The sequence below is a fragment of the Hordeum vulgare genome, chromosome 4H (genome assembly GCF_904849725.1).
Source record: "Hordeum vulgare subsp. vulgare chromosome 4H, MorexV3_pseudomolecules_assembly, whole genome shotgun sequence".
Lineage (NCBI taxonomy): Eukaryota > Viridiplantae > Streptophyta > Magnoliopsida > Poales > Poaceae > Hordeum > Hordeum vulgare.
Window position 1 is genome coordinate 109,624,334 of NC_058521.1, and position 144,179 is coordinate 109,768,512.

General features: G+C 44.7%; 1 pseudogene; it reads left to right on the forward strand.

Annotated features, from left to right (window-relative positions):
- Positions 1-24,245: 24,245 nt before the first annotated feature.
- LOC123450330 lies at positions 24,246-93,284 on the forward strand (annotated as a pseudogene).
- Positions 93,285-144,179: the final 50,895 nt, after the last annotated feature.

Genomic DNA, 144,179 nt, shown 5'->3' on the forward strand with positions numbered 1-144,179 from the left:
CGCACCACCGAAGCACCATTTCCGATGAAGTCTGACCACCGCGGAGATGCATATGCATTTTTTGGTGACCCACCAACGAGATCCCGATGAGCACCCTAACCCTAGCCATGTGACATGATCAAGGCCATCCACGACACTTTAAATCGCACAACCCATGCTTAATTCCACGCGAACCGGTATCAACCAATCATGTTGCACCACATCACCAACATTATACACTTGTTTCTGTTACTAAATTAAATTGGTAGGTTTGTAGTAAACCCCATGGAACTTAGAAACATCACAACTTATTTTACATGGAACTCCAAATTGAGTGATTCTTTTTGCAAAATGATCCTCATGAAATATACTATCACATAGAAAGTGAAAATTGGAAAATGTATATTTTAAAATTCAAATTCAAACGGAATGAGTTTGGATTTGAATAGGATGTAACTTGCAATTTAGAAATCTAAATAAAATAATGAAAATGTAATAAGATTTTTAAATAATTTAAAATTATAATTTGAATATAAGAGAAACTTAATTTACACATTTTTGAAACCAAATTTGGATTAAATTGTAATGAAAATGTTTATTATTATATTATGGTTGCAACTAGTTTCACAAAACTAAATTGAACTTAGTAATAATTTGGATTATTATTTGATATTAGGAAATTCAAATAACCTTTGAATGAATTGAAATAGAGTTTGATCATAACTTCAAACCCTAGGTTTAATTTGAATAAAACTATTTAATATGGTTTAGTGAGTTGAATTAAACCTAGTAATTATTTTGGAGTTAATAATTGATATTAGGGAAAGATGAACTCAAATTAAATTTAGTTCAAACCAAACTAGTTTGAAAACTATTGAATCTTGGGTTTATTCTTGGATTTCTATTTGACTTTAGTTAAACTAAAATCAAATAAATAAGGTATAGTAATTAAAACTTATTTAATAATCTAATTTTGTATTTTTATTTGATTTGTATTTGACTTTAGGGAAGACAATAAATATAATTGAGTTTGCTTGAACCAACTTAGTCAATTATGAAATGATTCATAATTCCATTTAACTTGGTGAAACCACATTAAAATGTGAACTCAATTCAAATTGAATCCAAACAGGATGAACCCTAATTCAAATCCAAGTTGAATTGGAAGCCAGTCCGAGTTATCATTTTTAATCTGTTAGAGTAATCAAACTCATGAAAGGTCAACAAGTTTGAATTGTCGTTCAAACTTGAACATGAACTTAGCTATCCAAGATTTAAGATTCTTTTGGTTCGATCTGACAACCACAACTTGACATCACATACTCCTTATGTGATGAAACTTATTTGAAGCTTGCATGTGAACCTCATGTCACATGTATTACAATTAAAAACCACTACGTTGTTTTCCAAACTCTTACGATTTAACTCCGGCACATGATCTCACAACACAATGACACTGCCACCATGCACAACACTTGTTGTATGATTGATTATATTGCATGGTTTTTTATGATTGCTCTTTGCTTACGTTAGATTGTACGGAGAGCGAAGAGTAACTTGAGAAAGATTGTGAGAATGAAGAATTGTCAATACCATGCAAGTTCTACTTTGATCATATTACCAAGTATTTCATTTGCATTGTAGTTTTGCCATGATAGGAGTGCGAGTTTAGGATGCTAAATTATATACAACCCAGTAGTTGACAACTTAGGTCCAAACTTACCCTAACCTTGTAACCATCAAGTAGTTTCTTACCTGCTACGACGTGGATTCAAAAAAATCAATTATTATTCCACCATACAACCACATGATGGACTGCTTCACTACTACTTAATTGATGAATCAATCTCGTTGGTATGGCTTTGATTGGATAATTGGAGTGTAGTCTTTGGTGGGGAATGCCACCCAGGCATCAAAGACATTGTACGAGTTCAAAGTTGAGTAGCTTACATGTGTAACGTGAGATAACATGGGCTTTGTCTTGACCAAGTAGGTTGTGGGAACCCTCCTGCAGCAGACCAACAGATGTAGGTGTATAGGTTGGAGTGAGTTTGTCATTTATAAGAGGGTGAATACTTTCCAAAAGTCTTGTCTTGATCTACCTAGATATTTCACATTTGAAGTTCAGTAGCAGGAGGATGTGATCGGGAATCACGGGTAAAATACACAAACCTCAGTAGAGTGTATAAAACTGATCATGATTAGCCATGTCCCCGGTTACGGACAACTCTTGAGAAACTCATCACAGAATTTTCAACTTGTTCTCAATCACCTCTTATAATAAAATCAATGGGTTGAACCAACGGGAAGTGTGGAGCTGATCTCAGAGAACTAGAGATCCCAGGGTCTCTACATAAAGGCTTGGACTACTCACATTGCTCGTGTGATACTAGTAGCATTATCTGGGATTGGTCCAGGGCTGAAGTGTGATGCGGATGCCCACATACTCAAACTACATTGTACCGTCGCGTGATATGATACGTCCAGGTCTATTGCGTGATGCGGTATGAGCAGCTACTAGAGTAGAAAACAATATATTAAATAGGGCAAAACTATGTTTTCTGCAAAGAGCCTTGAACCCCACCATCCAAAGTGCAGGTAGGTGAACATGTTTCCATTAACCGTGGACTTGCTAATACATTCAATGTATTGACCATAGTGGTTGCAACATCTCATGTTGCAGGTTTACCATATCAAAGAGAAGATACGAAGTAGGATTACGACGCTATACACTACAAGAAATAAGGTCAATTATGACTCCTTATATTGGTCATCGATTCGTCATTGTTGTCGTTTATTGAACTTTTTTGACCAAATTTACAACGTCAACAATTGGCCGTCAAGAATGAACAAACTTGACCTTTCTAAAATTTTGGTCATAGGTCTCTATCAACCAAAATTTTGGTTTGATCATTACCCATTTGTGTGAGCCACGTAGGATCTGATGTGGCCAAGCTGACGTGGCATTGCTAGTGACCAAATGGAATCATCATAAATTTCAGATCCCTGTTCACCAATCTAGCCTACATGAGCCTGGCCCAATACCTATTTTACTATTGAAAATGTCTGATTTGTTTGGGTTGAAGCATTTTTTGCTAGAAACACGCATATCTCAGGATAGGGCCATTAAAAAAAAGTACAACAGAATAAAAGATTGCAAATAAAATGTATATTTCATTTCAGTAGCATATCACATCAAATACAATACATCATCCACCGACTCCATGCATTAAGGTTCAGCGCCTAACAAGGGCACATCAAAACAGTTTTACATGTACACAACAGAATACTTCTGCAAGTGCAAGCGCACAGAAAAAGGACCCAACAAGTGCACAATCGCACATAAAGAGAGTTCCACGAAGATTGGATGAGAACCACAAGTTTCTTCTCATCCTGTTCCTCTGCACAATATGCTCTTGCCATTGCCGCCTGCAAGAAGAAAATGATGATAAGGCTTTCTGACCAAGGAAACTAGTAACCGGTAATCATATAATCAATCAATCAATCAGTCAAAATGGATGGATGATGGTCAACCATATCATAACATACGGAAGATAATGCATATCAAGATTGAGATAAGACTGTAACCAGTTCAAGCATTATAAGCATGACTTCGTAATTTCTTATCTCAGATATGTTCGATGCTCTCTAACCACGCTATGGACGCTTTGTTGGTTTTGCATTGTTGCTTAACCATTTAGCTCTCTTTCACAACAAAAACAAGAGCAGTATTGTTGTGCTTTTCCCAAGTGCAAACAGGACATCCACAAAGATGGAGAATGGATTCGGAGCAAGATAGCTAGTCAGTCGAAAACATGAGCAGATTTATTGTCAATCATATTTCTGAATCAACAAAGTGCCATGTTTTTGTACCCATCTATTTCACCAAGAATTGGAAAAAAAGAACAAGCAAGATGGGATTGGCCTACTTCCCAGTAGTAGTACGAACACAACTAGTAACTTATTTTTTCCTTAAACAAAAGAAGGGACTGATTAAGTAAGCAGGGATCATCAGGTTTTGCTTGAGATCAAATCATATTTATTCATGCCAAAAAATTGAACATCGAAGCAAGCATGCCTTACACAAACAGTAAAGAGTCGACGAACCAAAGATGTTGAAATGTGAAGTGGTTGTCTCGTACAGAAGCATGATTATTTTCAATCATATTGCTACACCAATAAAGTATCCAGTCTCTGCAGCAATCTATTTCACCCAAGATTTAAAAATGAAACAAAGCAAGGTTGGATTGCTTTGCTTCGCTTAGTAGTACGGATCGAACCACACTATATTCTTAAACAGATGTTGAGTAAGTAGATAAGCAGAGATCAGGTTGGTTTTGCAACAACATATATACATGTCCACATTAGTGCATATCAGCTACTTCCTTTGTACCTAAATAATTGTAGTTGGGGAGAACTAGTCTAGTTCTCCCCAACTACAATTATTTAGGTATAGAGGGAGTATATACCAACGGTTCAAGTGCCAGGTTGCAAGAAACTCCATCAGGCAACTAACCCAACCTCGACGTGCACGTGTGACTCGGCTGCTGGATGTACACTTGGGATGAGAAACTTTGCCCCCCAACCAAAAAATGACTCACCTAGCATTCTGAATCTCCACCACCATCTCGCTAGCTCGCCCATGAGTCTGTTACATCGATGATGTCTTGGTTCCTTCGGTCGGTCGTTCGGCTGATGCTCCTGTCGATGCCGAGCTTATTCTCCACCATGCGTACAATCTGAGCCATACAAAGTGAAAGAATAAGAGGAGCACGTGAGCAATGCACATAGGGATACCAACTATAGTATGCATCGATTTCTCCAGGCAAACTAATTGATTGATACTAGCACAAATATTCGGTCAGGACGGCAGGGTTTTGTTGTTTATGATCCAAACCAAACCAAATGTAACCAACTGAGCCGACTCCAATACAAGCTTTTCTTACCATCCACCCATCCAAGAATAGAAAGCTACCTCAAAGACCAATTAACCAGACTACTACAGCCTTGGAGATATGATTAATCTAAGATAATCTGTATGTATATACAACATATCAATATATACGTCATGTAGTGATAATTTACAACATAGATTCATTAAATATATCACACAACAAGGTTAAGAAGGAGTACAATCCAGCTTACATAACAAAATAAAATAAACTTTCAAGGGTTTATTCAGGATCTTGTCGACTCCTGATGGCAACTATCATGTTGTCGTGGATTATGATGGGTAGCACCGAGTAGACCGCTACCCAATCATACCTAGCATATTTGAAAGAACATTAGATTTATGCAGGTTCATAAATAGTAGAGACAAGAGAATTACAACATAGGTAAAAAATGAATTACATGTCCAAAATTCTTAAAATCTTATTGTTCCTACAAATGAGAATAACATGGCATCTACAATTTAACAAGAGTAAACAAAAGGTTCCTTAATATTAATCCATGAAAAGTGTGTGACACAAAGGTCAAACCAAGTCAACCTATAAGTAACAAAGTAAGGAAATACAAATGAACATTTGACGAGCAGCGGCATGAAACTCAATGTTTATGTTGCTGGTACATCTCAAAGCGCTGACAAATATAGGGTAATAACTGCAAATGGCATGGAAAATACCAACAAAGAATATGATACAGTTTCCTAGAGAAAATGTAGGGTAATAACAGATTTATGTGGTTTTGTTGTACCGTATATTTCCAAAATGTCCAAAAAAATGCAAAACTTTCACTAGCAGGAAAAGAGTTAGAGGAAAATATCACAGATCTTTCAATGACATGTACTTCATCCCAAATCTTTATCACATAAATGCATTACATATTTTGTTTGCAACCAGCGCATGAACGCAAAACAAAAAACATTGTGGAACAGAGGGATGGAGAGAAGCAAAGCCTCAGCTGATCTTGAGGAGCACAAGGAAAAGTCACAAGCAGCATGAGAGTACGCAATGTTGTTACCCGTGTGTGCACTTCTTATTTGGCAGCACCTACATTATTTTTGATATTCCACAAAAAAATTATAAGATTATAAGATTGCATCGTCAGTATCACAGGTAGAACATGGACGTTGAAAAAGACATATACGTGCCCTTTAAGTTGCTTATTACTAGGCAATTTAGCGCTAGTTATTAAAAAAAGATGTGGAAACCCTATAGTAGCCCATGATGCGGCGCCAATTTCATAATAACATTGAGTTATGAACACAAAGGAGCCAAAATTTATTGATGGTGACTTACCCTGTATTAAGCTGAGATAAAGATAAAAGGTGGAGGTGCTTTTGTTCCTCCTGATGAAGCAGTGCATCGGCGCATCCCTTGGTCCAGGCTGCGTGGAAAGCATAGAGGTCAATTAAATCATCATGTAGAACCCCTAAATAGAAGTAAAGCTTCTATGTATCATTATACCCACAGTAGAAACAGGCAAGAATCGATTCCATTTGTCAGAATAAGCAACTTCCATATATGAACATACAAACACCCTAATATGGTTTTACTAAGTTGGTCCTGCAATCTCACTGCCTTAGCTGGTCACCAAAAAGTAATGCGTGAACTCATGGTGCAACCAAATGGAGAAAATAAAGATGATAAGGTCAACATGCTCCTCACTTCTAGTAGTAAATCCTTGCATCACAAGATATCACACATATAATCCCAAAAAGGAGCAACAAAGATTGTTGACCCACCGGACGTGAATTGCCCAGCGCATCTGGACTCGTATTTAAGACAAATTTCATAACTTTTTGATAAAACGCTCCGAACCTGCTGCAAATCATTCCCGCGATTGCATCTAGCATATCCACAGATACAACTACGGGCGAAGAGATGGCCTGAAATGGATGAAATGAAACTACGAGACCATTTCCACAATCAACAGCTGCAAATCTGAAGCGGGTTGACTTAACATAAGGACCAAACGCGCGCCAAATCCTCAAGCCACGCACCAAGAAACGCGCAAATCAACCAAATCTTAGCAGCGGTAGGGTAGGGAAAGGCGAGGATCCGAGCGCACCTGCTTGAGTGAGGAAGGGAAGGATATCCTACCGCACTCGAGCGGCGGGCGGACGACGGAGACGACAGCGTCGCGCCAGCGACGGCAGACGCATGCGCAGCCGACGACATCGCGGCGCGGGGGCTAGCCCTTGGTGCCGGCGTTGATGCGGCGGACGATGTCGGTGAGCAGCTCCGGCAGCAGGCGGGACCACTGATTTGCAATCTCTGGCGTTAGTAGACGAATGCTGATGACAATGATCCTTCCCTTGCAACGGCACCAGAAGAATGCTGCTAGCACTCTCCGGCAATGTAACTAGAAGAATGTTGTTGATGGCCCACCAGCGCGTGGGTTCGCAGCAGTTTTCGAGGGTAGAGTATTCGACCCAATTTGTTGGTTTGCACGACGGGAGGTGAGAGAATACTCTCAAGTATTAGCAGCTGAATTTGTCAGATTCAACCACACCTGAAAGATTAGTATCTGCAAGCACAGTAGTAACAGCAAAGTAACGAGTAAGAGCATCTCCAACAGGCGCGCTATACAAGCGCCGCGCCGCAAAAAAGGCAGTTTTAGCGCGCGCGCAACGCGGCGGGCAGCTCCAGTGGGCGCGCAAAAACGGCGCGCGCGCCATTTCCAGTTCAGCGCGCTGGCCGAAACGCAATCCCGCGCCCCTTATTTGCTGCGCCGGCTCCCCCGCGCGCGACTATGCCGCGCTCGCTCCTGCTCTCTCCCGCGCTCCTGCACTCGCTCCTCCGCTCTCGCGCGCTCGCTCCCCCCATCCGGCCGCGCCACCGCCGCCGCTCGCGCCCCCGGCGACCGTTCAGCACTTCCACGGCCTATCCCCGCGCCGCCGTCGCCGCCCGCGGACTATTTGCATTATTTGTTGTACTGAAGGATAAACTATTTGTTTGAGTTGTAATGACTATTTATTGTTGATTTATTTTGTTTGTTTGATCGTTTTTGCTCCTATTTTTTTAAATGTATATGTGGTGTATATGCGGTTTGTGCGTGCTGCGCGCACTGCATTTTTGGGCACTGCTGGAGCGGCGCGCGCGTGCTGCATTATAGCGCGGATGTTGGAGCCAGCGCCTATCCCCGCGCTAAACCAGCCGAAGCGCGCGCGGCAAACGCATTTTTTGGGCACGGCGCGAAGCGCGGCTGTTAGAGATGCTCTAACGACAGTGTAACGAGCAATAGCAGTGGCAAGGAACAACAGTAGTGACAACAGTAGCAAGTAGCAACAGTAGCAAGCGACAGTAGTAGCAACAGTAGCAGCAGAGCAAGACAAGTAACAGCAGTAGCAACAGTAGCAGCAGCAGCACAGCAAGACGAGTAACAGTAGTAGCAGCAGCAGAGCAAAACAAGTAACAGCGGTAGTAGGACAAACTCGTAGGCAATGGGTCGGTGATTTATTTGGATGATATTCATCATGCAACAGCTATAACACGGAGAGATATGTGGCTAGCTCCCATTCATCAATGTGATGTAGGCATGCATTCTGTGTGTCGTCATACGTTCTTAGGGAAAAGAACTTGCATGACATCTATTGTCCATTCCTCCCGTGGCAGCGGGGTCCAAAAGGAAACTACGGGATATTAAGGTTATCCTTTTAATAAAGAACCGGACTAACGCATTAGCACTTGGTGAACACATGAACTCCTCAAACTATGGTCATCACCGGGAGTGGTTCCGGTTATTGTCACTCCGAGGTTGCCGGATCATAACACAACTTGCAAGATCGGATCTAAAACACACATATATTGGTGACAACATAATAATTTCAGATCTGAAATCATGGCACTCGAGCCCTAGTGACAAGCATTAAGCATGGCAAAGTAGTAGCAACATCAATCTCAGAACATAGTGGATACTAGGGATCAATCCCCATAAAAACTAACTCGATTACATGATAGATCTCATCCTACTCATCACCGCCCAGCGAGCCTACGAATAGATTACTCACAAACGACGAAGAGCTTCATGGAATTGGAGAGGGAAGAAGGTTGATGATGACGATGGCGACGATTTCCCTTCTCCGGAGCCCAAAACGGACTCCAGATCTGCCCTCCAAATGAAGAACATGATGTGGCGGCTCCTCCGTATCGTAAACGCAACGAAAACTTCTCTTTTTATTTTTTCTGGGACGAAAGGCAACTTATAGAGCTGGAGTTGGGGGCGGCAGGGCCGTGTGGGCCCCACAAGCCTGCCCACTGCCACCAGGGGGGTGGTGGCGGAGCAGGGGCTTGTGGCCCACTGGCCCACCCCCTGAGGTGGAACTTGGCGCAGATATTTTTGATATTTTTCAAAACTACTCCCCGTAAATTTTCAGGACGTTTGGAGAACTTTGATTTCTGCACAAAAATAACACCAAGGTAATTCTGCTGAAAACAGCGTTAGTCCAGGTTAGTTCCATTCAAATCATGCAAATTAGAGTCCAAAACAAGGGCAAAAGAGTTTGGAAAAGTAGATACGATGGAGACGTATCAACTCCCCCAAGCTTAAAACCTTGCTTGTCCTCAAGCAACTCAGTTGAAAAACTGAGAGAGAAAGAAAAACTTTGACAAACTTTGTTTGATCTTGTTGTTGCAACTATGTCTAACTCATAACCAAAATTTCAGCAAGATCACAAGTTAACCACATAAGCAAATGACACAAAGGTCTCACGGTAAACTAATATCAATGGCATAATCAGGTAACGAGCAAATACTAATGAGTTTCAAATACCAACACTTCAATCAAAACAAGCATGAAGCAATATGAATAGGTGGTATCTCGCTAGCTCTTTCTGGGACCGCAAAACATAAATCCAGAGCACTTTCAAAGATCAAGGGCTGACTAAACATTGTAATTCATAGCAACGAAGATCCAGTCATAGTCATACTCAATATCAATCAAAAGCAAAGCATAAAAATGACAAAGGTGCTCTCTAATTGGTGATTATATAAGAGGAGGATGACTCGATAGGAAAATAAATAGATAGGCCCTTCGCAGAGGGAAGCATTGATTTGCAGAGGTGCCAGAGCTCAAGCTTTGAAAACAGAGATAATAATTTTGGGTGGCATGCTTTCATTGTCAACGCAATGACCAAGAGTTCTCAATATCTTCCATGCTACTCATGCTATAGGCGGTTCCCAAACAAAAAAGTAAAGTTTTAACTCCCCCACCACCACTAGCCGAATCCTCGGGTACCGTCCATACTAACATCAATCCGGGGGGAGTCTTGTTTTACAGTTATGTTTTCGATTTAAGCGTGGAACTGGGCATCCCAAATACCGGCCCCTTTATCGTGAATGTCTATGAATAAACACATGTCGAGGATAACATTCCTAGCATGGAAGATATCAATAGCCCCCTGTCACCACATGAGCGGTTCGGGCATGCAAAACAGATTTATTTCTTGAAGGTTTAGAGAATGGCACATTCAAATTTACTTTGAACGGCAGGTAGATACCGCAAATAGGTAGGTATGGTGGACTCTCATGGAAAAACTTTTGGGTTTATGGGAGTGGATGCACAAGCAGTATTCCCGCTTAGTACTAGTGAAGGCTAGCAAAAGACTGGGAAGCGACCAACTAGAGAGCGACAACAGTCATCAAGATGCAATGAGTTTGACTAACATTAAATGCAAGCATGAACAGGATATAAATCACCATAAACACGAACATCATAGAGGCTATGTTGATTTTGTTTCAACTACATGCATGAACATGCGCCAAGTCAAGCCACTTGAAACATTCAAAGGAGAATACCATCCTATCATACTACATCATAGTCATCTCAAAATCTATGTTGGCATTCAAGACAAGCGATTATAAGCTCTCAGCTAAATAAGCATGGCGTCAGAAACTATGATCTCTAAGTTGTCATTGCAAACATGGTTCTCTCACAACAAAGCTAAATCTGGGTCGACAAGCTAGTCATATTTACAAAAACAAAATAGATAGAGTTCATACCAGCTTTTTAGTCTCAGTCACTTCATCATATATCATCAATGTTGCCTTTCATTTGCACGATCGAACGATGAGAACGATAATAAGTGCATTGGACTAAGCTGAATCTGCAGGCAAACACAAAGGAGAAGAGAAAGTAATATGGCTCCTTGAAAGCTAAACAGGTAAGCATGCAAGAACCAATAAACATTGTAACCAATATCTTCTACCTTGACTCAAAGAAAAAGAAAACTATTTACACGGGAAAGCTCCCAACAAGCAAAAGAAGAAAGAAAAATCTTTTTGGGTTTTCTCAAAAGGACACAAAACAATAAAACAATAAAACAAAAAAAACTAGCATGGATAATACAGTGGCAAAGTGTAAACACCGGCTAACAAAGTGAAAGCATAAGCAGGAATGTAAAGTCGGTGAGAACACGTACTCCCCCAAGCTTAGGCTTTTGGCCTAGCTTGGTCTACTCCCAAGGTGGGAAATGACCAGCTCTAGGATACTCTAGAGCAGACTGTGGATGCCACTGTTGTGTGAGCTCCTTTGGCTCCCACTGATAAACTGGCGTCTGGTACTCGACTGGCGGCTCGGGCATGGGCGCCTGTGGTTGGGCCAAGCCCCTATATGCGTAGATGTCCGTGGACCTAATAGTGTACCTGCCTGCATGAAGATCAAACAAAGAAGGAGCAGGCAAAGTAATAGTCTCTCGAGTACCCTGACTAAACACCAGGTTATAAATCATCCGTCTACTAGCATCTCTATCCAGAAAATCATGGCGAACCATGTTATCATAATCCAGATATCTCTCAGGGAGAAGCATCTCTCCTTCCTCTCCCAGTCTAATGGGTATCTCAAATTGTCTGGCAAGACGGGTAGCATAGATACCTCCATAGACAACACCTTTAGAACGGTTCAGGTTCAACCGTTGAGCTACTATAGCGCCCAAGCTATAAGTCTTATCGTTATAAAGGCCTTCGCGCAAAACCGCAAGGTCTGGAGAACTAAGTGATTGTGACATCCTCGACTTTTGCTACTGTAAAAATTGTAATTAAGCTACAGTGATCACCCACTAATGATGCCACATCATCGAGAATTACCGTCGTTGACCCGCATTGAAGTTCTATCCGGATTCAAAAATTGAAAACAAAAGAAAAGTATATTTATAAATTCATATTAACTATTAAAGGAAGATATGCATAGAAAGAAAGTATTAAAAATAATAATAATAAAAGAAAGGAAAGAAAAGAAATTAAAAAAAAGGAAATTAGAAAGAGAAAATAATAGAAAAACAAAAACAAAACAACAACAACAACAACAACAACAAAAAAGCAAAACAATCCCCCACCCCTGACCGAGCTGGGCCAAGAGGCCCAACTGGCCACGGCCACCGCGCACCTCGTCACGCGAGAAGACGTCCAGGAGAATCGCCACGGTCCTCTTCGTCCATTCAGAGCACCAAATCGAGCCAAGGTAGACCGTATACTCTCCATCGACGCCGTCTTCTCCGCGTACATCGTCGTAGTTCGTTGCCGATTGACATTGCTCTGGTCCACCTCCGGCCTCCCCGACCTCACCCCCGAGCTCGCGGTGAGCTCCTCTCCCGATTCCCCTTGTTCTCGTCCTCGATTTGTTGCCGTAGCTTTCATCCCGAAACTCGTCCGAACGTACGCTTGCTTGTTGTTGCTGATGCGCGTGCGTGCTCGCGCGAGGCCTCGCATCTGTCTACAGTTGCTCGCCCAATGTCGCTGCTGCTGCCCGTGCTGCTTGCTGTCGCCGCTAGCTGTTGCTATTGGCTGCCGCTTCTGCTACTGATGCTCTGCTGCTTGCTTGCCGTTGAAGCTGCCTCCCCGTCGTTGCTGCTGTCGCTTGCTTTCCCTGCTTGCTGCTGGCCATGACCATGGTGTAAGTGCAGCGTGTGTGATGTGTACAACATGAATGAGCGTGGTGTGTGTGGCCGGCTATGCCACAGCCGTGTGTGGCCGGTCCTTGTTTAATTAGGACTATATTTAGTTTAGGATTAATCACTAGTTAGGTTAACTACTAGCCATATGACATGTGAACCCCATTTAATTAAGCTACTTCTTATTTATTTGTTAGTTATGGACTATGACACGTGGGCCACCACATCTCCATTTGACCCGTCATTTTGACTTGGTCAATTCGGATTATTTAAACATAATAATTTTAGAAATTCTTGAATATTGGTAAAAGTTTGAATTTTAATATAAAATAATTCATAACTCAGATGATAATATTTTATACATGAAAGTTGTTTAGAAAAATCACATGAATCCGAATACGTTGTCCGTTCATCTGTAACATACCTCTAGCATGATGAACATGAAAGTTTTGCGTTAATTAGGATCATCTGCTCGATAGTAATCAAAGACATGTGATTTAGTAACGTTTAGTACCGCGTTAGTTCATGCCTAATGCTGCCTTTAGCCATGTCTTGCTTTGTGATGCTTTTGATTGTTCTGTTATTTATTGTGTTTCCCCTACGCTACTTCCTTTCCGGTAGACCCCAAGACCGATGATGATCCGGTGATCGGCTACTTCCCGGTCAAGGATCCGTATCTGTCCGCAGAGCAACAAGGCAAGCAAACCCCCTTGATCATTCCTATATCGCCTACGTCTTTCTTCCTACTGCTTGCATTAGTATTTTGCTACTGTTGTAGTTAGCTCCTATATCTGATGCATAGCCTATTTTTGAGGAACTGTTACTTTCAGTCCTGTACTTTAAGTCTGCTTAGTATAGGTGGAGCAGTCATCCCCTCTGACCCCGTAGTCTAGTTGCCCCGCTTGTTTTCAAATCTCGATCCCTGATCGACGAACCAGACCCGACACAGCACATACACCTCCTTCGTTGTACGACGCTACAGAGATACTATCGGGTACCGAGGGTGACACCTCGCTAAGTACTCCAGATGATATCTCTGTAGTATAGCTAGTCGGTCGTGGTTATCGAGGGTGATTCCTCTTTCACCATTCCCGATGACGCCTCTGTCGTGCAACCCCTCAAGTGTGGGACCCCCGAGGGTGATTCCTCCAAGCCCACCTTGACGGGTACATCGTTCGGAATCCAATGAGGGTGATACCTTGGATTCCCCCCCGATGTTACAACCACACAGTTACTCGACCATGTTACTGGGATCTTTGGTGATTAGTTGTAAGACGGGTGGATTCCCGTGAGACTGTGTTATTGGCCTAATTAAAATTTTAATGGATTTGGGTGTTTGATCTGGGTTGGTCGGAGACCTTTTCGCACTAACCGGCTACGCGGGAAGAATTATGGGTACTCGGCGTCGCGTATCAGCCGAAGCTTTTCAGATGTCAGCAATCGTAGTGGCGCGCGCCCGAGTGGTCCCGAGATGCATTGCGCTTGTGATTAAGGGATGCTAGGACTGACGTCGGCCGCCCTCGCATCATGCAGGAGCACGGAGGGGAACTAGGCCCATGAACCCTTTGCCCTTAGGATTTAGACCGACGGTCTGGCCTCTCTGATTAGTCTTAGGTGGGGCTGCGACGTGTCGATATTCCTAGGCCGGGCAGGACCCAGAAAAGTATGTCCGGCCAGAGTGTTATCGAGCGTGACGGGACATGTGGTGCACCCCTGCAGGGATGAAAATTAAGTATTCGGATAGCCGTGTCCACGGTTACAGGACGACTTGGAGTTGTGCCTCGGTCTTTTACAACTACAATTATTACTTAACTGGATCATTAGTTTGCCTCGGGATTGCTTCCTCGCAGGGAGTCGAGGGAGGATATTTAGGCGTGACCTCACTTTAATATTGCTACAACAATATGACTATTAATGTGTTACCCCTGTTCTACTCTCGTCTATTGCTGCAAGACCCTGAAGATGCTAGTCTTTGATAGGACTAGGCCTTCTCTCTCTATTCTCGCATTGCTCCAGTGAGTCCACATATAACCCCCCTTCTTTGATACTGATGCATAATTAGAATAGTTCTGATGTAAGACTTGCGAGTACTTTGGATGAGTACTCACCGTTGCTTTGCTCCCCCCTTGTTCCCTTGATCCGTTGCTGCGGCCAGATGATGGAGCCCAGGAGTGGAGTTTCCTGTCGATGTCTGCCATCCCGATGACGTCTTCTTCATGGAGGCCGCTGAAGATAGAAGTAGTTTAGGAGGTTCCCAGACAGGAGGCCTCGCCTCGTTCGATCGTGTTTCTTTTGTGCTAGCCTTCTCTAAGGCACCCCATGTTTTATGTCTGTACTCAGATATTGTTGCTTCCGCTGACTCGTGTGTTTATCGAGCTTCCGTATTCTAGCCCTCGAGGCCCCTGGCTTGTAATATGAAGCTGATGTTATTTTTGTTTGTGTCTAGAGTAGTGTTGAAATCTTCCCGCGAGTCCTTGGGTTTGATCGTACGCATTTGCGTGTACGGTTAGCGTACGATTAAACCGAGGGCGTCACAGTGATCCAGCCTCCCCACGGCCAATCAAACATTTTCCCACAAATAGTGAGAAGTACCGAAGCACGGGAAAATGTATGCTACCAATTCTAGCGCGAGACACTCCTCTCTCCTCTCCAACAGCAATAGAACCAATGAAATCATCCAAGTCCCGTGGACGAGGGTCACGGATATCCCCAACATAAGGTAATTTGCATACATTGCAAAAATCCTGTAGCCTCATGCACTGGGGGACATCGTATATCATGAACTCAACCATGGGAGGATTCTTCCTCGGATAAAAGTTGAAGCTTTGAACGAAAATATTGGTGAGGAGGAGATATTGTGGGCACTTATCTTCAACGAACGCAGTAAGACCTGCGTTCTCCACCAAGTAATAAAAGTCTTCATAAAGTCCGGCGGCGCGCAAAAATTCATCACTTGGCCACTCGCATGCTCGAACTTCCGTGACTCGAGGGACTACACACTTGGGGTGATTCTTCTCATCCTCCTTGTGGTTACGGCTTGAAGAGTCTCTCAAGAACCTCCTCATCTTTTGCTTTTCCTAGCTCTGAAAAATTCTGAAATTTTTAGAGACTTCGAAAGAAAAGTAAATAAGGATTAACCCAACTTGTATCAACTACTCCTACTAGTGCCTAGAGACCGTATCATGCGCTAAAACTACTTGGGACCAACTAAAATCAACATTTCTAGCTCAAGAACAGGGTCCCCAAGGTAGCAAGAATTCATGAAGGATAAAGCACTAGAGCAAAAACTAATTGGACCAATGGAGGAGTCACTTATCAAGGAGCAATTTCCCCAAAACGGTTCGGAGAATGGTGCTTTGAGCAAGGAGATCGAAAATCACAGCCAAATGAGCAAGAACACGGGTTTGAGCTGCGAAATAATTTTTTCTCGGGGTGGAAGAAGAGGCTGAGAGCTGGAATGACTGGAGGGGATGCCTGTGGGCCCCACAAGCTTGCACCCTGCCACCAGGGGGGTAGGTGGCGGTGGGAGGGCTTGTGGCCCACTGGTCTGGCCCCTAGGCCAGCTCTCAGGCCCAGCAATTTTCAAAAATTCCAAAAAAAATCATACTAAATTTTCAGGACCATCGTAGAACTTTTATTTTCGAGGTAATTTTCTCCGGGACGCTAAAACAGAAAACGGGAAAAACTATACTAATTCTATCATTTTTCTTCTAAGCAACAGAAAAAGAAAGCTCAAAACTGAGGTATGTGACTCTTTGATTCATCCGTCTCATGGTCATTGAAAGAAATCCGTCAATGGGATTGATCAAGTCCTTATGACAAAACCTTCTCGAATCGCAAGAGAGAACGGAGAATTTTTGAATAGCCACTAAGTCACCTCAATGGGGATATGTATCTCCCCAACAAGCAAATCATACTTCATCTTGACACGAGGAATAGGGCATTCAAAGCTCCCAATGAGAATGGATGAAGTCTTTTCGATAGCATTGATGCAATGTACTGGATATCGTTTCTTCGGAAAGTGCACTGTGTGCTCATTACCGTTGACGTGGAAAGTGACATTGCCTTTGTTGCAATCTATAACAGCCCCTGCCGTGTTTAAAAAGGGTCTTCCGAGGATGACAGCTATGGCATCGTCATCGGGAATATCCAAGATAACAAAGTCTGTTAAGATAGTGGTGTTAGCAACCACAACACGCACATCCTCGCAAATGCCGATAGGGAAAGCAGTTGATTTGTCGGCCATTTGCAGAGAAATTTTAGTGGGTGTCAACTTATCCAACTCAAGTCTACGATAAAGAGAGAGCGGCATAACACTAACACCGGCTCCAAGTCACATAAGGCAGTTCTTACGTAGTTTCCTTTAATAGAGCAAGGTATAGTGGGCACTCCGGGATCACCAAGTTTCTTAGGAGTTCCACCTTTGAAAGTGTAGTTGGCAAGCATGGTGGAGATCTCAAGATCTGGTATCTTCCTTTTATTAGTCACGATATCTTTCATGTACTTGGCATACGGAGACATCTTGAGCATATCAGTTAACCGCATCTGCAGAAAGACGGGTCTTATCATCTCAACGAAGCGCTCAAAATCCGCATCATACTTTTTCTTGGATGGCCTAGGAGGAAAGGGCATAGGTCTATGAACCCATGGCTCTCTTTCTTTACCATGCTTCCTAGAAGTGAAGTCATTCTTATCGTATCTCTTAGGTTGTGGATTATCAGGATTAACCGTAGGTTCAATCTCCCCATCCTCATCATGGCTAGGTTGAGCATTATTATGAACATCACTGTCCATATTGTCACCAGGTTCATGTTCATCACCTGATTGTCTTTCTGCATGAGACTCAGAGATATCATTAGGTTCTTCAGGTGTGATAGTATTTGCTGAACTTGCGTGCATGCTTCTATCATCCTTCTTCTTCTCCTTAGGATGACTAGGTGTATCAGCATTGATTCCTTGAGAATCTTGATCAATTCTCTTAGGATGACCTTCAGGATACAAAGGTTCCTGAGTCATTTTTCCTCCTCTAGTAATGACTCTGACAGAGTTGTCATTTAATTCATTGAGCAGGTCATTTTGAGCTTTAAGTACTTGTTCTACCCGAGTAGTAATCATAGAGGCATGTTTACTCAGAAGCTTCAGAGCATTGACATTTTTGTCTACACAAGCACTTAAATGGCTAAGCATACGAGCACTTTGTTCCAAATGTCTGCTAACATAATCATTGAAACTCTGTTGTTTGGCAACAAAGTTGTCAAATTCATCAAAGCATAGGCTAGCAGGTTTATCAAAAGGAATATCACTCTCGTCAAACCTACGCAGAGAATTCACTTCCACTACCTGTATCGGGTTATCGAGACCATGGATCTCTTCGATAGGTGGTAGATTTTTGACATCTTCAGATCTAATGCCTTTCTCTTGCATAGATTTCTTGGTTTCTTGCATATCTTCGGGACTGAGGAATAGAATACCTCTTTTCTTAGGAGTTGGCTTAGGAGGTGGTTCGGGAATAGTCCAAGAATTATCATTGATCAAGAGGTTATTCAGTAGGGTCTCAGCTTGTTCTACAGTTCGTTCCCTAAAAACACAACTGGCACAACTATCTAGGTGGTCTCTAGAGGCATCGGTAAGTCCGTTATAGAGGATATCAAGTATCTCATTCTTCTTAAGAGGGTGATCAGGCAAAGCATTTTGTAGCTGGACGAGCCTCCCCCAAGCTTGTGGAAGACTCTCTTCTTGGAGTTGAGCAAAGTTGTATATTTCATGCAAGGCAGCTTGCTTCTTATGGGCAGGGAAATATTTCTCACAGAAGTAATAGACCATCTCCTGGGGACTACGCACACATACAGGAGCAAGAGAGGTGAACCAGACTTTAGCGTCATCCTTTAGAGAGAAAGGAAACAGCTTAAGGATATAGTAGTGGCGGATCTTCTCCTCATTAGTGAAAAGGTTGGCTATTTTAGATAGTTTGGCAAGATGGGCTATGACCGTCTTAGACTCATAACCATGAAAAGGATCAGATTCGACTAGAGAGATTATCTCAGGGTCGATACAGAATTCATAATCCTTATCGGTGACAAAGATAGGCGAAGTGGCAAACTTCGGGTCATTTTTCATCCTAGCTTCCCGAGATTTTTCCTTCCACTTGAGAAGTAATTTCTCAGCGTCATAGGCATCCTTACACGCAAGAAAATCCTCAGCTATCTCTCCCTCCATAACTTAACCCTCAGGTATATCAGGCAATTCATATCTAGGAGAGCTAGATCTAGCAGGAGCAAAAGCAGGTTCTATCTCAATAGCATCGGTAGATTCAGAAGCATCATGAGCATTGGCAGTAACTCTAGCAATATGAGCATCAAGGAACACTCCTAGTGGAACATCAGGCAAAGGAGTATCTCTAGCAGTATCAAGCATAGCATCATTAGGCAAAATAGCATCTCTAGCATCATCAGGCAAAGCAGTATCAAGCATAGCATCTCTAGCAGTATCAAGCATAGTATCATCAGGCATAGTATCAAGCATAGCATCTCTAGCAATATCAAGCATAGTATCATCAGGCATAGTATCAAGCATAGCATCTCTAGCAGTAGTATCATAAGCATCATCAAGCACAGGCGACATATCAAGATTTCTAGCAGGAGGTGATGTCGCAAACTTACTCATAACTGAAGGTGAATCAAGTGCAGAGCTAGATGGCAATTCCTTACCTCCCCTCATAGTTGAGGGCAAGACTTTGGTCTTCGGATCCTTCAGATTCTTCATAGTGATCAGCAGATATAAATCCCAAGTAACTCAGAGAATATAGCAATACCTCCCTGGCAACGGCGCTAGAAAAATGTTGATTTGCAATCTCTAGCGTTAGCTAGACGAATGCTGATGACAACGATCCTTACCTTGCAACGACACCAGAAGAATGCTGCTAGCACTCCCCGGCAACGTAACTAGAAGAATGTTGTTAATGGCCCACCAGCACGTGGGTTCGGAGCTGTTTTCGAGGGTAGAGTATTCGACCCAATTTGTTGGTTTGCACGACGGGAGGTGAGAGAATACCCTCAAGTATTAGCAGCTGAATTTGTCAGATTCAACCACACCTAAAAGAATAGTATCTGAAAGCACAGTAGTAACAGAAAAGTAACGAGTAACGGCAGTGTAACGAGCAATAGCAGTGGCAAGTTACAACAGTAGAAAGTAGCAACAGTAGCAAGCGACAGTAGTAGCAACAGTAGCAGCACAACAAGACGAGTAACAACAGTAGCAATAGTAGCAGCAGAGCAGAGCAAGACGAGTAACAGCAGTAGCAACAGTAGTAGCAGCAGCAGAGCAAAACAAGTAACATGAGTAGTAGGACAAACTCGTAGGCAATGGGTCGGTGATTTGTTTGGATGATATTCATCATGTAATAGCTATAACACGGAGAGATATGTGGCTAGCTCCCGTTCGTCAATGTGATGTAGGCATGCATTCCGTGGGTCGTCATATGTGCTTAAGGAAAAGGACTTGCATGACATCTATTGTCCATCCCTCCCGTGGCAGCGGGGTCCAAAAGGAAACTACGGGATATTAAGGTTCTTCTTTTAATAAAGAACCGGACCAACGCATTAGCACTTGGTGAACACATGAACTCCTCAAACTATGGTCATCACCGGGAGTGGTTCCGGTTATTGTCACTCCGGGGTTGCCGGAGCATAACACATAGTAGGTAACTACAACTTGCAAGATCGGATCTAAAACACACATATATTGGTGACAACATAATAATTTCAGATCTGAAATCATGGCACTCGGGCCCTAGTGACAAGCATTAAGCATGGCAAAGTAGTAGCAACATCAATCTCAGAACATAGTGGATACTAGGGATCAATCCCCATCAAAACTAACTCGATTACATGATAGATCTCATCCTACCCATCACCGCCCAGCGAGCCTACGAATAGATTACTCATGAACGACGAAGAACTCCATGGAATTGGAGAGGGAAGAAGGTTGATGATGACGATGGTGACGATTTCCCCTCTCCGGAGCCCACAACGGACTCCAGATCTGCCCTCCAGATGAAGAATAGGATGTGGCGGCGCCTCCGTATCGTAAACGCAGCGAAAACTTCTCTTTTTATTTTTTCTGGGACGAAAGGCAACTTATAGAGCTCGAGTTGGGGGCGGCAGGGCCGTGTGGGCCCCACAAGCCTGCCCACCGCCACCAGGGGGTGGTGGCGGAGCAGGGGCTTGTGGCCCACTAGCCCACCCCCTGAGGTGGAACTTGGCGCACATATTTTTGATATTTTCCAAAACTGCTCCACGTAAATTTTCAGGATGTTTGGAGAACTTTGATTTCTGCACAAAAATAACACCAAGGCAATTCTGCTGAAAACAACGTGAGTCCAGGTTAGTTCCATTCAAATCATGCAAATTAGAGTCCAAAACAAGGGCAAAAGAGTTTGGAAAAGTAGATACGATGGAGACGTATCAACCACCTCTCCTCGTCGGCCATCCCCTCCTCCTCATCCTGGAGGCGGACGGGGGCCTCCTCCGGGGCGACCTCGGGTGGAGCTGGATCCATGCCTGTCGCCGGATGGATCTGGGAGCCAACGGAGCTGCAACGTGAGAGGAGGAGAGGGGGAGGGCCGGCGGCGAGCTATAGGAGGAGGAACGCACTGGAGATAGGAGGAACGACATGTCGGCTGCTCGGCAAAAGAGAAGTCGGTGGCAGCAGGATAGACGGGGGGGGGGGGGGGGGAAACAGATGGATAGGGATTGTGTGCCGCCCGTTGGATCTTGGAAAATCGAACGGTTTGGGAGCTCGATAAGTGGGTAGGTTGACTCGACCAATGGGAATGCATAGTTTTTCTCAGGTTGGATCCCTCCCTGCTCCATTCATATCAGCACAAGCCTCGTCTAGGACCACGTGAACCCGCCCGACTGCTACCACACATGAATATCGGATGGATGTGCGGCATGTCATCGATCTAAGGCATAAATGTTTCCACGAATGAGAAGTAACCTATCGTGTGGCTGTTTACACCCTCAAGTGAAGACGACGGTGTCGTTCATGAAGGGGGTCACACTCTGGAGCCACGTGGCGGGCGTCTAAAGCTATTTTTGCCATTTAAAGAGTTTTCTACCGAATCAGAAGGAAATCAGATGGAATTGGAAGGAAATCGGTCAAACAATTTTGCACAAGGGTGCATCTTGGAATGGCAAAAAATGTTGCTAAAGGGAGTTTCCATTTTCTTTGGACTTAAAATTAATTTTCCATTTGTGGCCTTGTCGACACCTATACAAGACACATAGGCGAAATTGTTTAGTTTTCTGCCCAGTCACCTCTGTTTAAGCCTATGACCTTCCTAATTTTGTCATGGAGGACCTACAATGCGGGCATAAATAGAGCTACACATGCCAGTGACCATTTTGGACAATGGGATTATGACCTTCTTGATAGAGATGGTCAAAATTTTCTACGGTTTGGACCCTCTTAGACACCTCATGACCTTTTTGTAGATTTTAGTCATAGATCTATGACCAATAAAACCGCCGTCAATATTCTTTGTCATAAACGAGCTTATTTCTTGTAGTGATACTTAGCTCTTGCATGTGAGTTGATGGATGCCACAAGACTAGAATACTATCTCGCGTGACTGTATTGTAAGTTAGCCCATGGGCTAAGCATGTGTGTATTGTAAAACACTGGATCTGGGATGTAGTACTATGACATGTGATATATTCTTGGTATTTAATCATCGGTTGTACGTGTCAGCTATTGATCCAGGGCCTGACATAGAAAATGCACAGATCCGGGGGCCCTCTCGGGACCGGGCCGTGACAACTAATCTAAATGCATTGTTCAACAACCCGTCCGAATAATTAGTTAATGGGCGAGTTAATCACTACTCATTGGGTGGCCGATTCGAATAGCACCTATACATCGCGTTAACTTGTCAGGAGGATTAAATGGCCTGTCAGGCCAACTAAGTGGCCAATCAGACCGATTAATCAGTTGGCATGCCGATTAATCACTCCTGGCCTATTAACTTGTGGGCAAACAAAGCCCAAAATTTTGGCGTGTAACCTCACCCATCCTCCTCTCACTCCTCAAGAGCCAAGATTTGATCAAACAATACCATATTTTGGTATATTACATAACTGAGAGCATGAGAATAGGGTATAATAAATAAAAAACTAGAATATGTTTGCATGTTTCTTTTTAATCTACCGATTAATGAGCATACGATTAATCGAGTTAATAGGATGATTCATCAATTAATCGCTACTCCCAAGCTGATGGAGCGACTATCAGTTATCGATTTCTTTAACAATGTCTAAATGTAGACTTTGTGATCCATTTCTAGAATAGAAGAGCATATAGCACCATCATAACATATGACTTCATATCATACACACACTGTCATATGTCACAGACTTTACAAGTTGAATATGACAACATTTACACTAGCAAAGAGGCAACATAGGTATATACGAATGGGGCATATAATTGTCAAGATCCAAAGTTATTTTACTCATAGACCAATTGGTCCAACATTACATCATCACAACGAAAGTCACAAATAATGTCACACAAGAGTCAGAAAGCATCAGATAAGGGTGGCTGAACATTTTGATAAGTTGGTACGCAACCCAGCCACGACTCTGAAGAGATAAAGTAGCTTTTTGTTGGCCAAAATATCGTGCTTATTAGGATGACGGAAAACCACGACGTCGTCTCCGTAAAAGGACACGCCATACACAACATGGAGGGGGTGAGCCAATGCTAGCATTGGTGTGAGAGTTAAAAGGACCTCCATGCCCGGTGCTTGACCCATCCGTAAGCTCTTGGTTGTCGTCCATATCTCGTCGTGAAAAAAAAGCTTCTAGATATGAGAGTTTAAAGAAACCAATACACGCCACGATGAGGTCAATGATGAATGACTGTGGCTCGACGGAGTAAAAAATGAACGTAAAGTCAGAGAACGTCGATTCAGCCATGACGAAAAACAAATTTAACAATCATGGAGACAACAAATGGAACAAGACAATCAATCGGTGGCGACAAATAAAGCGAGATAATCGATCATTATCTATACTATTAAAGGGGGATATGCCGTCTGTCGTGATGGTTCGACCTCGTATGATCCCCACTTCCTCCCGCTAGCACTTCTACCGATTTTTTTCATCCCTTCGTAAACCAGACGATTAAATAAATAAATAAACCGGTTCACTAAAAAGGCCCTTTACCACCCCACCTCGTTACAAAATAACCGCAGGTCAGCACGTCCCGTCCTTCCCCTCAACCTGGAACTAATCTTCCCCAAACCTCTATCGCCCATGAGTCGAAACCACCCAGCCGAGCGCAGCGGCGCCACCTCCCTGCGACTACCGTGTGCTTCCCTCCACCCACCAACGATCCAGGCGGCGTACCACCCTATCCAACCGTAGCACCCTACACCATGTCGGAGCTCCGCCGTACTTCATCTTTGCCAAGCTGTTCGGGAGAAGGGAGCTGGGAACCGAACGTCTCCTCTGTTGAGGAGGTGTTACCGGAGGATGCACCACTATTCGGGAGGTCAAGTTTGGCCATAGGCATCCCAGGGGACGACCGATCAAGCACCAACGGACATCACATATCAATGCATGGAGCACCAGCGGCGGAGGTGTTCGAGGAGATCGGCCGGGGACTGCACATGGAGCATGGCAACGTATCCACTGTGTCGTTGCCCCACGCCGACTTTGAGACGACCAACTCAGGGTTTCCCGCTTGCCGTTGAGGCTTCGCGATTGAGTCCACAACGCCGACTGCCCGGGCCTGGCCTAGATAGACGATGTACAACCATCCAATAAGTTTCTCTTCCTTCTCCTCTCTCGAATAAAGTTTTGTAATGTCCCGAATCATCTATTTCATCATCACCAGGATACAGCCATACAGGAGAGTTTGGGGTTGGGGAATCGGAGATACAAAGGAGGAAGAAATGAGAGAATGAAATTTCATTAATTCAAAACCACATGGAGCAAAACTGGGTATAACCTATCGATGATGAAACCTCAGTGGTACTGACAATTTATTACAGCACAAAACTACCACCGGCAAAAAAAGCAAAAGAAAAATGTCCCTCGCTGAGAACAGGGAAGAGATTACACCCAAACACAATTGTTGAATTTATTTTCATTTTTTAATTTGGGAAACTAGATAGACACGTAATTAGAGTCTTTTGAAGCCTGATGGCTTGTCTTCCAAGGCTGCTACTGTGGAGACCTCCCATTCTTGCTCCGTCTCGGTCTTCTTCCTGACATGGGTTAAACAGGAGGTTACTCTCAGGGAGCAGGAGCGCAGGCTTCCATATCTCCATGGATTCAGGTACCATTAGGCAACCCTCTGTAGGTGCATCTAGTGCCCCTTAGTGATTTTGGTGGTTTGAAGACTTATAGGTTAAGTATCTAATGTGTTCATGAGTGTACACAAGATCTATAAGTCACTGAGGAGTTTGAACTATTTGATGAATATCGACCCCTAAAAATGTATATCTTCAGTTGAAGAAATTGGTCTGAAACTGAAGAATCGAATCGCGAAGAATCTGCGATGAAATTGATATTCCTCATGAAGATATTGAAATTAAAGAATTTGGTGTGTCCTGAAGAAAATCATTCTGAAGACTTTGAAGCATGAAGATTTACTCTTTATGTTTTGTTTTCTTCACACTTGAGTAATAGGAACACCGTACTATTAAAGGGGGTCGAATTTACACTTTGGAATGAATTTCCTCATGATTCTCAACCCAAGCCTAATCCTACCGAAAGCCTCAAGTGAGGAATACGAGTGACACGAGGACTCTCACAGTTGAGGGTTCTGACCGTTTCGATAGCCACGCCACATCACTAGTCTTATCCACACCAACAGTCATATCATTTAAGGGCATTAGTGTCAACTCATGTCGGGATGCTCCCAGGCTATAAATAGCCGCCCCCACAACCATTAGCTGGTTGGCTGCTCCATTAGAAACTGACACTTGTCATAAGAGCAACCCAATTCCTCAGAGTCTTCGAGAGTAATTCATTAGTGAGGAAATACCCCAAACACCAAAACCACAAACCTAGAACCAAGTGATTGAGCATCACTGAAGAAGTTGTTCCTGTGTGGGACTGAAGCCTTTTACCTTTGAGGACTGTGCATCCTCCAGACGGTTAGGAGTCATGGTCTAGAGCAATCCAGCAGTCAATTGTGGATCGCCGGGTGACCAAGTTTGTGAGGGTTTGGAAGTCTGCCCTGAAGACTTACCACGAGTGTTGGGCGAGGACTGTGTGTTCTTAGCCCAAGGAGAATACGGTAGGAATTGTGTGTCTCGGGACTGTGTGTCTTTTGGTTTCAATACCAAGCCTCTCCAAACTAGATGTACAACTGTCACAGCAGTTGGAACTGGGTCATCAACTACTGTCTTCGCTGTGAAACGGGTTCTAATTCCTCAACTCCTTACATTCCTGAGATTATGTGTTGATGACTTTCACTGTTACTGTTTGAAGAATTTGCGGAAGACTTTCTCTGAAATTCCTCAACCCCAAATTCTTCACGCTAGTTAATCCTCATCTGTTTTCTGCGTGCCTCCTCACTGTGCAATCTGTTTTCACATTCCTCACACTGAAAACTGTTGTTGTGAAACTTTGCACTTCTGATCCTTTACTGTTTCCACTGTAAGTTAGTCATCAGTGAGGAATTTCCTCAAAAGGAATTTCCTCAGTGATGAAATTCTAATAATATCCTATTCACCCCCCCTCTAGTCGATATAACGCACTTTCAATTGGTATCAGAGCAAGGTACTCCCTTGTTCTGTGTGATTCTGGTTTAACCACCTGGAGTTTTAGTTATGTCGACTGCAGGCATGTTTAAGGTTACTGCAGCATGTCCTACTTTCGAAGAAAGAAATTTCCCTTCTGGAAGAACAAGATGCAAATGCATCTACAAGCTATTGATAATGATCTCTGGTATATTGTGGAACATGGCGTCTCCATCATCTCTGCTAGTGTCTCTGCTGCTGATGTGAAGAAATTCAAGCAACTTGATTCTCAAGCGAAGAATATAATCTGTGACCATCTGAGCCCAGGCCAGTTTGGAAGAGTGAGTGCTTTGGGCTCAGCAACACTCATCTGGGAGATGTTGAGGCATAATTTATGCCTAAGTAATTTTGGTGATTGATGACAGTTCCGTACAGGACTAATCGTGTGTGTCAAGGTTTCAGGCAACACTCGTCAACGGCACAAGACGACACGACTCCTCTCTTCTGGAACGGAAGCACGGCGCCCTCCTAGGTTCTCTTTATTTGAGTCATAGGAAAGCCGTACTATTAAGAGGGGATCCGTAGGGGAAAGGTTTGGGTGGAATCTATCTTTGCACACGCACACCTCTTTTTCTCCCTCTCCTTTATCTTTGGAGCGGCCCTCGCCGTTTTGTTCTTTGCTTCTCTGCAAAATGGTCCCCAGCGGTAGTATCGCTGGTCCCAGCGGTAGTACCGCTGGACTGCCAGCGGTAGTACCGCTGCAGCCAGCGGTAGTACCGCTGGATGGCGGTAGTACCGCCCCTGGTCAGCGGTAGTACCGCTGGCCAGCGGTAGTACCGCCCCTGCTCAGCGGTAGTACCGCTGGCCAGCGGTAGTACCGCCCCTGGTCAGCGGTAGTACCGCTCCAGGTGCCCTGTTCCACCTACCTAGCGGTAGTTCGTGGACGGAGCCTTTTGCGAAGACTTTCTCGGCGGTAGTAGTGCTTATGCACTACCAAGGGCCAGCGGTAGTACCGCTGGAAGCCCCAGCGGTAGTACCGCTGCATCCAGTGGTAGTACCGCCAGGCAGCGGTAGTACCGCTCCTTCTCAGCGGTAGTACCGCTGGATCTCGGGCAGAGAGTGGGAAAACGGTCTGAATTTTCCCCCCACTATATAAAGTGTTCTTCTAGCTGAGGAACATTATCTCTTACCTCTCTATGCTCCATTGTTGCTCCACAAGCTTAAAAGTGCCCGATCTCTCTCCCTAGCCAATCAAACTTGTTGATTCTTTAGGGATTGGTTGAGAAGGCCTAGATCCACACTTTCACCAAGAGAAAAGTTGATTCCCCCACCAATCCCTCGCGGATCTTGTTACTCTTGGGTGTTTGAGCATCCTAGACGGTTGAGGTCACCTCGAAGCCATATTCCATTGTGGTGAAGCTTCGTGGTCTTGTTGGGAGCCTCCAAGCTTTGTGTGGAGTTGCCCCAACCTTGTTTGTAAAGGTTCGGTCGCCGCCTTCAAGGGCACCTATAGTGGAATCATGGTACCTTGCATCGTGCGAGGGCGTGAGGAGAATACGGTGGCCTTAGTGGCTTTTTGGGGAGCATTGTGCCTCCACACCGCTCCAACGGAGACGTACTTCCTGTCAAAGGGAAGGAACTTCGGTAACACATCCTCGTCTCCATAGGTTCCACTTGTGGTTATTTCTATCCTTTACTTTGTATTTGCTTTAGCTTTGTGACTTTATCTTAGTCGGCTTAATAGCTCTCATGGTTAGATTCTATCGGGTCATCTCTTTGTCATATTATCTGTGTACCCACATAGTGTTTACCTTAACTTGCTAAGATTAATTAAAAAGTGGTCGTTGTCTATTCACCCCCCCTCTAGCCAACCATATCGATCCTTTCAATTGGTATCAGAGCAACGTCTCTTTATTAAGGGTTTAACCACCCGAAGAGTATGGAAGGCGAAGAGGAAGTGAACCATGGGCAACCCGAGGGCATGGAGTTGACTTCGGTCACAAGGGACGACTTGAATACGGCTATGGCAGCCCTCAAGACGTCCTTGACGAGCGAAGTCAAAACCATGCTTAAGGAATTAATTGATGGTCTTAAAAGTTCACCCGAACCGGCTTTAGTGGTTAAACCCACCATTTCCGATTCGGAGGCCAACTCCTCTAAGGAAGCGGCTAAAGGTATGCAACCTGCTTCACCTCACGGAAAGGATGGGACTGGAACACATGCCTCTGTTCCACCTCCCATGACTTATGGAGGACCCGTTCTCGCACCTCGTCTTAATCCTGTTGGTCCTCCTCCTAAACTTGTGAAAGGTGACTTTGCTAACTGGGTATTTTCTATTAAGTCTCATTTGAATCACAGCTCAACAAACTTGTGGAGAATTATCGAGCAAGGATATTACCCCCATGACCCAAGCAACCTCACTCCAAGAGAAGATGCAGACAATCAATATAATCACTCTGCGCTGTTTATCCTTCAGTCTGCTGTGCCACCTGAAGATCTTCCCCACTTACGTCCCTTCACATTGGCCAAGGATTGTTGGGAGCATATTATGGTGTTGTATAAGGGAAGCTCAAGTATTCAACGATCCAACTATGAAGTGATACTTGATCAGGCCGATGAGTTTGTGATGAAGGAAGAAGAGGACCCTCGTGATCTCTATCGGAGGGTGACTGCTATTGCTGTGGCACTAAAGGATCATGGAAGTAAGGATGTGGATGACACTTGGGTCAAACGCAAGTTTCTCAAAGCCATCATGCCTTTCAACAAAGCCATGTCATCTGTCATTCGTCAGCGGCCAGACTTTCACTCTTTGTCTTCCAGTGAAGTGTTGGATGAGTTCATTGCAATGTCAATCATGAACGAAACAGCCGACAATGCACTTGCTCGTGTCCGATCAAAAACCACTTCACCCAAACTTGCGTTGAAAGCAAGAGTAATGCTTGAAGAAGAAGAAGAAGATGAGGAAGAGGAGAGCTGCCCGGAAGACACAAAGTATGCCTATCATGAGCACATGGCTCTTGCATCAAGGCAATTCTGGGGAAATAAAAGGAACTCAAGACCAACCTTCAACAAGAACAACTCAAGTGGTTTCAAACCCAAACAACGAGTAAGGACATGTTATAACTGTGGCAACGTGAGTCACTTCGTGGCAGAATGTCCCTATGAGAAGAGAGAAGACAATGGAGGCAAGCTCATTCGCAAAGACAAAACCAAATCATTTCCAATCAAGAACAACTTTGTGAAGAAACCTCACCCAAAAGGAATGGTGGCCCTGGAGGAGTATCCTTCTGATGATGATGATGATGATGATAAAGTGGCAACGACAACTGTTGCTATAGCCACTACCCCTTCCCAGAAGGTGTCTCTCTTCAACGCCCCCAACGAGAACCACATCACAAAGTGCCTCATGGCAAAAGGTACCAATCAGGTAACTTCTATCATTAAGACCAACATTACTTCTGCTCCTTCATTGTTAAATTGTGTAGAAGATAATGATGTTGGAGAACTTAATGAGCATGATCTTGATAAGTTTCTATGCACTATTAAGGGAGAAACCAAGAAGCATTTTGTTGCTCTCTTGGAACAACTGGGTGAGGCCACTGACCTCATTGAGTCTCATGAGGAGACCATCTCCGAGCTTCATGGACATAGCCGTGACTATGCCGATGAAATTGCCGAATTATCTAGCACTCTAGAAGAGGAGCGCACTCTTCGTTTGGCTCTTGAGGAGTCATATAACGATGACTGCGCTAAAATGCAAAAGAAACTAGATCATGATGTTGTTCTTACTCGCATGCTTAAATCCGAAAAGTATGCTCTTGAGGTTGGACGTGACAGACTCAAAGAAGAGTTTGACATACTTGACAAGGCCCACAAAGCCTTGAAAGGTGTTCATTTCTCTCTGAAAGAGTCTCATGATCAACTCCAAGCAAAACTTACCAAAGAGATCTCTACTTGTCCTCCCTTTGTGTTAATTGATAATACTTGTGCAACTAACCCCTGTTGTGAGCATGTTCATCTTGTGGAGGAAAATGCCAAGTTAAAGGAGAAACTTGAGAAGGGCCTTGTGTCATGCAGACAAGGTGAGAAGAGTCTGAACGATCTCTTAAGCACTCAAAAGAGTGTCGTAGGAAAGGAAGGACTTGGACTTACCTCCAAGTCAAAAGCTAAAAGGAAGAACAAGCACAAACGATCTCTCACCCTCATGGACATCTTTGTCAAGGAGGGTGAGGGGACTCAGAAGGTGAACAGGAACAAGGTGGACTATGGAAACCCCAAGAAGGGCAAAATCGCTCCTACTAACACAGCCGGCGAACTTAATTCCTCTTATGTGTTATGTTGTGCTAGTGACGGGCATGTTTATGCCAGATTTGTTGGTTCCTACGATGAAGATATTGAATGGGCTATCTGGGTTCCTAAGACCCTTGTCTCTAACATGAAAGGACCCATTAAAAAATGGGTACCTAAAACCAAGCCTTGATCTATTGCAGGAGTTTGCTTCCGGTGGGGTGTCATGGTTGCTCGATAGTGGAGCAACAAATCATATGACCGGAAGGAAGGACTTAGTGGTGGATGTGCACCCTTCTCCATCTATGCCCACCCGTGTCCAATTCGCCGATGCATCCTCGTCAAAGGTATTGGGATTTGGTAAGGTGGTCGTCTCTCAAGATTTGGCTATTGAGAAGGTCATGCTTGTTGAGTCTCTTGCCTACAATTTACTTTCCGTTCGTCAACTTGCAATCATGGGTTTTTCCACTTTCTTTAATATTGACTCTGTGGTCCTCCTAAGGAGCAAGACTCTTAAAGTAGCCTATGTTGGACATGTCAAAAATGGTCTCTATGTGGTAAACTTTTCGAAACGACCCACTAAGACTGCGACATGTTTAATGGCTAAAGTTGACGTGGGCTGGCTTTGGCATCGCCGTTTAGCTCATGTCAATATGAGATCTTTGCAAAGTCTTCTGACAGGGGACCATGTTCGTGGACTAACAAATGTGAGCTTTGTTAAAGATCGTGTTTGTAGTGCTTGCATTGAAGGAAAGATTCATGAAACTGCTCATCGTCCAACGACTCTTATCTACACTAAGAGGCCATTGGAACTTCTCCACATGGATCTGTTTGGTCCCCCAACATTTGATAGTCTTGGAGGCAGAAAGTATTGCTTAGTGATTGTTGACGATTACTCAAGATATACCTGGGTATATTTCTTCAAAAGGAAGAGTGAAACTCAACAAACAGTCATCAACTTTGCTAATGAAGCGCAACGTCAACATGGAGCAAAGATTTTGATGATTAGGAGTGACAACGGCACCGAGTTCAAGAACTACACTCTAGATGAGTTTCTAGGTGATGAGGGAATAAAGCACCAATACTCTGCACCATATACCCCTCAGCAAAACGGCGTGGCAGAAAGGAAGAACCAGACCTTGATAAATGCTGCGAGAACAATGATGGCAGAATTCAAATCTCCATACAACTTCTGGGCAGAGGCCATCAACACAGCATGTCATGCGTCCAATCGGCTCTACATTCGCAAAGGTTTGAACAAGACTCCGTATGAGATTCTAACTGGAAACAAACCCAATCTCAAGTACTTCAGGGTATTCGGTTGTAAGTGTTTCATTCTTATAAAAGGAGCTAGGCTAGCTAAATTTGATTCTAGAGCACATGAGGGTATCTTTGTTGGTTATGCTACAAACTCTCATGCTTACCGTGTCCTCAACAAGTCCACCGGACTAATTGAGGAGACGTGTAACGTAGAGTTTGACGAAAATAATGGCTCCCAAGTGGAGCAAAGTGGTCTTTGTGATATAGGTGATGAAATTCCTCCCGAAGCCATAAGAAGAATGGGGATTGGTCAAATACTCCCCATTGAGGAACCCCTTGTGGCAGAAGGAGAAGGACAATGCTCTACTCAAGTGGAGCCATCACCCCCACAAGCCCCACACGCTTCCGATGAACAAAGAGAAGACTCTCAACAAGTTGATCAAGATCTCGGTCAAGATCAATTGCCTAACAACGATGATGTGCCCACTCAAGCACTACCCCAAGACCCTGAACCAGCACGAGATCAAGATCAAGAGCAACCACTAATACAAGATCAAACCAGTGAACTTGCTCAAGTCGAAGGACAAGATGATCAGGAGACTATCTCACAATTCCCGTCTGGAGCTCCAACAACCAGCTCAAGACGCAAGGGCAAACAAGTGAAACAAGGCGACGCTCCCCCGTTATCTAATGAAGAACTCTTGGAGCGTCGAGCAGCCAAGAATGCGAACAAGCTGAGAGTCAAGTCACACCTTATGAAGAATGTCCTTGGCAGCTTAAAAAGGGGAGTATCGACTCGTCAACAGCTTTGTAATTTTTGTGAGCATCACGCGTTTGTCTCGTATTGTGAACCTCAACAGGTACAGGAAGCGCTCGATGATGAGGATTGGCTTATGGCCATGCACGAAGAACTCAACAACTTCGAGCGCAACCAAGTCTGGGATTTAGTGCCCCGACAAACGAAGGAACATAATGTCATTGGAACCAAATGGATATTCAAAAACAAGCAAGATGCAAATGGGATTGTGATTCGAAACAAGGCAAGATTGGTGGCTCAAGGCTACTCCCAAGTCGAGGGTATCGACTACGGTGAAACCTTTGCCCCTGTTGCTCGTCTAGAATCTATTCGCATGTTACTTGCATTTGCTTCTCATCATAACTTCAAATTACAGCAAATGGATGTGAAAAGTGCATTTCTTAATGGTCCTTTGAATGAGTTGGTATATGTCAAACAACCCCCGGGTTTCGAACATCCCAAGCTCCCCAATCATGTGTACAAACTCAATAAGGCACTCTATGGCCTTAAACAAGCCCCACGCGCATGGTATGAGTACCTTACTGAGTTGTTACAAGATCGTGGGTTTGAAATTGGAAAGATTGATCCCACTCTTTTTACTAAGAAGATTAAAGGGGATTTGTTCATATGCCAACTATATGTTGATGATATTATTTTTGGCTCTCCTAACATCTCATTCAATGAAGAATTTGCTGCACTAATGACTGAGAAGTTTGAGATGTCCATGATGGGAGAGTTGAAGTTTTTCCTCGGGTTCGAGATTAAGCAAGGTCTAGAGGGGACATTCATCAAACAAGCCAAATACACTCAAGACATGCTCAAGCGGTTCGAGCTCGAAGATGTCAAACCAGTCAAGTTTCCCATGCCAACCAGATGCAAGCTTGACAGTGATCCCAATGGTAAAGCAGTGGATCAAAAGGTATACCGCTCCATGATTGGATCCCTCCTTTACCTCTGTGCATCTAGACCGGATATTATGTTGAGTGTAGGGATATGTGCACGGTTTCAATCCGCACCAAAAGAAAGTCATTACATGGCTGTCAAAAGAATCTTTCGATATTTGGCTCATACCCCAAACTTTGGCCTCTGGTATCCCAAAGGAGCAAACTTCAATCTAGTTGGCTATTCTGACTCAGACTGGGCTGGAGATTGTGTGGAGAGGAAGTCAACGTCTGGAGGATGCCAATTCCTTGGTCGCTCTTTGGTAAGTTGGTCTTCAAAGAAGCAGAACTGTGTCTCCCTATCATCCACCGAGGCTGAGTATGTGGCGGCTGCAAGTTGTTGTGCTCAACTACTATGGATGAGGCAAACTTTAAAGGATTATGGTGTCACTTGTGACAAAGTGCCTCTTCTATGTGACAATCAAAGCGCCATCAAGATTTCCCTCAACCCAGTGCAACATAGCAAAACAAAACATATTGATATTCGTCATCACTTCATCCGTGAACATATCAAGCTAGGTGATATTGAGGTTCATTTCATCCACACTGAAGAGCAACTTGCAGATATTTTCACCAAGCCACTAGATGAAGCAAGGTTCCGGGAGTTAAGGCATGAGCTAAATATCATTGACTCAAGTAATGTGGATTGAAACTAGGCATATTGCACCTCACTTCACATTCCATCTTGGTCTAGGTGTAGGCATGGACATAGGGGGAGTGTTGTTCTCACAGTGAACTTTCCCTCCCCCCATTATGCATAAATCACTCTAGTCTTTCACTTTAGCCATTGTCAAATGGCACTTGTGCTTCAAAGACGAGCATTGGTCATGAACCCAAGGATAATTCTTCGCGGTGTCATACCACTGTCTCAAACATAGGTGGCCTCGGCCACCGCCCCTCCATCCTTTCTTTTTATATAAAAGAAAGGATGCACTATGACAAGTGAGTACATTTTTCTACATGCTATCTCATCTTTTACTTACTTGTCATATGCCCAAGTCCCTCTCTTTTCTTAAAAGCCGCGCTGCGACATTTGCAGCGGTACTACCGCCAGGGTAGCGGTACTACCGCCAGGACCCCAGCGGTACTACCGCCAGGGGTAGCGGTACTACCGCCAGAGTTCAAAATCTAACTCGGCCGGCTGGAATATTTCTAAGGTTTCGAGGGGGAGCGGTACTACCGCCAGGGGGGGCGGTACTACCGCTAGGACCCCAGTGGTACTACCGCTGCACTCCAGCGGTACTACCGCCAGGTAGCGGTACTACCGCTGCACCCCAGCGGTACTACCGCTGCCCGTACCCCTTGGGCTATATAAAGGGAGGGGGAGCCCGATTTTCAATCTGTTTCTTCTTCCTCGCGGCTCCTCCCTCCCCTACCCCGAAAATCCCCCGATTGGATCTCTCTTCGTGGAGCTCTTTCTCCCGTTGGTGTGGAAAGGCTACTTCACTTCTTCTTCCTCCTTCAAAAGCCATGAATCCCGGTAACAAAAGCTCCTCCCTTCTTCTATTTGGTTGTTCTTCGTGTTCTAGGGTTAGGAGTATTGGGGATTGGATTCATCTTGTTGATCCTATGGTTAGTTATTGGATGGCATGAAGGAAATTTTTGAGGGGAGTATAGGTCCAATGGTTGTTGTTATGATTGCTGCCATGGTTTAGGATTTCATCGTCTTAGATCGAATATTTGAACTTTTGGATTAGATCTGAAACGTGCTCTCTCTTGCCTAGGCATGTTTGCACCTCGTATTACTATGTGTTCCTCTTGTCATTAGGGCTGGGGTGTACGCCTTAATGTTCATATTCAGTCCTTGCCCTCGAAAACGAGTTGTATATGTGTAGATCTGAAAGTCAAACCCCCCGCAGTACTACCGCCAGGGGGTAGCGGTACTACCGCTAGGCCCCAGCGGTACTACCACCAGGGGTAGCGGTACCACCGCTGTGACCCCCAGCGGTACTACCGCCAGGGGTAGCGGTACTACCGCTATGACCCCCAGCGGTACTACCGCCAGGACTGGCGGTACTACCGCCAGGCCCCAGCGGTACTACCGCCGGGGGTGGCGGTACTACCGCCAGAAGCATTCACGGTGTATTTCTCTTTTGCTTAAGCAATGCATGTTTTCGTTTTCTGCTCTTTCAAGATCCATTGCCTTGACTTTTCTTGTCGCCTCTTTTTCGCTTTGTGGTCTGTGTCACAGGTGGCTCTGCTCGCCGTTCGAACCCCCCACGGGACACGGCATCCAAACAGTTTCGCAACACAGAGGCGCCCGAGGGGTTTGCCACGTCTGGTCTCCCCCCAAGAAGAAGTCCTTCAAGAAGGTCGCTCACAAGGACAAAAGGGTGAATATCCGCACAATGTCTCCGAAGGATTTTCTGCAATTTCGCACCAAGAACCACTATCTCCAGGAGAGGGAGAAGATCGATGGTGTTGAAAATGTCTGGGTTAAGGACCATTGCAGGATATATCGAGATGTCATTGCAAACTTCAAGAAGAACTATGTCTCTGTCCAGTGGATTGATCTGGCACACCTTCAGCGGCACACAGAGTACTTTGGTGATGCCCTTGCTTTGATTGACAAGATGGGCCTCAAAAACATCATCACCTTCAGGACGGATTTTGATCCTACGGCAGTTGCTCAGTTCTATGTCATAGTTCACTTCTCCCATGATGAACAGCGCTCCATGATATGGATGACTGGGTCAAAGAAGATGACTGGGTCAAAGAAGATGACTGGTTCCTGGACAGAGTTCATGCAGTTCCTGCACGTTGATTTTCAGGGTGCTGACACCCCTCTTGGGCTGCGTCCTCTCGCTCCAGTCCCCTCTGATAAGGGCCTCGCAAAGGACAGACTGCAGACACTATATCTGAGGAAGGGGGTGCTTCCCAAGCACCTAGACATCATGCACCGCATCTTTCGGAACACCCTCTTCCCTCGGAGTGGTAACTTCGATGAGGTCCATGGCTCCTTGGCTGAGATGTTGTTACTATGTGAGGAGGCTATGTCTGTGGAGTCTGCTCAACTGGATATTGCAGATGTGATGTTCACAGAACTATGGAACTGCATCATCAACCGTAAGGTCCCTATCTACGGGCCTTACCTGTTTGCATACATCTGCCATAAGTGGCAACAGGCGTTTCCGGATGAGGTGCTCTACGCACAGTCCGACTACATTGTGCATGACCCAATCAAGCTGCGTGTCAAGGACAGGTGGGCCAACCCATCTTCATCTTCTCAGCACATGGACACTAATACAGAGACGGCTGCTGGTAGAGGACCTGCCTCTCAGTCCCGCTCGTCTGCCATGCCATCTTGGGCTATCAAGTTGCAGGACAAGATGAAGACTCTCTTCTGTATGCAGGCCAAGGGTCAGTATCAGACACACGTGGCTCAGAAGCAGAGCCGCCAGAGGCATAAGCGTGTTCTCAGGACCTTGGATGTGGACATCTCCAGTGGCTCAGAGGACGACATCACGCCTGAGGCTACTTGGATGCAGGCTCAGGGGTACCAGTGGTCGGGTGATGAGGCGCAAGAGGAGGAGGAGACTGACCAGGAGAGGACCGACGAGTCGGGTGATCCTGAAGACGAGGAGTAGCTACCTGTGACATTAGGTGTGCCCCCTTTTTGGTGTCTTGTGCCAAAGGGGGAGAGAGTCTAGGGATTTGATTTCATTCGAACTTTGCATTGCTTTGCTTTATCTCGTATGATTTGCTTTGAACTTGGTTTGCTTCGTTTGCTATCTTGTGTGAGACATGATCTTTCTTATGTGAGATTAGATTTATTTCCATCATATGCTGTGAGTCATATGTCATATATCTCTATCTTCTTTACTCTCATATTATTATCCATGCAAATCCGGTATTGTCATCAATCCACCAAAAAGGGGGAGATTGTTGAGGCATAATTTATGCCTAAGTAATTTTGGTGATTGATGACAGTTCCGTACAGGACTAATCGTGTGTGTCAAGGTTTCAGGCAACACTCGTCAACGGCACAAGACGACACGACTCCTCTCTTCTGGAACGGAAGCACGGCGCCCTCCTAGATTCTCTTTATTTGAGTCATAGGAAAGCCGTACTATTAAGAGTGGATCCGTAGGGGAAAGGTTTGGGTGGAATCTATCTTTGCACACGCACACCTCTTTTTCTCCCTCTTCTTTATCTTTGGAGCGGCCCTCGCCGTTTTGTTCTTTGCTTCTCTGCAAAATGGTCCCCAGCGGTAGTACCGCTGGACTGCCAGCGGTAGTACCGTTGCAGCCAGCGGTAGTACCGCTGGATGGCGGTAGTACCGCCCCTGGTCAGCGGTAGTACCGCTGGCTGGCGGTAGTACCGCCCCTGCTCAGCGGTAGTACCAGTACCGCCCCTGGTCAGCGGTAGTACAGCTCCAGGTGCCCTGTTCCACCTACCTAGCGGTAGTTCGTGGACGGACCCTTTTGCGAAGACTTTCTCGGCGGTAGTAGTGCTTATGCACTACCAAGGGCCAGCGGTAGTACTGCTAGTGCCAGCGGTAGTACCGCTGGAAGCCCAAGCGGTAGTACCGCTGCATCCAGCGGTAGTACCGCCAGGCAGCGGTAGTACCGCTCCTTCTCAGCGGTAGTACCCCTGGATCTCGGGCAGAGAGTGGGAAAACGGTCTGAATTTCCCCCCCACTATATAAAGTGTTCTTCTAGCTGAGGAACATTATCTCTTACCTCTCTATGCTCCATTGTTGCTCCACAAGCTTAAAAGTGCCCGATCTCTCTCCCTAGCCAATCAAACTTGTTGATTCTTTAGGGATTGGTTGAGAAGGCCTAGATCCACACTTTCACGAAGAGAAAAGTTGATTCCCCCACCAATCCCTCGCGGATCTTGTTACTCTTGGGTGTTTGAGCATCCTAGATGGTTGAGGTCACCTCGAAGCCTTATTCCATTGTGGTGAAGCTTCGTGGTCTTGTTGGGAGCCTCCAAGCTTTGTGTGGAGTTGCCCCAACCTTGTTTGTAAAGGTTCGGTCGCCGCCTTCAAGGGCACCTATAGTGGAATCACGGTACCTTGCATCGTGCGAGGGCGTGAGGAGAATACGGTGGCCTTAGTGGCTTTTTGGGGAGCATTGTGCCTCCACACCGCTCCATCGGAGACGTACTTCCTGTCAAAGGGAAGGAACTTCGGTAACACATCCTCGTCTCCATCGGTTCCACTTGTGGTTATTTCTATCCTTTACTTTGTATTTGCTTTAGCTTTGTGACTTTATCTTAGTCGGCTTAATAGCTCTCGTGGTTAGATTCTATTGGGTCATCTCTTTGTCATATTATCTGTGTACCCACATAGTGTTTACCTTAACTTGCTAAGATTAATTAAAAAGTGGTCGTTGTCTATTCACCCCCCCCCCTCTAGCCAACCATATCGATCCTTTTAGGAGAGATTGTGCAAAGTGAATGAAGGAGTATCAACTGAGCATGACTCTCGTGTTGATATTCTTCGCAATCTCTTCAATCGCTTCAAGAGGCATGACAATGAAAGCTGCCAAGATACATTTGATCGCCTCACTGATATATCAAATGAACTGCAAGCACTGGGAGCTCGAGACATTACTGATCACGAAGTTGTGAAGAAACTGCTAAGATCTTTGGATTCTTCATTTGATACTTTAGTTCTGATGATTCAAGAAAGACCAGACTACAAGATGCTTGATCCAGCTGATATACTCGAAAGACTCAATACTCGTGAATTCCAGCTAGAAGAAAAGAAATATCTATATGGATCAAGCTATTCTAGACCACGTGCACTGAAGGCTAGAGCAATTTCCTCATGTGAAGAAGAAGATTCAGATGATAGCATTGGTGACCCTGAAGAATTTGGACAGGAGCTTGCAATGCTCGTGAGGAAATTTCAGAGGTTAACACGACGTGGCCAGTTCGGTAAATCTTCAAGAAGAGACATGAGGAAATCAGAATCTTCATCTGAGGACTACAAGAGAAGAACCTGCCACAAATGCAAGAAATCAGGTCGTTACATTGCTGACTGTCCCCGTTGGGGAAAGGAATCAAAGAAGAAGAAATACAAGGATGACAGTTCTGATGACTCGAAGAAGAAGAAGAAATCTTCAAAATCCTCATCTTCAAAGCCTTCATCGCACAAGAAGACTAGTTTCAGAAAGGCCCGGGCACTTATTGGCAATGAAATGGATTCTGAGGCAGAATCAGAGGAATGTGATGAAGAAGAGGGTTTTGATGAAGACTTAGAATCCGTACAGGCCAGTCTTGCGCTTGCAACCACTTTCGTCAGCAAGTAAATCCTCAACCTTGAAGAAGATGATAACACCATCCACACTGATGACTATGCTGATGACTTCGCTCCAACCTATTGCTTCATGGCAAAAGGTTCAAAGGTACCGAATGATGCTTCCTCCTCTGATTCAAGTGACTGTGAACCTGATGATTATAAAAAACCTAGTTACAGTAAACTTGCTATCATTGCCACTAAACAACAAACTGCCCTGGAAAAACTTCAGAAACTGCTAGATAGAAGTGATGATCTGTTGAATGATGAAATGAATCTTACCCAAATCCTCACTGAAGATGTGAAAAGTCTTCAGTCTAGATTTGATAATCTTCAAGATCGTTATGATACACTCCTCGCTGACCATGAGAAACTTTCCTATGAATATCTTCAAAGGAAGCTTGATCTAGAGAAGTGAGGATTTCTCATGATGATCTTCGTATCTAAAACGATTCATTACTAGCTCAACAGTTCAGCGCTGGTCAAGCTGAATTCATTCCTCCATGTCTTAAACGCATTGAATGCGAAACTGCTAATTCTTCACCAGAATCATCAAATGCTTCTGTTGCTACAAATTCTTCAACTGCACCTGTAGTGTCTATTTCCTCACTTAAGGAAAACACAAATGTTACTGATGAAAATGCAGGGTTGAAGGAATTGTATGTGACAGGCATATACAAAAGCCTCAAAGGACATCAAACCCTTTGTGATGTGCTCAAAAAGCAGATCTTGAACAGGAACCCGAGAAAAGAAGGAATTGCCTTTGAGAGGAAATTAAATGCTGATGGATCTTATTGGAAACCTGAGCAGTATCCCAAAACCTCATGGGTTGCTGCCACTGGGCCTCCTTTTGATCCATCCAATCTAACTGGCTTTTCATGTGAATTATCCTGTTCCTCAGATGAGTCATTTGACTCCAACTATAAACTGTTCAAAAATCAATCTGGTGAAATATTTGTTCGATATGTTGGAACTAACTGCAGGAATGGTCCTCCCTTAAGAAAAATCTGGGTTCCCAAAAGTTGTCTTGAAAATCTTCAGGTGAATGTCCTCACGACACCACCGATGAAGAATCTGAACCCGAGATCAAATTCCTCAGGAGGACCAAAGTCTTCAAGAGGATCAAAATCCTCAACTGGTCAAAATTATGCTCGTACCAGTGCTAATGCGTCTAACATGCATGGAAACTACAAGGAATATGAATATGAGCATTACTCTTCAAATCATTATGTTCATAAATCCTCAAACCAGTTCTCTGCATATTCATATGAGTACTTTAACCCCCCTACTGTTAAGAGAAGTGCATTAGCTTCAATGCCACCTTTCTCATATGGTGCTCGCAGGATGATGAATGCTTTACCACCCCTTCAGATGTGGGTGGTGAAGAAATCGAACTAATCACTTCTGTAGGTCAGGTCTCCAGATGAAAATCATCATCTGAAGAATTTGCTGGAGATCTGAGGAAATGGTTGATAGGACGCAAGCTAATATTGATGAAATAGAAATATTTCACACGTCCTTATAATATTAATGAAATTCTTATCTGATGAATTTGATATCATATTCTTCAAAACTGAAGCATATGAGATGGTAAGCTGTACTAATTCATCTGCAGGATGACAAACCCAAGAATACTGAGTGGGTTCTTGATAGTGGATGCACACATCACATGACTGGTGATAAAAGCTTGCTGATGAATATGCCACTAACTCCATCACCTCTAAAGCAAATCACATATGCTGACAAAGGTAAAAGCAAGGTATTGGGACTTGGCAAAGTGGCTATTTCCAAGGATAGGCATATGGACAAAGTGATGCTTGTTCAATCCCTTGGTTTTAACCTCATGTCAGTCTCGATGCTTTGTGATCTTGATATGATTGTTATCTTTGGTAGATATAGATGTGTAGTCATCATGGAATCTGACAGATCCAAAGTCTTCGAAGGTGTAAGAAGAGGGGATTTGTACATTGTTGATTTCTCTACAGGTCCTCAACCAGCCACATGCTTACTAGCAAAAACCTCATAAGGATGGTTGTGGCACCGAAGACTAGGTCATGCAGGCATGAGGAATTTGCACACACTCGCGAAGAAGAAGCATGTCATCGGCATCGAATCGGTCAAATTCCTCAAGGATCATCTCTGCGGTGCATGTGAATCTCGGAAAATGACCAGATCCAAGCATCCCTCGAAGACTATCATGACCACTACACGTCCCTTCGAATTGCTTCATATGGATCTATTTGGACCTACTCACTATGCCACGCTAACCAATGCAGCATCTTTATATGTCTTCGTCATAGTTGATGATTATTCCAGATATACATGGGTGCATATCATCGTATATAAAACTGAAGTGCAGGAAATCTTCAAACGATTTTCTTCAAGGGCCTCGACGAACTTTGGCATCAAGATCAAACATATCAGGAGTGATAATGGAACAGAGTTCAAAAACACTGGTCTTGATGATTATCTTGATGAACTTGGTATTACTCACGAATTATCTACTCCTTATACTCCTCAACAGAACAGTATCGTCGAAAGGAAGAACATGACTCTGGTTGAGATGGCAAGAACTATGCTTGAAGAGTATCAGACTCCTCGTCGCTTTTGGCCTGAAGCAATCAACACTGCATGCCATATCATCAATAGGGTATATCTTCACAAATTCCTCAAGAAAACCTCATATGAACTCCTCACTGATAAGAAACCCAATGTAAGTTATTTCAAAGTCTTCGGTGCAAAATGTTGGATTAGAGATCCTCACCATAGCTCAAAATTTGCACCTAAGGCACATGAGGGTTTTATGCTCGGTTATGGAAAGGACTCGCACACCTACAGAGTCTTCAACAACTATCACAACAAAGTTGTTGAGACTGTAGATGTGCGGTTCGATGAAACTAATAGCTCGCAAAGAGAGCAATTGCCTTCTGATCCAGATAAGTTGTCTCCTCAGGAAGCAATAAAGCTAAAACCTACTGAAGACATTGTTCCCACTGAGGAAATTGATGAAGAAACCATCCCTATCACTGATGAAAATCAAGAAGATGCTCCTGAGGAAATTGCTCCAGAACCACTCCCTCAGCCCAGACAAAATCCTCAACCAGCTTATCCGAGGATTGCAAATGAAGTATAACTTGACAAAATCCTCAACGACATCAACGCGCCAGGTCCTGTCACTCACTCAAAAGCTTCACACTTAGTTAACTTTTGTGGGCATTTTTCCTTTGTATCTATCACAAAACCCTCAAAAGTTGCTCAGGCTTTCTTGGAACCGAAGTGGATCCAAGCTATGCAAGACGAACTCCTTCAATTCAACCTGAATGACGTATGGGAGCTAGCCAAATGACCAGATCCTCGCAAGCACAACATCATTGGAACAAATTGGATTTTCCGAAACAAGCAAGATGAGGATGGTCAAGTGGTGAGGAATAAGGCACGACTCGTAGCCCAAGGCTACACTCAGGTTGAAGGAATAGATTTCGATGAAACTTTTGCACCTGTTGCTAGACTTGAAGCTATTCGAATACTACTTGCGTATGCTAATCATCATAACATCATCTTATATCAAATGGATGTGAAAAGTGCATTCCTCAATGGTAAGCTTGAGGAAGAAGTATATGTTGCTCAGCCCCCAGGTTTTGAGGATCCAAAGAATCTAGACAAAGTCTTCAGACTCAAAAAGGCGCTCTATGGTCTCAAGCAAGCCCCTCGGACCTGGTATGACACATTGAAGGAATTCCTCATGAAGAAAGGCTTCAAACCTGGTTCACTCGATCCAACTCTTTTCACTAAATCCTATGATAATGAGCTATTTGTGTGCCAAATATATGTCGATGATATCATATTTGGTTGTACTGACAAACGATACAGTGATGAATTTGCTTACATGATGAGTGAAGAATATCAGATGTCTATGATGGGGGAGCTAAAATTCTTCTTAGGTCTTCAAATTCGTCAACAATGCAATGGAATCTTCATATCACAGGTGAAATACCTCAAGGATGTTCTGAGGAAATTTGACATGCACGAATGCAAAGGTGCCAAGACTCCAATGCCTACCAATGGCCACCTCGGCACTGATGAAAATGGTAAAGAATTCGGTCAACACGTATATCACTCTATGATTGGCTCTTTATTGTATCTATGTGCATCTAGGCCAGATATAATGCTTAGTGTTTGCATGTGTGCACGTTTTCAAGCAAAATCGAAGGAATCACACCATAAGGCTGTGAAGCATATTCTTCGATACTTAGCTCACACACCAACACTAGGATTATGGTATCCCAAGGGCTCAAATCTTCATCTGGTAGGGTATTCTGATTCTGACTATGCTGGTGATCGTGTGGATCGCAAGTCAACTTCTGGTACATGCCATTTACTCGGAAGATCACTAGTTTACTGGTCCCCAAAGAAGCAGAACTACGTATCACTCTCCACTGCCGAAGCTGAGTACATTGCTGCTGGTTCATGTTGTGCTCAACTACTATGGATGAAGCAAACCCTCAAGGACTATGGCATCAACATGAAGAATGTGCCTCTCTACTGCGACAATAAGAGTGCAATCAAGATTGCATACAACCCAGTACATCACTCGAAGACTAAGCACATCCAGATTCGTCATCATTTTCTTCGGGACCATGTCCTCAAGGGAAATATCCTCATCGACCATGTGAAGACTGATGATCAAGTGGCAGATATCTTCACTAAGCCCTTGGATGAGAAAAGGTTTTGCAAGTTGCGGTGTGAGCTAAATATCTTAGAATCTTCAAATGTTTTGTAAAAACATGCACACATCCTAACACTTATGCAAAATTGATGACTTAGATGTGCAACACATGATGAATCGATTTTCTTCAACTGATGAAGAATATCACTCTGAATGTGAAGAAATCAATGAAGAAATTGATTCTCAGGGCCCTACGACAATTGTACGCGACATGTGTAATCAACATTCTTATATGGTGGGTCACGCCACCGCCCAACGCGAAATTCCTCAAGTTGATTTTCTTCAAAGTTCCATTTCCTCAAAACTTGTTTTTCTTGAGAATAGTTTTTTCTTCATTGTGACGATTTATCACAAAATCCTAAAGTTAGTCAAATCTTCAAAAACACTTGATGACTTTCGTTTAACTAAATAGACTCTGATTTCAAGTCCTCGACAACATTCACTTATAGCTATTTCTTCAAGTTGATATTTCATCTAAGTGAATGTGATCGGACCCTACTTTCCCTCTATGCTATTCTCATCCAGTCTATTCAATTCTTCATATGCGTTCTACTTGAAACTTTGTTCAAAATCCTCACCGCGTCCTTGTCAGCTGATGATTTTGTAACAAAATCCTCAAATCTTCAAAAATGTTTCTTTAATGCACAGTAACTGAACCCCACTTCCCACGTTCGGATAACCACGGTCTCCACTATCTCCACCGCCTCACTCGGAAGCTACACGTGTCCTCCGGAGACGTAGAGGCAGGGGCTATTTGGTCCGATTTCTTCGTGCCAACAGTAACTGCCTGGCTATAAATATGTCCTTATCCCCCTCGGCAAACACTTCTTTGCTCCATCGCTCTCCCGCTATAGCAAAAGCCCCGAACCCTAGCTCCACCGCTGGAAGTCTCGTCGCCGGCGAAGAAGAGCTTCACTGCCTTGACTTTTCCGTCATCGAAACCACGTCGGAGTCGGGCCATCTTCGTCCGCTGCCGCCGTAGACGTCCTTTGCTGTCGGGTTAGGGCGCATTGGACACGCACCGAAGAGCTTCTCCCGACAACTTTCCTCTATTCTTCGTGCGCGCCATATAGGGTAAATAAAAACCCTATTTTTACACCAAGTTAGATCTACTATTTTACATCTCTGGTGTGAAATCTGTTTTTCCTCAAGAATCCATATGCATCTGATTCCTCAAACACTGCCTATCACCACACCATTGATGAACTTCACTAAGCATCTAAGATTTTCACGAGATTCCTCAATTGTGCGAATTTTCGGATCTGTACAACTCTGGAACCCAAGAATAGTATGCTTAGGAAAATTCCTCAACCACTCGTTAAATTCCTCAACTGTCAAACTTTTTCATTTTCTTCATATCTGAGAACGCATATGACCTCTCCAAATTCCTCGCAACTATAATCTGTTCACACATACACACATGTCAGCTGATGAATCTCTCGGTTCTCATCACATTAACTCATTTACAACGTTTCTTGAAGAAAATCTTCAAGTCTCATCAGAATCCTCAAGAGTTCAATCTCATCAGCAAAATCCTCAGCTCAAGAAAATGGAGGATGACAGGAAACAGAAGGGAGGGAAGAAACTTGAGCAGAATACAACTTTGGATATCCCTGAGGATATTTACTTGGACTATTGGACACCTGATGAAAATGAAACAATGGCCAAGAGAAAGATTCGACTTCAGAAGATAGAACGCCGATGGGCTAAGGAATGGAAGGAATACAAATTTGTCACTGCCAAGTATGCGAAGAAATTCGCTCTGAAGCCTCCTAGCAAACGGGGCTCCACTTGAGGCTCATCAAGTAGCACATCCCTCAAGCCTCAAGACCCTTGATGACTATCATGAAGAAAAGGACAAGCACTTGGCTAAGCTTAAGAAGCAAACAGATGCTGCGGTGAGGAAATTCAATGAATCCTCAGCTGCTGCTTCAACTACAGCTACTTCCTCTGCCGCTGAGACCTCTGGTTCAGCAATTCCTCAACCAAAGTCTGTGTCGTCAAAACCAAGGGCTCCAAAGCCTCAAGAGAAACCATCTCAAGCATCAGTTACAAAACTCTCAGCGCCAAAATCCTCAGCACCACCACAGGTTTTGAAACTAGAACTGAAGCCGGTCATGAAGCCACTGCCCGCTACCTCCAGCTCCTCACTCCCAGCTGCAACCAGCTCGGAGACAAAGTCTTCACCACCTCCTGTGAAGACTCAGGTGTCTGCTGAAAGAGGAACACAACCATGCCCCAGCAAAATCATCACAGTCCCGTCTGCATCAGAGGGTAGTGATGAATATGATGATGAAACCCTGCAAGCTATAATAAAAAACAAGCAGGAGAGGGTAGCTCAAGCTTCGGGTAGCGCCATTCCTCTGGCCATGGACCCCAAGGTCCTCCTAGACTACATAAACATCTGGTATGAGGACCCCAAAACTCCGCTTGATGATTTGAAACTTCCCCCTGGCATCAGCCACATGGTGGCCACATTCATCAACGAGGCCAAGTGGAAGGAGCAGCAAGCCAAACAGGCCAAAGTTGCTAAGCTCAAGAAGGAAAAATTCCTCAAGCAGAATCTCCTCAACTTGACGCCTGATGCACTGGTGTCAACACAGGCTGAGTTGAAGACTTTGACAGATAAGTACTCCAAGCTATCTGATCGTTAGAGTCTCAAAAGCAGTTTCATCAAAATTGCCACTAAAGCTGTTGACGACTACAAAAAGAAGGCTGCCCCTCCAGTACCAACTCCTCAGCCTCTGATTGAAGAGCCAGCCGATGAATCTCCTCAAGCTGATGAAACTCCTCAAGCTGAGGAAATACCCCAATAAAGCCGTGTGGATGTACCGACTATTGAAGAAATCACCACGGAAAACCCAACTGATGAATCTGCTACAGCTGGTGAGACTGCCCCTGGTCCAGCTGTTGCTTCAAAGCAAGCTCATGACTCTGTTCCAGCTGATTCCTCAAAACTAGCTGATGAATCTATTGAAAGAACACCTTCACCAAAAGCTTCAAAGGTGAAGAAGATGACTCCATCTGATTCCTCAAAACTAGCTGATGAATCTATTGAAAGAACACCTTCACCAAAAGCTTCAAAGGTGAAGAAGATGACTCCATCTGCATCAGACGTGAAGAAGACAAGGGCTGCTGAGAAGGAAGCCAAAAAGAGAAAGGCCTCCTCAGCAGAACAAAACACTTAGGCCAAGCGCCTCAAAGCGCTTGAAGAAAATGCTCCACTGGACCCTGTGCCCCTCAACATTGCTCCATCTTATGAAATGGTCACCTTTGAAGACCAGGAGAAAGGGCCAGATGAGGAAATGAAGGATGCTGCATCTGAGGAACATACTGACGAAGAAATTCGTATTGACGACAGTCCTCAGCCCTCCATTCCTCAGGAAGACACTGCACAAGGATCAGCTGCACCAGCTGATGAAACTGCCTCTATCACCAAGCAAGCTGAGGAAGAGCAAAGTGAAATTCCTCAAGCTGATGAAATTGAAAGTCGTGAGAAAAATCCTCAAGTTGAGGAACAGGCTGACCCAACTCCTCCTCCTGAGCAAGATCTTCACACTGTGGCTCAGAATGAACCTATTCCTTCTCCGGAGCAGAACCCTCAACAGGATGCTCCAGTTGATGAAATTCCTTAGCCTGATGCCCAGCCATATCCCATTCCTCAACATGAAGCACAACATGAGCAAGCTCCTTAGCCTGAAGCCCAAGCTGATAAAATTCCTCACCCTCAGGACAATGCTCAGGAAAATGCACCAAACCAAGACAATGCTTTCGTCGTGCTCAATCCAGAGACTGCAATTGTTGTCTCCCCTCCAGCTCCACAGCAAAATCTTCAGCCAATGCAACGTCAACCATTCTCCAAGCAACCCAAGTTTCAAAAGGAGGACTTCTTTGAAGAACGCATGTACTTCATTGGAGAAAATCCCTATGACAAGCCTCAAATCATATATCTGAAGTTTTGGACGAGGAGACAGCTGAATTACTATGCCTCTATGCTGCGTTGAAGAAATAAGATATTCCAGCACAAGCATATTCCTCACGTTGAACTTGAAGCAATACCATGCCTGGCTCCAGTCCTCAATGTCCTTCTTGAAGCTGGACTGCTACCAATGTGCTCGGATATCTCTGATTGGAACAGTGAGCTCATTCTTCAGTTTTATGCCACTCTTCACATATCTTGCGATCCTGAAGATATTAACACTTGGGTGTTTGACTAGATGACGCAAAACACTCAGTACAAAGCTCCTGCTACTGAGCTACTGCGTGAATTGCCAATATCAATTCCCTCAGAGGAGGCTGTGAAGCTTTATGGTGAGCGTGAGCTGCCCAACGGGATGATGGAAGTCCTCGTGAAGCCTTTGGCTAAAGGGCAACCACCGAGAAAAACCTTCCTCGTCCACGAGCTCAAATATACACAAAGGTCTGTTTACAGAATCCTCTGCAATGTGTTTGCGCCGATCAAAGGCCATGATGATGAAGAAGATGTCGTAGGCATCATGAAGAATATCCTCTTCAACATCATCCATGGTATTCCTATCAACATACATGATTTCTTCTTGAGGACTTTGGCCTACAATGCTATGTGTCCATTTGATCACAAGATATATGCCCCATGGATCATGAGATTCATCAGGACAAGGAGATGCATCAACTTCCACGCTGATTTCAACAACCATGTTGGTTATATGCCTCCTATAAGGGTCAACAAGAAGACTTTCGAGCCAGTTGAAGGAAAAGGCAAGTCAGTTATTGATGAAGGTCGTAGGCCCCTTGATGGCCAGTTCAGAGAGCCGAAAGCATATTCTTCATGGGATGATACTGAGACTCACCCTCAAAGCCCTGTTGCTCCTCGCGTGCTAAATACAAGAGAGCTTCTCCTCAGTCTTCACCAGAAGGTGGATCGCAATCACAAGTGGGTCAAGTGCCAGTTCGGCGCCATTGTGAAAACCCTCACTGAAACACAGAACTCTGTGAAGCTTAACCATCACTATCTGCATGAGGTTTTTGATCGCACCTGGGCTACACTTGCTCATCTGAAGACTCAGACAGAACTTGAAGAATTGGAGTTCGAGCGTGACTTTGACTGGTCGTGGCCACCCAAGAAGAAGTTCAGGTCAATTCCAGTTCCAGATCTTGAAGACAGTTCCTTTTCTTCATTCCGCACTGCTGAATCTGATGAAGAACAGCTCGACACTGCCACCGGTCCAAGGAAGAAGACTACTCCCAAGAAGCACCACGCATCTTCATCAACCGCCAAGGAGTGAGGTCTTCACAGGTGTTAGTCCTCAGTTTGTCCCTTTTTGTCACTTGATGACAAAGGGGGAGAAACTTGAGATTTAGTCTTCAAGCGGGATATTTTGGGGCTTGTGAACTATATTTAAGTTACAAACTCTTGGCTCTTCTGAAGTTTTTATCTAATGAGTTGTAACTTAAGCCCGATGGTACTCTGACGCTTTTGAACATTTTTCTTCGCATGCTTATTCCTCAAATTTTTAATGCACGCATGCTGGAATTCGTCAGATACCATTTCTCATCATGCATCTTCATTGTCTTCATACTATATGTTATATGTATGCATGATTTACAAGTCTCAGGGGGAGATCTCCATGATATAAATCATCAATGTGCATTTGTTGTGGAAAGCAAAATCCTCAAGATATGCACATCTTCAGGGGGAGTCTCTCTCAATCTTGATTTCAAATTCCTCAAATGAGTATTTACACTTCATGTTTTTATCCCTGTTGAAGACTTAACCTAATTGGCATCAACCACCAAAAAGGGGGAGATTGTAAGTGCATCTAGTGCCTCTTAGTGATTTTGGTGGTTTGAAGACTTATAGGTTAAGTATCTAATGTGTTCATGAGTGTACACAGGATCTACAAGTCACTGAGGAGTTTGAACTATTTGATGAATATCGACCCCTAAAAATGTATATCTTCGGTTGAAGAAATTGGTCTGAAACTGAAGAATTGAATCGCGAAGAATCTGCGATGAAATTGATATTCCTCATGAAGATATTGAAATTAAGGAATTCGGTGTGTCCTGAAGAAAATCATTTTGAAGACTTTGAAGCATGAAGATTTACTCTTTCTGTTTTGTTTTCTTCACACTTGAGTAATAGGAACACCGTACTGTTAAAGGGGGTCGAAGTTACACTTTGGAATGAATTTCCTCATGATGCTCAACCCAAGCCTAATCCTACCAAAAGCCTCAAGTGAGGAATACGAGTGACATGAGGACTCTCACAGTTGAGGGTTCCGACCGTTTTGATAGCCACGCCACATCACTGGTCTTATCCACACCAACGGTCATATTATTTAAGGGCATTAGTGTCAAATCATGTCGAGATGCTCCCAGGCTATAAATAGCCGCCCCCACAACCATTAGCTGGTTGGCTGCTCCGTTAGAAACTGACACTTGGCATAAGAGCAACACGATTCCTCGGAGTCTTCGAGAGTAATTCATTAGTGAGGAAATACCCCAAACACCAAAACCACAAACCTAGAACCAAGTGATTGAGCATCACTAAAGAAGTTGTTCCTCTGTGGGACTGAAGCCTTTTACCTTTGAGGACTGTGCATCCTCCAGACGGTTAGGCATCATGGTCTAGAGCAATCCAGCAGTCAATTGAGAATCGTCGGGTGACCAAGTTTGTGAGGGTTTGGAAGTCTGCCCTGAAGACTTACCATGAGTATTGGGCGAGGACTATGTGTTCTTAGCCCAAGGAGAATACGGTAGGGACTGTGTGTCCCGGGACTATGTGTCTTTTGGTTTCAATACCAAGCCGCTCCAAACCAGATGTACAACTGTCACAGCAGTTGGAACTGGGTCATCAACTACTGTCTTCGCTGTGAAACGGGTTCTAATTCCTCAACTCCTTACATTCCTCAGATTATGTGTTGATGACTTTCACTGTTACTGTTTGAAGAATTTGCTGAAGACTTTCTCTGAAATTCCTCAACCCCAAATTCTTCACGCTAGTTAATCCTCATCTGTTTTCTGCGTGGCTGCTCACTATGCAATCTGTTTTCACATTCCTCACACTGAAAACTGCTGTTGTGAAACTTTGCACTTCCGATCCTTTACTGTTTCCGCTGTAAGTTAGTCATCAAGGAGGAATTTCCTCAAAAGGAATTTCCTCGGTGATGAAATTCTAAAAATCTCCTATTCACCCCCCCTCTAGTCGATATAACGCACTTTCACCCTCCGTTCTCTTGAATCATTTTTCTCTGCCAATTTTGCTAGAAACGGATTAATCAACATGGAAATTCTTGAGAAGATCAGGGTACTTATGGAATATGGTCTATGGATGTCGACAAATTTGATTGCAGTAGGGACAGACAAGGAGACTCGAGGGCTCACCGTCGCAGATATATTCAAGGCAACATCGAACTTCAGCGAGAAGAACATGGTCAGGGAGGGGGCTTCTTGCAGCGTCTTCAAAGGGAAGCCACGTGACGGGTCACAGGTTGCCGTCAAACGTGCCACAAAGGTTACAAACATAAGAAGTGTCAGAAATAAATATTCAGCAATTCCTCATGGAGGCTGAAGATTCAGTAGTAACTAACGGGTTATTTGGTTTCTGCAGCTAAATGGTGAGTATCTATCTGCTGAAATTAGCAGGAAGCTCAAAACGCTTCAGAAGATTGAGCATCAGAATCTGGTGAGGTTCCTCGGGTTCTTTAAGCAGAGAGATGAAACTCTGATTGTCGTCGAGTACGTCGATAATGGCTCCCTAAGAGAACACTTGGATGGTATGCACTTCAGTTCAACTGATCATTGACAGTGCTGAAATTTACACTCACATTTCCTATTCAACTGACCAAAGACTTCTACGAAATGTTCGCAGAATCACGCAGAACCGGGCTAGAGCTTGCGCAGCGGCTCAACATCGCGATCGACGTGGCTCACGCCGTCACCTACCTGCACGAATACACATGTAATTCCAATCAAAACTCATTGTTGTTCATAGCAGTAAGAAACAGAGGAAGTGAAAGATGGCATGCAGTAGCAGTAGTATTAGTAGCGGAGTATGCATGATGGTGTTTATCTGAACTTGGAAACGCATGGCATGCATGGCATGGCAGAACGGTCGGTGATCCACCGTGACATCCAGTCGTCGAACGTGCTGCTGACGCGGGTGCTGCCGACGAAGGTGGCCGGGTTCGGGATGGCGAGGGTGTCGGGCGACGGCGACGAGGAGGAGGCGACACACATGACGACGCACGTGGTGGGCACGGTCGGGTACCTGGACCCGGAGTACCTGGGCACGCTCCAGCTCACTAACAAGAGCGACGTCTACTCCTTCGGTGTCCTCCTCGTCGAGCTCGTCACCGGCCGCCCGCCCATCGAGCGCCGCCGCGGCCTCTTGCCCCGTGCCACCACCAAGTGGGCGCTGCAGAAGTTCCGAGGAGGCGACGCGGTGGTGGCCATGGACCCGAGGGTGCGACAGAGCCTGGCATTGGTGGCGTCCGTGGAGGGGATGCTCCGGCTGGCCGAGCAGTGCGTATGGTCTGCTTTCAACAACATTTATTTAGTTAATGTGTCGGGACCCCGATCCTAAGCCATAGGAATCCAGCCTGTAACACATCGCATCCCTTTGTGGTCTCACACACGGTTAACTCCACGGCTGCAGCCTTACCTTAGCCGGGACCGTTTGCGTCTTTTGACTCACGTATGTGATAGTGTCGCTAGCAATCCAATGTCAAAGAACCCGGATCGACATGTCTAGTCATAAACCAAAGTGGCAGTACCGCACAAGGACAGGCATACATGACCCAACAAAGCAGGTGTCGGTCATCAGCGAACGTAGACGAGTCGTAGCAAGCTACAAGGACTCCATTACGTCGCGTGACATTTCCCCAAAGGGGACAGACACAACAGCTAAGAAGGACACATGCCGGTCAACCAATGTGTCCGGAGCAGTAGCGAACTACCAAGGCTCGTTGGATCACAAAGGGGCATTTCCTTGTAAGGAGTGCTACTAAAGTTCACGACTAGGTATTCAAACCCCATACATATCAAGTAAGACACACGTACGCATGGCATACCGATATGTATAGATACATCGATGGCATCACAACATAACCATAAACATACAAGCTTTATTTAAGAGGCTCGGAAGAGCCACACACATAATATTACACATTAAGGTCTCTCGACCCATAATAGCAGTCATACAAATACAAGCCAGCGGAAGAGTTATAAACTGTCTGTGTACAGACAGGGCAACTAGAAGGCACATGGCCTGACTATACTACAGAGCCGACGTAGGGCCAGATCGTAGCTGGGACACCAGCTACTCGTCGTCGTCGATGTCTACAAAGAACCCTCCATTAGGGTCATTAGCAACCTCTGCAACATTTACTAAGCAAACATGAGTACGAAGGTACTCAGCAAGACTTTAGGATGACTAACTACTCATGCAAGGTATCAAAAGGTATTGTGGGGTTTCATGCGGGAAGCCAGCATTTGACTCGTGGCTAGACAACTTGCATTTTTAAATAATTTTGACAACGTGAGTTCTCGCACACGAGTCCACTAACACCACAACAATACTCTATCATGGAATCATTCCGCCTCCATACGGAAATGTCGTCCACGACACTCACGCTTATTTTGGCAATTTTATTAGTAGCCATTGAAGTTATCTATGAACAACATATGTCTCCAAGTAGTCCATATCCGCGGACGCGGCTATTCGAATAGATCATAACCCTGCAGGGGTGTACTTCGTCACACACGCTCTCGCCACTTATCGCCATGTGCACGTCATGCACCTCGGCAACCTTCAAGCGGAAGCCCAGCGAGGGAGTCGGCCACGACCGTTAACCACACTAGTACCTAGTCCAGGTTTATCGCCTATCTGAGAGTAACCCATACGGAAGTCCGGCCGAGGTTTCCGCCACGGCCTCAAACGATGTGCGCAGGGTTCCCAAGCCCACCATCCGGGTGCCACTTGGTACACCGTGCCACTGCCTACCGCATCACGGTCCACCTCTCAGGTCAGCACCATGCACGGCCTCCAGCATTACTATAAACACCAGAAACTACTTGCAACTCCTGGACCGAGTACTACGCGATTAATAGGCCGAGCGGGGTCATATTTCAGGGCCCAGCATGTGGTAGTATCTAGGCTTGGATTACATACACCGAACTCAGTTTAATTGATGAAGGCACATCATAGCTCAAGCAACTACCAGGTATGCTAGGTTGCAAGGTTCGGCTATTTACTGTGACAAGGTTAGGTCATGCAAAGGAAGTGGGTTCAACTAACGTGGCAAAAGCAGTTGAAGCATTTGATCCTAATGCAATAAATAAGTGCAGGAGCAGGAACATGGGAATTATCGGGATGATCAAAGGGGTTGCTTGCCTTGTTGCTCAGAGGAGGAACGATATCCGTCAGACGGATATTTGGTGGAATCCGGGGGTGCTTAGCCTACCGAAATGAATGGCAACATTCAATAACAATCATATGCAATCAAAATGATGCATGAGCATGGCATGAGAATGCAAAGTGATAAGTTATTATTTTCAACATGTATTAGTTTTAGAGTTGATTTGAATCACATTCGAATAGCGATTCAAACGGGGTATTCTCGGATACCGGTTTAATTGATTCGACCTGATGCTCAGATCAACTTGATGTTAGCATGCATGAAATGTCATGTTATGGTACTGATTTGTAATTAGGGCAGTGTGTGATCATTACATTCATAATGAAATTTGAATAATTTTCCAAATTCCATTTAAAAAGTAATTATAAGAATTGAATTATTCCTTATTACTCATTTTAGGGTTCTGTAACTTTTTCAAACATAGTTGAAAATAGCATAATCAGAATCCTTGAATTTTTCTGATACTTTTTCATATATAAATTATTTTCATTGGAGTTACAGATTAATTTCTATGATTTTTACAAGTTTTAGCAATTTCCTGAATTAGTTTTATACTGGAAATTCTATTTATTGCATCAGACTGACGTCAGCAGGTCAGCCGACCTGTTCAGGTCAAACCTGACAGGGGGGACCCACTGGTCAGCCTCTGTGGGACTAATCCCGCGCTGACCAGTCTTAATTGGGGTTTGACTTGGCCTTGGGCCCACTTGTCAGCGAGTGATTAAGCCCTGAGCTGCTGGGTTAGCTTTGCCACGTCGACCCCCACCGGAGGGTGGTCGCCGGCGACCAAGCCCGCGGCGGAGGGCTCGCCGGAGGCGACCTAAACGGCGCTGTGCAGCACCAATTCGAACGCGGTTTGCAGCTACGGCACGCTGGCGAAGTGGCCGATCTGGCAGGGGCATCAGGGGAGGCTAGGGTCGCCGGGAGAGGCGTCGGCGACGAGCCGGAGCGGCGGCCGAAGCTCGGCCTTCTACGAGCGATGGCTCTAGGGCACGGGGAGGGCAGCTGGAGGGCTCATCACGCTCCTGGAGGCTCCAGGAGCTCGAATCCTAGCTCAAGCACGTGGATCAGACACCACAGCGACGGCGACGACATGACCGGAGGCGAGAAGCCCTCGGCCTTGGTGGGGAACGAGGCTACGATGCACGGGAGAGCGTGGGGAGAGAGGGGAAAGGACGACAAGCTCACGGCGGTTCCGATGGTGCTGTCGAAGGGCTCGGGGGTGCGCCGGAGGGGGCGAATCGACGGGAGAGGTCCGGCGGCCGGAGGTGGAAGACGACGGCGTTGGGGGCGATGCAGAGCTCGGGGAAGCTTCGGCTTCTGCAAAGATGACCAGGGCGACGAGGCGGAGCTATCACACTACTCGGAGGAGGGTTCCCATGGCTAGAGATGCTGCGGCTCGAGCTCGAGCTCGGCTCCAATGGCGGCAGCATGAAGGAGGAAGAGATCCGAGAGGAGGGAGAGAGCCGACGATGGGAATGGATAGCGGTGGCCTCGGGGAGCTTATCCCCGGCCTTGCCAGCACGAGGCGGCGGCCAGGCAGGCGCACAGGTGCGTGGCCGCGCCGGAGGAGGCGGCGGCCACCTCCTGCTCCTACTGGCGCGAGGGAGGGGACGAGCCAGGGAAATGGGCCGGGCCAGGCTAGGCGACAGGTAACTCTTTTCCCTTTTTTCCAGTTTTTGTTTTTCTGTTTTGCTATTTATTTCAGCTCCAAAACAAAAAGTAAAAACTATTTTAGACCTCCTGAAATATTGTTATAATATTCCCAACCATTTCCAAAGTTTTCAACATTTTTGAAAATTTATAGTTTCTGATTTCAAATTTAAAGTTTGAAACCAGTGGCTTTTGCATTGATTTAAAATGCTTAAGGTGTCAAGAAAATAGTTTTCTCCAACGCTCATTTACTTACATGATTTATCAGAAAGTTTGAACATTTCTTGAGGCCATTTTGGGTTCATTGATTTGAACTAGTTTGGGATTTCCTTTAATTGAAATGGTGGCTAGGGTTTTGAGTTTTTCCTTTGCCACTTTCTTGTTCTTGTTGAAAATTCTTAGATGCAAATGCAAAGAAGACATGAGCACAAGGCTAACTTGCTTAAGGGTTAGGGATGTGACAACTCACCCCCACTCAAAAGAATCTCGTCCCGAGATTTAGAAGTCATCGGGAATAACGCCGGATACTCAAGTCGGAGACGATCCTCTCTTTCCCAAGTTGCCTCCTTTTCAGAATGATTTGACCATTGAACTTTAAGAAACTTGAGGTTTCGACGTCGAGTGGTACGCTCAGCTTGATCAAGAATACGCACGGGGTATTCTCGGTAGGAAAGGTTATCTTGTAGATCAAGCATTTCGTGGTCCACTTCACGGATAGGATCCGAAAAGCAACGCCTGAGTTGCGAGACGTGGAAAACATCATGAACCTTGGAAAGATGCGGAGGAAGTTCCAACTGGTAGGCAACTTCTCCTCGTTTGGCAAGAATGCGAAAAGGACCAATGTAACGGGGAACCAATTTGCCCTTGATACCGAATCGATGGGTACCCTTCAAAGGTGTAACCCGAAGGTAAGCCTTCTCGTCAACTTCAAAGGTCACAGCCTTATGATGACGATCATATTGGCTCTTTTGACGAGACTGGGCTGTTTTCAACTTTTCACGAATAATGTGAACCTGCTCTTCTGCATCCTGGATCATATCCGGACCAAAGAGTTGCCTCTCTCCGGTTTCTGACCAATTAAGAGGTGTTCGACATCTTCGTCCATAGAGAACTTCAAAAGGGGCTTTGCCCAAGCTCGATTGGTAACTATTGTTATAAGCGAATTCGGCGAATGGAAGACACTTCTCCCAATTCATACCGAATGATATAACACAAGCTCGGAGCATATCTTCTAGAATTTGATTAACTCTTTCTACTTGACCACTTGACTAGGGATGGAAAGCAGTGCTAAAAGATAAGTGAGTCCCCATGGCATTCTGAAAACTTTCCCAGAAGCGAGAAGTAAAGATACTCCCACGGTCCGAGTTAATCTCCAGGGGAACACCATGAAGAGACACTATTCGAGAGATATATAACTCTGCTAGCTGGCTAGCTGTTATACTCTCACGAACAGGAAGAAAATGAGCCACTTTGGAAAGACGGTCAATGACCACAAAAATAGCATTATTCCCCTTCTTGGTCTTGGGAAATCCGGTAATGAAATACATGCTAACTTTATCCCATTTCCATTCAGGAATAGCTAGAGGCTGAAGGGTGCCAGCAGGCCTTTGATGTTCTGCCTTAACTCGACGACAAACGTCGCAGTTAGCAACGAACTCAGCAATTTCTCTCTTTATCCTAGTCCACCAGAACCTCTGGCGTAGGTCCTGATACATCTTAGTACTACTGGGATGAATGGTGAGAGGAGAATCATGAGCCTCCTTAAGGATTAACTGCCTTAGATGTGGGTTCTTAGGAACCACTAAACGATTCTGGAAGAACACAACACCTTGATCGTTCATGGAAAATTCTTTAGCGTTTCCGCTAGAAATATTCTCCTTGATCCGTGATATACCCTTGTCATGCTTTTGGCCAGCTATAATTTGATCCTTAAGAGTAGGCTTCGCCACCAGGGTAGAAAGGAATCCTTGAGGAACAATATGAAGATTCAACTTCCGAAAGTCCTCATGGAGATGTGGTTGACCTTGTTGTAGCATCAAATTGTTACAATAAGATTTACGACTTAGTGCATCGGCCATAACATTGGCCTTCCCCGGGGTGTAAGTTATCCCTAAGTCGTAATCCGCGATCAACTCAACCCACCGTCTTTGCCTGAGGTTCAAATCCGGCTAGGTGAATATATATTTCAGACTTTGGTGATCAGTGAATATTTCGCAACGATTACCCAGAAGGTAATATCGCCAGGTTTTTAGTGCATGGACCACAGCTGCAAGCTCAAGGTCATGTGTGGGATAATTATCCTCATGCGGACGCAACTGTCGAGATGCGTATGCGATCACATGACGATCTTGCATGAGAATGCAACCTAATCCTTGTCGCGAGGCGTCGCAATAGATAACAAAGTCCTTAGAAAAATCTGGTGGTAGCAACACAGGTGCGGAAGTCAGGCGTCTTTTCAGTTCCTGAAAACTATGCTCACACTATGGTGTCCACTCAAACTTTTTATCTTTCTTGAGGAGTTCAGTTAGAGGCTTTGCAACCTTGGAGAAATTCTTGACAAAGCGGCGACAATAGCTCGCTAGACCAAGAAAACTCCTAACTTGCTTAACCGATTCAGGTTGAGTCCAATCAAGGACAGCTTGAACTCTCTCGGGATTGACAGCAATACCCTTACCAGAGATTACGTGGCCTAGATAGGTCACTTCTGGTAACCAGAATTCACATTTTGAAAATTTGGCATAAAGGCGATGCTCTCGAAGTTTCATCAATACCAGCCTTAGATGCTCGGCATGTTCTTGTTCGTTCTTCGAGTAGATGAGAATATCATCGAGGTATACTACGACGAATTTATCCAAATACTCCATGAAGATTGAATTCATCAGCCGAGAGAAGGTGGCTGGGGCATTGGTTAAACCGAAGGATATAACGGTGTACTCATATTGGCCATAACGAGTAACAAAAGACGTTTTTGGAATGTCCCCGTTCTGTCGGGACCCCGATCCTAAGTCATAGGAATCTAGCCTGTAACACATCGCATCCCTTTGTGGTCTCACGCACGGTTAACTCCACGGCTGCAGCCTTACCTTAGCCGGGACCGTTTGCGTCTTTTGACTCACGTATGCGATTGTATTGCTAGCAATCCAATGTCAAAGAACCCGGATCGACATGTCTGGTCATAAACCAAAGTGGCAGTACCGCACAAGGACAGGCATACATGACCCAACAAAGCAGGTGTCGGTCATCGGCGAATGTAGACGAGTCGTAGCAAGCTACAAGGACTCCATCACATCGCGTGACATTTCCCCAAAGGGGACAGACACAGCAGCTAAGAAGGACACATGCCGGTCAACCAATGTGTCCGGAGCAGTAGCGAACTACCAAGGCTCATTGGATCACAAAGGGGCATTTCCTTGTAAGGAGTGCTACTAAAGTTCACGACTAGGTATTCGAACCCCATACATACCAGGTAAGACACACGTACGCATGGCATACCGATATGTATAGATACATCGATGGCATCACAACATAACCATAAACATACAAGCTTTATTTAATGAGGCTCGGAAGAGCCACACACGTAATATTACACATTAAGGGTCTCACGACCTATAATAGCAGTCATACAATACAAGCCAGCGGAAGAGTTATAAACTGTCTGGGTACAGACAGTGCAGCTAGAAGGCACATGGCCTGACTATACTACAGAGCCGACGTAGGGCCAGATCGTAGCTGGGACACCAGCTACTCGTCGTCGTCGATGTCTACGAAGAACCCTCCGGTAGGGTCATTAGCAACCTCTGCAACATTTATTAAGCAAACATGAGTACGAAGGTACTCAGCAAGACTTTAGGAGAACTAACTACTTATGCAAGGTATCAAAAGGTATTGTGGGGTTTCATGCGGGAAGCCAGCATTTGACTCGTGGCTAGACAACTTGCACTTTGAAATTAGTTTTGACAACTTGATTTCTCGCACACGAGTCCACTAACACCACAACAATACACTATCGTGGAATCATTCTGTCTCCATACGGAAATGCCGTCCACGACACTCACGCTTATCTTGACAATTTTTATGAGTAGGCATTGAAGTTATCTATGAACAACATATGTCTCCAAGTAGTCCATATCCGCGGACGCGGCTATTCGAATAGATCATAACCCTGCAGGGGTGTACTTCGTCACACACGCTCTCGCCACTTATCACCATGTGCACGTCATGCACCTCGGCAACCTTCAAGCGGAAGCCCAGCGAGGGAGTCGGCCACGACCGTTAACCACACTAGTACCTAGTCCAGGTTTATCACCTATCTAAGAGAAACCCGTACGGAAGTCCGGCCGGGGTTTCCGCCACGGCCTCAAACGATGTGCGCAGGGTTCCCAAGCCCACCATCTGGGTGCCACTTGGTACACCGTGCCACTGCCTACCGCATCACGGTCCACCTCTCAGGTCAGCACCATGCACGGCCTCCAGCATTACTATAAACACCAGAAACTACTTGCAACTCCTGGACCGAGTACTACGCGATTAATAGGCCGAGCGGGGTCATATTTCAGGGCCCAGCATGTGGTAGTATCTAGTCTTGGATTACATACACGGAACTCAGTTCCTAAGGACGGTTCCAATGAAACAACCCACCATGTACTCCTACACAGCCTTTCACTGGTACCTTTACCAAATCAAGTTCAACACACAACCTTTGCTCACCGAACACATTCCACATTTCTGTTCATCTCCCAGATGACAGATCATACACAACTCTAAGCATATCATGCATAGCAGGATAAGGCACATCATAGCTCAAGCAACTACCAGGTATGCTAGGTTGCAAGGTTCGGCTATTTACTGTGACAAGGTTAAGTCATGCAAAGGAAGTGGGTCCAACTATCGTGGCAAAAGCAGTTGAAGCATTTGATCCTAATGCAATGAATAGGTGTAGGAGCAAGAACATAGGAGTTATCGGGATGATCAAAAGGGTTGCTTTCCTTGTTGCTCAGAGGAGGAACGATATCCGTCAGACGGATATTCGGTGGAATCCGGAGGTCTGGAGCCTACCGAAATGAAAGGCAACATTCAATAACAATCATATGCACTCAAAATGATGCATGAGCATGGCATGAGAATGCAAGGTGATAAGTTATTATTTTCAACATGTAATAGGTTTAGAGTTGATTTGAATCACATTCGAATAGCAATTCAAACGGGTATTCTCGGATACCGGTTTAATTGATTCGACCTGATGCTCGGTTCAACTTGATGTTAACATGCATGAAATGTCATGTTATGATACTGATTTTTAATTAGGGCAGTGTGTGATCATTGCATATATAATGAAATTTGAATATTTTTGCAAATTCCATTTATAAAGTGATTAAAAGAATTGAATTATTCCTTATTTCACAATTTAGGGTTCTGTAACTTTTTCAAACATGGTTGAAAATAGCATAATCAGAATCCTTGAATTTTTCTGATACTTTTTCATATATAAATTATTTTCATTGGAGTTACAGATTAATTTCTATGATTTTTACAAATCTTAGCAATTTCCTGAATTAGTTTTAAACTGGAAATTCTATTTATTGCATCAGGCTGACGTCAGCAGGTCAGCCGACCTGTTCAGGTCAAACCTGACAGGGGGGCCCCACTGATCAGCCTCTCTAGGGCTAATCCCGCGCGGACCAGCCCCTAATTGGGGTTTGACCAGGCGTGGGGCCCTCTGGCAGCGACTGAGGGGAGGGCGATTACGCCCTAATGGTCGGCCACGTCGACGGCCACCGGAGGGTGGTCGCCGGCGACCAGACCCGCAGCGGAGGGCTCGCCGGAGGCGACCTAGACGGCGCTGCACAGCACCAAAACGCACGCGGTTGGCAGCTACAGCATGCTCGCGAAGTGGCCGATCTGGCAGGACCATCTGGGGAGGCTAGGGTCGCCGGAAGAGGCGTCGACGACGAGCCGGAGCGGCGGCCGAAGCTCGGGCGCCATCGGGGTCTTTGAATTAGGGGGATCTACGCTCGGTTCTTAGCTGCTACGACATCTACGCGTCGTCCTGGAGCTGCTGGTGCCCTCGGAAGGACGAGCTGATCATCGGAGGGCTACCGGCGACGAGCGGCAGCGGCGGTCCTCGTCGGGCTCCGGTGAAACTAGAGCTAGAGGAGGGGATCGACGGGGGAAACTTAGGGGAAACGACCGCATGCTCACGGGGAGTGCAGAGCAGAGCTTAGACGGCTCGGGGGAGGCCTGGGGGCGACGAATCGACGGGAGAGGTCCGGCGGCCAGAGGTGGAAGACGACGGCGTTGCGGGCGTTGCAGGGCTCGAGGAAGCTTCGGCTTCTGCAGAGATGACCACGGTGACGAGGCGGAGCTAATGGCGTGCTCTGGGAGGGGATCCTATGGCCAGGGGCACGGGCAGCTCGAGCTCGAGCTCGGCTCTAATGGCGGCAGCAAGGAGGAGGAGGAGATCCGGGAGGAGGAGGAGAACCGAGGCGGGGAATGGATAGGGGAGGCTCTGGGGAGCTTATCCCCGTCGTCGCCAGCGCGAGGCGGCGGCCAGGTAGGCACGCAGGTGCGTGGCCGCGCCGGAGGGGGCGGCGGCCACCTCCTGCTGCCTACTGGCGCGAGGGAGGGGACGAGCGGGGAGATGGGCCGGGCCAGGCTTGGGCGACAGGTAAGTTTTTTCCATTTTCTCTGTTTTTGTTTTTCTGTTTTGCTACTTATTGTTTTGCTAAATAATTCAGCTCCAAACCAAAAAGTAAAAACTATTTTAGACCTCCTGAAATATTTGTTATAATATCCCCACTCATTTCCATGGTTTTCAACATTTTTGGAAAATTATAGTTTCTGATTTCAAATTTTAAATTTGAAACCAGTGGCTTTTGCATTCATTCCAAAAAGCTTAAAGTGTCAAGAAAATAGTTTTCTCCAATGCTCATTTACTTTCATGATTTATCAGAAAGTTTGAACATTTCTTGAGGCCATTTTGGGTTCATTGATTTTGAACTAGTTTGGGATTTCCTTTAATTGAAATGGTGGCTAGGGTTTTGAGTTTTTCCTTTGCCACTTTGTTGTTTTTATTGAAACTTCTTAGATGCAAATGCAAAGAAGACATGAGCACAATGCTATCTTGCTTAAGGGTTAGGGATGTGACAACTCACCCCCACTCAAAAGAATCTCGTCCCGAGATTTAGAAGTCGTCGGGAATAACGCAGGATAGTCAAGTCGGAGACGATCCTCTCTTTCCCAAGTTGCCTCCTTTTCAGAATGATTTGACCATTGAACTTTAAGAAACTTGAGGCTTCGACGTCGAGTGGTACTCTCAGCTTGATCAAGAATACGCACGGGGTATTCTCGGTATGAAAGGTTATCTTGTAGATCAAGCATTTCACGGTCCACTTCACGGATAGGATCGGAAAAGCAACGCCTGAGTTGCGAGACGTGGAAAAGATCATGAACCTTGGAAAGATGCGGAGGAAGTTCCAACTGGTAGGCAACTTCTCCTCGTTTGGCAAGAATGCGAAAAGGACCAATGTAACGAGGAGCCAATTTGCCCTTGATACCGAATCGATGGGTACCCTTCAAAGGTGTAACCCGAAGGTAAGCCTTCTCGTCAACTTCAAAGGTCACAGCCTTATGATGACGATCATATTGGCTCTTTTGACGAGACTGGGCTGTTTTCAACTTTTCACGAATAATGCGAACTTGCTCTTCTGCATCCTGGATCATATCTGGGCCAAAGAGTTGCCTCTCTCCGGTTTCTGACCAATTAAGAGGGGTTGGACATCTTCATCCATAGAGAATTTCAGAAGGGGCTTTGCCCAAGCTTGATTGATAACTATTGTTATAAGCGAATTCAGCGAATGGAAGGCACTTCTCCCAATTCATACCGAACGAAATAACACAAGCTCGGAGCATATCTTCTAGGATTTGATTCACTCTTTCTACTTGACCACTTGATTGAGGATGGAAAGCAGTGCTAAAAGATAAGTGAGTCCCCATGGCATTCTGAAAACTTTCCCAGAAGCGAGAAGTAAAGATACTTCCACGGTCCGAGTTAATTTCCAGGGGAACACCATGAAGAGACACTATTCGAGAGATATATAACTCTGCTAGCTGGCTAGCTGTTATACTCTCACAAACAGGAAGAAAATGAGCCACTTTGGAAAGACGGTCAATGACCACAAAGATAGCATTATTCCCCTTCTTGGTCTTGGGAAATCCGGTAATGAAATACATGCTAACTTTATCCCATTTCCATTCAGGAATAGCTAGAGGCTGAAGGGTGCCAGCAGGCCTTTGATGTTCTGCCTTAACTCGACGACAAACGTCGCAGTTAGCAACGAACTCAGCAATTTCTCTCTTTATCCTAGTCCACCAGAACCTCTGGCGTAGGTCCTGATACATCTTAGTACTACCGGGATGAATGGTGAGAGGAGAATCATGAGCCTCCTTAAGGATTAACTGCCTTAGATGTGGGTTCTTAGGAACCACTAAACGATTCTGGAAGAACACAACACCTTGATCATTCATGGAAAATTCTTTACCGTTTCCGCTAAAAATATTCTCCTTGATCCGTGATATACCCTTGTCACGCTTTTGGCCAGTTATAATTTGGTCCTTAAGAGTAGGCTTCGCCACCAGGGTAGAAAGGAATCCTTGAGGAACAATATGAAGATTCAACTTCCGAAAGTCCTCATGGATATGTGGTTGACCTTGTTGTAGCATCAAATTGTTACAATAAGATTTACGACTTAGTGCATCGGCCATAACATTGGCCTTCCCCAGGGTGTAAGTTATCCCTAAGTCGTAATCCGAGATCAACTCAACCCACCGTCTTTGCCTGAGATTCAAATCCGGCTGGGTGAAGATATACTTCAGACTTTGGTGATCAGTGAATATTTCGCAACGATTACCCAAAAGGTAATGTCGCCAGGTTTTTAGTGCATGGACCACAGCTGCAAGCTCAAGGTCATGTGTGGGATAATTATCCTCATGTGGACGCAACTGTTGAGATGCGTATGTGATCACATGACGATCTTGCATGAGAATGCCACCTAATCCTTGTCGCGAGGCGTCGCAATAGATAACAAAGTCCTTAGAAAAATCTGGTGGTAGAAACACAGGTGCGGAAGTCAGGCGTCTTTTGAGTTCCTGAAAACTATGCTCACACTGTGGTGTCCACTCGAACTTTTTATCCTTCTTGAGGAGTTCAGTTAGAGGCTTTGCAACCTTGGAGAAATTCTCGACAAAGCGGCGACAATAGCTCGCTAGACCAAGAAAACTCCTAACTTGCTTAACCGATTCAGGTTGAGTCCAATCAAGGACAGCTTGAACTCTCTCGGGATTGACAGCAATACCCTTACCAGAGATTACGTGGCCTAGATAGGTCACTTCTGGTAACCAGAATTCACATTTTGAAAATTTGGCATAAAGGCGATGCTCTCGAAGTTTCATCAATACCAGCCTTAGATGCTCGGCATGTTCTTGTTCATTCTTTGAGTAGATGAGAATATCATCGAGGTATACTACGACGAATTTATCCAAATACTCCATAAAGATTGAATTCATCAGCCGAGAGAAGGTGGTTGGGGCATTGGTTAAACCGAAGGACATAACAGTGTACTCATATTGGCCATAACGAGTAACAAAAGCCGTTTTTGGAATGTCCCCGTTCTTAATCTTGATTTGATGGTATCCCAACCTCAAATCCATTTTGGAGAAGACTGAGGATCCAGCGAGCTGATTGTACAGGTCGTTGATCCTGGGGAGCGGATACTTGTTCTTAATGGTGACCAGATTAACTGGTCGGTAATCTACAACCATCCGATCCGTTCCGTCTTTCTTCTTGACGAAGAGGACGGGACAAGCCCAAGGAGAAGAGCTAGGACGAATGAAACCCTTGCTCAAGGCCTCATCTAATTGCTTCTTAAGTTCGGCTAGCTCCAGGGGTGCCATCTTATAAGGTCTTCTGGCTATTGGAACAGTTCCCGGAACAAGATCTATCACAAACTCTACATCTCTGTCAAGTGGAATTCCTGGCAGTTCCTCTGGAAAAACATCCGGGAAGTCACGGACTACCGGAATGTCTTCAAGTTCCGGAAGAGGGTTGGCATTTAGGGAATAGAGTTGGCATTTGGCAACTCGAGTAGAGACATTTACTATCTCACCCGAGGGATGGGTAAGCTGGACATTTCTAGAGTGAGTATCAATCTTGGCATAGTGAGCTGACATCCAGTCCATGCCCAAGATGATATTAATATCCGAAGATTTCAATGCTATCAATGGGGCTAGAAAAACTAGCCTGTCTACTAGAATTTCACTATCATAGGTTATCCTAGAGGTTTGCCATTTACTACCAGGGTTTGGACAACCAATGGGATTGGCATATCACAAAAAGACATGTTATGCAACTGTGCATAACTTTCTGAAATGAAGGAATGAGAAGACCCAGTGTCAAAGAGAACGGACGCTGGGTGATGATTAACAAGAAGCGTACCCAGCATGACGTCGGGATCCTCTACAGCTTCTTCTACTGACACATAGTTCACACGGCCACGTTCAGGAGTTGGCTTCACGTAGAACGCTTTGCCCGACTTGGCTTGCCCGACGGACTTTCCGGGTTGCTTGGCACCCACATTCTGAGGACACTCACGGGAGTAATGCCCTCGTTCTCCACACTTGTAGCATATCACCTGGTTGGCATGTGGTGCAGCATTGCTAGCTGGACCACCATAAGCTTTTGCTGGAGGGTTGGCCTGATTCGTCTGAGGCGCCATGTAGGATGGCCTCGGAGTGTATCTTGGCGGCAGAGAACTGTTTGGAACCCACAGCCTGCATTTTGGAAATGCGGAACCAGAAGATGAGCCAAAGTCACGGGAGTGCTTCCTTGTGGCTTCGAAGTCAGTATGACCAGTCTCGGCACTGATCGCCTTGTTGACTAGGGCTTGAAGCTTGCACACTCATGGAGGCGCAGATCACGACGGAGCTCAGGGCTTAGACCCTTACGGAATCTTGCTTGCTTCTTAGCGTCAGTAGACACCTCCTCTGTTGCATAGCGGGCGAGGTTACCGAACTCGCGGCTATAGGCATCCACAGACAACTTGCCCTGAGTGAAGGCACAGAACTCCTCTCTCTTTCTGTCCATCAGGCCCTCTGGAATATGGTGCAGACGAAAAGCTGCACTGAAGTCTGCCCATGTGGCCACTGGTTCAGCGGGACGCATAGCTTCAAAATTCTCCCACCACATATTGGCGGGTCCCTCCAGGAAATACGTCGCGAAGGTCACCTTGTCGGGCTCAGACACATTTGCAGAGCGAATCTTACGTGAGATGCTGCACAGCCAGTCATCAGCGTCGAGGGGATCGACGGAATGATGAAACTTTGGAGGATTCAGCTTCACGAAGTCATTGAGGGACACTGCAGCATTCCTAGGCTGTCGAGCCGTATTCTGCTCAATACGCTCTAGCAGTCGGTTGGTCTCCCTTTTGTTTCTTTCTGCCTCAAGCATCACTTCCACCAGAGAAGGTGGGTGAGGCAGGTCTTCCTGCGACGCTTGACTACCCTCACCTTGCTCATGAGCAGGGGCACGGTTCAACCTGGTGAACACCATCCTGGCAAACAAACTCATAGCTTAGACCAATATCATATCAATACTAGCTATGGATTAAGAATGTACTGAACACACGGAATGCGGAAATGAATATCCGAACAGCATGGTAACAAGCGACTGCTATATATACACCATGGTTCATACACACCCTTACATAGTTCAGTACACCCTTAACCGAAGAGCAAACTACTGGAATTGTGCAACTACTCATCAGAGGCTTACAAGCTTCCTATACATTATTTATCTAGGCCTCTGGAATTCATTTCACATTACTACCATACTTCACAAGTCACGCAGGACTGTGAATGTACGGCTACTACCATACTATCCTTCTGCTCACAGCTCAGGCATCCGCATAGAACATCTCATAGAGATTACCTCCATGACCTGGAAGCTCAACCTGCGGATCAGGAAACACTCTAGCCTGAGATCCCTGGGATCCATAAGGACACGGATGTGGCCTTGGTCCCCTGACTGGTGGTAAGAGGGGTCCCCGAAGAGGTGTGACTCCTCCTATAGCTGGCCAGTCAACGTGGGCCGGAAGATGGGTCCTAACAGGGTTCAGCATCTCCATCTCTCCATACCCTGTCTGGACTACCGGTGCCAGCTGCGTCAAAGCTGTCCACAGACGGGCACGGGTAGCATAAAGCTCCATGCGGAGAGCACGAGCATCCTTGTCTCTGTTCTCTAGCATCTCAACAGTGGTCTGCAGAAGTGGATCCTCCATAGAAGAATCAAAATAGACTCCACTGAGGTATCCCTCTTCACCAGACTGAGAGGCCGGAACATAGCAGAACTCTGAATTCTGCAGCAGTGCATGTCTCGCTCTCATAATGGTCAGCATTGAATAGGCAGCATCTTGTACTGCCATGTCAACGGTGACCCCCAACCCATAGGACCAATGGATTGGCTTCTCAGCTCCAGGGTAGTCTGGGAATACCCTAACAATGCAGATGTACTAGCTCTGGTTGAAGTCCCGATACTGTTCCTCCACTGTGTACTCGGGGTATCAGCGGTAACCGCACACCGACATCACCCTGACCAGCATGGCCGTATGACCCGGTACATCAATGCACCTGGTCAGACGTACCACCTGACGAGAAGGACGGCTAGGCATCTGTAAATAGAGAATAATGCAAAAGCATTAGATCTCTGAATGCAAAATTGGGCAGCATAACGGCTGTAACCTAGTCCTTAATTCCCGCAGAAAAGAAGAGGATGACCAAAATAGAATAACTTGAGAAGAGAACAAGAGTCTTACGTTCCCTTCCACAAACAATTCCCTTATATATAACTAAAGCAATTCTAGACTCAACTTCGACCAGTTTGGCTTAGTAATCCTACAGTCAGTCAGGCTCTGATACCAACGTTGTCGGGACCCCAATCCTAAGCCATAGGAATCTAGCCTGTAACACATCGCATCCCTTTGTGGTCTCACGCACGGTTAACTCCACGGCTGCAGCCTTACCTTAGCCGGGACCGTTTGCGTCTTTTGACTCACGTATGCGATTGTATTGCTAGCAATCCAATGTCAAAGAACCCGGATCGACATGTCTAGTCATAAACCAAAGTGGCAGTACCGCACAAGGACAGGCATACATGACCCAACAAAGCAGGTGTCGGTCATCGGCGAATGTAGACGAGTCGTAGCAAGCTACAAGGACTCCATTACATCGCGTGACATTTCCCCAAAGGGGACAAACACAGCAGCTAAGAAGGACACATGTCGGTCAACCAATGTGTCCGGAGCAGTAGCGAACTACCAAGGCTCATTGGATCACAAAGGGGCATTTCCTTGTAAGGAGTGCTACTAAAGTTCACGACTAGGTATTCGAACCCCATACATACCAGGTAAGACACACGTACGCATGGCATACCGATATGTATAGATACATCGATGGCATCACAACATAACCATAAACATACAAGCTTTATTTAATGAGGCTCGGAAGAGCCACACACGTAATATTACACATTAAGGGTCTCACGACCTATAATAGCAGTCATACAATACAAGCCAGCGGAAGAGTTATAAACTGTCTGGGTACAGACAGTGCAGCTAGAAGGCACATGGCATGACTATACTACAGAGCCGACGTAGGGCCAGATCGTAGCTGGGACACCAGCTACTCGTCGTCGTCGATGTCTACGAAGAACCCTCCGTTAGGGTCATTAGCAACCTCTGCAACATTTATTAAGCAAACATGAGTACGAAGGTACTCAGCAAGACTTTAGGAGAACTAACTACTTATGCAAGGTATCAAAAGGTATTGTGGGGTTTCATGCGGGAAGCCAGCATTTGACTCGTGGCTAGACAACTTGCACTTTGAAATTAGTTTTGACAACTTGATTTCTCGCACACGAGTCCACTAACACCACAACAATACACTATCGTGGAATCATTCTGTCTCCATACGGAAATGCCGTCCACGACACTCACGCTTATCTTGACAATTTTTATGAGTAGGCATTGAAGTTATCTATGAACAACATATGTCTCCAAGTAGTCCATATCCGCGGACGCGGCTATTCGAATAGATCATAACCCTGCAGGGGTGTACTTCGTCACACACGCTCTCGCCACTTATCGCCATGTGCACGTCATGCACCTCGGCAACCTTCAAGCGGAAGCCCAGCGAAGGAGTCGGCCACGACCGTTAACCACACTAGTACCTAGTCCAGGTTTATCGCCTATTTGAGAGAAACCCGTACGGAAGTCCGGCCGGGGTTTCCGCCACGGCCTCAAACGATGTGCGCAGGGTTCCCAAGCCCACCATCCGGGTGCCACTTGGTACACCGTGCCACTGCCTACCGCATCACGGTCCACCTCTCAGGTCAGCACCATGCACGGCCTCCAGCATTACTATAAACACCAGAAACTACTTGCAACTCCTGGACCGAGTACTACGCGATTAATAGGCAGAGCGGGGTCATATTTCAGGGCCCAGCATGTGGTAGTATCTAGTCTTGGATTACATACACGGAACTCAGTTCCTAAGGACGGTTCCAATGAAACAACCCACCATGTACTCCTACACAGCCTTTCACCGGTACCTTTACCAAATCAAGTTCAACACACAACCTTTGCTCACCGAACACATTCCACATTTATGTTCATCTCCCAGATGACAGACCATACACAACTCTAAGCATAGCATGCATAGCAGGATAAGGCACATCATAGCTCAAGCAACTACCAGGTATGCTAGGTTGCAAGGTTCGGCTATTTACTATGACAAGGTTAAGTCATGCAAAGGAAGTGGGTCCAACTATCGTGGCAAAAGCAGTTGAAGCATTTGATCCTAATGCAATGAATAGGTGCAGGAGCAAGAACATAGGAGTTATCGGGATGATCAAAAGGGTTGCTTGCCTTGTTGCTCAGAGGAGGAACGATATCCGTCAGACGGATATTCGGTGGAATCCGGAGGTGCGGAGCCTACCGAAATGAAAGGCAACATTCAATAACAATCATATGCACTCAAAATGATGCATGAGCATGGCATGAGAATGCAAGGTGATAAGTTATTATTTTCAACATGTAATAGGTTTAGAGTTGATTTGAATCACATTCGAATAGCAATTCAAACGGGTATTCTCGGATACCGGTTTAATTGATTCGACCTGATGCTCGGTTCAACTTGATGTTAACATGCATGAAATGTCATGTTATGATACTGATTTGTAATTACGGCAGTGTGTGATCATTGCATATATAATAAAATTTGAATATTTTTGCAAATTCCATTTATAAAGTGATTAAAAGAATTGAATTATTCCTTATTTCACAATTTAGGGTTCTGTAACTTTTTCAAACATGGTTGAAAATAGCATAATCAGAATCCTTGAATTTTTCTGATACTTTTTCATATATAAATTATTTTCATTGGAGTTACAGATTAATTTCTATGATTTTTACAAATCTTAGCAATTTCCTGAATTAGTTTTAAACTGGAAATTCTATTTATTGCATCAGGCTGACGTCAGCAGGTCAGCCGACCTGTTCAGGTCAAACCTGACAGGGGGGCCCCACTGGTCAGCCTCTCTGGGGCTAATCCCGCGCTGACCAGCCCCTAATTGGGGTTTGACCAGGCGTGGGGCCATGTGGCAGCGACTGAGGGGAGGGCGATTACGCCCTAATGGTCGGCCACGTCGACGACCACCGGAGGGTGGTCGCCGGCGACCAGACCCGCGGCGGAGGGCTCACCGGAGGCGACCTAGACGGCGCTGCACAGCACCAAAACGCACGCGGTTGGCAGCTACAGCATGCTCGCGAAGTGGCCGATCTGGCAGGACCATCTGGGGAGGCTAGGGTCGCCGGAAGAGGCGTCGGCGACGAGCCGGAGCAGCGGCCGAAGCTCGGGCGCCATCGGGGTCTTTGCATTAGGGGGATCTATGCTCGGTTCTTAGCTGCTACGACATCTACGCGTCGTCCTGGAGCTGCTGGTGCCCTCAGAAGGACGAGCTGATCATCGGAGGGCTACCGGCGACGAGCGGCAGCGGCGGTCCTCGTCGGGCTCCGGTGAAACTAGAGCTAGAGGAGGGGATCGACGGGGGAAACTTAGGGGAAAGGACCGCATGCTCACGGGGAGTGCAGAGCAGAGCTTAGACGGCTTGGGGGAGGCCTGGGGGCGACGAATCGACGGGAGAGGTCCGGCGGCCAGAGGTGGAAGACGACGGCGTTGCGGGCGTTGCAGGGCTCGAGGAAGCTTCGGCTTCTGCAGAGATGACCAGGGCGACGAGGCGGAGCTAATGGCATGCTCTGGGAGGGGATCCTATGGCCACGGGCACGGGCGGCTCGAGCTCGAGCTCGGCTCTAATGGCGGCAGCAAGGAGGAGGAGGAGGAGGAGAACCGAGGCGGGGAATGGATATGGGAGGCTCTGGGGAGCTTATCCCCGTCGTCACCAGCGCGAGGCGGCGGCCAGGCAGGCACGCAGGTGCGTGGCCCCGCCGGAGGGGGCGGCGGCCACCTCCTGCTGCCTACTGGCGCGAGGGAGGGGACGAGCGGGGAGATGGGCCGGGCCAGGCTTGGGCGACAGGTAAGTTTTTTCCATTTTCTCTATTTTTGTTTTTCTGTTTTGCTAATTATTGTTTTGCTAATTAATTCAGCTCCAAAACAAGAAGTAAAAACTATTTTAGACCTCCTGAAATATTTGTTATAATATCCCCACTCATTTCCATGGTTTTCGACATTTTTGGAAAATTATAGTTTCTGATTTCAAATTTTAAATTTGAAACCAGTGGCTTTTGCATTCATTCCAAAAAGCTTAATGTGTCAAGAAAATAGTTTTCTCCAATGCTCATTTACTTTCATGATTTATCACAAAGTTTGAACATTTCTTGAGGCCATTTTGGGTTCATTGATTTTGAACTAGTTTGGGATTTCCTTTAATTGAAATGGTGGCTAGGGTTTTGAGTTGTTCCTTTGCCACTTTGTTGTTTTTATTGAAACTTCTTAGATGCAAATGCAAAGAAGACATATATATATATATATATATATATATATATATATATATATATATATATATATATATATATATATATATAATACCATATATATATATTTTGATTTATTTTCTTTTTTAGCTTTTATATTTTCTGTTTTGGAAAGATTAGATATTAGGAAGCCTTTTTATTTTTTTCTAACCTAGCCGCCGCCCTGGGCGCATCTTAGCCAGCTGGGCCATCTCCCCCACTTCCCTGGGATCTGAGATCCTTTAAAATCGGCCACCGAGCCCCTGCCTTGCCTCCCCCCTCTCTCTGCGGGTGGACCCCCACTGGCTGACACCTCTCCCTCCCGCGGTCTCCTCCTACCTCCCTCACTTTCCTTCTCTGCTCCCGAGCCGAACCGAGACCGACTCCTCCCTAATTTTCTCTCCCTCTCTTAGCAGCACCCCGCCCCTTCTCTCTCTGACCTGCGGCCCCCACCCTGGCCGAACCCTCTCCCTCCCCGTCACCTTCCTTCTCCTACCTCTCCTCCCCTACCATACCAGTGCACCCGAGACCGAGCTACTCCCAGCTCGGGATTTCTTCCCCGAGAATCTGTCTCTCCCTTCCATAGCCGACCCCCTCCTGGCCTATATATACCCCCCACCTCAGCCGACCCCCCAGCGCCCCTTCGCTCCACTGTCGCATCCCCTCGCAGGAGGATTACCCCGCCGCCGCCTCCCCGACGCCACTGCCGCCCCGAAGCTCCTCCCTCGCCGGCAGCCACGTCCCTCGCCGGAGCAACCCACTACCCAGCCGGTACTCTCCCTCCTCTCCCCATTATTTCATGCTCTATCTATTCAGTCGTTAGATCTTGTATATAGGGTGTAGATTAGATCACTAGGTAACTCTTCGGTTTATCTAAGAAAAACCAGTGGGTTATTTTGTCACTTAAGTTTTAACCAGCGAACCTTGCTAACCTTCGGCCGTTTGCCCGAAGCCATACATCAAACACCCTACACAGCCAATAGAAACTTGCCACGTATACCCTCTGTTAGCTACTAGTAGTTTTATGTTTTTCTGCCTGTTTACAAAAAACAGAAACTTTCAGATTTTGTTTTGGCCACAACTTTTTATCCCCAAGTCCAATGACATTGATTCTTTTTCCAGTAGCTCAAAAATTTTCTGTAGTTTTTAAAAACATATAGTTTTCCTATGTTTGAAATTTTAAAATATAAGTTAGATCATATTTAGTTTAAACCTTGTTTTGCCTATTCCAGGAGTTTAAAAATAGCTTTTAATTTGATTCCTTTTGGTACTGATCACTAGTGATCCTATTTATAAGTGGTAAAAGTTTCAGTAATGTTTGAGTATTTTAACTCATTATTTCATGTGAAACAATTGCTGTTTCACCGCTTTTAGGATTTCGGCAAATTCATTTTCTACTTTTGTTTTAAAATATTTTCTTTATTATTTCAGAAATATTATTATTGTTTTCTTTATGTTAGATAACAGTAGTTTTTCAACAAGTTTCTATTTTAGTTTTATTTGTTTTCATGAAATCAATTCTAGCTCCGTAGTAACGTGCAATTGTTTTCACCGTTGTTTCAAATCCCGTTTGGGAATACTTTCAAAAGGTTTTGTGAAAAACACTTTATTTTATCTTAGTTAAACTTATATCTTAGTTCCTTGTTATTATTTTTCTGTTAGACAAAATCATTTAGTGTTTGACGTAGTAGAAGACTCCCTAGTCTTATTTGAAGTTTCTTTCGATTTCCTATTCGCTCTTTCTCTTTTGTTTTGATTGCTAGAATGATTGCTAGTATGAGTGCTTATGTGAATGATATGTTTGCTATATAGATTTCATCGGAGAGTGACGAGTAGTCTATCAAGTTATTTTCTCGAGAAATTCTTCTTCGTCAACATCACAGGCAAGTCACTTTGAGCATACTATCACCTATGTTTTATGCATTGTAGTTCTACCATCCTATGCCCAAATTTGCATGCTGCCTAGGTACTTGGAAACTTTAGCATAAGTTGTCATATCATGTGGTAGGCACACAACAACCCCGATACTTGGCCCCGGGACGACAATGTTATATTTGCTATGCTTAAGTAGACGGGTTACCGGTTGAGTGTATATCACGAGTGATGCGAGGTTGATATAATAATCAAGACCGGACTAAGACAAGATTTTCAAGACCTCGGACGCAATGCAACACTGGGTGAAGGACGGTTGATCGGCTCCCTGGAAAACCCAGTGGATGCCCGGGATGCTTGAGAGGCCATGTCATCCTCTGGAAAGCTTCACCCAGGCTCAAAGAGACGGACGGATATTTTCAAGACCCAAGGCTTACCTGCACAGCCACAAGTCATTATGGGCTCTGGCTTGGTTGGACAACGCGGCGACTCTGGACAGGCGGTGTTAGTAGATGTAGACGAACGGTAGGAATGGATGGGCACCGACAGGGATTCAGAGGGACCCGTTGAAAGACCATGCTTTGATCATCCGGTCTTCAAACACCCTGAAGTGCGAGGACATACTCGGAGGCGATCAAATCTTGTGGGGAACGTGTGCAAAACTCTGCAGAGTACTCAAAGCTAATCGATTAGCCGTGTCCACGGTCATGGACGACTTGAGCCAAAGGAACTGAAGTTATCTGGATTTCTCAACACCATTAAATATATTTGATGTGGGAATTATTGACAACTCAGGTACGAGAACTGGTTGGCGGAACCATCTCGTTAACAACAAACCTTGTAGTAACATTTTGCTTTCAACCCCTCTTGTTGTAGGATAAAACTGGCTTTATGCAAAACTTAGCTCCACCGACCAAATATGCATGTAGAGATAGTTGATTATGACTCTACCGCTCTCTTATGTGACTTGCCAGCATATTCAATATGCTGACCTACACGGCTGCAACGTCTTATGTTGCAGATCTTTTTCTTCGACGAGTAAGAGTACGATTCAGGGTTACGGTCTACACTCAACTTGCCGTTGGTGTTTATTGGGACTCCACTCCCTTGACTGGTTCCGCTGAGATATTTAAGGTATATATTAGTTTTACGCTATTTACATGTGATTGCACTTTGATATGTACATTGATGTACTGTGTGTGCCAGCATACTGATCCAGGGATGGCACAGATACACAGAGGCTTGACTCGTTTTGAGTCGGGTCGCTACAAAGTCGATATTAACTATTACAACATGATAATCTCATACATCCAATATATCACATCACATCATTGGCCATATCACATGACAAGCATACCCTGCAAAAACAAGTTAGACATCCTCTAATTTGTTGTTGCATATTTTACGTGGCTGCTATGGGTATCTAGTATGATCACATCTTACTTACGCAAAGCCACAACGATGATATGCAAATTGATATTTAACCTTCTCCAAGGGTCGCCTCGGTAAAATTCAATTCAACTAAAGTTGAAGAAACAGACACCCGCCAGTCATCTTTATGCAACAAGTTGCATGTCAGTCGATGAAACCGGTCTCTCGTAAGCGTACGAGTAAAGTTAGTTCAGGCCGTTTCGATCCAACAATACCGTTGAATTAAGAGAAGACTAAGGAGGGCAGAAAATTGCACATCAATGCCCACAAACTCCTTTGTGTTCTACTCGAGATATCATCTACGCATGAACCTAGCTCATGAAGCCACTGTTGGGGAATGTTGCATGGGAAACAAAAAAAATTCCTACACACACGCAATACGTATCCATGGTGATGATCATCTACAAGAGGGGAGAGTGAATCTATATACCCTTGTAGATCGCTAAGCGGAAGCGTATATAATGTGGTTGATGTAGTGTAACATCTTCGCGATCCAAATCGCAGCCGTCCCGTGATCTCATCACGATCCGTCCCGCGATCCCATCACGATCCATCCCGATCTTGTGCCGAACGGACGGCACCTCCGTGATCAGCACACATACAGCTCGATGACGATCTCCGCCTTCTTGTTCCAGCAAGAGGGGTGAAGAGGTAGATGAGTTCTCCAGCACGGCGGCATGGTGGTGGTGGTTGTGGAGCTATTCCAGCAGGGCTTCGCCTAAGCACCGATGAAACTAGACTAGAGGAGAAACAGATCTAGAGAGAGGGCAGCACGTGGTTGTTTTTCTGTCTCTCAAAAACACTTAATACCTCTAGTATATATAGGAGGGAGGGAGGGGAGGAGGCAGCCTCAAACCCTCAAGGTTTGGCCGAAATTGGAGGTGGAGGAGTCCTACTCCAATCCTACTAGGAGTAGAATTCCTCCTTTCCACTTGGAAACCCTTTCCACCTTTTAGACCTTTGAGTTTTGCCTCTCAAACCTCATGGGCCTTAGTGTGAGCTTATGTAAGCCGACCAGGGCCTGGTTTGTATCCTCCCACAGCCCATAAGGCCCCTCGGGGCGTGACACCCCTCCCAATGGTCCCCGGTACCCTCCCGTCACTCCCGGTACACTATCGATGAGCCCAAAACTTTTTCGATGACCAAAACAGGACTTCCTATATATTAATCTTTACCTCTGGACCATTCCGGAGCTCCTTGTGACGTCCGGGATCTCATCCGGGACTCTGAAAAAATTCAGTTACCAACACCTATAACTCAACTATACCGAAATGTCACCGAACCTTAAGTATGCAGACCCTGCGGGTTCGAGAACTATGCAGACATGACCTGAGACATTCTCCGGTCAATAACCAACAACGGGACCTGGATGTCCATATTGTCTCCTACATATTCTATGAAGATCTCTATATGTTGAACCTCTATGTCAAGGACTCAGTTAACCCCGTATGTTGTTCCCTTTGTCCTTCGGTATGTTACTTGCCCAAGATTAGATCGTCGGTATCTCCATACCTAGTTCAATATCGTTACCAGCAAGTCTCTTTACTCGTTTCGTAATACAAGATCCCGTAACTAACTCCTTATTCACATTGCTTGTAAGGCTTGTTGTGATATTGTATTACCGAGTGGTGGGCCCCGAGATACCTCTCCATCACACGGAGTGACAAATCCCAGTCTTGATCCATGCCAACCCAACAGAAACCTTTGGAGATACGTGTAGAGCAAATTTATAGTCACCCAGTAACGTTGCGACGTTTTATACACACAAGGCATTCCTCCAGTGTCCGGGAGTTGCATGATCTCATGGTCATAGGAACAGATACATTGACATGCAGAAAAACAGTAGCAATAAACTGACACGATCATATGCTACGTTTATAGTTTGGCTCTTGTCCATCACATCATTCTCCTAATGATTTGATCTCGTTATCAAGTGACAACACTTGCCTATGGCCAGGAGACCTTAATCATATTTGATCAACGAGCTAGTTAACTAGAGGCTCACTAGGGACAGTGTGTTTTCTATGTATCCACACATGTATTTGAGTTTCCAATCAATACAATTCTAGCATGGATAATAAACGATTATCATGAACAAGGAAATATAATAATAAGCAATTTATTATTGCCTCTAGGGCATATTTACAACAATCGACGCAAAATGGCAAGGTCAGGAACGCTAAGGGTACTACCCTTCCCCGAAGCAGTTAAACACTTCATGATAAATAAAGCAAAGTAGTGCACTGAAGGAACCTGCAGGCTTGGGGTTGTGGCTTTCGACATGCCCCTATTCTAACCGACTATTAAGGTGAGCATGAAATCCTCAAACTCAACTAGTTTGGGTTCTATTAACTCCCCATGAGAGGGAATTAAACATATCTCATAGAATTCAATAAGCAGTAATTGGCGGGTTTCAACATATAGTTTAAACCGCACTGAAGGTGGGTCATGCTTATTTAGAAAATGGAAATTTTGAACAAAGGAACTAGTGAGGGTATGGTATTGGTCACACTCATCTGCGATTAAGTTGGTCAACTGGCATTTGCCAAGAATTACGTAAAATCCGGCTTGTTCCATGAAAGGAGTATGTGGCCATTTACACGGTCGAACATATGTCAATCGCGGGGTGGTGAGCCCAGCAACACACGATTCACCAAGAACCCCCTTGGCATTCTTCTTGGGTGAACTCCTCCCGAAGAGGTTCATTTTTTCAAGAACAAAATTCTGGATTTTTTTGGGTCACAAACTAAGGTTAACAAAACTTCACAAGAAAGATAGCAACTACCCATAGGGATGCTTAGAGCCTAAAACAAGCATTCAAACTACTTGGAAATTCAAGAATTCAACATGCAAGCTCATCTAGAGCAATACCAAGAGTGGCTAATTACTTCTAAGATATACCACTAAAGAAAAAACTAATAGGAGGAGTGGGGCAGTTACATAGCAAGCAGCAATCCCCCAAAACAGTTTCACAAACTAAGAGAAAAGAGATCTAAATCCCCTCGGGCTCAACTCCCAAGAAGAAATCAAGTCAAACAGGAGGCACCAAGACAGAACTGCGTCACATCGTCATCATATAGATTCCAAAATACCCGCGTGATCCTAAATTTTTTTGAGCGAGAAGAGGAGTAGAATTAAAATTCCTAAGGCGTGAACCTCACCATAGGAGGGAAGAGGAGTAAAAAGAATCCTACTCTCCGATATAACTAGACTCAAAATAGTTTTTAACTAGAAAGACTCGTCCAAGTTCGATCAAGCAAAGGCTCCTACGGTCGTATTGCTCTGATTACCAACTTGTAACGTCCAAGATGCAGCAAAATCCATATTTGGCGACGAGGCCTTAATATGGATGGAGGCGCATCTCGTTATTTAGCAAGTACAAAAATCATTGCAGATACATTTATGAAGAGATGAGTATATGGATTGGCTTACAGTCGCCACATGCTAAATTACAAGTCACTCAACATTATTCCAATCATCCATAAGACAAGGTCCGACTATGGACTAAAACAAACAATAAAATAGCAATGAATCTGTCTCGCTTGCCCAAGAGACGACCAAGGTCCTATACTCATTGGGGTACGTCACATACATGCGCCCTCTTCCCTCATCAAACTCCCACTATAGATGCAAAGCATCGAACATCTCTGGATCTGCGGTACCTGGTCCTGTGGTGTTGTAGTAATCTGTGAGCCACGGGGACTCAGAAATCTTGCGACCATGATATCGGGACTAATTATTTTTTGGGTATCGTAAGGTTAAGTGTTGAGGTTGCAGCAACACTAAGCATATTTGATGGCTAAGTTATGAGAACGTAATTTAAAGTGGACTGCTCCACGCATAACGGTCGTGAGCTAGCATGATCATGAAGTGATCCTGAACACCTACTTACATCAGTCATAACCCCACCGTGTTCTTTGTCGGAGAAGGAGCTCACGAAAGATGTAGTCACGGTTACGCACATAGTCGGCATATTTTAATTAAGTTTACTTCAAGTACTCTACAGCCGGATTTAAACAAATTTCCAAGTTGCAACATAACCGCGGGCACGACTTTCCGAAAGATATTAACCCTGCAAGGGTGCTCCATCTAGTCCATCATAAAGTATCACAAGTAGCTTTGGAGAAAAAACCTCAACATCGAGATAGCTCGAAGTATCACCGATATCCCAGTGCACAAGACATTCGCTAAGAGTAAGACAATTCCAGCAAGACCACCCAGCAGGACAGATCCCAATAGGAGCCACGTGTATCTATTTCATAGGGCACTACCAGATGGGCAAGACATCTGGTTGGCTGAAACCCCGGGTGACCTGGGGGCGACGGACATCGCCCGGTATGGACCAACACTCATCAGGAGCACGGCCCAGGTTGTTGATTCAGATCCACGGGGTAGCTATTCTCTATGCATTTTTATTAGGTTGTTTAGCAAATTTAGTACCAATGTTGGGCCTTGCCGGAAGATTCCTAACTCAAAACGAATTATCAATGGGGTCCCCATAACAACCCAAGTGTGTTAAGGGCGCTCAATATGAAACATAACACCGGTAACCAAAACTAGGGTGGCAAAAGCATAATAAAACATCGAGCAAAAGTCCAAGCCTTCCGCCTTCACCAAGTATATATGTGCGTTAAATTAAATAGCAGTAATAAGATGATATTCAAAATTCAATGTTCACACACGGATCAACCTCCACCTGCAACTAGCAATGCTATAAGATGGTTGAGCAAGAGCTAACTTAGCCAATCAATGTTTGCTAGAATGTGGAGGGTTAGAGGATTTTCATGGAATTTTATGGGTTTGATAACCAGGTGGTAGGAAGCAATAAATGGCGCTGGAAAAGAGACATCTAAGCACAACAAAATTAGAAACAATATCAAGGTAACGGTTGATACGTCTCCAACGTATCTATAATTTTTTATGGTTCCATGCTATTATCTTGTCAAACTTTGGATGTTTTGTATGCCTTTTATATCTTTTTTGGGACTAACTTATTAACTCAGTGCCAAGTGCCAGTTCATGTTTTTTCCGTGTTTTTGACCTTTTCAGAGGAGGATTTTAAACGGTGTCCAAACGGAAAAAAAACTTCTGAAAAGATTTTTTTCCGGAACAGAAGATACGCACGAGACTTGAGAACCAAGGCAGGGGCCACCAGGGGACCCCACAAGCCCCTAGGCGCGGCCAGGGAGCCCACGCCTAGCAAGCTTGTGGGCCCCCTATGGCAAGTCTGCCCTACCTCTTCCGCCTATAAATCCAGAAAAACTCCAAAACTGCTAGAGAGATCAACTAAAATACTTTTCCGCCGCCGCAAGCTTCTGTCTCCGCAAGATCCCATCTGGGGCACGTTCTGGTGCCCTGCCGGAGGGGGATTTGGATACGGAGGGCTTCTTCATCAACACCATGACCTCTTTGATGATGCGTGAGTAGTTCACCATAGACCTTCGGGTCCATAGCTAGTAGCTAGATGGCTTCTTCTCTCTCTTGGATCTTCAATACAAACTTCTCCATGATCTTCATGGAGATCTATCCGATGTAATCTTCTTTTGCAGTGTGTTTGTAGAGATCCGATGAATTGTGGATTTATAATTAGATTATCTATGAATATTATTTGAGTTTCTTCTGATCTCTTATATGCATGATTTCATATCCTTGTAATTCTCTTCTAGTTGTGGGTTTTGTTTGGCCAACTTGATTTATGATTCTTGCAATGGGAGAAGTGCTTGGTTTTGGGATCATACTGTGCGGTGACCTCACCCAGTGACAGAAGGGGTAGCGACGCACACATCGTGTTGTTTCCATCAAGGGTAAAAAGATGGGGTTTTCATCATTGGTTTGAGTTTATCCCTCTACATCATGTCATCTAGCTTAAGGCGTTATTCTGTTCGTCATGAACTCAATACACTAGATGCATGCTGGATAGCGGTCGATGTGTGGAGTAATAGTAGTAGATGCAGAAAGTATCGGTCTACTTGTCTCGGACGTGATGCCTATATGTATGATCATTGCCTTAGATATCATCATGACTTTGCGCGGTTCTATCAATTGCTCGATAGTAATTTGTTCACCCACCGTATTATTTGCTATTTTGAGAGAATCCTCTAGTGAACACTATGGCCCCCGGGTGTACTTCACACCATATTCAGCCTTACAATTTTACTTCGTTGCACTTTCCGCCTTCAGATCTCACTTTGCAATCAATCTTGAAGGGATTGACAACCCCTTTATAGCGTTGGGTGAAAGCTCTTTTGTGTTTGCGCAGGTACTCTGGACTTGGCGCAATTCTCCTACTGGATTGATACCTTGGTTCTCAAACTGAGGGAAATACTTACTGCTCCTGTGCTGCATCACCCTTTCCTATTCAAGGGAAAAACAAACGCAAGCTCAAGAGATGACAGAAGGATTTCTGTCGCCGTAGCAACTGTCATCTTGCCTAACACTTCTTCTGAGGGATAAAGCTCTTGCTCTTCAGGAACTTTCTCAACGAGATCCTCATAGTCGTTCTCAGCACCCAATGCTACCCAAATAAAATACACATCCAATTAACACATAACAAGGTATAATGCTTCAAACAACATGATGTATGAGTATGGTATGAAAGAAGCATGGCAATGCTACACTAGTCATCTTTCACATGCATCTATTAGTTGTTACCATTCTAGAAAGAACCTCAAGATTAATTATTTGGGCATGCAGGAACATGGAAAAAATGTATGCATCACGAGAAATGATACAAATGCATATAAGTAACGTCGCAAACCGAGTTACGGATCTCTCGGAACTCATAAAACAAGATACGGAAGACAACGATGTTAAAACAGAATTTGAGAAAGGCTATGGGAAATTTCTTGGCATTCCAAGTATGCCGCTGGATTGGGCACATAATTCGAGGTTAATTAGACCTGAAGTTAATGCAAAACAAAGGAGCACAACTCACACAAGGCACAAAACATTTCACCAACCAATCTGTCCACAAACAGCAACATAACACTTTGATCATATGAAAACGAGCAGCTACAACCACCCATCAAGTTCAACAAAGGCATGAATATGAAGTTATCAAAGAGTGCAATAATCCCTAACTAACAGCAACCTGGATATTTCCACGGATCAATGGCAATCAACCTCATAACATGGCAAAATATATAGTAGATTAGGACTCAGTGAAATTCTCAGTTTTATACTAGCAGTTTTAAAATGATGGCATGTTGATAGCTAGAAAACTCTATTCTAGAGCAATTTTCATGGCATTATATTTAACAGGGTGATAGAGGGGAACAACTACTACAAATCACTCCCACTAAACATGGGATAAAACTGCACAGAAATCATGATAGCATCCTCTAAACATGGCATGATGATAATAGCAGATTCTCAGACTTAGTCAAATTCCACAAGGTGAATTCACAGCAATTTACATCAACATGGCATGTTTTACACGAAGAAGAGCTAATATGCAAAGCCTATTTTTCAAAGTAATGGCACCATTTGACATAGGGCAACAAGCTATTTAAATCACACCAAAGTATGAGCACAAAGAACTTGTAGATACATGGCAATCATCATGGCAACACAGCAACTTGAAACAGTTTTCAAACTTAGTCATATTTCCAATATCATAAAAAACAACATTATTGGGATGGAATGTTCACAACAACAAACCCAGAAATACAAAAAAATTCATGGCAAATAAAAATACCATGACCTAGTACTAATTTCATCTACATAAGTTTAACAAAGGGTGCAAGGATTAAATTGTACAAAATTAACAAAATGGCATATTAGCGCAAAATAGCATTTTCACAAACTTGCTCAAATGACAAAAATAATGCTACCATTGGATTCCTTGGATTTTTTACCTCAAAAACAGATATCACAAACCTATGTTCCTGTAGAAAATAATGCCCCAAACCTATTGCAAAAAAATTACAACTACTAGGTATAACTTAGTATATGTCAGATTAGGCATATGCCCAAAATGGACATAGACGGAAATAGAAATTACCCTATATGGCATAATTTAAAACATGAAATAGAAACAATACAACCAATAAAAAAATGCTCAGGAGGGTCCACTAGTCAGTGACACTACTGGGCCCTCATGGATGACAAGAAGGGTCCACAAGTGAGTTGTCAATTAAACAAAAAAGGGGGATTAATTGTGCCCAAGGGTACACGAACCTGGGTCTCCGAGCTGGAAAGCGAGGTGGGGTACCTGTGGGCTAGGACGGGGACTTAGAAACAGGAGGCGCTCAGCCTCCTCTGAGCTAGCCCGCGGCGGAGGCTGGTTTCTTCTACCTTGGGACACAGGAAACTTCAGCAACCCGGCAATCACCGGAGGCAACCACAGGAGAAGCGAAGCTCTGACGGGGGCGCGATATCGATAGGGGGGTTCGGTTCCCGGCCTTGGAGAGTTTGCATGGGCGCGGAGGCTAGGGAGAGAAGAGGCGCTCGAGCTCGAGCTCTTCCTCGGCTAAGCGACGACGTTGACTCGCGAGGCAGGGAGGTGAGCGCTGCGAAGCGCTACGGGGGTATGTGAAATGCGTACGCGCGATGAACAAGACCTGGCAAGGGGATCAAGAACAACCTTTCCAAAAAATAAAATATAGTACGCATGCACTGTCCTATGGCCGGAGCATGGAGGACACGAGCTTGGCATGGAAGAAACGACTCTCACGCGAATCCAAAGACGATGCGGATGAAAGGAGTGGAAGAAGGGGTATACTCCCCTACCTAGGGCATGAAGAGGTGGCACGAGGCATGACGGGGCGACGACGATGATGCGATGAACACGGCAGTGCTCCTGGTTCGGGAAGCAGATGAGGAAGACCAATTGTTGAGGGAGATCTCGGGTCCTTGGCGATGCATGTGAGGTCGAGGAAGAATGGGACGCAGCAGGGGAAGCTTCCCGTGGGACCAGAGCATCAGTCTCACTTCGTGGAGGTCACCCTATGGACGAGCTCGAGCGCGAACAGGGCATGGCGGGTAGGGTGTCAGCGAGGATGAGGCTAGCTTACCTAGCGGAGGCGAGGTGAAGCGAGGGAGGGAATGGAGGGAGGGAGGTCGGGGCTAGGGCTTGGACAGGTTTTATAGGAACCTAGGGGTGCCGACGGCCATCAAATCACAAAGGGAGTCAACCTGGCTCCGGTGGATGAGCTGCCATACAGGAGGAAGGAGACGCTTGCGTCGTGGCTGGGTGGACAGCGCGGGGAGGCTAAGCTGGGTGGCGGTCACTGCTGGGTCGGGAGGAGATTGGGCTGGCTGGGTGCTGGGGCTTTCCCTTTCTGAAAAGAAAAGGATTTTGTTTTTAGCAAAACATCAAAACAAACGAAATGCAAGGGAAGGTTTGGAAAGGAATTGAAGGGGGAAAATAGTTCTGACTTGCTAAAAATAGCCCTGATTTTATAAAATTGGGTTAGTGAATTTTTGAAAAAATAATAAACCACCTATGTATTACCATTGAAGTTGTTTTGCAAAAAGATAAAAAAGGAAAAGTAACAACACATGGCCCAGTGCTATTTTAAAATACCCTACATAATATTAGGAAAATTTGTAACATTTAAGTGAGTGGATTAGGGCAAGCAAAATCACGAGATGTCATAATTTGAATTAAAGAGAGATGTGGGTAGTGAGCAAGATGATTCTTACCAAGGCATCTACTAGAGCACTCCACCTCATTCAAGCACATCACAACACATACCTCCCTCAACATCACATAACGAAGCATGATTCAAAACTATGAGATGATGATATGATGCCATGATGCAACAATAGAATGGCATGAAGCAAATTTATTAAATCAAACCAAATGATGGCATACATGGAAGGTTCCCACATGAAATATATTACAAAGATGGCAAGTTTTCCACTTCGGATGTTACACTTTTTTTGTTGAAGCAACATGGATGCACCAAGCGGGTGAGCTTGTTTTCTATTTGGGCCTACTTTTTCTCACAGTCCTCATCAGCCCACGGCCTACACTCTGTTAACTGAAGAATTGCTGCAGTTTATGAATTGCTGCATTTTACTCATCAATTGCTACATTTTATTCATCAGGGGGGAGTAAATAATCCATGGACTTACTACAACTGTAACTGGGAATATAATTACAAGAATTCAGGCAAGTTTTGCTTCACACAAATTCAAATTCATCTAACAAATGATCTTTGACTAACTAAACTACTAGCTAGACATGATAACTGAAAGGAATCTAGCTTGACACACTAACTAAAACTCTAACAATTTCTAGCTATTGCTAAACATCAAGTAAAAGAAACCCATAGCAATGACACAACAAAAACATGGTCCATCCATCATATTTTTTGCTCCTTCAAATCGATCAGTGATATGTCTCCATCCTACCTACTATTCCTAACACTTTTGCTCTTCTTTTGGACTCTAATTTGCATGATTTGAATGAAACTAACCCAAGCTTGTGTTATTTTCAGTAGAACTACCATGGTGTTCTTTTTGTGCATAAATAAAAGTTCTCAGAATGGAACGAAACTTTTTGGAGATTTTTATGGAATAAATGAAAAATACTAGAACCATGACCCACCAGAGGGGAGGCCCGAGGTGCCCACTCGGCACCAGGGCGAGCGAGCCCCCCTAGCGTAGCCGGGTGTCTAATGGGGCCCATAGGGCTCCGCTGACCCTGATTCCAGCTCTATGTAATCCTATTTTCGGAGAAAAAATAAGAGAGGAAGTTCAATCACCTTTCACGAGACAGAGCCGCTGCCACCTCGTGTTCTTGATCACGAGTCCTAATCTGGAGTCCGTTTGTGGCTCCGGAGAGGGGAATCTTCGGTCTTCGTCATCACCAACCCTCCTTCATCACTAATTCCATGATGCTCTCCACCGAGAGTGAGTAATACATTCGTAGGCTTGCTGGTCAGTGAAGAGCTGGATGAGATTCATCATGTAATCGAGTTAGTTTTGTTAGGGCTTGATCCCTAGTATCCACTATGTTCGGAGATTGATAGTGCTATGACTTTGCCATGCTTAATGCTTGTCCTTAGGGCCCGAGTGCCATGATTTCAGATCTGAACTGTTTATGTTTTCACCATTATATATATATGTTCTTGTGTCGATCTTGCAAGTTATATGCACCTACTACGTGTTAGGATCTGCATACCCCAAAGTGACAATAATTAGGATTCTTTCCGGTGATTACCGTAGTATGAGGAGTTCATATATTCAATATGTGTCAATGCTTTGTTACAGTTCTCTATTAAAATGAGGCCTTAATATTCCTTAGTTTCCTTATGGACCCTGCTACCATGGGAGGGTAGGACAAAAGATGTCATGCAAGTTCTTTTCCATAAGCACGTATAATTATTTACGGAATACATGCCAACATTATATCGATGAACAAGAGCTAGTTCTGCGTCGCCCTATGTTATGAATGATATATGATCAATATTATCCAGCAATATCATCGATCAAGTGCCTACGAGTTTTCCACATATTGTGCTTGCTAAGTTACTATTGTTGCTACTGCTGTTGCCACTACTACAAAACTACTACCACTGTTATTGTTACTATTTCTATTGTTACCACTGCTATCGAAACTATCATATTACTGTGCTACTGATCACTGCGCTGCAGATACTAAATCTCCAAGTGTGGTTGAATTGACAACTCAGCTTCTAATACCTGCAAATATTCTTTGGCTCCCCTTGTGTCGAATCTAAAAATTTGGGTTGAATACTCTACCTCGCAACCTATTGGGATCCCATATACTTGTGGGTTATCAAGAACGTTTTCTCACGCTGTTGCCGAGGAGCATAGCTATATTTGTTAAGTCACTTGGGATATCTATTTATTGATCCCTATGTAGAATTTGAGAGATCTAAGAACCAAGATCATTCCCTCTATATGAGGGGAGGTAAGTAATTGCCATCTAGCTCTGCACTTGATTCACCTTCTGTTTTGAATAGACTTGCGACACCATGACCCCATTCTATTAATCCTGATATGTCGCAAGTTATTGATGATGCTACCTCAGCTATGAATGGTGCTTATGATGGTGCTAGTACCTTGCTTGATGGTATTGCGCCACTAGGTGAATTTCTTGATGAATAACTTCCTAGAGCTAAAGAAGTCAAGCATCCTGAAACTGTTTATACTATTCAAACCGAGGAAGTCTTTGTAACTAAAAATATTGAAATACATTTTAGACATGATTATCCTAGAACTGTAATGCCTCACATACATGAAGGTTATGTTATGGATGAAGAAATAGCTAGAGACTTTCATGCTTGTGAGTATAGAGAAGATCTTAAGAAACTACTATGCAAGTTGAAAGAAAAATCCTTGAATGCTAGTATGAAATATGATCCTAAGTTTGCTACTTCACCTATCTTTGTTATTCATAAGGGATATGAATTCTCTGTCGACCCAGAGACAATTATTTTGGTTGAATCTGATCCTTTTCATGGCTATAAAAATGAAACTGTTGTGGCACATCTCACAACAGTTAATGATGAAACTGTTGTCGCACATCTCACAACAGAGCTAAATGATATAGCCACCCTATTTACTAATGATGAGAAAATTTTCTACTACTGTATCCTCAAATTATTTCCATTCTCATTAAAGGGTGATGCTAAGATTTGGTACAATACTCTTGCTCCTGGTTGTGTGCATAGTCCCCATGAAATGATTTATTACTTGTCTAAAAGATATTTTCCTGCTCATAAGAAACAAGCTGCCTTAGAGGAAATATTTAACTCTGTGCAAATTGAGGAAGAGAGTCTCCCACAAGATTGGGGGAGGCTACTATAATTACTTAATGCTTTGCATGATCATCCTCTTAAGAAAAATGAAATACTCTATATATTTTATAATGGACTAACCGATGCTTCTAGGGACCACCTAGATAGTTGTGTTGGTTGTGTTTCCAGGGAACGAACTGTCGAACAAACTGAGGTGTTATTGACTAATATATTGAAGAATCATGATGATGGACGCTTCCTGAACCACCGCCTAAACCCACTCCCAAGAACTGTGTTGGTATCTTATTCCTTAGTCCTGAAACTATGCAAGAGGCAAAGAAATGTATGAAGGAAAAAGACATTAAAGTTGAAGATGTTAAGAATTTACCACCTATCAAAGAAAAACATTGTCTCAACACACTACCACAGGTGGTGGAGGTAAATTATTTTTTAAAGTTTGATGAAGGTGTGTCAGTGCACTAAAGACTGGGGTCTCCAGTACCCCGGACTAGTGCACGGACACCGGCAGCCCCTCTGCAGCGGCAAGGCGCGTCACTGGAGCTTAGGGCAGAAACAAGACTCAGAAGCCCCCAAGTACAGATTGCAAGCCCCCCCGGAAACACTCACTTGCTGGGAATGAAGAAGAGACCCCGGCAGGAGCTCCCTGTCGGGTAGATAGACAGTGCCAAGGCGAGACCCTCCCACCAAGGAAGGAGGACTGAGCCCCGAAAAGCCATCCTTGCCGAGAAGATTGACAAGGCCTTGGCAGGCCATCACCTCCATGTGGAGAGGAACAAGAAGTGCCCCCGGCAAGGCAACCCTACCGGGAAGGAAGAGAAGGCCCGAGGAGAGGCGCGGGCCCAGGGCGCCCTCGCGACCTGTGAACGCCTCCACCGATGAACACGCCACCGCCGATGCATGGACCACGTGTCTGCCCACACGCCAGCGCAACACCCCAAATTTGCCATGTGTGGGTACGTGTCCAACCCCCCCCCCTTGACGAGGTCAGCAAAGTCTGTCGAAGCATTTAATGCACCGCAGTAACACTATGGCCGTCGATCGGCTCTATTCCACTCGTGAACCCACTATTCACCCGCTGAGCCACTGTCGTGATCCCTTCGCCTATAAAAGGAGGTCCGAGGCTTAGTAGAAAGGGCTTTTTGGCTTTTTGACGAATCAAGAGGTTGTAAGAAGGACGGATCTACAGTAACCTAAAACGAATAACTAAACACATGCACGAGTAGGGTTTTATGCACCACGCGGCCAGAACCTGGGTAAAAAAGACCTTGCCGGGCCCTGACTGTTGGTTCTGCTCTTGCCGTGATCCCTCTCCCTGCCAAACCAGAAAAAGGGGACCGTTGAGGCCCCATAGGTGTCGATCCTTTCACCGACATCCTTGGCGCGCCAGGTAGGGGGATTGCCGGAAGCAGGCCGGTGTCAGCACCATCCCGATCCGATGAGCCGCCCGCCGGCTCCATGAATCTCAGTTCGCCGCAACATCATCTCGGAGTGGGAGGAGGCAGTGGCTGCTCTGCCCACACGAGCCTCCATAGGTGCTATGCGAGTGCGGGTGCAAGGAGGGGAAGCCCCGAGCTCTGCATCGCCTGGCCAACACACCTCCTTGGAATGCTCGCGCTGCTGTCGAGGGCGCGACACGGGGCTTCAGCCAGGCCTCCAACGCTTACTCCGGCCGTCGCACATCTCCGGAGTGTTGCATGGTCGTCGAGGACGCGTCCGAGGCCCCGAACCGCCCCTTTACGTACCCTCCGGCTCGCATTTCCCCTTGGAGCGCTGTGACGCCAGAAAGTTGTGCTCGGGGGATCCGCCAGCAGATCTCTTGCAAAAGAGATGAGAAAGTGATACGCCCAGCGTGCCTATTTCCCTCAGAGTGGCCAACGGCCACCGGCGAGAACCTCGTCGGCAATGAGCCCGCTGGAGGCGGCATCAGCTTGCCGGGGGTACGGATATTCCTCCCCGGTAGCACCTCTAGACGCCGCGACTAGGAATGTCGCGACGGGCAAGATAGGTACAGAGGCAAACTTCTTCCCAGACTCTTGGTAGATTAGTTGTGTCCTTCTAAAGCATCGACTTTTGTATGAGAAACCCGCACGCAGATGGACCTTGCTAGGATCAGTGCACTCCGACTTTGTTCTGAACCTATTCAACGACTTGAGCAGCCACAAAGCACCCTCATCTCGTTCGAACTCATTCAGCGTTTTGGACGGCTACGTAGAACCTTATTTCGCCTCGAGTCATGCTCGACGATTTACATGGTTGCACTGAGTGCGGCAAGGAGTCTTGCGGGTGACGACCTCCTCTGTTGGGTTTTTTGAGGTCCCGCTTCTCTAAGTACTCGCGACGGGATAAGTCAAGTCGGCAAGCATCCGCAAAGTGCAAAGTAATGATCATACAAAATGAGAGTCGAATAAAGGATGCATCTATTCATTCATTTGTGTGGATACATTTAATTCCACTTACAAAGCGTTGTTATCCTAACCTAAAGACTTTGTCTTTTAACGAGGAGCGGCCTACGTGAAGGAATTGGAGTTCATATAGACAAGACGCGGCAAGGCCTGCGGTACATCCATGCTGGCTCCTCCGGGACCAGCACTGCACTGACGAGAGCGGGTTCGGCCTCGTCAAGTCACGTGAAAGGGCGATGGATCCGGTTAGGATCCTCCCCTCCAAGGAGGGGGAGGGGTGTGATCATATTGCGCCAGTGCAGGAAGCACTAAGTCCGAGCCGGGGGAATCGTCCTCCGATTTGATTCCCCGGGCTTGAGACCAGGCTCAACACCGTCACCACTGCCGCCCTCCCCGTCACTGTCGCTCGAAGCGGAGCATTCAACGCCGCTCGAGCCTTCTTCCCAGCAGCCGATACGCACACCGGAGTGCCCATAGAACTTGACGACGAGCATACGGGCCTCCATCAGCTTGAAGCGGAGGACGTAGCCATCCTCGAGTCCATGAGCATGGGCGAAGGCCTTCTAGCCGCGCCCAAGCAACATGGAATGGGGCTTCAGATACTCCGCATGCACCTGTATGGCCCCGTGAGAGCATTCGTGCGCTCACAACCAGAAGATGGGAGGCCGCTCGACCCCAATCACCATGGCGAGGCCGCGAGGAAGATGAAAGTGGCCCCGAAGGGGGCCACAAAGCTCCATGGTGAACTCGAATGGCGTCACCTCCGAGTGGCCACCCAAAGAAGGCACGAGGAGGGAGATCGAAGTAGCACTCCGCCTCCCTCGGCCACGTCCCCGGCGTCCTCAGCTCCTCGAGCCTCTCCTGCCACGGTCGACGGAGCTGCCGCTGGCTGCGGTCCCTGAAGCTGTGGCATGATCCTAGCGGGATCACCTTGCCGCCCTTGCAACCAACGGAGGTCGGCCCCGTCCCCTAACCATGGTTAGGGGTGGGTGCCACCGGCAAAGATGAAAAGAGACAAGAGAAGACAAGGCGACAGGCAGTGAATACTTCGATAGTGAGATGGGTGGGCAAAACCTCCACACAAACACCCTAATTTATAGGGCAAATCTCGGAGGCCACCCTCCTCGCTCCAGAAGCAACTGCCCCTCTCGCCCAATCGCCCTCAAGTCATGAGCGGAACATGGAACCGCCCTGATGTGCCAATGCATGCAGGGGCAGGCCCATCCACGCCCACGGCTTTTGAGGCCACGATCGCCACTTGCCCGACCGCCGTTGTGCATGTCCTACGCGTGGCAGAGGCATTTTCAGAAAATAAAGAGGCCATCACGCGCACACCGCGCACCCTCCCACTTTGCGCGTTCAATACGCGATGTGGGGAAAGAAAGCCTGCAACGGCTCGATTCCAATAAGCCCAGCGCCTGCGAGTCCACGCACCGCTTTGGGCCTGGCCGAACAACACCTCGCATGCGTGTGTGGCCCAGCCCCGGGGGCTCCTGTCGGTGCACTAAAGACTCGGGTCTCCAGTACCGCGGACTAGTGCGCGGACACCGTCAGCCCCTCTACAGTGGAAAGGCGCATCACTGGAGCTTAGGGCGAAAGCAAGACTCAGAAGCCCCCCAAGGACAGATTGCAAGCCCCTCGGCAAGAACTCACTTGCTGGGAATGAAGAAGAGACCCCGGCAGGAGCTCCCTGCCGGGGAGATAGATAGTGCCAAGGCGAGCCCCTCCCACCAAGGAAGGAGGACTGAGCCCCTGCAAGCTATCCTTGCCGGGAAGATTGACAAGGCCTTGGCAGGCCATCACCTCCCTGCCGAGAGGAACAAGAAGTGCCCCCGGCAAGGCAACCCTGCCGGGAAGGAATAGAAGGCCCGAGGAGAGGCACGGGCCCAGGGCGCCCTCACGACCTGTGAATGCCTCCACCGACGAACATGCCACCACTGATGCATGGACCACGCGTCCGCCCACACGCCAGCGCAACACCCCGAAGTTGCCACGTGTGGGTACGTGTCCAACCCCCTCCCCCCTGACGAGGTCAGGGAAGTCTGTCGAAGCATTTAATGCCTCACAGTAACACTGTGGAGGTCGGTCGGTGCTATTCCACTCGTGAACCCACCGTTCACCCGCTGAGCCACTGTGGTGACCCCTTCGCCTATAAAAGGAGGCACGAGGCTCACTAGAAAGGGATTTTTGGCTTTTTGATGAATCAATAGGCTGTAAGAAGGACAAATCTACCATAACCTAAAACGAATAACTAAACATATGCAGGAGTAGGGTTTTACGCACCATGTGGCCCGAACCTGGGTAAAAAAAGACCTTGTCGGGTCCTGACTGTTAGTTCTGCTCTTGCCGCGATCCCTCTCCCCGCCAAACCAGAAAAAGGGGACCGTTGAGGCCCCCATAGATGTCAATCCTTTCACCGACAAGGTGACATCCCTCACAATAAACATCCTAGTCAATGCTTATATGAGTTTGATAATTATATTATAAAGCAAGATATTTCCAACTCCTATGCTATGAAACAATTGAAACAAAACGCTGATATGATTGCTCACTTAAGCGACTTATTATTTAGAATCACCAATGATGTAAGAGGTTTAGGTAAACATGATTCTATGGTTCAAACCCAATTAGAACAAGTTGCTAAATATCAAAGTGAGCTACTTCATGAAATGAATAATAATATGAATGATCATGATGTTAGAGTAATGACTAGAGGAGGAAACATGACTCAAAATCAACTATATCGAGAAGGTCATCCTAAAATAATTGAACAAGACTCAAAAAGAATTAATTTTGATGCACCTAGTCCTTCTAGTAAGAAAAATAAAAATAAAAATGATAGGGCCTTGCATAATTCTAGTGAAACTTAAGTAGAAAAACCTTCTGCTAATGCTAATGATATCTCTAATGCTGAAACTCAATCTGGTAGTGAGCATTCAGCTAGTGATAATGAAAATGATAATGATGATGCAGATGTAGATGCTCAACTTGATAATGATAAATAACCAGATAATGATGTTGAGATAGAACCTGTTGTTGATCTTGATAACCCGTAACCTAAGAATAAACATTATGATACAAAATATTTTGTTGCTAGAAAGCATGGCACGGAAAGAGAGCCATAGGTTCAAAAACCCATGCCTTGTCTACCCAAACCAACTAAGAAAAAATATGATGAAGAATTTGAATGCTTTGTTGAAATGCTTAGGCAAGTCCTTTTGCGTACTCGTTTAACTGATCTTTTAAAGATGGCCCCTTATGGTAAGTACATGAAAGACATCATCACTAATAAAAGAAAAATACGTGAAGCTGAAATCTCGACCATGCTTGTTAATTATTCTTTTAAGGATGGAGTACCTAAAAACTAGGAGATCCAGGAATACCAACTATACCATGTTCCATCAAAAGTAACTGTGTGAAAATTGTTTTATGTGATCTAGGAGCTGGTCTTAGTGTTATGCATTTCACTTTATACAGAAGACTTGACTTGAATAAACTCACACCTACTGAAATTACATTGCAAATGGCTCACAAATCACCTTCCATACCTATTGGTATTTGTGTGGGTGTACCCGTTGTAGTTGCAAATGTTTCTATCTTGACAGGCTTTGTTATACTTGATATGCCCGAGGACGACAACATGTCGATTATCCTTGTAGACCTTTATTAAATACGACTGGGGTTGTTATTGATTGCAACAAAAGCAAGGTTACTTTTCCGAGGAAAGTAACATACAATGTATTTTCCGAGGAAATAATTTCAAGTGAATGGTGTTAATGTTATTGAAAAATCTCCGACTACCACCAATGGAAGTTTTCAACTACCTCTACCTACTGCCAAAAATAAATATGACATACTTATTGTTGGGGATATGCACATCCCCATTGAGGTAACTTAGTGTTTTACAAAAATTCTTCGGTTCATGCTAATTGGAAGTGGTTGTTAATAAGACTTGATCAACCTTGTTAATGAATCATTTTCAAGAGGCATGAGGTCGAGGAATTCAGTAGGCCCAACTCGGTGTACCCATTTTACTTTTCCTCTTATTTTTATTTTAATGCAATAAATGTCATGATTATCCCGTTTTCTAAAAAATTTCATGCAATAAAAAAGTGCCCAACAATAAAAGTTCACCAAATGACCTGAAATTTTCAAACGATTTGTTTCTGAATATTTGAGAATATCTGGCACTGAAAGCATCAGAGGGGGTGTCACAGGTGCCCACTAGGCACCAGGGCGCACCACCCCCACCAGGCGCGGCCAGGTGTCTAGTGGGCCCCTCGGGGGTCCCCTCACTTATTCCTTCAGTCACTGCCCCTAGCTCCAAAAAAAATCTTTGTATCTCTCCTTCTCTAGTGTTCTATCTCTCAAACCCGCGGATTTCGATCTCTTTGCTCGAAATACCGTTTCAAAAACTATTTTGGGGGATTGCTCCTTGTATGTAACTCCCCCACTCCTCCAAATTAGTTTTCGCTTTAGTGGTTTATCTTAGAAGTAATTAGCTACTCTAGGTTCTTTTGGAGATGATCTTGCATGTTGAATTCTTGAATTTCCAAGTAGTTACAATGCTTGTTTTAGGCTCTAGGCATCCTTATGAGTAGTTTCTATCATTCTTGTGAAGTTTTGCTAACTTTATTTTGTGAACCAAAAATAGTTAGAAATTTGTTCTTGGAAAAATGAACCTCTTCAGGAGGAGTTCATCCAAGAAGAATGCCAAGGGTGTTGATGAATCATCTGCTGGTAGACTCACCACCCCGCTCTTGATGGAGGTCCGGCCGTGCAAATGGCCACACACTCCCTTCATGCAACAAGCCGGATTCCACCACGAGTTTACGCTATTCATGGTAAATGCTGGGTTGACCAACTTCATTGCAAATGACTGTGACCAATACCATACCCTCACTAATACTTTTGTGCAAAATTTCTATTTTCTAAATAGGCATGACCCACCTTTAGTGTGGTTTAATCTATATGATGAAACACGCCAAATGCTGCTTACTGAATTCTGTGAGATATGTTTAATTCCCTCTCATGGGGAGTTAAGAGAACCCAAACGGGCTGACTTTGAGAACTTCCTGCTCACTTTAATAGTCAGTGAGACTAGAGGTGTGCAAAAGCCACTGCCACTGGCCTGCTCTTTCCCTCGGTGCATTACTTTGCTTTATTTATCAGGAAGTGTTTAACGGCTAGGGAGAATGGTAGTATACTTAGCGCTCCTAACCCTGCCATTGTACGCCGAGTAATCCATGACGATCACACCTTTAACTTGGGAGCTATTATTGCTCGATGTTTACACACTAACGGATCTAAGGGTAAAACCATGGTGGTATTTATGCCACTCGCTTAGCGAAACACTTTGACACCCCTTTGCATCATGATGACTATCTTTTACCACGACCTTATCTAGATCACCAGTCTATGGTTGATCATTAATTTATTGATATTGATGATTCCTTGGATAACCTTCCTTATAACTTAGTTTCTAGTGAGGTTACCCGTGATATTATCATGTTGCCTGCACCTGCTTTGTTTGATTCTATTGCCAGGAACGGATATAGGATCATGCCTGAAGACATTATTGCTTACCGGAACGCCGAGGCAATGGCTGAGCAGGAGCCCCATAAGTGGGACTCTCTGGTGCCGCCACCCAAACAATTTGAAATGAGGCTGGGCGGCAACTATGTGTGGTTATTACCAAGCTAGGCCAACGGCCTAAGCTTGGGGGAGTACATGTTTCCACCGACTTTACATTCATGCTTGCATATCCTAGTTGCCGGTGTTCATACTCTTATACTATATTATCCATGTTAGATTTATTTTCTTGCCTTCTTCTTGTGTGTATGAAAATCTTGCAGAAAATCCAAAAATGTTTCTCACTTCTTTTCTGTTTTTCTTTCTAGCATAATTTAGCTGAAGTATTAAAAGAAAACCCAAATAGCTATGTCTTTTCTTATTTTACTTGTTGAGAGCTTTCTCGTGTAAATAGTTTTTTCTCATTTTAGTTTTCCCTTCTTTAATTTGCTTTCTTCAAGAAAAACTTAAAAACTCCAAAAATATTTTAGTGTGTTTCTCTGAATTTCTTTCCCCTTCTTTCAGTTATACCCAAAGGAATGACCACGATGAAAATGTTAAGTGGCTCTCATATGCATTATTATTGATCTAATAAAGAACCCATATTACTTTATCTTCTCCTTTTGAATAAAATTTTGTGGATTCAAGCTTAGTCCACGACACTCTTGCACTATTATTATTTTCATATCATTCGGTCATGCAAGTGAAATGCAGTAATTACGACACTTGATGAAATGATTGTGGCAGAGGAAAAGCGGGTATGAACTCAACTTGTTTTTGTTTTTGTAAATATGTTTAGACTAGTATCCATGATTCAGCGTATTATGACCAAACATGTTTCAATAACAATTAGAGATTATAGTTGGTCATGTGATAACCCACAAGTATAGGGGATCGCAACAGTTTTCGAGGGTAGAGTATTCAACCCAAATTAGTTGATTCGACACAAGGGGAAGACAAAGAATATTCTCGAGTATTAGAAGTTGAGTTGTCAATTCAACCACACCTGAAAGATTTAGTATCTGCAGCAAAGTTTCAGTAGCAAAGTAGCGTGATAGTAACGGTAGCAGCGGTAACATCAGTAGCGGTAAAGTAACGTAGCAAGGACCAGTAGGAAAAGACTTGTAGGCATTGGATCGGTGGTGGATAATTATGTCGGATGACATTCAGCATGTAACAGTTATAACATGGGGAGATATGTAACTAGCTCTTGTTTGTCAGTGTAATGTAGGCATGTATTCCGTATATAGTCATACGTGCTTATGGAAAAGAACTTGCATGACATCTATTGTCCATCCCTCCTGTGGCAGCGGGGTCCTAATGGAAACTAAGGGATATTAAGGTCTCCTTTTAATAGAGAACCAGAAAAAATCATTAGCAATTAGTGAATACATGAACTCCTCATACTATGGTCATCTCCGGGAGTGGTACCGGTTATTGTCACTTCGGGGTTGTTGGGTCATAACACATAGTAGATAACTACAACTTGCAAGATAGGATCAAGAACACACATATATTGTCCATCCCTCACGTGGCAGCGGGGTCCTAATGGAAACTAAGGGATATTAAGGTCTCCTTTTAATAGAGAACCAGAACAAATCATTAGCAATTAGTGAATACATGAACTCCTCATACTATGGTCATCTCCGGGAGTGGTACCGGCTATTGTCACTTCGGGGTTGCCGGGTCATAACACATAGTAGATAACTACAACTTGCAAGATAGGATCAAGAACACACATATATTGATGAAAACATAATAGGTTCAGATCTTAAAATCATGGCACTCGGGCCCTAGTGACAAGCATTAAGCATAGCAAAGTGGTAGCAACATCAATCTCAAAACATAGTGGATACTAGGGATCAAACCCCATCAAAACTAACTCGATTACATGATAGATCTCATCCAACCCATCACCGTCCAGCAAGCCTACGATGAGATTACTCACGAACGGTGAAGAGCATCATGGAACTGGCGATGAAGGAAGGTTGGTGATGATGACGGCGACGATTTCCCCTCTTCGGAGCCCAGAACGGACTCCAGATCTGCCCTCGAGAGGGAGAACAGGTGGTGGCGGCGGCTCCGTGTCGTAAAACACAATGAACTCTTCTCTCTTAATTTTTTCTGGGCGAGAGAGACTATATAGAGCTGGAGTTGGAGGCGGCGGAGCCACGAGGGCCTCACAAGCGTGCCAGGCGCGGCCAGGGGGCGCGCCTCCTGGTCTTGTGGGCTCTTGGCTCCGTCCCTGCAGGTAAATCTTGTGCCAGTATATTTTATATTCCACAAAAATCCTCGTAAATTTCCAGGTCATTCCGAGAACTTTTATTTCTGTGCAAAAACAACACCATGGCAATTCTGCTGAAAACAGCGTCAGTCCGGGTTAGTTCCATTCAAATCATGCAAATTAGAGTCCAAAACAAGGGCAAAAGAGTTTTGAAAAGTAGACACGATGGAGACGTATCATCGTGCCATGCTTAAGTAGCTAGGAGTGGACAATGATTTATCTTGGATGTCAACATGCATTAAAATGGTTGTGATGTAGTATGATGATATGGTATCCTCCTCTAAATGTTCGACTGGCTTGACTTGCCACATGTTCGTTGATACGTTGTCGGGACCCTGATCCTAAGCCATAGGAATCCAGCCTGTAACACATCGCATCTCTTTGGGGTCTCACGCACGGTTATCCCCACGGCTGCAGCCTTACCTTAGCCGGGACCGTTTGCGCCTTTTGACTCGCGTATGCAATTGTGTCACTAGCAATCCAATGACAAAGAACCCGGATCGACATGTCTAGTCATAAACCAAAGCGGCAGTTCCGCACTAGGACACGCATACATGACCCAGCAAAGCAGGTGTCGGTCATCAGCGAATGTAGACGAGTCGTAGCAAGCTTCAAGGACTCCATTACATCGTGTGACATTTCCCAAAAGGGATAGACACAACAGCTAAGAAGGACACATGCCGGTCAACCAATGTGTCCGGAGCAGTAGTGAACTACCATGGCTCGTTGGAATCACAAAGGGGCATTTCCCTGTAAGGAGTGCTACTAAACCCTACGGCTAGGTATTCGAACCCCATACATATCAAGTACAACATACGTACGAATGGCATACCGATATGTATAGATACATCGATGGCATCACAACATAACCATAAACATACAAACTTTATTTAGAAGGCTCGGAAGAGCCACACACATAATATTACAAGGTAGGGGTCTCACGACCCATCATCACAAGGCATACACAGAATTCTTACAAACCAGCGGAAGAGTAAAGCTGTCTGAGTACAGACAGATGGAAAGATAAAGGAACATGGTCTGGCTATCTACAGACCCATCCTTGGGCCAGATCATAGCTGGGATACCAGCTACTCATCGTCGTCGATGTCTAGGTAGAACCCTCCATTAGGGTCATTAACAACCTCTCCAACAATTTATTAAGCAAACTTGAGTACAAAAGTACTCAGCAAGACTTTAGGATAAACTATCTACTCATGCAATGTATCAATAAGGAATTGTGGGGTTTCATGCGGAAAGCTAGCATTTGACTCGTGGCTAGACAACTTGCATTTTTAAATAGTTTTGACAACTTTGATTTCTCGCAAACGAGTCCACTAACACCACAACAATACTCCATCATGGAATCAATCCGTCTCCATACAGAAATTCCATCCACGACACTCAAGCTTATCTTGACAATTTTATGAGTAGCCATTAAAGTTATCTATGAACAACATATGTTTCCAAGTAGTCCATATACGCGGACGCGGCTATTCGAATAGATCATAACCCTGCAGGGGTGTACTTCTTCACACACGCTCTCGCCACTTATTGCCATGTGCATGTCATGCACCTCGACAACCTTCAAGCAGAAGCCCAGCGAGGGAGTCGGCCACGACCGTTAACCACGCTAATACTTAGTCCAGGTCTATCGCCTATCTGAGGGTAACCCGCACGGAAGTCCGGCCGAGGTTTCCGCCACGTCCCCAAACGATGTGCGCAGGGTTCCCAAGCCCACCATCCGGGTGCCACTTGGTACACCGTGCCACTGCCTACCGCATCATAGCCCACCTCTAAGGTCAGCGCTACGCACGGCCTCCAGCATGACTGTAAACACCAGAAACTACTTGCAACTCCTGGAGCGAGTACTAAGCGATTAATAAGTCGAGCGGGGTCACATTTCAGGGCCCAGCATGTGGTAGTATCTTGTCTTGGATTACATACACGGAACTCAGTTCGTAAGGACGGTTCCAATGAAACAACCCGCCATGTACTCCTACATACCCTTTCACCGGTACCTTTACCAAATCAGGTTCAACACACAACCTTTACTTACTGAAGACACTCTCACAATTTTGTTCATCACCCAGATGACAGACTATACACAACTCTAAGCATAGCATGCATAGCAGGATAAGGCACATCATGGCTCAAGCATCTACCAGGTATGCTAGGTTGCAAGGTTCAGCTATTTACTATGACAAGACAGGTCATGCAAAGGAAGTGGGTTCAACTAACGTGGTAAAAGTAGTGAAATCATTTGCCCTAATGCAAGAAATAAGAGCAGGAGCGAGAACATGGGATTTATCGGGATGATCAAAATGGTTGCTTGCCTCGTTGCTCAGCACAGGGACAATATCCGTCAGTCGGATATTCGGTGGAATCCGGAGGAGCGGGGCCTATCGGTAAAACAATATCAATCAATAACAATCATATGCAACAAGATGATGCATGAGCATGGCATGGAAATTAAAGGTGGTAGGCTAATGTAGCTACCATTTCTTAAGTTGAATTTGATTTGAATCAAGATTCAAATATCACTTCAAACAAGGTATTTTCAAATACCCTTTTAATTGATTCGACCTGATGCTCAAGTAATCTTGTTTTAGCATGCATGATGGTGATATGTTGGGTTGCTGGTTGTGCTTGATAATGGTTTGGTCATAATATTTGAAGTGGAATTCAAATGGATTTCAAATTCCAACTCCAAATTATTTAATAAAGTTATCCTAATCATGATTTAATCTGTTTGGTGATGTTAACATTTTCAAACATGTTTGAAAATATCAAAATCAGATTCCTTGGATTTTTCTGATACTTTTTCGTATATAAATTATTTTCATTGGAGTTACACATTATTTTCTATGATTTTTAGAAGTTTTGGGCATTTTCTGGAATTCTTTTAAATCAGAAAATGCTTTATTGCATCACCATGACATCAGCAGGTCCAACTGGTCGTTGAAAGTCAAACCTGACCAGTGGGACCCACTGGTCAGTGACTCTGGCCAATTTTTAGTTTAAATTTCACTTAATAGATTAATTATCAGGGTTGGACCCACATGTCCGTGACTCTTTATGTTTTTATTTAATTAATTATTTTTACTAATCCTAAACCTAATTAACCAGGGGTTGGCCCCACATGTCATAGGCTCAGGGGGGTCAGATCCACCGGCGGCGAGGTCGTCCTCGCTGGCGGTGAGCCTCCGGCGACCACCAGAACGGCGGAGGGGCTCGGAAATCCCATTCCAACGACCATTTGCACGGCAGAAGGCACCAGACTGATGAGCGTTCACCCGCCATTCCCTTTCTGCATAGAACCAGGGTTGATCTGGACGGAGATGACGCCGGCGACGAGCTTGGCGGCGGCCGAAGCTCGGGCATCATCGGGGTCATCGAAACAGGGGGCATCACGCGCGGGGCTAGGCTCCTACAGCATCTACGCGATGTGCTGAAGTGTTTGCAAGCCTCAGATCAACGAGCCGATCACCGAAGAGCCACCGGCGACGAGCTACCATGGCGGTCATCGTCGGGCTCCGGTGGAATCACGTGCTAGGGCTCGGAATCGAGAGGGGAAATAGAGGGGAAAGGATCCTGAGCTCACGAGGAGTGCAGAGGCGTTGAAAGTAGGCTCGGGGGAGGCCTGAGGAGGAAGAACGGCGGTGGTGAACGTCGGCGATCCGAGGAAGAAGAAGGCGGCTTCTCGGTGATTCACTGTGTCTCGGCGTCGAGCTCGTGGCTTGGAAGCTTCAGGGGACCCTGGCGGTTCTTCTGCGCGGCTTAGGAGGGAAGGAGGCAGGCCAGAGCGACAGCGAGCTCGAGCTCTGCTCGGGCACCAATGGCGGCCGAGAGGAGAGAGAGCAGGGGGGAGACTGGGGAGGGGATGAGCTCGGGGAGGCCTCGGGGAGCTTATCCCCGATCTCGCCAGCGCGACGCGGCGGCCAGGCAGGCACGCAGCTGCGTGGGCGCACCGGATCGAGCGGCGGCCACCTCCTGCTCCGAGTGGCAGGGAGGAAGACGACAGCTAAGGTGGGCTGGGCTTCAGGTAAGCGTAGGATAGTTCTTTTCCTTTTTTTCCTCTATTTCTATTTTTCTATTTTATTTGCTGACACTTGTTGCTATTTATTTTTGGCACTAAAAACAAACTAAAAATAGTTTGAAAAATGCTGGGGTGTTAGTTGGAATATTTCCAATCACCCATAAAGTTTTCAGCATTTTTGAAAACTTATATATTTTTGAATTCAAATATAAGTTTGAATTCAGGGACTTGCTGGCTTTAATTTAAATGACAAAAGTGATTTGAAAATAGTTTTCTCCCCTGATAATTTGTTTTCAATAATTACTAGGAATGTTAAACTTTTAAGAAGGCCATTTTGGGTTCATTGATTTTGACAAGATTTGACTTTCCATGAATTAGAAGTGGCTAGGGTTTTTGGTTTGAGTTTTCACCACTTCTTTCGAGTTTGTTTCAATTTCTTGAATGCAATGGAAGAAAACATGAGCACAAATACTAAACCCTAGTTAGGGATCCAGGGATGTGACAACTCACCCCCACTCAAAAGAATCTCGTCCCGAGATTTAGAAGTCGTCGAGAATAGCGCGGGATACTCAAGTCGGAGACGATCCTCTCTTTCCCATGTTGCCTCCTTTTCGGAATGATTTGACCATTGAACTTTAAGAAACTTGAGGTTTCGACGTCGAGTGGTACTCTCAGCTTGATCAAGAATACGCACAGGGTATTCTCGGTATGAAAAGTTATCTTGGAGATCAAGCGTTTCGTGGTCCACTTCACGGATAGGATCCGAAAAGCAACGCCTGAGTTGCGAGACGTGGAAAACATCATGAACCTTGGAAAGATGCGGAGGAAGTTCCAACTGGTAGGCAACTTCTCCTCGTTTGGCAAGAATGTGGAAAGGACCAATTTGCCCTTGATACCGAATCGATGGGTACCCTTCAAAGGTGTAACCCGAAGGTAAGCCTTCTCGTCAACTCCAAAGGTCACAGCCTTATGATGACGATCATATTGGCTCTTTTGACGAGATTGGGCTGTTTTCAACTTTTCACGAATAATGCGAACCTGCTCTTCTGCATCGTGGATCATATCCAGGCCAAAGAGTTGCCTCTCTCCGGTTTCTGACCAATTAAGAGGTGTTCGACATCTTCGTCCATAGAGAACTTCAAAAGGAGCTTTGCCCAAGCTTGATTGATAACTATTGTTATAAGCAAATTCAGCGAATGGAAGACACTTCTCCCAATTCATACCAAACGATATAACACAAGCTCGGAGCATATCTTCTAAGACTTGTTTCATTCTTTCTACTTGACCACTTGATTGAGGATGGAAAGCAGTGCTAAAAGATAAGTGAGTCCCCATAGCATTCTGAAAACTCTCCCAGAAGCGAGAAGTAAAGATACTTCCACGATCTGAGTTAATCTCCACAGGAACACCATGAAGAGACACTATTCGAGAGATATATAACTCTGCTAGCTGGCTAGCTGTTATACTCTCACGAACTGGAAGAAGATGAGATACTTTGGAAATACGGTCAATGACCACAAAGATAGCATTATTTCCTTTCTTGGTCTTGGGAAATCCGGTAATGAAATCCATACTGACTTTATCCCATTTCCATTCATGAATAGCTAAAGGTTGACAGGTGCCAGCAGGCCATTGATGTTCTGCCTTGACTCGACGACAAACGTCGCAGTTAGAAACGAACTCAGCAATTTCTCTCTTCATCCTAGTCCACCAAAACCTCTGGCGTAGGTCCTGATACATCTTAGTACTACCAGGATGAATGGTGAGAGGATAATCATGAGCTTCCTTAAGGATTAACTGCCTTAGATGTGGATTCTTAGGAACCACTAGACGATTCTGAAAGAACACAACACCTTGATCATTCATGGAGAATTCATTAGCGTTTCCGCTAATAATATTCTCTTTGATCCGTGATATACCCTTATCATGCTTCTGGCCAGCTATGATTTTATCCTTAAGAGTAGGCTTCACCACCAGGGTAGAAAGGAATCCTTGAGGAACAATATGGAGATTTAACTTCCGAAATTCCTCATAGAGATGTGGTTGACCTTGTTGTAGCATCAAATTGTTACAATAAGACTTACGACTTAGTGCATCAGCCATAACATTGGCCTTCCCCGGGATGTAAGTTATTCCCAAGTCGTAACCCTTGATCAACTCAACCCACCGTCTTTGCTTGAGATTCAAATTCGGCTGGGTGAAGATATATTTCAGACTTTGGTGATCAGTGAATATTTCGCAACGATTACCAAGAAGGTAATGTCGCCAGGTTTTAAGTGCATGGACTACACCTACAAGCTCAAGATCATGTGTGGGATAATTATCCTCATGTGGAAGCAACTTTCGAGATGCATATGCAATCACATGACGATCTTGCATGAGAATGCAACCTCATCCTTGTCACGAGGCGTCGCAGTAGATAACAAAGTCCTTAGAGAAATCTGGTGGTAGCAACACAGGTGCGGAAGTCAGGTGTCTTTTCAGTTCCTGAAAACTATGCTCGCACTGTGGTGTCCACTCGAGCTTTTTATCTTTCTTGAGGATTTCAGTTAGAGGCTTTGCAACCTTGGAGAAATTCTCGACAAAGCGGCGACAATAGCTCGCTAGACCAAGAAAACTCCTAACTTGCTTAACCGATTCAGGTTGAGTCCAATCAGGGACAACTTGAACTCTCTCGGGATTGACAGCAATACCCTTACGAGAGATTACATGACCTAGATAGGTCACTTCAGGTAACCAAAATTCACATTTTGAAAACTTGGCATAAAGGCGATGCTCCCGAAGTTTCATCAATACCAGCCTTAGATGCTCGGCATGTTCTTGTTCGTTCTTCGAGTAGATGAGAATATCGTCGAGGTATACTACGACGAATTTATCCAAATACTCCATGAATATTGAATTCATCAAGAGAGAGAAGGTGGATGGGGCATTTGTTAAACCGAAGGACATGACGGTGTACTCGTATTGGCCATAACGAGTGACAAAAGCCGTTTTTGGAATGGCTCCGTTCTTGATCTTGATTTGATGGTATCCCAACCTCAAATACATTTTTGAGAAGACTGAGGATCCAGCGAGCTGATCATATAGATCGTTGATCCTGGGGAGCGGATACTTGTTCTTTATGGTGACCAGATTAACTGGTCGGTAATCTACAACCATCTGATCTGTTCCGTCTTTCTTCTTGACGAAGAGGACGGAACAAGCCCAAGGAGAAGAGCTAGGACGAATGAAACCTTTATTCAAGGCCTCATCTAGTTGCTTCTTAAGTTCGGCTAGCTCCAGGGGTGCCATCTTATATGGTGTTCTGGCTATTGGAACAGTTCCCGGAACAAGATCTATCACAAACTCTACATCTCTGTCACGTGGAATTCCTGGCAGTTCCTCTGGAAAAACATCCGGAAATCACGGACTACCGGAATGTCTTCAAGTTCCGGAAGAGGGTTGGCATTGAGGGAATAGAGTTGGCATTTGGCAACTCGACTAGAGACATTGACTATCTCACCTGAGGGACCGGTAAGCTGAACATTTCTAGAATGAGTATCAATCTTGGCATAGTGAGCTGACATCCAGTCCATACCCAAGATGATCTTTATATTCGAAGATTTCAAGGCTACCAAGGATGCTAGAAAAACTAGTCTGTCTACTAGAATTTCATTGTCATAGGTTATTATGGAGGTTTGCCACTTACTACCAGGGGTTTGGACAACCAATGGGATTGGCATATCACAGAAAGACATGTTATGCAACTATGCATAACTTTCTGAAATGAAGGAATGAGAAGACCCAGTGTCAAAAAGAACAGACGTTGGGTGATGATTAACAAGGAGCGTACCCAGTATGACGTCGGGATCCTGTGCAGCTTCTTCTTCTTCTAAAACATAGTTCACACGGCCACGTGCAGGAGTTGGCTTCACATAGTAAGCTTTGCCCGACTTGCCTTGCCCAACGGACTTTCCGGGTTGCTTGGCACCCACATTCTGAGGACACTCTCGGGAATAGTGCCCTGGTTCTCCACACTTGTAACAGATCACCTGATTGGCACGTGGTGCAACATTGCTAGCTGGACCACCATAGGTTTTTGCTGGAGGGTTGGTCTGATTCATCTGAGGCGCCACATAGGATGGCCTCGGAGTGTATCTTGGCGGCAGAGAACTATTTGGAACCCACAGCCTGCATTTTGGGAACGCGGAACTAGATGACGAGCCAAAGTCACAAGAGTGCTTATTTGTGGCTTCATAGTCGGTATGACCAGTCTCGGCACTGATCGCCTTGTTGACCAGGGGTTGGAAGCTTGTACATTCATGGAGGCGCAAATCACGACGAAGCTCAGGGCTCAGACCCTTACGGAATCTTGCTTGCTTCATGGCGTCAGTAGACACCTCCTCTGTTGCATAGCGGGCGAGGTTACCGAACTCGCGGCTATAGGTATCCAGGGTCAACTTTCCCTGGGTGAATGCACAGAATTCCTCTCTCTTTCTGTCCACCAGACCCTCTGGAATATGGTGGAGACGGAAGGATGCACTAAAGTCTTCCCATGTGGCTGCTGGTTCAGCAGGACGCATAGCTTCAAAGTTCTCCCACCATAGATTGGCGGGTCCTTCCAGAAAGTACGCCGCAAAGGTCACCTTGTCGGCCTCAGAAACATTCGCAGAGCGAATCTTGCGTGATATACTACACAGCCAATCATCAGCGTCGAGGGGATCGACGGAGTGATGGAACTTTGGAGGATTCAACTTCACAAAGTCATTGAGGGACTCTGCAGCATTCCTAGGCCGACGAGCCATATTTTGCTCAATACGCTCTAACACACGGTTGGTCTCCCTTTTGTTTCTCTTTGCCTCAAGCATAACTTCCGCCAGAGAGGGCGGGTGAGGCAGTTCCTCGTGCGACGCTTGACTACCCTCGCCTTGCTCATGAGCAGGGGCACGGTTCAACCTGGTGAACACCATCCTGACAAACAAACTCATAGCTTAGACCAATATCAACATCAATACTAGCTATGGATTAAGAATGCACTGAACACATGGAATGCGGAAATGAATATCCGAACAGCATGGTAACAAGCAACTGCTATATATACACCATGGTTCATACACACCATTACATAGTTCAGTACAACCTTAACCGAAGAGCAAACTACTGAAAACATGAAACTACTCATCAGAGGCTTCCAAGCTTCCTATACATTATTTATCTATGCCTCTGGAATTCATTTCACGACACAAATATACTTCACAAGTCACACAGGACTGTGAAAGTACAGCTACTACCATACTATTCTTCCACTCACGATTCAGGCATCCGCGTAGAACATCTCATAAAGATTGCCTCCATGGCCTGGAAGCTCAACCTGCGGATCAGGAAATACTCCAGCCTGAGACCCCTGGGATCCATAAGGACACGGGTGTGGCCTTGGTCCCCTGACTGGTGGTAGTAGAGGTCCCCGAAGAGGGGTGACTCCTCCTATAGCAGGCCAGTCAACATGAGCCGGAAGATGGGTCCTAACAGGGTTCAGCATCTCCATATCTCCATACCCTGTCTGGACTACCGGTGCTAGCTGCGTCAAAGCCGTCGACAGACGGGCACGTGTAGCATAGAGCTCCATACGAAGGGCACGAGCATCCCTGTCTCTATTCCCTAGCATCTCAGCAGTGGACTGCAGCAGCGGATCCTCCATAGAGGAATCAAAGTAGACCCCACTGAGGTATCCTTCTTCACCTGGCTGAGAGGCAGGAACATAACAGAACTCTGAATTCTCCAGCAATGCATGTCTAGCCCTCATGATGGTCAGCATTGAATATGTAGCATCTTGTACTGCCATGTCAACAGTGACCCCCAATCCATAAGACCAATGGATTGGCTCCTCAGCTCCAGGGTAATCTGGGAATACCCTAACAGTGCACAGGTACTGGCTCTGATTAAAATCCTGGTACTGCTCCTCCACTGTGTACTCTGGGTACCAACGGTAACCGGATACAGACATCATCCTGACTAGCATGGCCGTATGACCCGGTACATCAATGCACCTAGTCAGACGAACCACCTGACGAGAAGGACGGCCAGGCATCTGAAAATAGAGAGTAATGCAAAAGCATTAGAGCTCTGAAGGCAAAATTGGGCAGCATGACGGCTGTAAATGCTCAAAAACAATTTTGAGACAACCCATAAAAATAGGATAGCATAACTACTCAACTATCAAGTTCAATTCTCTGATCATCAAAACTTACTTCCTTTTCCTTGGGATAAAAGAAACCCGAAATAACTCTCGACCCGTTGTCCTATAATCTACCATTCAGAAACACGATCCTAAGAGAAGGTAAGTAACCTAGTCCTTAATCCGCGCAGAAAAGACGAGGATGACCAGAATAGAATAACTTCAGAAGAGAAGCAAGAGTCTTACGTTCCCTTCCACAAACAATTCCCTTATATATAACTAAAGCAATTCTAGACTCAACTTCGACCAGTTTGGCTTAGTAATCCTACAGTCAGTCAGGCTCTGATACCAACGCTGTCGGGACCCCGATCCTAAGCCATAGGAATCCAGCCTGTAACACATCGCATCTCTTTGTGGTCTCACGCACGGTTATCCCCACGGCTGCAGCCTTACCTTAGCCGGGACTGTTTGCGCCTTTTGACTCGCGTATGCAATTGTGTCGCTAGTAATCCAATGACAAATAACCCGGATCGACATGTCTAGTCATAAACAATGGCGGCAATTCCGCACAGGGACAGGCATACATGACCCAGCAAAGCAGGTGTCGGTCATCAGCGAATGTAGACGAGTCGTAGCAAGCTACCAGGACTCCATTACATCGCGTGACATTTCCCAAAAGGGACAGACAAAGCAGCTAAGAAGGACACATGCCGGTCAACCAATGTGTCTGGAGCAGTAGCGAACTACCATGGCTCGTTGGAATCACAAAGGGGCATTTCCCTGTAAGGAGTGCTACTAAAGCCTACGGCTAGGTATTCGAACCCCATACATATCAAGTACAACATACGTATGCATGGCATACCGATATGTATAGATACATCGATGGCATCACAACATAACCATAAACATACAAACTTTATTTAGAAGGCTCGGAAGAGCCACACACATAATATTACAAAGTAGGGGTCTCACGACCCATCATCACAAGTCATACACACAATTCTTACAAACCAGCGGAAGAGTAAAGCTGTCTGAGTACAGACAGATGGAAAGATAAAGGCACATGGCCTGACTATCTACAGACCCATCCTAGGGCCAGATCGTAGCTAGGATACCAGCTACTCGTCGTCGTTGATGTCTAGGTAGAACCCTCCATTAGGGTCATTAACAACCTCTGCAACAATTTATTAAGCAAACGTGAGTACAAAAGTACTCAGCAAGACTTTAGGATAAACTATCTACTCATGCAATGTATCAATAAGGAATTGTGGGGTTTCATGCGGAAAGCCAACATTTGACTCGTGGCTAGACAACTTGCATTTTTAAATAGTTTTCACAACTTTGATTTCTCGCACATGAGTCCACTAACACCACAACAATACTCCATCGTGGAATCATTCCGTCTCCATACGAAAATGCCGTCCACGACACTCATGCTTATCTTGACAATTTTATGAGTAGCCATTAAAGTTATCTATGAACAACATATGTTTCCAAGTAGTCCATATCTGCGGACGCGGCTATTCGAATAGATCATAACCCTGTAGGGGTGTACTTCTTCACACAGTCTCTCACCACTTATCACCATGTACACGTCACGCACCTCGGCAACCTTCAAGCGGAAGCCCAGCGAGGGAGTCGGCCACGACCGTTAACCACGCTAATACTTAGTCCAGGTCTATCGCCTATCAGAGGGTAACCTGCACAGAACTACGGTCGAGGTTTCTGCCACGGCCCCAAACGATGTGCGCAGGGTTCCCAAGCCCACCATCCGGGTGCCACTTGGTACACCGTGCCACTGCCTAGCGCATCTGAAAAGACCTCGATGACGCCTAGAGGGGGGTGAATAGGCTATTTAAAAACTTCTTCGGATTTGGCTTGAACCTAATGCGGAAATAAACTAAGAGGGTACTTGTTAAGCACAAATCCTAAATGCACTAGGCACTGCAACGTGTATCAAAAACACGATCTACCAAGATGGGCACAATGCAGTTACTAACAAGCACAAGTAAGTTACACAAACTTACTTGAGCTATATCACACGACAAGTAGGTAAATAACACAAGATACCAGATCACACTATATCACACGATATATCAAGGGCTGCAAGTATGTACGTGTGGATATGGAGCATATGCTTGAATGATTAATATTGTACAAGAAATATCCAACACAATATAATGAGCACAAACAATATGCAATGTATGTAAGCTCAAATAACACAAGTAAACCACAAGTAAGGAGTTAGGGTTAAGGATAACCAAGGTCACTGAGATGAAGATGTATCCCGATGTTCACTTCCTTGTAGGGAAGCTAGTCACCGTTAGAGAGGTGGATGTTACCACGAAGGCACACCAACGCCACGAAGGCTCACCCTATTCTCCCTTTGAGATAACACCACGAAGGCGTTTCTCAACCACTAGTTGTAAGACTTTGAGGTGGCTTCCAAACCCTCAGAAACTTTTCCGGGGGAAATCACACGGATTGATCCCTCTCCGAAGAACTCATACCGCCTAGGAGTCTCCAACCTCCAAGAGTAACAAGATCACGGGGAATGCTCAAAACTTGCTCAAATCACAAATAGCTTGGGTTGAGAGAAGGAGAGGAAGAAGTTCTATCTTTTGATTGGAACAACTCTCAAAGGGACTCACAAATGCTCTTGGGATCTAAGATTTGGAGTGAGAAAATGTGTGTGAGGTGGAAATGTGATCTTATGAGGATAAGGCTGTATAAGGCAACCCTCTCACGAAGTGGGAGGGGGGTATTTATAGTGTGGAGAGAAAAAGAGTCGTTGGGGACACTTTAAGTCACACAGGGTCCGGACGTCCGACAGTTGTCGGAAGTCCGGGCGACCGCGAGGGGTCGGACGTCCGACAGGGGTTGGTCGTCCGGGGCCTGTAGATATGACTGAAACTATTTTGAATTAAACAGCAACCGCACGTCCGACAGGGGTCGGTCGTCCGAGGCTTGTAGGTGTGCCTGAACATATTTGAATTCATCAGTATACGGACGTCCGGAGAGGACCGGATGTCCGATTTATACAGCTCAACTTCTACTGGTGTTAGGTTCCGGATTTCCGACGGGTGTCGGACGTCCGTCGCTCAGACGTCCGGAGGGAGTCGGATTACCGAGATATAGAACACAACTTCTACTGGTGCAGGCTTTCGGATTTCCGGGACTTGGCCGGACATCCGGGCCTCGGACGTCCGGAGGGAGCCGGAAGTCCGAGTTAAATGGCTCTGATTTCTCTGGTATAGGATTCCGGATTTCCGAGGTAGTCGGTCGTCCGGCCCTCGGACGTCCGGAGGAAGCCGGATGTCCGAGGCACTGGTTCTGTTTACAGATATCAGCAAAGCAGTGGAGATGTGGTCTGAGCAGAAAGTGAAGTTGTAGTTTGAGCAAGTTCATCGCAAAACGTGTGATCCCCTCTTAATAGTGCGGGATCCCTAAGGACTCAAGAATCATAAAAGAGTACTGATGATCCATACTTGAGTGTATACTTTTATTCGCTGATCATCACTCCGCACCTACTAACGTCAAAGGAACTGATACCTTTGAGTTAGCCTTTTCACCTAAGCTTGATGTTGTTGTTCCTTCTTGGCTCAAGTTGAAAGGAGGACATGATGAAGTCTTCAAGTAGCTTTCCCATACACAATGTGGAAAGCCTAGCTTATGTATTTATCTTCATTTGTCCACCATGTGAACATCCACAAGAATCAAGCATGTAGTGCTCAGGAATGCTTATCTTGATCTTGTTCTTGTTAGCACATGAGATTGTCCTTATCAACACATGATCATTGACAATAGTTTCAATGATATATTCGTGTTGATCCACTTGAACTTGCACACCACAATCTTGATGATGATCACCACTTGACGTCATCCTTCATGGGTTGTATGAGATCTTCCTTTTGACGCAAGCCCAATGGAAACACACCTAACCCCCACATAGGAGTCTCACAAAGACCATGGGTTAGTAAACAAACACGTAATGGACAATGCTTACCATACCATGGGATCACTTGATCCCTCTCGGTACATCTTATACGCTTTGTGTGTTGATAATCTTGATTTGCTCTTAGTCTGAGATCTTGATCAACCTAGTGTTTCTATGACCATTCTTTGGATAATACCTTGAATAACATCTTGGTCAATCATATAAACTCCTTGAACCCAACAGATGGACTTCAAGAAGTGCCTATGGACAAATCCTATAAATATAACTTAAGGAAACCATTAGTCCATAGGGATTGTCATCAATTACCAAAACCACATATGGAGATATATTATGCTCTATCAATCTCCCCCATTTTGGTAATTGAAGACAACCACTTTAAGAGAGTTTATATAAGGAAATAAGCATAACCAAGCGCACACATACAAGGTAATAGTGCATGTGAGCAAGATGTAAATGCTTACGCAATAAAAGCAAAACCCTCTAAACATATCCAAAGTAAACTCTCTAAACTTCTCCCCCATTGGCATCGATTGCCAAAATGGACGAAAAGTTTAGAAAGCAAATATAGTAGGTGGTCCTCCAAAAAGTGTGTACTTCTCAGCAAATGAGTGCAGAAAAATACACAAATACAATGATAAGTAGTTGGAGGAAAACAAACTATATTAAGGACCCAAAGATTGCAAAAAGAATCGTATGCCACAAAGACATACAAAGATAGAGGCAAGCAATCAAAAGATCCCAGATGGAACAAGCAATCATATGGTCCTTCGAACCACATGAATAAAAGATATTATGATAAAGGCAACATAATGCTTTATCAAAAACTAGAGAAGCTCCCCATGATTTGTGCACTAATATGAGATTTTTGTATTTGACACAGGTGCACAAAGTAGGATCGTTGCTCCCCCCAAATTTATAAAACACACAATGAGTGCAAGAGGATAGATGAGACACTAAGCATATCAATTGCACAAAACAAATGGTTGAGCAACATGTAATAGAAGCAACTTAAGAATAGGCTCAAACAAAGTAATGTGTATGAGTCATGGCAAAGCACTTGAGAAGACTAAGATAAGGATGAGCATTACTCATCAACATAGTCTTGATGAAATGAGATACAAAGTGCAAGACATAACATTCCCACACGCACATACTAGAAAATGGGTTCACAAGCTTACTAATAAACAAAATAAGAACCAACGCTTGTGACAACCCATTGTGAACATCGGAAGTAAGAACCTTGTCAAGAGGAGGGATACTAATTGAAAAGGCAAAACCCTCATCAAGACGCGCATGAGGAAAAATAATCTTCACGGCCAAAGAGTGCATGAAGATGTAGGAAAATAAGATACGCACTCAAAACAAATCCTTTCACGAAGCCACCAAAAACTGGAAAGAGGAAATGCAACTATGGACGTGAAAGAAAAGAGGATATCAATTAGAGATGTAACTTCTCTCATGTGACCAAGATTCTAAGTAGAAGACAATCATGATGATATATATATCCACAAAGAAGGATGTACTCACGAAATGGTTACAAGAAGGAAGAACACTAGATATCCAAAAAGGGAAGTCATAAATATATCAATGAGATCTTTTGCTTGGAAGCATACCACATGGCCTAATATTTTCTTATTGTATAATATGAACTTCCAACATACGAACATCAAAGACATCCCAACTAGCAGTAAGACATCATTGTTCGGATGCTTTGAGAAAGCAAACAAGTACTACGAGAACAAATCAAGAGATTCATGCCATGATGCAACCTGGAAAAGAAAAGACAGGTTGGGTCCTTTGCAAGAAAAGAATGCATGAAGTGGATACTTGTTACCGAGACAACATTGGATTGATGTAGTAGATAGTTGTTCTTTGATCATCCTAACTTGGCTCCAATAATCACATGGTCTCAACATCTTCCTTATATGTGAGCCGAGCATCCAATGCATCTCCAATTGTTCCTGGAACAACAAAGCAAACAGAATGGTGCCCAAACTCAGTGGGACCAAAGAGTTAGAAAACCTGCAATACATAGGACAAACTCCACACACATATGTGCATATAGATATGAATTTGAATTTCATGCACAGTTTAGCCAATTTATGACAGGGTGGAGTTTCCCTTATATATTGGGTCAAAGGAGGAAAGCAAGCAAAAGAAGTTGTATATAGTAGCTAGATATGCATGCTCAAGACTCTCAAGAATCAACTCAACACAAAGTTGATAAGTCATCAAAAGACAAGATATCAAGTGATAATAAGATCCTAAAACAAAAGAACTATCACTTGAAAGATATCAATTAAAAGATACATCAAGGAATGAGATATCCATTAACACATGCCAAATAGAAGGCAACAAGAAACCAATTGAAGGAAAACAAACAAAGGTATCTAGTTTCTAGGAGAGAGCTAGGTAACAACAAACAAGGCCCTCTACAAATTTTCATGATGGCACAAAGCATCATAAAGAGCAAGACTTTCCTCCCATCAACACACACTTGATGGGGATCTAATGATTTTATGATGGGTGAATAAAGAGAGTGTTTTTAAAGGGAATAGGAAAGCTCCCCCAAGGGACGTGCATTATATAGAATTTGCATTTGAATACAAAACGCACACGATGGAATCATCACTTTCTCTATATCTATAACCACACTAGACATGTTAAAAATAGATTCATAAGAGGCAAGAAAAACAAATGAAACACAAAATCCAATGTAAAGATGATTATCAATTCCAATCATATGATGGGAATACCAATTGTCAAGGACAAGAAGTATTTTTGAAATGATACTCATTGGTAGATCACAAATATATCCAAGATCATCTTTACCCATAAAACGCAAGCAAATGACACTTGTAGAGATAACATGCCACCAAGGAACAGGATAATTTACAATATCAACACTAAGTGGCAACACCTCAAATGTACACATTTTCTAGGTTTGTAATATGCACATAGCATATTACTCCCCCATAATGTGATAAACCAACAATATTAACAAGTGGCAAATTGAAACCAACAAGAAATAATTAATGGACCATATAGAATTTGAATTTCTCATGAGTAAGACATACCACATAGACACTAGATAATCTTGAAGCATCAAAACTAAGTGGTATTCCCCATGTATACACATGTATAGGATTGTGAGGTGTGCAAAGCACATCACTCCCCCACAATGGGATAATCCATTAATCTCTCACAAGAGCCAACAAAAATACAAACAAGAGACAAAAGGCTCAATACAAGACTCACATGTACATGATATGCAAACCAACATACCCATACTCGATTACTTAAGATAAGCAAGTTGGAAGCACAACATATACAAACGCATGCAAGGTACAAAACCACAACATGCAAAGGGGGCAAGCACCTAACAATGAAAACAATTTAAGTATAAGTTACCGTAAGGAGGCACATTGGATATAAGATAGAAACTCGATAATCCAAATGACTTGGCTTGAGATAATATGAATGATGAAGACCCCTTAATTCTTCATTATGAATCCAAGTCTCTAATGTCCTCCAAGGTCACCTATTGATCAAGTTTGAGCTTGTTGGTCCCCAACTACATTGGGTCCTAAGAGGTTAATCACAATAGGCTTGGCAACCCAAATGGTTCTTTTCTTGACACCATTTTGAGTACCAACAAACTTGGCAAACACATTGCCAACCTTATCCTTCCCAAGGGAATATGTATCATCAATAGTGATTGGGTTGGATAAGTTACCTTTCATGCAAGACGAAGCGACGTGACCCTTCTCACGACATAAGTAGCAACATCTACCCTTTGTTTTCTTCCCAGTTGATTTCTCACCTTGGGGAGTGTTGGCTTGGGTCTTATTGGGAAGATGCCTTCCTTCAACTTGTAGTTGAATATGTGATTGAGTTTGTGGCTGCTTCCCTTGTTGCTTGTGACTTTGAGACTTCGTCTTCAGAGGGCAAGATCTAACATGGTGCCCTTTAATTTTGCACTTGAAGCAAATGATTTTGGTCGAATTCTTGACTTGTTCTAGGCCCCTCTTGTTCTTGTTTGAGTTTACTCCAAACTCATTTTTGTCATTCAGAGATGTTTTCTCACACAGGACGTTGTTGAGTGTGGGCATCCCTTCATGACACTTTTCCAAGTCTTTCTTCAAAGAAGTGACTTGGGCCTTGAGCTCTTTGATTTCCTCTGCACGGTTAGTATCAATGCAAGTACTAGAGGGGGTGTAAACTTCAATGTTAGAGCAACAAGGCAAGGAAAGTAATTCATCACACGAGGTAGCAAGATTATGAGTAGACGAATTACGAGGACTAGCACATGGAAATATAGTACTTTGACTAGAAGTAGTGCCATTGTCCACATGAGGCTCGCTTGATGTTACCTTGGTGATGATAGCCTCATGAGCTAACTTTTGCACATTATGGGATGTCAGAAGATCGGCATGAGAGCTTGTGAGCATTACATGGTTTTCTTCCAACTTCCCATAATTGCTAGTTAGTAAATCAAGTTGAGCACGTAGCTCAACATTCTCCTTCAATATTGATATTCAAATGAGGTAGGGTTAGATGTACAAGTATCATCAACAATATGAGAGGAGTAAGCAGCAAATAGAGACTTCTCATGAGTAGATTGAAGCTCCTCATAGATCTTAGAGGTTTTGATGAGCTCTCCCTTGACATTATTGCATTCAAGGAGAAGGACTTCAAAATCCTTTTTAAGTTTATCATGAGCAACTTCAGTCTCTCCTTTTGAAGATCTTAAGTCTCTACATGCTTGATGACTCTTCTCAAGTTCATGTTCAAGTTGTTCACTTTTAGCTTGTTCATGATTAAGTGAATCATTACAATTTTCAAAGTAAGCATGAACATCTTGGAATCTTTGAAGAGCGTTATTTTTAGCTTTATGAAGAATTTTACTGATCACATAGATATTTTCAGTCAAGTCATCATCATCATCATCCTCATCGCAAATATCATCGTTATTGCACAGGGAAGATGATACCTCATTATTACCTCTTGCCATGAGGCACATGTGAACTGGAGGAGTTGATGATGATTCTTTTGGTGAATCAGATTCTTCATTAGTCAAAAGTACTTCATATTTCTTGATATCCCCTAAATGATTAGTCATAGAGCAACTTGGGAGAAACACGATATTTTGATCAAGAGGACACGAGGAAGCAGGCATATCACCACAGACATTTGTCAAGGAATCTTTAGGTGAAATGCATGACCTATCAGCACAATAATTTACACTATGTGTGGTACTAGATATGCTCGTGTCCATAGAGGCTATGAAATTTTCATCAACATATATTTCTTCACTCACCATGTCATTACCTTGTGAGATTGAAGATGCTGAGGTGTGCAAGCAATCGGATATGGAAGTAGTGGTGGACTCTTTAAGATCGAAAAGAGTGAAGAGTTCATGCACCAACTCCTTCATCATAATACCGTCTTCATCAAGATTGGACCCACCATATATATTTTCAAGTTTAGTCCAAACTTCATGAGCTGACTTGCAAGTCAAGATAGACTTAAAAACTTCAGGACTTTTGGTTCGATGAATGGCAAGAAAGGCCTCACAATCAAGATACATTTCATTAGTAGATGAAGATGCATCATCCTTTTTGTCGGCAATCCCTACAAGAACAATTCGTAAAGTATTTGGGCCCATGGCCCGAAAGTGATGAAGCATACAAATTCTCCATAGGGTATAATTTGTGCCATCAAAGTCAAAGATGCCATTGTGCACTAATCCAATAGTCGACATCGATACTCTCTAGGTTGTGAAACCTAATTAAAGAGAGACCTAGCTCTGATACCAATTGAAAAGACCTCGATGACGCCTAGAGGGGGGTGAATAGGCTATTTAAAAACTTCTTCGGATTTGGCTTGAACCTAATGCGGAAATAAACTAAGAGGGTACTTGTTAAGCACAAATCCTAAATGCACTAGGCACTGCAACGTGTATCAACAACACGATCTACCAAGATGGGCACAATGCAGTTACTAACAAGCACAAGTAAGTTACACAAACTTACTTGAGCTATATCACACGACAAGTAGGTAAATAACAGAAGATACCAGATCACACTATATCACACGATATATCAAGGGCTGCAAGTATGTACGTGTGGATATAGAGGATATCCTTGAATGATTAATCTTCTACAAGAAATATCCAACACAATATAATGAGCACAAACAATATGAAATGTATGTAAGCTCAAATAACACAAGTAAACCACAAGTAAGGAGTTAGGGTTAAGGATAACCAAGGTCACTGAGACGAAGATGTATCCCGATGTTCACTTCCTTGGAGGGAAGCTAGTCACCGTTAGAGAGGTGGATGTTACCACGAAGGCACACCAACGCCACGAAGGCTCACCCTATTCTCCCTTTGAGATAACACCACGAAGGCGTTTTTCAACCACTAGTGGTAAGCCTTTGAGGTGGCTTCCAAACCCTCACAAACTTTTCCGGGGGAAATCACACGGATTGATCCCTCTCCGAAGAAATCCTACCGCCTAGGAGTCTCCAACCTCCAAGAGTAACAAGATCACGGGGAATGCTCAAAACTTGCTCAAATCACAAATAGCTTGGGTTGAGAGAAGGAGAGGAAGAAGATCTATCTTTTGATTGGAACAACTCTCAAAGGGACTCACGAATGCTCTTGGGATCTAAGATTTGGAGTGAGCAAATGTGTGTGAGGTGGAAATGTGATCTTATGAGGATAAGGCTGTATAAGGCAACCCTCTCATGAAGTGGGAGGGGGGTATTCATAGTGTGGAGAGAAAAAGAGTCGTTGGGGACACTTTAAGTCACACAGGGTCCGGACGTCCGACAGTTGTCGGAAGTCCGGGCGACCGCGAGAGGTCGGACGTCCGACATGTGTCGGTCGTCCGGGGCCTGTAGATATGACTGAAACTATTTTGAATTAAACAGCGACCGGACGTCCGACAGGGGTCGGTCGTCCGAGGCTTGTAGGTGTGCCTGAACATATTTGAATTCATCAGTATACGGACGTCCGGAGAGGACCGGAAGTCCGAGTTATACAGCTCAACTTCTACTCGTGTTAGGTTCCGGATTTCCGACGGGTGTCGGACGTCCGGTGCTCGGACGTCCGGAGGGAGTCGGATTACCGAGATATAGACACAACTTCTACTGGTGCAGGCTTCCGGATTTCCGGGACTTGGCCAGACATCCGGGCCTCGGACGTCCGGAGGGAGCCGAAAGTCCGAGTTAAATGGCTCTGATTTCTCTGGTATAGAATTCCGGATTTCCGAGGTAGTCGGTCGTCCCGCCCTCGGACGTCCGGAGGAAGCCGGATGTCCGAGGCACTGGTTCTGTTTACAGATATCAGCAAAGGAGTGGAGATGTGGTCTGAGCAGAAAGTGAAGTTGTAGTTTGAGCAAGTTCATCGCAAAACGTGTGATCCCCTCTTAATAGTGCGGGATCCCTAAGGACTCAAGAATCATAAAAGAGTACTGATGATCCATACTTGAGTGTATACTTTTATTCGCTGATCATCACTCCGCACCTACTAACGTCAAAGGAACTGATACCTTTGAGTTAGCCTTTTCACCTGAGCTTGATGTTGTTGTTCCTTCTTGGCTCAAGTTGAAAGGAGGACATGATGAAGTCTTCAAGTAGCTTTCCCATACACAATGTGGAAAGCCTAGCTTATGTATTTATCTTCATTTGTCCACCATGTGAACATCCACAAGAATCAAGCATGTAGTGCTCAGGAATGCTTATCTTGATCTTGTTCTTGTTAGCACATGAGATTGTCCTTATCAACACATGATCATTAACAATAGTTTCAATGATATATTCGTGCTAATCCACTTGAACTTGCACACCACAATCTTGATGACGATCACCACTTGACATCATCCTTCATGGGTTGTATGAGATCTTCCTTTTGACGCAAGCCCAATGGAAACACACCTAACCCCCACATAGGAGTCTCACAAAGACCATGGGTTAGTACACAAACACGTAATGGACAATGCTTACCATACCATGGGATCACTTGATCCCTCTCGGTACATCTTATACGCTTTGTGTGTTGATAATCTTGATTTGCTCTTAGTCTGAGATCTTGATCAACCTAGTGTTTCTATGACCATTCTTTGGATAATACCTTGAATAACATCTTGGTCAATCATATAAACTCCTTGAACCCAACAGATGGACTTCAAGAAGTGCCTATGGACAAATCCTATAAATATAACTTAAGGCAACCATTAGTCCATAGGGATTGTCATCAATTACCAAAACCACATATGGAGAGATATTATGCTCTATCAGCATCATAGCCCACCTCTAAGGTCAGTGCTACGCACGGCCTCCAGCATGACTATAAACACCAGAAAGTACTTGCAACTCTTGGACCGAGTACTAAGCGATTAATAAATCGAGCAAGTCATATTTCAGGGCCCAGCATGTGATAGTATCTCGTCTTGGATTACATACACGGAACTCGGTTCCTAAGGACGGTTCCAATGAAACAACCCGCCATGTACTCCTACGTAGCCTTTCACCGGTACCTTTACAAAATCAGGTTCAACACACAACCTTTACTTACTGAACACATTCTCACAATTCTGTTCATCACCCAGATGACAGACCATACACAACTCTAAGCATAGCATGCATAGCAGGATAAGGCACATCATGGCTCAAGCATCTACCAGGTATGCTAGGTTGCAAGGTTCAGCTATTTACTGTGACAAGACAGGTCATGCAAAGGAAGTGGGTTCAACTAACGTGGTAAAAGCAGTGAAAGCATTTGCCCTAATGCAAGAAATAAGAGCAGGAGCGAGAACATGGGATTTATCAGGATGATCAAAATGGTTGCTTGCCTCGTTGCTCAGCAGAGGGACAATATCCGTTAGTCGGATATTCGGTGGAATTCGAAGGAGCGGGGCCTACCGGTAAAACAATATCAATCAATAACAATCAGATGCAACAAGATGATGCATGAGCATGGCATGGAAATTAAAGGTGGTAGGCTAATGTAGCTACCATTTCTTAAGTTGAAGTTGATTTGAATCAAGATTCAAATATCACTTCAAACAAGGTATTTTCAAATACCCTTTTAATTGATTCGACCTGATGCTCAGGTAATCTTGTTTTAGCATGCATGATGATGGTATGTTGGGTTGCTGGTTGTGCTTAATCATGGTTTGGTCATAATATTTGAAGTGGAATTCAAATGCATTTCAAATTCCAACTCCAAATTATTTAATACGGTTATCCTAATCATCATTTAATCTGTTTCGTGATGTTAACATTTTCAAACATGTTTGAAAATATCAAAATCAGATTCCTTGGATTTTTTTTGATACTTTTTTATATATAAATTATTTTCATTGGAGTTACAGATTATTTTCTATGATTTTTAGAAGTTTTGGGCATTTTCTGGAATTCTTTTAAATCAGAAAATGCTTTATTGCATCAGCATGACATCAGCAGGTCCAACTGGCTGTTGAAAGTAAATCCTGGCCAGTGGGACCCACTAGTCAGTGACTCTGGCCAGTTTTCAGTTTAAATTTCACTTAATAGATTAATTATGAGTGCTGGACCCACATGTGAGTGACCGTTTATGTTTTTATTTAATTAATTATTTTTACTAATCCTAAACTTAATTAACCAGGGGCTGGCCCCACTAGTCATAGGCTCAGGGGGTCAGATCCACCGGCGGCGAGGTCGTCCTCGCCGACGGCGAGCCTCCGGCGATCACCAGAACGGCAGAGGGGCTCGGAAATCCCATTCTAACGACCATTTGCGCGGCATATGGCACTAGACTGACCAGCGTCCACCCGTCGTTCCATTTCTGCATAGAACCGGGGCTGATCCGGCCGGAGATGACGCCGGCGACGTGCTTGGCGGCGGCCGAAGCTCGGGCATCATCGGGGTCATCGAAACAGGGGGCATCACGCGCGGGGCTAGGATCCTACAGCATCTACGCGATGTGCTGAAGCGTTTGCAAGCCTCACATCAATGAGCCGATCACCGGAGAGCCGCCGGCGACGAGCTACCGCGGCGGTCATCGTCGGCCTCCGGTGGAATCATGTGCTAGGGCTCGGAATCGAGAGGGGGAATAGAGGGGAAAGGATCTTGAGCTCACGAGGAGTGCAGAGGCATTGAAAGTAGGCTCGAGGGAGGCGTGAGGAGGAAGAACGGCGGCGATGAACGTCGGAGATCCGAGGAGGAAGAAGGCGGCTTCTAGGTGATTCACTGTGTCTCGGCATCGAGCTCGTGGCTTGGAAGCTTCAGGGGACCCTAGCGGTTCTTCTGCGCGGCTCAATAGGGAAGGAGGCATGCCAGAGCGACGGCGAGCTCGAGCTCTGCACGGGCTCCAATGGCGGTCGAGAGGAGAGAGAGCAGGGGGGAGAATGGGGAGGGGATGAGCTCGGGGAGGCCTCGGGGAGCTTATCCCCGACCTCGCCAGCGCGACGCGGCGGCCAGGCAGGCACGCAGCTGCGTGGGCGCGCCGGATCGAGCGGCGGCCACCTCCTGCTCCGACTCGCAGGGAGGAAGACGACAGCTAAGGTGGGTTGGGCTTCAGGTAAGCGTAGGATAGTTCTTTTCCTTTTTTTTCCACTATTTCTGTTTTTCTATTTTATTTCCTGACACTTGTTGCTATTTATTTTTGGCACTAAAAACAAAACAAAAATAGTTTGAAAAATGTTGGGGTGTTAGTTGGAATATTTCCAATCACCCATAAAGTCTTCAATATTTTTGAAAACTTATATATTTTTGAATTCAAATATAAGTTTGAATTCAGGGACTTGCTGGTTTTAAATAAAATGCCAAAAGTGATTTCAAAATAGTTTTCTCCCATGATAATTTGTTTTCAATAATTATCAGAAATATTGAACTTTCAAGAAGGCCATTTTGGGTTCATTGATTTGACAAGATTTGAATTTTCCTTGAATTAGAAGTGGCTAGGGTTTTTGGTTTGAGTTTTCACCACTTCTTTGGAGCTTGTTTCAATTTCTTGAATGCAATGGAAGAAAACATGAGCACAAATACTAAACCCTAGTTAGGGATCCAGGGATGTGACATACGCCTCAAACGTATCTATAATTTTTGATGGTTTCACGTTGTTATCTTGTCATCTTTGGATGTTTTATGTACCTTTTATATTTTTTCTGGGACTAACTTATTAATTCAGTGCCAAGTGCCAGTTCCTCTTTTTTCTGTGTTTTTTGGCTCTTTTCAGATCTGATTTTGGAACGGAGTCCAAACAGAATAAAATCCCCGAAATGATTTTTTCCGAACAGAAGAAGATCACGGGGCCTATGGGCCAAGCCAGGTGGGCTCGAGGGAGCCCACAAGCTCCCACTCCGCCACCAGGGGGCGGCAGTGTCATGGCTTGTAGCCTCCCTGGCCGCCTCCTGACCTAGATCTTTGGCCTATAAATTCCCAAAAATACAGCAAAAAATGAGGGGAGCCTCGAAAATACTTTTCCGCCGCCGCAAGCTTCCATTTTCACGAGATCTCATCTGGAGACCCTTCCCGGCACCCTGTCGGAGGGGACTTTGCAGTTGGAGGGCTTCTGCATCACCATCATCGCCCCTCCAATGACTCGTGAGTAGTTCACTTCAGACCTACGGGTCCGTAGTTAGTAGCTAGATGGCTCTTCTCTCTCTTGGGTCTTCAATACAGAGTTCTCCATGATCTTCATGGAGATCTATCCGATGTAATCTTCTTTGGCGGTGTGTTTGTCGAGATCCGATGAATTGTGGATTTGTGATCAGATTATCTATGATATATATTTGAGTCATTGCTGATTTCTTATATGCATGATTTGATATCCTTGTAAGTCTCTTCGAGTCTTGGGTTTTGTTTGGCCAACTAGATCTATGATTCTTGCAATGGGAGAAGTGCTTGGTTTTGGGTTCTACCATGTGGTGACCTTTCCCACTGACAGTAGGGGCAGCAAGGCACACATCAAGTAGCTGCCATCAAGGGTAACAAGATGGGGTTTTCATCATTGGTTTGAGATTATCCCTCTACATCATGTCATCTTGCTTAAGGCGTTACTCTGTTCTTTTGGACTTAATACACTAGATGCATGCTGGATAGCGGTCGACGTGTGGAGTAATAATAGTAGATCCAGAAAGTTTCGGTCTACTTGTTTTGGACGTGATGCCTATAGATATAATCATTGCCATAGATATTGTCACGACTTTGCGCGGTTCTATAAATTGCTCGACGGTAATTTGTTCACCCACCGCCTACTTGCTTTCATGAGAGAAGCCACTAGTAAACACTACGGCCCCCGGGTCTATTCACATCCATCATTTACACCTTCGCTTTTACTTTGCTTTGTTACTTTGTTGCTTTCAGTTCTCACTTGGCGAACAATCTATAAGGGATTGACAACCCCTTCATAGCGTTTGGAGCAAGCTTTTGTGTTTGTGCAGGATCTTGTGATACTCCTCCACTGGATTGATACCTTGGTTCTCAAACTAAGGGAAATACTTACCACCGCTGTGCTACATCACCCTTTCTGCTTCAAGGGAACACCAACGCAAGGCTCCAAGGCCACGGGGGAAATCCTTTGCATATTTGCCGAGGAAGTCCCTTAAAGCGTAGTCGTAGCTGAAGGATTCCTGGTGCCATTGACACACCTATTTCTGTCTCCATTGGAAGGTCTGTTGACGCAGTAGCAGAAGTATTTCTCGCGCCATTGCCGGGGAGGAGAGATCAAGATCTATCCAAGTAGGTCTCACAAACTCATCACTTGCATTTACTTTTGTTGCCAGTTGCCTCTCGTTTTCCTCTCCCCCACTTCACATTTGCCTTTTTTCGTTTGCCCTTCTTCCACTCGCTTTTGGTTTGCTTGTGTTACCATGTGCCTTCAATATGCTTGCATCTTCGCTTGCTGAAAATCTAGTGATATGGATCCTCATCCACTAGCTAATCTCTTTAAGAGACCCACTTATGTGGAACGAATTGCTAGTGAGTTGAGGGCACTTGACTATTTCTATGGAGTTTTGCTTAAGATGCGTGAATATGAAAATTGTGAGGAAGAAATTCATGAAGTGATTCACGAGGGCTCCTTGGATGAAAAGCATGATTGCAATGATTTCACTATAAATCCTATTAGTGACAATCATGCTAAAAATATGCAAAACCCTAAGCTTGGGGATGCTAGCCTTGCTATGTCCACTACTTGTTGCAATAATCATGATTGGGGTGACGATCTTTCTTATGATCTTGAAAATTTGTTCAAACCTCATGATGAATATGATATTTGCAATAATATTGAAAGTTGGTTTGGTGAAGTCATGACTTTAGTTGATGATGATCCCACTATTTTTGAAGAGCGTCAACTTTGCATGCATGTGGATCATGAAAATAATATCCTTTGTGATAGTTACATTGTTGAATTCGAATATGATCCCACATGTAATAGCTATGAGAGAGGAAAATATTGTGGTAGAAACTTTCATGTTACCAAATTACCTCTCGTTATGTGCAGATTGTTATTGTCTCTTTCTTCTTCCTTGCATATGGGAACTATTGGTTGTCTTGCCAATTTGTTCTCCTATAAAATGATTATGCATAGGAAGTATGTTAGAATTAGATGTGATTTTCACATGCTTTATGATGCTCTCGTTGTGCTTCAATTCTTGTCTTTTGTGAGAGCATCATTGAATGCCTAGCTAAGAGCGTTAAACAAAAGCGCTTGTTGGGAGGCAACCCAACGAATCTATCCTTTTTCTTTCTGTTTTGTGTCTTCCAAACTTTCATAATTATATTATGATTGTGTTTTTGTGTTTCTTTTTGCGTTTGTGCCAAGAAAAACCGTTATGATTAGTCTTGGGGATGATCGTTTGGTCATGCTGGAAAAGACAGAAACTTTCTGCTCACGAAAATAATTTCCTTTTTTTCTGTAAGAGCTTTTGAGTTGATTCTTTTTGCTGCTGATTGCTACGCAAATTCTCCACAGTGTCGTAAGTGTTCCAAATTTCTGAAGTACCACAGGTATACGAAATATACAGATTGCTACAGACTGGTCTGTTGTTAACAGATTCTCTTTTTGTTGTGTTGGTTGCCTATTTTGATGAAGTAACCCAACATCAGCACAAGTAGAATTTAAGTTTGCTCCAGTACCTAAGGAAGTGGTGGTTTTCTTTCTCATACGAATGTTATCACGAGTTTCTATTTAAGTTTCGTGTTGTGAAGCTTTCAAGTTTTGGGTGAAGTTCTTATGGACAAAGAGATAAAGAGTGGAAAAAGCTCAAGCTTGGGGATGCCCAAGGCACCCCAAGAGATTCAAGGATGCCGTAAAAGCCTAAGCTTGGGGATGCCCCGGGAAGGCATCCCCTCTCTCGTCTTCAATCCATCGGTAACGTTACTTGGGGCTATATTTTTATTCACCACATGTTATGTGTTTTTGCTTGGAGCGTCTTGTATCGTAGGAGTCTTTTATTTTTTTTGTTGTTGTGTCACAATCATCCTTGCTGCACACCTAGAGAGAGAGACATGCACACACCGCGATTTTGTCGAGCTTCACTTATATCTTTTGGTAGACAATTCAGCTCACATGTGCTTCACTTATATCTTTTGAGCTAGATACTTTTTCTCTTTGAGCTTCACTTATATATTTTAGAGCACAGCAGTGCGTGTCTTGGTAGTTGATCTATGCCTTGAAAGTAGTCTCAAAAGGGGTAGTTATCCAAAGGTATACGAAAACTTCCACCTTCATGTGCATTGAATAGTTAGAAAAGTTTGATTCATCTCAATTAGTTTTGAGTTGTGGTTATGGTAATATTGAAGTTATGCTAGTAAGGTGTTGTGGATCTAGAAATACTTGTGTTGAAGTTAGTGATTCCTGTAGCATGCACGTATGGTGAACCGCTATGTGATGAAATCTGAGCATGATTAGTCTATTGATTTTCATCCTTTGCGTGGCGGTCGGGATCGCGCGATGGTTTATACCTAATAACCCTTCCCCTAGGAGTATGCGTTGAATGCTTTGTTTCGATTACTAATAAAACTTTTGCAACAAGTATATGAGTTCTTCATGACTAATGTTGAGTCCATGGTTTAGATGCACTTTCACCTTCCACCATCACTATCTTCTTGGTGACGTGCAACTTTCGCCGGTGCACAAAAGCCACCATTAGCCTCCCTCAAAACAGCCACCATACCTACCTACTATGGCTTTTTCAAAGTCATTCCGAGATATATTGCCATGCAACTACCACCATGACATGTGTCACCACATCTACATTGCCATTGCATGATCGTAAGATAGCTAGCATGATGTTTCCATTAATGTCTATGCCATGCTAGATCATTGCCACGGTACACTACCGAAGGCATTCCATATAGAGTCATTGTTGCTCTAATTTTGAGTTGAAAGTGTGATGATCATCATTAATGGAGCATTGTCCCATGTGAGGAAATAAAAGAGTCCAAAGAAGCCCACCAAAAAAAGAGGCCAAAGAGCCCACCAAAAAAATGAGAGAAAAAGAGAGAAGGGACAATGCTACCACTTTTTCCACACTTGTGCATATTAAGCACCATGATCTTCATGATTGAGAGTCTCTCGTTTTCTCACCACCATATAGCTAGTGGGAATTTTTCATTATATAACTTGGCCTGTATATTCCAATGATAGGCTTCCTCAAAATTGCCTTAGGTCTTCGTGAGCAAGCAAGTTGGATGCACACCGACTAGTTTTCTTTAAGAGCTTTCACATACTCGTAGCTCTAGTGCATCATTTGTATGGCAATCCCTACTCATTCACATTGATAACTATTGATGAGCATCTCCATAGCTCATTGATATGCCTAGTAAATGTGACTATCTTCTCTTTTTTGTCTTGCAACCTCCACCACATTCCACACCATCTATAGTGCTATAACCATGGCTCACGCTCATGAATTGCGTGAGAGTTGAAAAGGTTTGAGAAAGTAAAGGTGTGAAACAATTACTTGTCCAATGCCGAGGTTGTGCATGATTTAAATTCGTTGTGCAATGATGATCGAGCATAGACAGACTATATGCTTTTGTAGGGACAACTTTCTTTTGGCCTTTTTATTTTGAAAGTTCATGATTACCTTGCTAGTTTGCTTGAATTATTATTGTTTCCACGTCAATAGCAAACTATTGTTTTGAATCTAATGGATCTGAACATTCACGTCACATAAGAGGAGTTACAAAGGACATCTATGCTAGGTAGCATGAAAGCACCAAAAAATCATTCTTTATCACTTCCCTACTCGAGGACGAGCAGGAGTTAAGCTTGGGGATGCTTGATATGTCTCAAACGTATCTATAATTTTTGATGGTTTCACGTTGTTGTCTTGTCATCTTTGGATGTTTTATGTACTTTTTATATTTTTTTGGGACTAACTTATTAATTCAGTGCCAAGTGCCAGTTCCTCTTTTTTTGTGTTTTTCGCTCTTTTCAAATCTGATTTTGGAACGGAGTCCAAACGGAATAAAATCCCCGAAATGATTTTTTTCCGAATGGAAGAAGATCAGGGGGCCTGTGGGCCAAGCCTGGTGGGCTCCAGGGAGCTCACAAGCTCCCACTCCACCACAAGGGGGCGGCGGTGTCAGGGCTTGTGGCCTCCCTGGCCGCCCCCTGACCTAGATCTTTGGCATATAAATTCCCAAAAATACTGCAAAAAATGAGGGGAGCCTCGAAAATACTTTTCCGCCGCTGCAAGCTTCCATTTTCGCGAGATCTCATCTGGAGACCCTTCCCAGCACCTTGCCGGAGGGGACTTTGGAGTTGGAGGGCTTCTTCATCATCATCATCGCCCCTCCAATGACTCGTGAGTAGTTCACTTCAGACCTACGGGTCCGTAGTTAGTAGCTAGATGGCTTCTTCTCTCTCTTGGATCTTCAATACAAAGTTCTCCATGATCTTCATGGAGATCTATCCGATGTAATCTTCTTTGGCGGTGTGTTTGTTGAGATCCGATGAATTGTGGATTTGTGATAAGATTATCTATGATATATATTTGAGTCTTTGCTGATTTCTTATACGCATGATCTGATATCCTTGTAAGTCTCTCCGAGTCTTGGGTTTTGTTTTTCCAACTAGATCTATGATTCTTGCAATGGGAGAAGTGCTTGGTTTTGGGTTCTACCATGTGGTGACCTTTCCCAGTGACAGTAGGGGCAGAAAGGCACACATCAAGTAGTTGCCATCAAGGGTAACAAGATGGGGTTTTCGTCATTGGTTTGAGATTATCCCTCTGCATTATGTCATCTTGCTTAAGGCGTTACTCTGTTCTTTTGGACTTAATAGACTAGATGCATGCTGGATAGCGGTCGACGTGTGGAGTTTTGGGTGAAGTTCTTATGGACAAAGAGATAAAGAGTGGAAAAAGCTCAAGCTTGGGGATGCCCAAGGCACCCCAAGAGATTCAAGGATGTCGTAAAAGCCTAAGCTTGGGGATGCCCCGGGAAGGCATCCCCTCTCTCGTCTTCAATCCATCGGTAACGTTACTTGGGGCTATATTTTTATTCACCACATGTTATGTGTTTTTGCTTGGAGCGTCTTGTATCGTAGGAGTCTTTTATTTATTTTTTGTTGTGTCACAATCATCCTTGCTGCACACCTAGAGAGAGATACATGCACACACCGTGATTTTGTCGTGCTTCACTTATATCTTTTGGTAGACAATTCAGCTCACATGTGCTTCACTTATATCTTTTGAGCTAGATACTTTTGCTCTTTGTGCTTCACTTATATCTTTTAGAGCACAGCGGTGCGTGTCTTGGTAGTTGATCTATGCCTTGAAAGTAGTCTCAAAAGTGGTAGTTATCCAAAGGGATACGAAAACTTCCACCTTGATGGCATTGAATAGTTAGAGAAGTTTGATTCATCTCAATTAGTTTTGAGTTGTGGTTATGGTAATATTGAAGTTATGCTAGTAAGGTGTTGTGGATCTAGAAATACTTGTGTTGAAGTTTGCATATTTTCCGAGGAAGTCCCTTAAGGCGTAGCCGTAGCTAAAGGATTCCTGGTTCCATTGACACACCTATTTCTGGCGCCATTGGAAGGTTTGTTCACGCAGTAGCATTCGTGCATGTAGTTGAATCAAAACCAACATAACCTCCACGATATTTATGTTCATGGTGTTTATATCGTACTCATGCTAGTATGCAACGATAATTATTCATAAAGCATGTTTATGAACGTCTTCGCTCTCTAGCTGGTTGCTTCCTAACCTATTTTCTATCCTTTACCTGTACTAAGAGGAAATACTGCTTGTGCATCAAATCCTTGAAACAAAGTTATTCCAGATGAGTACACTATATCTACCTATATGCGGTATTACCGTGTCGTTCCAGGCAAATTTGCATGTGCCACCTCTAATACTTCAAATGAACCTATGTTTTGTGTGCCTGGGCCGCTCAAGGAGCGACAGGGGACTGTTAGTCTCGTCCATGCTATTCGGATTATTCTCGCGATGAGTGTTTATTCACTCGTACTTGCATGAGAGGGTCTGGTAAAAGGGACTCTGAATCCTGAAATCATAAATCGCAAATAATTAAACAACCCCCCTCGATTATTGATGGTATGGACAACACCCTTGGATTCAGCTAGCCATGGAGTATGTTTGTTCGTGGAGGGGAAGTAAACCTTTACTTTTACCACTTGGGAACCACTGCTAATTTGTTTAGCATGGAAGATGCCGATAACTCTTGGTCATAACATTGGCACGAAGGGTGTACCTCCCAAAATAAAAAAATTCTGATTTTTGCTTTTGAGATCTCGCACCACTACAAATCCCTGCTTCCCTGTGCGAAGGGACTTCATATTTACTTTAATGTTATTTAAATTTACTTTGAGTCATCACCTTCTCAAATAAGCACCAGACCTGAGAGCACTGTTGTCATCCTCATGCTTTGTGTCTAGTTAATCATTGTTTGCAGGATGACTGGATCTCTTCTACCATGAATTACAATGTCTAGTCGCTGCTTGAACTTTGGAGGTGCTCTGCATTTATATTTTGCGGTCTCAAAAAGGGCAGGCAAGATACCATTGTTGTCATATTATATCATGATCGTTTTGACCAAGTGTTGGCTCTTGAGTTATCTTATTATTGCTTGCTAGTTGATTATGCCATTGATATGAGCTAATATAGTTTCTAAAGGTTATTGTCAATACGATTAGTCATGATTTATGCTAAAAACCTAGGTGCTCTCTAAGCATGTATATATAAACAAGAACAAAAGAGTTCGTAAAAGTTTTTCTTTATCACTTTCAGTTTGTCAACTGAATTGCTTGAGGACAAGCAATGGGTTAAGCTTGGGGGAGTTGATACATCTCCATCGTATATAATTTTCCTAACGCTTTTGCTCATTTTAGACTCTAATTTGCATGATTTGAACAAAACTAACCCGGTCTGACGTTGTTTTCAGCAGAACTACCATGGTGTTGTTTTTGTGCAGAAGTAAAAGTTCTCGGAATGGAACAAAACTTTTTGGAGATTTTTTATGGAATAAATGAAAAATACTGGAACCAAGACCCACGAGAGGGGAGGCCCCAGGTGGCCACTAGGCACCAGGGCGCACCAGCCCCCCTGACACGGCCTGGTGTCTAGTGGGGCCCACGGGGCTCCGCTGGCCCTAATTCCAACTCTATGAAATCCTATTTTCGGAGAAAAATTAGAGAGGAAGTTTCATCGCTTTTCAAGGTATGGAGCCGTCGCCACCTCCTGTTCTTCATCGGGAGGCCTAATCTGGAGTCCGTTTGGGGCTCCGGAGAGGGGAATCTTCAGTCTTAACCCTCCTTCATTGACAATTACGTGATGTTGTCCATAGGGAGTGAGTAATCCCTTCGTAGGCTTGCTGGTCAGTGAAGAGCTGGATGATATTCATCATGTAATTGATTTAGTTTTGTTAGGGCTTGATCCCTAGTATCCAATATGTTTGTAGATTGATGTTTCTATGACTTTGCCATGCTTAATTCTTGTCACTAGGGCCCGAGTTCCATGATTTCAAATCTGAACCGTTTATGTTTTCACCATTATATCTATGTTCTTGATCCGATCTTGCAAGTTATATGCACCTGCTACGTATTAGGATCCGCATACCCCAAAGTGATAATAATTGGAATTCTTTCCAGTGATTACCGTAGTATGTGGAGCTCATGTATTCACTATGTGTAAATGCTTTGTTCATGTGCTCTATTAAAAGGAGGCCTTAATATCCCTTAGTTTTCTTATGGACCCCGCTGCCACGGGAGGGTAGGACAAAAGATGTCATGCAAGTTCTTTTCCGTAAGCACGCATGACTATTTACGGAATACATGCCTACATTATATCGATGAACGGGAGCTAGTTCTGTGTCGCTTTATGTTATGACTGATATATGATGAATATTATCCAGCAATATCACTGATCTAGTGCCTACGAGTTTTCCACATATTGTGCTTGCTAAGTTACTACTCTTGCTACTACTATTACAACTGCTACAAAACTGCTATCATCGTTACTATTACTATTGCTACTGTTACCACAGCTATCAAAACTATCATATTATTGTGCTACTGTTCACTGTGCTACACATACTAAATCTCCAAGTGTGGTTGAATTGACAACTCAGCTGCTAATACCTGCAAATATTCTTTGGCTCCCCTTGTCTTGAATATGTAAATTTAGGTTGAATACTCTACCCTCAAAAACTATTGTGATCTCATATACTTGTGGTTATCAATCAGCTGCTTTAGTTGCTTCCCATTTCATTCACTTCACACTTCAGTTCAGCATTGTCCATCATCGCGCCTTTGTCCGCCAAATGGGGGCGTGTTCCACAGAAAGCGCCCCCCCCCCCCTCAAAAAAAATCGAGCTCTTGGGTTGATGCCTCCAATTTCAACCTCTCAACATATTCATCGAGCCACTCGAAATGCCCACATTTCTTCACAGCCTGAAAAACGGTGATCGGATGTGCATGAACCCTAGAACCACCGCCCAAATTCGATGAAAAAAGAAAGAAATCAGTAGAAATTATACCATATGATTGGTGAAGTACACAGATCTCACCTGCGTCAGCTGTGGCCTGCTCGAGCATTTCACGAACTCGCGCCCACGGTTGCCATTTTATTCCTTCACACAAGTCAAACGCTTGAGAGGCTCCATGCGCGGGCAATCGGGGCATCTTGTCAACGGCACTGGACCGTACTGCATCCATGATTGGCGGGAGGCCGAAGTCGAGCTAGACATCACTCGCCGGAGATGCGCTTCGTTGCCAGAGAAGAGGAAGAAGAAGGTGGGGGAAAGGAAAGGGGAAGGGGTGGGCTGGCTCGCGGTCGTGGCGGGCTCGGGTCGGGGCACGCTGATGAGCACGAACATGCTTATGTGGATAAGTTGTGGACCCAGCATGAATGTAAGTAAGTGGTGGGTCCCATGTTGATGTGGATAACTGGTGGGTCCCATGTGTCATAACTCAAATCGCTAACCCCTTGTGTTTTGCATTTCATGGTTAAACATGGCCATGTCACATTGGAGCTATAGTTGGCTTCAAAGATGTCACACGAGAGCTATTTTCGTCAACTACGTCGTACTCAATCCAATTCAACTCAAAGGTGTCGCACGAGAGCTATTCACCCGGATTCGCCATTGGTTGGTGTTACATACTCCCCCTATCTCATAATATAAAAACGTTTTTGACACTACAGTATTGTCAAAAACGTTCTTATATTATGGGATAGAGAGACTAATATGTAATCACCAACGTGGAGGGGCTCTTTACCATCATCCTCTTCTTTAATATATAGTACGCACACGTGAAGAAAACGACTTCTAGACATAGTTGACGGATTGTGACTTTGCACAAAGCTACGATGTATTTCACTAAATTATATTGCTTTGGTCCTTGTATTCTACTATATATAGATCCTTTTCTGTGCATTGTACTATTTTATTGTAGTATTCAAGCACCTTAATATATATATATATATATAGTCTGTCTATTCAGCTAATATTAGCAGAATAGTTATTCTGCTAAGACTTCCCAACTGCACGCTCAATGATAGTGCACTACATCCCTTTCAAAACAAGCACTCCAATGTCACTAGAAAAATTGCACGCACGTTTCTGATACAATATTGGTTCCAGTTTTCAAACCGTTTGTCATAATGAGGCATATAATGTACCATTGGATTTCTATGGAAAATCTCCAACTCTATCACGTTGAACATTTTTCGCAATTCCTCGCGGTTTGAGAGCAGTTTCGGAAATGGTGGTCACATGACGGGCTGCAGCGAGCGTATTTTCGCATCTTTTTCTAAACCGCTCATCGAAACAACCAACCGATATGGCAATGGGAAGATATCGTTGATAAGCATATTTTTCATGTATATTACTCTCCCTAATTCCTTATAATTTGAGAGTAATTTCATATTTACTAAAAATGGAATTCTGTTTTTTGGATTTTTTTTCGTTTTTTCGGGACTATTTTCGCTGCAGTTTTTAAACTATTCCGTGGAACGAGGCATATGATACGGCGCGGAATATGCAAAAATTTCATATGTTGGCCATTTGTTGAGACTCCTCACGGTTTTAAATGAATTTTGAAAATGGTGTAGCTGCCTAGGAATGTTAGCAAGCGTAATTGTTTTCAAACCGCTCGTCGGAATGATGCGAATGACACGGCCTTGGAAACATATTGACGAGGCACAACTTTTTTATGTAGAATACTCTCTCTAATTCCTTACGGTTTAAGAGCAATTTCGATTTTACTAAAATGTGGGCACTATGTTTTTCATGACAGCAAAATCGACGGGTGAACCGCATGAGACAGAAGAACACACTGCTTTAGATTGAATACCGCACTGCATTCGACCGGCAAGTGAACTTCATGATTTTTTTATCCGTTATCACAGTGTTTTTTGTGATGCATGAGTGAGAAAATTTACTTCTTCGGATGAAAAACAACACTACATCCGACACGCAAGCGAACTTCATTTCTTTACCCTTTATCACTCGGTTTTTTATGATGAATGAGCGATAAATTTGCATTTCTTGAGATAAAAAATAACAGTGCATTTGATAGGTAAGTGAACTTCATTTTTTTAATTTTTCTTATAAACGTGTCTAGACCATTGGATCAACTGCAGTTAACAACTATTTCTTATTCTGTATTTTTACAAGTGAACCATAAAACGTTTCATAGTAAATTACACCACTGCTAAAATTGCACGACACTCTCTTTTTCACGACATCAAAATTGACGAGTGAACCGCATTGAATAGAAAACTGCATTGTTTCATACTGAAAACCGCACTGCATCACACATGCAAGCGACTTGCATAACTTATTTTATCGGACGTAAATTTTTCAAGAATAGGAAGGAAGTGCAAAAATAGTTAAACTTTTCGGTCATACATACATCCATACAAAATAAAATTATCACTCACCTCACTTCTAAAAAACACACCAATACAAATGTACTGCATTGTAGAACACCCTAGCATGACTACACCACATCTTCACTATAATCTGAACAAAAAAACAAATGTAAATTGTATCGCGGGGCACTCCATCCAGCTGCATTGCTGCAGCACAAGAGCTTATATTGGTCATCACGGAAGAACTCTTTAATTGAACACCCATGCTACTGAACCACAAGCCGCAAGCAAAGGAATTGCATGACGAGGAAACTCCTAGTATCATCATAGATGGCATGAATAGGAAACTACGGAACTCCATTGTAACGAACTTCAGCTAAAACACAAGGCCAAATCCGAAGAGAAAAAACAAAAAATATGCTTATGAACTATGTCGAGGGGACTCCGAACTGCATCAACAACAGCCATGGGTGTGCAGTGGCGTTCGGGCAGAGGGGTTGCTCCTTGTCACCGGTGGCATATAGTAGAATGCCAACATAGGGGCAAACCACTTGGTGTTGGGGATTGTAGTAATTTCAAAAAAAATCCTACGCCATGCAAGGATCTATCTATGGAGAAACCAACAACGAGTGAAGTAGTAGAGCATCTTCGTATCTTTGAAGATCTCTAAGCGGAAGCATTGCTACAACGCGGTTGATGGAGTCGTACCCGCAGCGATTCAGATCGCGGTGGAATCCGATCTATGCACCGAACGACGGTATCTCCGCATTCAACACACGTGCAGCCAGGTGACGTCTCCAACACCTTGATCCAGCAAGGAGGGAGGAGAGGTTCAGGGAGAGATCCGGCAGCACGACGGCATGGTGATGGTGGAGCTGTGTGGTAACTCCGGCAGGGCTTCGCCAAGCTATGCGGAGGACAAGGAGGAGGAAGGGTATGGCTGCACCGTGGAGAGATGAATTGTGTCTCCAAAAGGCCAAAACCCTCCACTATATATAGGAGGAGAGGGAGGAGGTGCCCAACCTTTATCATTTCCCACCCTAAATGGTGCGGCAGCCCCATCCAGGGCAAAGGGGTGGCGGCCAGGGGTGTAGGCGCCCTAGGGTGGGCCTTTGGGCCCAAGGGTGTGGCACCCCAGCTCACAGAACCGGATTACCAGTGTTTCTAGCCGAGAGATCATGTCTTCTGGAAACACACAACAACTTGGGACATAACTGAACTGACTTTATTGATAGCATACGGGTACAAGTACATATCTTACAATGATAGCGAGGTCAAAGGCACCCTCGGTGTTGCGACAGTATCCACATTATTTATAAAACATAGCTGGGCCTCGAGACTACTAAGTACTACTACGTCGTAGCGGAACTACCGACAACTCCATCCACAGGGACACTGTTGTGGACACATCCTAGTACGGACCATCAGGACCTCCGTCCTCGGCTTCTCCTACATCTGGCATGATGCGCCAGGTGAGTACTTTGAATGAACTCGCAAGCTCACAATAACCAAGTAATGCAGCAAACAATAGCATGGCAATCAATATGACAATTGCTAAGTAATATTACTAAATGTACCATTTACCAACTTACTGTTGTCTGAGTGCTCTAACAACACCCAGAATACTCATCGAGTATCTCTGATCATGCGAAGAGTTCTTCCATCATTACTAACACTGATATGGTTGACCACCTAGTGAGGTCTGGATGGGTTGTCCAATACCGTGGACACGGCTATTCGAATAGGTTTGACACTCTACACAGGTTGCACACTTTACCCACATCATGGAGCACTGACCTCGTAATCCCATTCGGGTGGACCAGTGTTTCTCCAACGGAACCTGCCTGACCCGTGACTCTCCCATCATACCACCAACACTCATCCTCCCCCGGAGTCCTGCCCTGGGTGGCCCCAATGTCCTCATGACAGCTGCCACCGTCGTGGCAAAACTAAATGGTCCCAACTGGGGACGGGCCCAAACAACTCAACTGGGCTCACAGGGTTATCCCCGCCTACCTGATCAGGGTAGCACGCGTGCATAACCCTCCCTCTTTGGAGGTACCGGTGAAAGATCACGCGATCATCCCAAGTCACGACCGTCCCATACCGACAAATGTGGTTGCACGGTTAAGCCCGGGCAGGTGACTCCAGATCAACCACTAAATCATTTCAAATATAGTGGTTTATAATAATGAGCAATTGATTACTTTAAATGATTTAATATGAATTTATCCTATAGCAAATAACTAAGCATAATGTGTGAAAATATGCACTGCTATGGAAGTACTACATAACATGGGTATCATGGCTTGCCTTGCTCAGTTGGGTTGTTCAAACACTCCTGGTCTTCAAATTCACCAAAGTTTCCTTCTAAAACCTTTTTAATTTGCAAAAAGAAAATGTCACATGATACCTTTTTGTTAACCAGAAATTCTGTGAGTATAAGAAAAATACCAAAATTTATCAGAAATTAGAGGGGCTCGGTATCAACTCAATGCAAAAAAGAATCAATTGATTTGGACTTGTAAATAAAAAGTTGGAAGGGTTCAAAGTTTCTGTTTAAATCTGGATTTTAAAACAGAATTTAGAAAACAAAGGAGGGGGCACGTCGAAGGCATAAAGTGGAGGAGGCGCCTCCACTTACCGCTTCGGGCGCGGGCTCATGTCGTTCACTCGTGGGGCATGCCAGTTTAAAACAGAGAGAGGGAGATAGACAGAGGGGAACGGCGGCTCACAGGCGATGGGGACGGCGGCTAGGCTAGGAGATGGGCGGAATGGATCAGGCGCTCGACGGCGGTCCTCCGTGTACCCGCATTTCCTTCGGAGGTCGATGAACGGCGTCGTCCCCTTCCTCTCTGGCGGGTGGGTACTTCGATGGTCGTCGACAGCGTCGATTTCGGCAGAGGATGGCCTAGCTGAGGGCTCTAGGGGGACCAGGGAGACCAGGAGATCTCGATGGTGACCTCTGGTGGGGCAGGGGCAGAGCGGAAGTGGCTGGCGACAGGAGGGGCTTGGGCCGCGGAGCCTTCGCCGGAGCTGAGGGAGACGAGCTCCTGGCTCTAACTGGGGCGCTATGGAGTCGATTGGAGGGTGGCTAGGAGGGGTGAGGAGCTTGGAGGGGCTGCACGGGGCTTTATATAGGCGGGTGGCGAGGGCGGCGATCTCTCTGGACCGGCGGCGACGTGTCTACGCCACTGGAGCAGAGACGGCAAGCTGGCTGTCGTGACACGGGGCGAAGAGACGGGAGAGAGCAGGGGCATTCACTGCTCAAAGAGACGGCTCGCGGGGGAAGACGATGGCGGGGACGCCACTGTCACTGCACGGGTCTCACAATGTGGGGCTGCGGTGGTGGACGACGAGGGCTTCTCCGGCGAGTGGAAAGGGTCTGGAGGGTCCAGGAGACTATCGAGAAGCAATTTGGCACTAGCTGGCGACCTGGGCGTCTCCCTCTGACGAGACCCGAGTCTGACGGTGCCCAGAGCGCGATTTTGGCAGGCTAGCTTCACGGTCACCGCATGCACTGGCACTGGTGGCGCATGCTGGCCTACCAAACCTTGTCCGGAGTGTCGTTCGTGCTCTCTAGAATCCCCTCGTGGTACTGCCTTGCCTAGCAAGCCACTCAGATGAGAGGTAGCATCACCAACAATTCATGTCTCCAATCTTGGGGAGGTTCTGGAGATGAATTGGGATAGGGATGGAGCTAGATGGAGTGTCTGGGGTTATTAGCATTGGAAGGACTTCAAACTGGCAAAGTTTGAAAGAATTTGAAGAAGAAATGAGGATAGCCCCTTTGGAAACTACCATTCTGGTCCAGAATAGAGATGAGCTTGGGGTGCTCACATGCTTGCTCTGCTAAGGCTAAACCTTGGTGGAGGAGAGTTATTTGGTAGTGCACACATGCCCAAAAACTTATAGATCATTTGTGCACCCCTAGCTAGTACTTGCTTCACAAAGGATCAGCATCAGCAGAAACTTAGCAGAGTTCTCCTACTCAAAAAATATTCTGGACCAAATGATATTTTTGGATATTGTGGCTAGATAGGATCCCTAGGAGCTTGGGGAATTTATTGGGAATTTTCCAAGATAGGAAAGATGGGGTTGCTTCACAACAGGACTATTCTGGTCACAAAAGAAATAATTATTCTAGCCAAAATTTTGCATTGGGCAATGGAATATTCTTGGATATTTTGGAATCATATGCTAATCAGAAGGTGGTGAAAAAGTTTGGGGTTTTTAGATCATCCAAACTATAGGTTGCTTCACAGCTCATGGTGATGCCATAATTCGCCAAATAAAGAAAAGAATTATTGGAGAGGGTTTGATATTGGAAATTAATTCAAAAGAGGTGTGGAAAGGTTTTGGCAAGAGGAGGAGGGTTTTGAGTTGCTTGGAAAAAGGTTCAAAGGTTCACATACCCAAATCAGTTTGAAAAGGTTTGAAAGTTAACCATGTTGCAAGCAAAAACTCAAAAGGTTTTGGGAAAAAAGTTGCAAAACTCAGGGTGTTACAAACCTACCCTCCTTAGGATGAATCTCATCCTCGAGATTCGGTTGCTCAGGGAACAAGTATGGATATGCGGATCTCAAGAAATCGTCTCTTTCCCAAGTAGCCTCTTCCTCGGTATGATGTTCCCATAGTGCCTTATAAAACTTGAGTACCTTACTCCTAGTAGTCCTTTCCATCTCATCCAAAATCCTGACGGGTTTCTCTTCATAGGTCAAATCCTTAGCTAGTTCTAGCTCACTCATATCTGCCTGCTTGATTGGTGGTGCAATGCACTTCCTTAGCTGTGAGATGTGAAAGACATCGTGCACATCTGACAACTCTGGCGGTAATTCCAACTGATATGACACTTTGCCTCTTCTAGCGATCACTGGAAAGGGACCGATGTATCTTGGTGCGATCTTTCCCCGTGTGTGAAACCTCTTTACTCCTTTCATGGGGGTTACTCGGAGGTAAGCATACTCTCCGGGCTCAAAGGTCACTTCTCGATGCTTTGGATAATAATAACTCTTCTGACGGGACTTGGCTGCTCGAAGGCGCTCCTAAATGTCCTTGACTTGTTTCTCAGCCTCCAACATCAAGTCTGTGCCAAAGATGCGACTATCTCATGTCTGAGACCGATTCAATGGAGTGTGACACTTTCGTTCGTATAAATCTTCAGACTTGTCTGATAGTTGTTGTTGTAGCAGAATTCCGCATAGGGTAGGCTATCTTCCCATTTGGGTCCATGGGTGAGAGCACATGAACGAAGCATATCTTCCAGTATCTGATTTACTCTCTCTGTCTGTCCATCAGTTTGCGGATGGTACGCTGTGCTATGCTTCAGCATGGTTCCCAAAGCTTGATGTAGTCGTAGCCAGAATGCCGAGGTGAATAGGGAGCCTCTATCTGAGGTGATAGACTTGGGTACCCCATGAAGGCTGACTATCCGGGACATGTAAAGCTGTGCCAGCTGATTGGCGTTGAAAGTGGTCTTTACCGGGATAAAGTGGGCTACTTTCGTGAGTGCATCCACAATGACCCAGATAGCATCATTGCCTCTTGTCGACTTGGGTAGTCCGACAATGAAGTCCATGCATATGTCATCCCACTTCCATGTTGGGGAACGTCGCATGGGAAACAAAAAATTTCCTACGCGCACGAAGACCTATCATGGTGATGTCCATCTACGAGAGGGGATGAGTGATCTACGTACCCTTGTCGATCGTACAGCAGAAGCGTTAGAGAACGCGGTTGATGTAGTGGAACGTCCTCACGTCCCTCGATCCGCCCCGCGAACAATCCCGCGATCAGTCCCACGATCTAGTACCGAACGGACGGCACCTCCGCGTTCAGCACACGTACAGCTCGACGATGATCTCGGCCTTCTTGATCCAGCAAGAGAGACGGAGAGGTAGAAGAGTTCTCCGGCAGCGTGACGGCGCTCCGGAGGTTGGTGATGACCTTGTCTCAGCAGGGCTCCGCCCGAGCTCCGTAGAAACGCGATCTAGAGGAAAAACCGTGGAGGTATGTGGTCGGGCAGCCGTGAGAAAGTCGTCTCAAATCAGCCCTAATTGCTCCATATATATAGGAGGAGGGAGGGGGGGCCTTGCCTTGGGGTCCAAGGACCCCCAAGGAGTCGGCCGAGCCAAGGGGGGGAGGACTCCCCCCCAAACCGAGTTGGACTTGGTTTGGTGGGAGGAGTCCCCCTCCCTTCCCACTTCCTTCCTTTTTTCCTTTCCTCTTGATTTTTCTTCTCTTGGCGCATTGGGCACTTGTGGGCTGTCCCACCAGCCCACTAAGGGCTTGTGTGGCTCCCCCAATGCCTATGGGCTTCCCCGGGGTGGGTTGCCCCCCCCCCCCCCGGTGAACTCCCGGAACCCATTCGTCATTCCCGGTACATTCCCGGTAACTCCGAAAACCTTCCGGTAATCAAATGAGGTCATCCTATATATCAATCATCGTTTCCGGAC